Here is a 144179-nt window from a genome sequence, read left to right as displayed (position 1 = left end):
TGAGGGATGGAGTGGTGTATAAGGGGAAGGTTGGGTAGGGGAGGGGAACAAAGGAGGGGGATGGAAGGGGAGGAGAGAAGGATAAGGAGGAGGAGGAAGGAAATGTTGAGAGAGAGAGAGAGAGAGAGAGAGAGAGAGAGAGAGAAGGGGAGCTGATTGCATAAGAGGTTGGGGTGGGAGGGGTAGGAGGGAAGGGGTGAGGAGGGAAGGGGAGGTGGAGGGGAAAGGGTAAGGGTGATAGGAGGGGAGAGGAGGGGGATAAAATGCAAGGAAGGGGGAGGGATGAGGTGGAGGAGAGATGATATGAGGGAAGGATGGAAGGGTATGAAAAGGGATGGAAGGGGGAGGGGAAGAAGAAGGAGTGGAGTGGAGGAAGGAGGGAGAGAATACCGAGGAGGGGAGGGGGGAGGGAAGCGAAGGGGGGGAAGAGGGAAGGGAAGGGAGGCGGGAATGAGGATGTCTGAAAGGGGGGGAACATGAGGGGGGAGGGAGGAGAGGGTTAGAATGCAGAAGGGGAGAGAGGAGGCTAGGGAGGAGAGGGGGGAGGGAATGGGGGTGACAGGAGAGAAGTTGGAAAAGACAATGAAGGAAAGATCTGGCTACTTAAAGGGGGGCAGAGGGAGGGACGGGGAGAGAAAGAGATGGATGAGAAGCAGGATGAGGAAGAGGTGGGGGAGGGGATGAAGACATATAAAGGGAGGGGAAGGGGATGGAAACATACAAAGGGAGGGGAAGGGGTGAAGAGATATAAAGGGAGGGGAAGGGGGATGAAATATAAAGGGAGCGGAAGGGGAGGGGTACGTCAGGGGAATGGTGAGGGGGATAAGAACGTACAAGGGGAGAAGGGGAGGGGGAGGGGAGAGAAGGAAGGACGTAACAACTACGCCCTCACTCCTCCCTTCTCCGCCACCCTGAACGGTTGAAAGAGAGAGAGAGAGAGAGAGAGAGAGAGAGAAAGAGAGGGAGGGAGGGAGGAATAAAAACAATACAGTATAGGAAATTGTAAACTTATATTCTGTAACCAATGCCCTGGAAGTCAAAGATAACAAAGGCCAAAGAGAGAGAGAACAAGAAAAAAAGAAAACTAACATTGTAAAAGTGACACAATTCGTAAAACAAACCCAAAAAATTAAATCTCAACCCGAAAAACTGTTGATCCTGTAAGTAACAATTTTTGATAATAATTGTGGAAAATCTATCACAGTCGAAAGTCTTGGAAAAGTTACGTAAAAAATAAAGAAAGGAAAAATGAAAGAAAAGTAAACAGAGACGAAATTTTCAGACGCCAGCAACGTAACCAAATATAAAAAAAAAAAAAAAAAAATAAGTCTATGGATGTTCATGGTGAAAATCAAGTGTTTAATGAAAAATATGATATAACTGATCAGCAAAAGAACTATAATGGAAGGGGAAAAAAAGTTTATTAGAAGTGTTCAGGTGTCACGGATGAATGAAATGTGGGTGACTGAAAAAAACTAGTGCAGCTGATAACCTAAGAACCGTTTTTGCAAAGATTATATAAAAAGAGGAAAAAATGAAAAAGGGGATTATTATTATATGTGTACGAGTGCCGATGCTGAAGTGTGTGGCTGAGAAGGATAGCACCCACACTCGGAAGGAAGGAGAGGGGCAGGGGAAGAATTAACTGGTGAGGAAGTGAATTTCGGTTGAAGGAACTACCGTAATAAACAACTGAAAAAATACGGTAAGAATGATAACCTAAGCACGATTTTGCGAGGAATGCTTAAAAGATTACAAATAAAACAGAACAAAAAAAGAAAACAAAAAAAAAAAGCTTAGTGTTTTTGCAGATTTATGATGGAAAAAATAACGAAGCTGGCTATGGTGTGAGATACAGGGTGGTCCATAAATAACGCTCCTCTGACACTCCACCTGGGGGCTTCTCGTGCGTTGTCAATGTCCATCATGTTCTATTTTTCCATTTCCTTGCCCCCAGTGCCACACCCACGCCCACACCAGCAGACTGAGCCGTCCCTGCAACACCTGAGATACTGTCAGGTGAGTGGATCTAGAGGAGCGCTATTTACGGACAACCCAACCTCTTCAAAACTGCGACGCATTTTTTTTATTTAATTCTACACTTCATTCATTTTAACTTGGCGGAGATTTTCGTCCTTTTGCTGCCTATTGCCCGCAGCTCAGTGGCCTTACATCCTTTCCATGGCACTTCTTCGTGACTAGTACCACATTCTAGTGTCAATCTCTTGTTACAGTTCATTATTTAAGCTGGAGTTAACAATTTTACGCTTAGCTGAAGCGAACAGAATACAATTTACCTCCTGATGATTATTTTTCGACTGACATTTTTTCTATATATATATTTCAGAGGTTAGATATAGCCTTCATTAATTCCTTCAGTAGGTCTTTCCTAACCAGAAAAAAATCGCATGGAGGTTGCAAGAGAAAAATAAATACGCAGAGATTACTGGGTTAAATTCCTAAGTAAGAGGACCAAATAATGAGATCAGATAGAGGATATAACTTACCCATTCCTTTATTAGTGATGTAGAGGAGGAATGTTTGGTTATCAGTCACTACTAGAGATGATTCTTCCCCAGAGCTGAATTATACTGACTAGAGGCAACAACAGCTATGATGATGATGATGATGATGATGATAATGATAATAAAAATAAAAGTAATGATGATGATGATGATGATGATGATGATGATGATGATAATAATAATAATAATAATAATAATAATAATAATAATAATAATAATAATAATAACAACAAGAATAGCAAAGAAGACATTACCGTATTAAAGGGTTCAGTGTATATACATGATTTGACAGCCGAGAGAGAGAGAGAGAGAGAGAGAGAGAGAGAGAATATAAGAAAATCAAAAAGACGTCACCGATCTGAGCAAGGTTAAAGATACAACTATACTCCTTTTACTCTTACTTGGCTTAAAATTACCATGTCACCAACTTGAATGCTGAGATGTAACAGTAGATTAACCCTAAAATGTGATGAGTGCCAGGAAACGGATGTACAGCTGCGGCATTGTCTTTTTCTGCCACTGAGCTACGTGAAACAAGATACAAAAGAACGAAAATCTGGGCCAAGTTAAGGTGAAAGAACTACTGTAGAGCCGTTTTCAGGTCAGTCTGAGGCTAAGGTCGACCATCACCAGTCGTTTTGTTCCTGCTAATTAAACCACAACTAGCCTAACCTAACCTACCTTAATGTAGCCTAATCTAATATCTAACTGCAGTAAATCTATCCTAACTTACCTACTTTAACTGATGGGTTTTAGGGCCAGATCGACTTGCTACCATACTTCCCGGTACCGTACGTGATTTTACAGCCATCATAAGTTGCCAGCGGTCAGAAATGTGTTGTATGGTGGCCAACTATTTAAAGAAAGGTCCTGACTGGCCTGGTGATGATGTGCTGCCTGTGTATGCTTACTCTGGTGCACATAGTAGTCCAGTCAGTCAAAATAGGAGGGACAAAAAGCTACACACTTCATCATCCTCATCGTTTCCCGCCAATTTTTTCGCGTCGAAACTGCAGCACCTAATATCGCCCAAAACAACCAGAATACTCAACGTTTACTTCGAACCGCCCATGTGGCCTCAGAAATAAAGTATAGTTAATTTCCTCCCACCTGGTCACCAAAACAAACTCAAAACGGCGAAAAATCAAACGCAGAACCGGGACTAGTTTAGCGGTGACGAAAACGAAAAGCTTTTTGACAATTCGGCTTCCACGAGTCCTTCAGTTCATCAGGTGAAGGTATGGAAAAATCGTCCAGTTTGGCCCCTGGAAACGAAAATGTGTACGTTATCCTGGACCGAGCCTTTATCAAACAATCGAATGATTACTTCAAAGACAAGATTGAAAAGATGAAGTGGGTATGTGCGCCCTTGGTTTTTCTTCCTACGTTCCAGCCTCTCCGTTCTCTCATCATTCTTGCCATTTTGTATTGCATATGCACGTAATTTTCCTGTGGACTTCCATTTTTTGTCTCTTTCAGTTTGGTATAAAAAATGTCACTATGTGGAGTTACGTGGAGAGACAGACAGACAAATGAGGAGGTACAGGAGCGACGTGGTATTAATGTGTCTGTAACTGAAAGAGAAATACTTTGAGATGTGTTGGCCATGTGAGGAGGATGGAGAATTAGTGACTGACTAGAAGAATGTATATGAGTGAGATGAAGAAGGAGACCAAAGATGAGATGGAGGGATGGAGTGGATAGATACATGAGGGAGGAGTGTGTGAGAGCAAGGGCAGCCAGATGACAGATGACAGAGTGACGTGGAGGGGACTTGTTTGTGGCCACCTCTTACGGGATTAAGACGTCTGGCAATAGACAGAAAAAATGTATATCAGGCAATAAAATAACTCGAACGCAAAGAACACCACGTAACTTACATCATGTAAATTATTTCTATCACATTTTTTGCCAAATTAAAGTGAAGGGAGTACAGTAGCATTAGGCAAAAATATAACACTACTGTATAACCCCAACACTAACATCATAACCTACCCCATACATCTGTACTCCTCTCATTACTTCCTGGCTCACCTACTGTGCAAAGACAAAAGTTGCATCCTAAATCTGGTGAAAACTTCTGCTGAACGGATTAGAGACTTAAGAAAAGGAACTACAATACCCACAAAAATAAGTCGACTATTTTTTCTTCTTCTCCTCCTTCTCCAACTCCTCCTCCTCTTCCCTTTTTCTTCTTCTTCTTCTTCCCATTCACCTTCATCATCATCATCATCAATCATCCCCCCTGTCCCCACCACACAATGGCCACTGCAAAACCTGGAAGCCTTACACAAACCTCAAACATCCGGCATTTAATTTTCCCGCCATTAGGAGAGACATTGGCGCCTGGGTTCGAATCCTCCTAGGCGGCAAAGACTCCTTAACACCTTCTGCTAATTGATTTATTCCCGCCCGTTATAAGATATAACGCTCATTCTAACTTGGCCTAAAACTGCCATCGCTCCATCGTGATTGCCGAATTGTAACTGTAGATTAGCAGTGGAATATGATGTTAGTCACGATGAAGTGCTATGGAAAGGATGTAGACTCGTAATATTGTCATTTTAACTACAGCTTCAAGAAGACGAAAATCTACGCCAAGTTAGGAAAATAGAACTCCAATGTTCTAGTAGTAGTAGTAGTAGTCGTAGCAGTAGTGGTGGTGGTGGTGTTGGTAGTAGTACTATGACCAGTTGTTGTAGGAGGAACGGCAGCAGCAGCAGCAGTAGTAGTTGTAACGGCAGTAGTAGTAGTAGTAGTAGTAGTAGCAGTTGTTGTTGTTGTTGTAGTCCCAAATTCATCTGAGAAGTGACCCCAGTGGAGTGCATGCTTAAGTTGCCCCTCTCCCGCAGTCCACCAGTCTTCTTTGGGGGCATAGAAAAATAGCTGGGGGATGCTTCTATGGCCAGGCAGTTATGTCGCCCAGTTAGGCTATATCAGTGCCACCACAGAAAGGCGTCCCTCTCCAGCATGTGCTGGTGCTAAAACGATATAAACAGCTTAGTAGATACTACTGAGGTAAAGGTAAAGGTAGGGACAGACGCCACGAGGTGCTTAAGCTCGGTGCTCATCTCCCTAACACAGGCCTTTGAACCTGTGCCAGGTTATTCACCCAATATTCTAGGATAATATCCTAGGATATAAGGCCCCTGCATCATTCAGGTTACCACAGTTACTTCCTCTAGTGTCACGTGAATCGAGTGACGCCAGCTGCCAAAACCAAGATCCCAACCCTGGCGCTAACGGGCCGCCGGCTTCAGTCAGTAACGCTAACCACTCAGCCACCGCAATAATCAAAATAAATCGCCAAGAAACAGCTGCTACGAAACTCTTTTACCTAACAACAGTATTACCCTTAGGTCTGTGTTCTCGAGTCAAGATTGTTACTATAGTCCTTTCACCCTAACTCGGCCCAGATTTTCGTCTTTTTCCAGCTTATTTTCATGTAACTCAGTGGCAGAAAAACAATGCTACAGCACTATATCCTTTCCACAACACTTCTTCGTGACCAGCATCGTATTCTAGTGCTAATCAGTTGTTATAACTCAAAACTCAGCTTTCAAGACGGAGATGTAGCAATTTTAGGCCAAATTGGAGTAAATGGAGTATAGTTATAGTCGACTTTATTCAGCTAAGAAGAATCTTTTCGAAAAGGGGAGTTTACACAAGAGCCTTTCTAAACTCATACAGTAAAAAGCGTCTATTACAAAACTAAACAAAATAGTCAGAAGGCAGCATGAATTCTTCCATACTATATTCACTCTAACTTGTTCCAAAACTGCTATACCTGCATCTTGAAAAATGAATTGAAACAAAGACGATCACTAGAATATGGTGCTAGTCACGAAGAAGTATCATGGAAAAGATGCAGAACCGTAGCATTATCTTTTTCTGCATCTAAACTACGGGAATTGAGATGTAAAAGGACGAAAACCAGGGCAAAGTAAATAATAATACTAATAATAATAATAATAATCTACAACCGAATAAGCTTACCATTTTATTCTGATCACGCGGTTAAATTTGATTCCTGTTAATTTCAGACGATTTTCTTTATCTTCAGCTTCGAGTACTGAAGGGCATGATGAAGGTTCCGTCCAACCCCTCCAGCTTCAGTCTCTCCTGAGCTAAATAAATCGTCCGTAGATAGGAGAGATAATACTACACAACAATGAAGTGCTAGGGCTGAGGGTGATAGGATGAGGTGTTACGAATGAGGGTGTTAGGATGAGGTGCTAGGGCTGTGGGTGCTAGGAACAGATGCTGGGGAGGCTGCTAAGACTACGAGTGTGACACCAGACGGCAACCTCATAAATTTAGGTGTAAACATAATAAAACCTTCTTTCGTTCATAATGTCTGGATGTTGTTTACTCTGTTCACATTTCCCTGGCCTAATACTGCAATCCCTCCATCTTGAACGCTGAGTCACAACAGATGAACGTTAGACCTCGATACTAGTCACGAAGAAGTGGTGCAAAAAGGATGGAAAGTCGATGCGTTGTCTTTTTCTGCTGCTGAGCTAAATTAAACAAGTGACAAAGGATGAATATTTGGGCCAAGTTAATAATATGGCAATTATAAACTAATATTAACAATACTAATCGTGCTGAGAAGGTTAATAACAATGACATACGAACAATTAATACTGAAAATCTAATGACCCTAATAATGAAGGATCACATGGAAAATGAAAAACGAGGAGAGAGAGAGAGAGAGAGAGAGAGAGAGAGAGAGAGAGAGAGGACGAAGGAGGAATGGGGAGAGAGAGGGCGGGAGGATGAGAGAGGGAGGGAGGAAGGAGGAATAGGGAAGGAGGGAGGGAGGGCAGAGGGAGGAATAGGGAAGGGGGGAGGGAGGGCAGAGGGAGGGCAGGAGGAAGGAGGAATAGGGAAGGAGGGTAGAGGGAGGGAGGGAGGGAAGGGAGAAGTTTATAGGTCCCATACATTCCTTCCTCACTCCTCCCTACACTACCATAGAGGGAGGAACATTGTCTCACTCTCTCCCTCTCGTCCATCACTAGTGGAAACAAAATCAGAGAAAAAAAAGACAGAAATAAAACAAACTGAAAATGTGCTGTTTCGAATAAGTAAAACAGGAAAAAGATACGCCTGGTAAATATATAAATGTAAAGTGAAAGTCGATCTAATTTGAAGTTGTTATTATTTTGCAAACATTAAAACTTCTGTCGTCCTTTATTCCAGCACGTTACACACGATTTCATTCATCTTTTTTTTTTTTTTTCTGGATAGTGTTTAGAAATATGAAAAACTATATGAGTTAGTAAAGATGGCGAGTGCTGCAAATAATGAAGAGACTAGCATTATTAATTCATAATAATGACACACTAAAACAAATCTAACAGCATTTCTATCTACGGTTGAGAAGAGATATGAGAAAAAAATATACGGCATATGATCTCTGCACAGTTAGGCTATTTGCGAGTGACGATGCACGTGTGAACTAAGAAACACATAGATAATAACTGAAGGTAATTTTAGTGGGATTATAGTAAGTCTGTGTGAGATATTACCCTTATGTTACAATGAATAAGAGGATAACCCAACACCTGGGCAGATCATAAGTGCCGGTTATTACGCAAAAGTATCCCCTATAAATTACTTGAAAAAAGAAAAAACTATAAATGACTTAAGAAGAACTATAAACTATTTTAGAAAACTCTATAAATGAATTGAAAAAATAACAAATGCCTTAACACAACGGCACCCTGGAGAAGTTATTATGCTAAAATATCCTCTGCAAGTGACAGAACCACAACCTGGAACATTATCTGCTAAGTGATATTGCAAAGTATTCTATACAGTGTCTTCACAGAAACTGCTAAGGGTAATTCTACATAACTATCCTACTTACTACCTGACCACAATAAACTGAAACGTAAACAATCTGATGATGTGACTTTCAGTACCATGTAAAAAGGACATTTACCGATATTTATATATTTACTTATTTTATTTATTTATTTATTGGTACATATAAGCCTTATAAGTGACTTGACAGCCATCATGGGTTGCCAACGATCAGAAATTTGTGCCTTGGCTCGCCGCGCCGTGAAGAGGAAACTGATGACTGGGTTTGCGGTCACTGTCTGTCTCTTGGTCCTCACTCTGGTCCACGGAGGGGTGCTGGAGGTCAACTGGAAGCCTGTAAATGCAAACAGTACATTGGCTGCGGACATTAGACTATACAACCTCTTCCCATCAGCACATACTGACCAAATCAACGCCAACGAACGCAAAGCAAGTCAGAAAACCCAAGAAGTAATCAATATTAACCTAAATTATCTCACTAACGAAAGCAAAGGAAGTCCCGAAGAAAGAGCCAACATTAACGAAAACTATCTCACCTACGAACGCAAAATAAGTCACGACGAAACAGTCGGTGTTAACGAAAACTATCTCACCAACGAAAGCATAATAAATAACGAAGAAACAGCCAATATTAACCGAAACCAATTTGACAACAAACTCAAAGCAAAGCAAGAAAACCCGGATAATGCATCTCAGTCTAGAAACAGTTATGATCAAGTCAGGATACAAAACAACTCAAATCAAAAAGAACTTTTTCCCGCCCAAACGGAGGCAGCAAACGTGGAGATTCCGGTACGAGTCGATTCGAAACACCCCAACGACTACCAGAAAGACGAAATCCAGAGAATTATGTGGGTAAGTTGGCCTTTATGAGTATTTTTCATTATTTTTCGCAGTCAAATATTGGAGTAAAACAAATGGCCAGTGGATATTCCGTAACACCTCTTTCATAACGACTTGGCACACTACACCTCAGAATCCCCTCATACGATTCTGTTGCTGCCCTTCCTCCAACTAACACAACTCTCATTTATTCATCCTCTGTCTCCCCGCTCCTCCTCCAACTCACATACACTCACCATTCACTGCACAAGGCCAAACCATCTCAGGATACTTCCAACACTTTCCAGCATTTTTGCACATCTACATTACTACTCCCTCCAACCTCCTCATTTTGTGAAGGGGAGACAATGTGGGATAAGAAGTGGTAATGACTTATTTTATTTTTATTATTATTATAGTTATCATCATTCCTATTTTTGTTATAAGTACCGGTACTGTAAGGACTGTGATGATGATGATGATAATGATGATGATGATTTATTGATGACTATGATGTTAATGATGATGATGATGATTATTATTATTAGCCTATTATTACTATTATTATTAGTTTTATTATTATAATTATCATCAGCAGCATCATCATCACCATCATCATCACTATGGCACCAGTCTCGGGTCGGCGTACACTGCATTTAAGCGCCACGAGTCGAATCCAGAGGTGATGATGATGATTATGATGATGATGATTTTCCCTCCCCGTGCCTCACCCAGCAACCCGTGTGAAGAGCTGTGCGGTGGAGGAACAGCTGGATGTCTGGCTGCAGAGCGAAGTTAACTCAGAATTAGATCATAAATTACGATTATGCTATTCCAAACTTCACAATCTCCCCCTCCCCCTCCTCTCCCCATCTCCCCAATCCCTTCCTCCTCCCTTCCCCTTCCCCATTCCCCACTTTCCTTCACCCTCCCCTCCCATCCCAAATATAAGCTATGCACCAGCGATGACACGAAAACCATTGAGACATCGTGACAAAACATTAAATCTCTTAGTCCTAGAAGACCAAAATTATGACTGTGCCACAAAGGTCAATGTCACCAATAATTTAGTCTGTATTATCCCTCCCTCACTTAATCTCGAGGTCATGGAAGGGAAATGAGTAAAAGTTGTGATATTAAGAAACAATGTAGAGTTGTCCCGGAAGGAAAGGGTATAGCTCTGGGAAATAATAGACCTGGGGATTCTGAGTAAAAAGTGCTATTTCAGTAAGGGTGAAAATCTTAAACGTTACGGAGCTACACCTACTGATGACCTTGTGGACGAAAATGCTCTGCCTTATAATTCACGCAGATCAATAACTGTAGCTCCATAACGATTGAAAATTGGACCTATGTTGATACAGTATTTATATATATATATATATTTATTTATTTAGAGCTCCCGCGACACTCTGCATATTTGAGAACAATTATGGCCGCCTTTGCTCAAACTCACTGCCACCCCTACTGCAAACAGACCGGGATGCGGGACTCCGAAAAACAAATACACATAAATAACAAAATAAATAAATAAATAAATAAAGTCATGAATGAGTGTGGGGGCCTTCAATCACCTTTCACACCAGCAGTAGTAAGGAGGGCTTCGAGGCTCCCTTCTACGCCTTCTTACTGGTGTTTAAACGACCCCATCTCATACCGTTATCGGAGTTATGGGGTTAAACCTAAACTTCCTTCTTGTGTGGCATTACATAATCGCTGCCGTACACACACACACACACACACACACACACACACACACACACACACACCAGCATAACGAAGAACCGGAGGACTCATTTGCAAAGATCCTAAACCACTTCAATCCAATGACGTATTTTGCACATAATTCCTACTAGTTCCACACACTTGTATTCAGCGTAGGAGAGACTTTTCAAACTGGAACAACAAGTCACTCTCTTAAACTCAATAAATTCGTCTGGAGGCAGCAAGAAAACAGTGCAAAAAAGGTATGTAAGACTTGAGAGCAACACCAAAAAGGTCAACGTTCGTATCAGACAGGTGTAACACAACAAACCACAAACAGTATTTATAAAGGATTCTAACTAATTTATCACGCCTTCGGCCAAGTTGTTGTTGTTGTTGTTGTTGTTATTATTATTATTATTATTATTATTATTATTCATCTTAACACTCTCGTTTGGATGTAAGTAGCTATATATGAGTGAAGACTGGTGCATAAATATAGAAAATCACGTACTGTACACAAATGAATCTCGAGTCCAGTTTGGCTGCAGTGTTTAGCAGCAGCAGGAGTGAGAAGAAAGGCATATATATTCAACACAATCTCATGTTTGGTTTTACTGTTTAGTGTCTGGTAGTTATATGAGTGAAAATAAAGACGTGACATAAAACAATCTTCTACGCAACTGAAGTTCAAGAATATATGTAAATTCGAGTACAATACCTGACGCCTTGCTATTGGCTAGGTTGGCGGACGAGAAAGGCAAACCAGGCTTCCACTGGCTGGGGGGATGGAGTGTGAGCTGCATCCTGATTGGCCTATCCATCATCTCAGCGTGTTCCCAACTTCCCTATTTTCATTTACTGTTCTTTTTTTGCACGGTATTACACATGCCTTACCCCGTCACGTGAGTACACCCAAAACACTGTACCTGGTAACTCATTCATATTAATTTGGCGGTGATTTTCCTCCTTTTTGCAGCCTATATCCCGTAGCCGTTATTACTGTTGTTGTCGTTGTTTTTGTTGTTGCTGAGTAACCCCGGTCTGTCTGACCGATCACACCCATCAACCACAGGAAAGCAACCGCTCCTGCAGGACCGTCCGGTGCAGTGAACCAACGTTCCCTCGCTGTGGTGAGGCGCGGGGAAAAGTGTGGAGGTTTGGTTCCAGGATGGACGTCGCATTTGTCTCTCCACCCGGTTAACGGGAGCACAACTGTAAGCTCCACATCGTTTTGTTATTTGGTTACACGAGTGCCACCCTGCGTTGTAAAAGGTTTCGTGGGTTAAAGGATTGCATTCAGTGCAGAGCCACCAGAAGTGAAAAACAAGGGTAATACAAAGTGACAGGAAGGAAGGGAGAAAGACAGAAAAGGGCGAAGACACATACAAAAAATGATAAAGGTGAGGTAAGAAGTAGGCAGTACTACACCAGTGTCATAGTAACACTGCCTTGCATACATATTCTCGTGCTAACACTGTGCTACAGCTCAGTATTTAACATGCGAGCCAGCAATGCCCTCTCCTGAAGTGAACAGAGTATAGGCTGTGCTAACTTTCTTGTCTAACGTAAACAAAATCATCCGTTGTCAAATGCGGTTGTTTATTCCCCGCCAAAACGCTAGCCACGTCAGCTTGTAACATTGTTGATGCTCTAAATGTGTGTGTGTGTGTGTGTGTGTGTGTGTGTGTGTGTGTGTGTGTGTGTGTGTGTGTGTGTGTGTGTGTGTGTGTGTGTGTGTGTGTGTGTGTGTGTGTGTGTGTGTGTGTGTGTGTGTGTGTGTGTGTGTGTGTGTGTGTACAATTTTGCCACCTATCTTATCCACCCTACTCACAGACGATTTTTTTTTCCTTCGTTTGTGGGTAAGAGTGAAACAGATACCCCAGGCAAACGTTTGTAAATAACTATGTAGACATTAGATCTTACAATGCAGCTGCTATGGGGTCGTCACTGAGTAAGGACAGACGTCAACCCTCACAGGATGCGGCATCAAAAAACATATAACCCCCCCCCACACACACATATAAATAGATATATATAAACATAAATAGTCAGACAGATATAAACACATTTGGACAGAATGACAGATATAAGCAGATATAGATAGACGGATAGACAGATAATATAAGGGCACAGACTGACAGATAGACATATAGACAGGCAGAGAGATAGATAAATATATTAAGTATTGTGTGGGGTGGGGTAGGGTAATTGTTGGGATGCCAGTCTTTTCAAGCATATAGGGCAAATGTTCCTCCAGGCTGTTGTGTCAGTTTTCTCTCTCTCTCTCTCTCTCTCTCTCTCTCTCTCTCTCTCGGCATCCAGTAATTCAAAATAACTCTCCGCTTATTTCACTAGACAAACGATCCACTTAAAACATCCCTCTAAGATACCTATATGGCTGCTGGAGAGGGGCGCCTTCGGGTGGTGGTATTGATATAACCGAGCTCCTGCCCTGCCTGGATATACAAATGTCCCTTAACTACTTTCTTATCCCCCAAATGAGAGGGAAAACTTAAGCCTGCAGTCCACTGGGTTTACGTTTCAGATGGGCTTGGGATTTCGCTGCAACTACTGCTTCTTTAATACCTGTAGAACAAAGGCGTTCCATAGATTGTCAGAGAGAAAGAGAGAGAGAGAGAGAGAGAGAGAGAGAGAGAGGGGGGGGGACGCAACCCTTATTAAGCACTTCATCCATCCAACATAACCTGCTTATATAAAAAAAAAAATACTCGAATCAATCAGAAAAATGCTCTTGTTCGTTGACCTTTACCGGCGGATATTTTTCGTTATCATGCAGCTCACGTCCCGCACCTCAGTGGCAGAAGACAATACTAAGGCTCTTCATTCTTTCCATAGCACTTTTGCGTGACTAGCACCGTAATACAGTATAGTGTTAATCTATTGTCAGGTTGGCATTCAAGATGGAGAGATGGCATTTTTAGGTCAAGTTAAAGTGAAGAGCATATTGTAGCACCGGTGTGTGTGTGTGTGTGTGTGTGTGTGTGTGTGTGTGTGTGTGTGTGTGTGTGTGTGTGTGTGTGTGTGTGTGTGTGCAACCAAGTGTGTTACTGACCATAGTAAGAGTCAATGACCCCTACGGAACCTACCTGCGGTCACAGGTAATAAGAAGGAATGGGGGGAGAAAAGGAGGGAGGGTATGTGAGAGAGAGAGGGAGAAGGGAGGGAGGGAGGGAGAAATGGAAGGTTGGTATGAGGGAGGGAAAGAAGGCAAGAAAGTATGTGCGAGAGGGATAAGAAAGGAAGGTATGTGAGGGAGGGAGGAAGGGAGAGAAGGGAGGAGGGTGTGTGAGGGAGGGTGGGAAGGAGAAATGGGAGGAGGGTATATGAAGGAAGGAGAGAAGGAAGGAGGGTATGTGAGGGAGGGGGGGAAGGAGAAATGGAAAGAGAGTATGTGAAGGAGGGAAGGAAGGAGAGAAGGCAGGAGTTCATGTGAGGAAGATAGTGTGGGATAAAAGGAAAGAGGGTATGTGAGGGAAGGAAGGAGGGTACGTGAGAAAGAGAAGGAGGGAGAAAGGAAGGAGAGTATGTGAAGGAGGGAGGAAGGGAGGGAGGGAGATGGAAGGAGGGTATGTGAGGGAAAAGGGGAGAGAGAAAAGAATGGAATGTATGTAAGGGAAGGAGGGAGGGAGAAAAAAAATAAGGGTACGTGAGGGAGGCAGGGAGGGAAAGAGAGAGAAGAAAGAAGGGTATGCGAAGGAGGGAAGAAGACTATGGAGAGAAGGGAGGGTTTGAAAGGAGGGAGGACAGGAGAGGTGATAGGAGGAAGGAAAAGTTACAGGAAAAGAAAAAGAGTAAAGGAGGATACAACAGTGAGGGAAGGAAAGAGAAGGAAGAGAGGGTATGAAAGAAGGAAAGGGAGGAGGAAGGGAGGAAGAAAATGGAAGGAAAGGAGGGTGTGAAAGAAGGGTGCAAAAGGTGAAGGAGGGACGTAAATTATAGGCGGAGGGAAGAGGAAAAACGGAGGGGGAGAGAGAAAGAGAGAGAGAGGGAATTTGGGAAGTGATTATAGTCGTTCTCACCGTAGTCTCACTCTTTGCTATTATCTTTTTTTTAGCTTTTGTATGTTTGTTTAGGTTCATCACAGTTAGTAAGAATTTAACATAATTATTTTTACTATTCTTTGTTCTAGCTTTTTTTTTGGGGGGGTTATGTTTACTTATCACTGTAGTTATAGTTTAGGTTTATCATTGTGTTTTTCTTTTTTTTCTGTGTTTATAGTTTCATTTATCACTAGTCTGTATTGAGATTATTTTAGTCTGTCTTTTATCTTTCTCTGTTAGTGTTCCAGCATTTTTTTGTAGCTTCCTTCTCATACTCTTTTCACCCTAACTTGGCCCAAATTTTCTTCTTACCGTAACTTATTTCACGCAGCTATCTCAGTGGCAGAAAAGGCAATGCTACGGCTCTACTTACCTTACATGGCACTTCTTCGTGACTAACACCTTTTTCTAGTGCTCATCTCTTGCCACAGCTCAACTTGCTAAGACAGAGATGGCAATTTTACTCCTGGTTAAAGTGGATGGACGATTTCTATGTCATTTTTACCCTTTACCGCTTCTTTATATTTTTATACAACTAAAACAGGATTACTAGGGGGATGAAGTGGAGGGATGTTTACTGGAATGTGAACTGAGATGAAGGACTTAAATAGGTCAGATGGTCAATAAACTATCTATCAATCTATCTGTCTAGCTATGTACTTATATATCTTTATCTATCTATGTACCTCTCTTATCTTTTTAAATCTATGTACTTAGCTATCTATCTATCAGTGTACTTGTCTATCTATCTACTTACTTATCTATGTACTGGTCTGTCTCTATATTTATGTGCCTGTCTATCTATCTGTCTATGTACTTGTCTATCTATCTATCTAAGTACTCTCTCTCTCTCTCTCTATTGCCAGACGCCTTAATCCCTTACGGGGTGGCCACAAACAAATCGCCTCCACGTCGCCCTGTCCCCCGCCATTTCACTGCCCTGCTCCCAACTCACACCCCCCTCTCTCATATACTTCTCTACGCCATCCCAGGGAGGGAATGAAAGCCTATAGTTAGATTACCATATGGACGAGGAGCACATGGTGGAAAGTGGATTAGGGTGGAATGGACTGCGGCTAATTTAGGACAAGGTGGAGCACAGGTATTAGAAGGTGGACTGGGTGGGAAATGTGGATATAAGGAGGAGTATATTGTAGAATGTGGACTGGGTAGGAAGGATGGGTTATAGGTAGATCAGATTAGTGTGGCGGGGGTATATGCTGAATGCTGACTTATAATGATGATGATGATGATGATGATTAAGAAGAAGCAGAAGAAGAAGAAGATGATGATGGTGAAAGTAGAAAGAAGATGAAGAAAGATGACGAAGAAAAAAGAAGACGAAAGAAGAAGAGGAAGATGAAAGAGGCAAGAAGAAAGAAGAAGAATAAAGATGAAGGAGAAATAAAGAAGATGACACCATTAAGTACGTCAGAAGATTGAAGAGGCAACAGAACTGCTACTGATAATACTGCAGATAATAATACTGATAATATTGCCGGTGATGTTAAGAGCAACGACAATACCCTAACAACACACCTCTACCATATCTCTGCGGCGGTCCCGTTACGTAGGTCTGGCTATATAGGTTATGGTCGGTCAGGAAACGGGTTGGACCGGTTTGTAGGGGAGTGTAGGGGTTTCCTATGGGGGTGGGGGTGAAGGCAGGGATAGGGGGAAAGAATGTACAGGTAGGTGGGGGAACGTGAGAGGGGGAAGGGGTGAGAGGCTTGGCGGTGTGTAGGAGAGTTTAGAGGTAGTGAAGCATTATGTAAGGGTGTTGTGGAGGGGAGGTGTAGGGGAGTGTAGGGGCATGCAATAGGGGTGGGCCTGTGGGAGGATTAAAGAGTGTAACGGGAGGGGGATTGGGAGAGGAGGGAGAGAGGGGGTGTATAGCGGTGTAGGGGTGAGGGTAGGAGTTTAGCTTGAGGCAGGGTGACCATACTTCCTGTCCCCCTTCCCCCCCCCCCTCTCTCTCTCTCTCTCTCTCTCTCATACCAACTCCAGATGTCATAATTATATTCCTGTAACTCTTAATCCCACTTTTACCGTATGTGTATATTTAAACATTTTATTTTTCTTCTCTGCCATCTCATATCACACCAAATACGGATTATATATACACCTTCAACCCTTTCAGTGCGATGACATTTTTCCCTTTATCAATCCTGCAATGGAAAGGATGCAGAGGTGCCCGTTCACTTTAACTAGGCGCAAAATTGCCATCTCATCCTGAATACCACCTATAACGAGAGAATGATACTAGAATATGGTGCTAATCACGAAGAATGCAAAGGGAAAAATTTAGAGCCTTTGTAACTCCCCTATAAGCTCACGTGGCGGTATCTTTGTTGCGGGGATGGCTCGGTCTGCTGGTGTGGGTGGGGGTGTGGCAGCGGGACTAAGAAGTGATTAAATGATATGAGGTAAACATTAATAAAAGCTAACTGTGCCGTCCCCGTAACACACGAGAAATCACAGGGCGAAGTGGAAAATCAGCGTTATGTATGGACCACCCTATAAAACTGCAGCAAAAATAAATAAATAAATAAATAAATAAGTCACGTAATATGCTTATAACTTTATTCCTGATCCTGTCAGGTGGCTTTATTTATCGTGGAAAATCTCTACAACAGTGAGGAAGCTCATGAAGGCTGTATCTAACCCCTCCAGTTCAAAAACCTCTCCTTAGATTACAAAAATCATCTGTCGATAGCTATAATAATAATAATAATAATAATACGGTAACAATAATAATGATCATGATAATAATAATAATAATAATATCAGGTAATAATAATAATAATGATGATGATGATGATAATAATAAAAATAATAATAATAATAATAATCTCGAGTGGACGGGGTCAATACAGTGATACATTCCTAAATATTATGTAAGCTAGACAGACAAACAGAAAAACATACAAACAAATACACTGGAATAAAGACATACAAACAGACAAACAAATACATGGAGATGAATACATGACCTCCTTCCACGTCTGAGGCGGAGGTAATAAAGAAGAGGGATGTACTGTACGTGTATCTGATAGACGTGACGTGTGTGTGTGTGTGTGTGTGTGTGTGTGTGTGTGTGTGTGTGTGTGTGTGTGTGTGTGTGTGTGTGTGTGTTTACATATGCCTCTCGTGCCCGCTGACTGACAGACAAGATAATAAAGCCATTACACACACACACACACACACACACACACACACACACACACACACACACACACACACATACTTCCTCAGCTGATCGACAATCCTCAACTAAGATGCAGCGTTACAAATCCATCCTTCACAACAACATCAGCTACAAAACTCCCCAGCAAGACCTAAGCAAATATCTGATCTAACTTCCACACTCTAGATGGGCTTAACTGTTTAAGTAGAGGGAGCGGAAATTTAGGTTACACAGCCAAAATGGAGATATTGGAAAATGTAACTGAAAGAACAGGTTGACTAAGTACATGACGGAGGCAAGTAGACACACAGATAGGTAGATAGATAAACAGACAGGTAGACGGACAGACTGATAGATAGATAGACAGGACAGATAGATAGATGTAAAGATATACAGATACTGTCAGCAGATACACAGACGTAACACAGGTAAATAGACAGATTGGCTGACTAATAGATAATGGTCGACAAACAGACACATTCTGTAATGAGAGAGAGAGAGAGAGAGAGAGAGAGAGAGAGAGAGAGAGAGAGAGAGAGAGAATACACAGACGGTGAAACACTATCTTCCAACATCAAGATCAAAGAAGATACAGAGGAGGGATTGACCTCCTCCTCTTCCCTGATGGTGGTGGAGGAGGAGGAGGAGGAGGAGGTCATAGTACTGCTAAAGAGTTGGCAACGTGCGACAATAAAACGCCAATAAAACAACTGGTATTTGCAAAGTTGTCTGTTGTAGAGTGGGGGTATAAACTGAATGAAGGGGGAGGAGGAGGAGGAAAGCGGGGAAGCAAGAGACAAGTAAGGAGGGAGGGATAGGGGTGGGGGAGATGGAGGAGGAGGAAGAGAAAGTATGGTGGAGTGAGTGGGGAGGTGGAGGATGTGAGAGAAAAGAGACAAGTAAGGTATGAGAGAGAGAGAGAGAGAGAGAGAGAGAGAGAGAGAGAGAGAGAGAGAGAGAGAGAGAGAGAGAGAGAGAGAGAGAGAGAGAGGCATTATTTAGGGTGTAGGGGAAATGGGAGAACTCAACCCAGGTTCAGAGGGAGAGAGGAGAGGAAGGGGTAGGGGGAGGGAGGGAGAGGAAGGGGGGAGAAGGAAGAAGGGGAAAGGGAGAGGGGAGGAGAGGGGTAAGAGTGGATGGCAGTCACTGTTATCTCACTCACCCCTAATGACCACCCGTCCATATCACACAAGCAGGTCAATATATTACTATAACAATGTTGGCCTAAGAACATCCTACACATATGGAAAGGCAGGCACAAGTAGGTGGCAGGAAGTTGTTCATGCCAGAGTGAGGTTAGGATACGACCACCCTTGGCAGCACGGGGCAGCAGTTAATGAACACAGAAGAAGGTGTAAGGTATGTGGTACTGCGGGTGGGCATACACTACATCATTACATTCTAGAGTGTCCGAATCTTGTGAACTTCAGGAACCCCAACCTGAGTACAATTGTGGACCAGGCTACTTATTTTCTGGAGAATGGTATTGTTAAAGAAATACTAAGAAAACATAAAGGTTTCGCCTCCCCAATGTAACTATGTGGAAAGGCTCGTGTACATGCATGAGTATGTGTGTATTTGTACATATATGAGTATGTGTGTGTCTACATGTATGTGTGCATAAGTTTCTACAGATACATGTATGCTTGTGTATGTGTATGTATATGCGTGTGCATGTCCTGGTATATACTATCAGCCTACTATTATTCAGCCAACTGGGTATTACATTTATAATTTGGCTTATTATAAGATTACAGTATTTATGCACTTACTTCATCACCAATAATGTAAGGTACTGAGATAAGTTTGGCAACTGCAATAACCTTAAGTTTCCACACTGTACAATGTGTATCAGCTATGCTAGTATGTATCCCACTACCAGGATCCAATATTATGTATATAACATTATCTTGTAACTTATGTACGTCATGGCAGGTGTGCATCACTAGGTGGTGTTCTCCTTTTGAATAACTGTAGCAATTTATAACGCTGCGTCCCTCACAGGATGAGGGAGGGTGTCCAATAAACTAGCCCGCTTAAAAGAGGGCACAAATCAAATCCATCTATACCTTCTCCTACTAGCCAAACCTCCTCCTCTTCTTACTAGCCCAACCTCCCTCTCAACCTACTAGCCCAATCTCATCCTCTTCTTACTAGCCCAACCTCCACCTCTTCTTACTAGCTCAACCTCCTTCTCAGCCTACTAGCCTAACCCCATCCTCTTCTTACTAGCCCAACCTCCACCTCCTCCTACTAGTCCAACCTCTTCCTCAACCTATCAGCTTAACGACCCTGTTCAACGAAAAGAATACGGCAGGTGGCACGTTATTATTTCTTACCGCAGTATCGTCCGTTCCTTGGATTTTTTTTTTTTACGTTTTACTTTTTTAATGAGTGTGTGTGTGTGTGTGTGTGTGTGTGTGTGTGTGTGTGTGTGTGTGTGTGTGTGTGTGTGTGTGTGTGTGTGTGTGTGTGTGTGTGTGTGTGTGTGTGTGTGTGTGTGTGTGTGTGTGTGTGCCGAGAAACAAAGACACTACATTACACCACATACTAAACACAACTGCAAAAATTACGAATCACACAGACCTTTTGATCATTTCTACGTGGACCGACCAAAAAACTTGCTATCTAAAATTTCCAGAGTTAAAAAATGACTAAAGAGTTACAGAAATTTAGGAACAGGATAGACGGGCATCTGTGTATCGTTCCTCTGTTACTACAAGAAATCTGTCTTTGAAATCAACGCACATACGCACATCCAGTCTTATAAGCGGAAGACAATGTGGTTTAATTCTCTCTCTCTCTCTCTCTCTCTCTCTCTCTCTTGTTACTTCCGAGCGCCCACCACGAGTTTTATTAATATTAATGACAGACCATCCTCACTACCGTAAGAAGAGTGGTCTATCAGTGTTTCTCTCTCTCTCTCTCTCTCTCTCTCTCATTTATTTATATACGTGTATATGCATGAATGTCTGTATGTATGTAAGTCTTGTTTCCTCGTGTTTCCTCGTGTGTGGGTGCAGGTCCAGATAATCGTATTTAGCCTTCTCTCTGGACTTGCAAACTTGGTAGAACATTCCGACTGACCCAGACTAGTTTATCCAGCTCAGCAAAATCCCTTAGGCTGCAAATATCCAACATGACCTTTTTTTAGGGATAACTAGAAACCCTTTTATTGAACTGCATAAAGCACCCCGCGGCCAAAGGGTTAAGGAGTACACCTGACCAGGGACTCCATCCTCTACATGCAAACAAACTCCTTAAATCTACCCACGCCCTCCATACCTCAAGCCTGCTATCTCCAGACGATTATTTTATAGCCCAGGAGATTATTTTATCTTCATTGCCAGGGTTCATTCACAGGCTAAATAAAATCGTCTGGAGTAAAATAATAAATACTTCGTTCTTTCACCTCATGAAGCCGAGGATTTCCTTTATATTTTGTTCTGGATAAAATCAGACGATTTTCTTAAAAAAAAGACCCCCTCCGAGTGAAGGCGTTAATGAAGGCTATATCTAATCTCTTCAGTTCAGGAAGTCTCGCCTAAGCTGAATAAAATCCTTTGGCGGTAGCGAAAAATAAAATACAGAAATATCTATATATTGAAGAGGTAAATGAAGACTATATCCTAAGTCCATATGCGTTAAATTCTGTTCTAAATAGCAGTAGTAACAATAGTAGTAGTAGTGGTAGTAGTAATAGCAGCAGAGGCAGCAGCAGCAGCAGTAGTAGTAGTAACAGTCTTATTAGCTCAAGGTTCATCTGAAACGTAAACCCAGTGGAGAGTAGCTGACGTTGCCCTCCTCCTGCAGTCCATCATCATCCTTTCCAGGGATAGGGAAACTGTGAGGAGTTCGTATAACGGCACTGGAACAGAGTGATTATAGCGATGCCACCACGAGAAGGCGTCTGACGACACAAAGACTATTATCAGTTGCCAGGATGTATGGCTGTGTGCGTCCGTGTGTGCATGTGTGTCAGTCAGGTGGGGTCAGAGCTGGGGAGAGGGAGTGAGACAAAGGGCAGAATTGGGGAAGGACGCCGCGGCAGGGAGGAAGAGGAGAGAGGAGGAGGGAGGAAGGAGACTGAGGGAGAGGGAGGGGGCAAAATAGAGAGGGTCCTTCCTAAACCAGTCTTGACCCCCATCTGTGTGCTTCAGATGGGCACCCTCCCCACACCACTTACCTATCCCCCTCCCCCTTCCATTCCGCTTCACACCTCTCCTCTTCCTCCTCCTCCCATCCCTTCTCCCTCTTTCCATCTCCTCCCCTTTCCTCTCTCTCACTCTCCTGTTCCCCACTTCTCTCCCTCTCTCCTTCTCTACTTCCATCATTCCTCCTCCATTTCTTGTCCTCAACCCCCTCCCTCTCCTTTATCTTCTCTCTTTCTCCTCGTCCCCTCCACTCCCCATCCCTTCTTTCCTCTCCCCCCCCCCCTCTCCCGACTGTCACGTCCACCTCGATACTCATCTCTGGTTGAGAGAGAGAGAGAGAGAGAGAGAGAGAGAGAGAGAGAGGGAGGGAGAGAGACAGAGAGAGACAGACAGAGAGAGAGAGACAGACAGACAGACAGACAGACAGAATGTGCCCAGTCGCAGCGATACTTTAAAGGCCAACAAAATTTCGAAATAGCATGTTGTAAGCCTATGTATTTTAACTGCACTATGGCCTGAGATTTTGTATAGGCCCATTTAGCAGACTTTTAATGTAACAAAGGCCACAGCTGCTGAGTTATGCACAAGCGGGGCAGCCACGGCACCCGGATGTAAAGTACGGTTCATCAGTAAATATTAGGGACCTGGACAGAACAGGGTCTACGCGCTCCTTCATCCGGCCCTGATCACGTCCGTACTCAGTGACATAACCCTGGCTTGTATTCAGTATGGACGGTGGACACTAATGCCTTGTGGGTGACATGGGAAGGTGCGTGGTATGCAGGAGGACTACAGAATCTTAAATGCCCAGAGTCGGGTACAGTATGGAAAAAATGCAACCTTTAGATCACATGTATAAATTCTCTCTCTCTCTCTCTCTCTCTCATCGCCCTGCTCTGGTACAACGTGTGGTGATGGAGGTGGTGCAGCGTAGGTGGGTACTGGGGATTCAACTCACGGGGAGCAAAAGGGGTCTGGACAGGTTTTGAGTGTGAACCCCTTCCCTCCTCTTACGCTTCCCTTCTACCTCTCCCTCCTTTCCTCTCGCTACCACCCAACTCTCACTCTTCTCACCTCTTCACACTCCCCTTCCTTTCATATCTCACTCCCTACCCTCCCCCTCCTCTCCGATCATCTCTCACCCCGTCTCCGGGTCACCGAATGGAATGACAACTTGCTAAACGATAAAAGCAGGGGGGGGGGGAGGCACACTCACTCGCAAAAATTTATGTAGCTTCACTGTGGCAAGGTAGGCTACTGACCGGCATGACCAGTATTTAGAATTAATATCTCTTAACCCCTTCAGTCCGATTGTGTTCTTTGACTTTATTCTTGCTACATACAAAATTAATGATTTTGTTTAGCTTACGAGACTTTTCAAACTGGAGACGGTGGATTTATGCTTAGTTAACCCCTTCACTACTAGATATCCTTATCAGAAGAAAATAGTCTTTTTACAGCTTCACACATTATGACAAATACGTTATTGGACTGAAAGGTTTATCAGTTCAAAGGGCCTTACCAACTATCAACATCATCATTTACACCACCGCCACCATCATCATCATTTCTATCATCATCGTCATTAGCATCACCACCACCACCACCACCATTATTTCCGGTAACACCATTAGACCTGCTAGGACTATGGCTCTGTCCCCCCCCCCCTCCGCCACCACCACGACCAAAATACGACCTGGCTATTATCAACTTCAGGTGTAATAATGTTAATATTTATACTGCAATGCCATTCCTAAGGTTTCTGTTTAGTACATGTACTGTAAGCCTATTCATGCAAAGCTCTGTGTGTGTGTGTGTGTGTGTGTGTGTGTGTGATTCACCGGGTCGGTCAGGATCACTTGATGGTCGTGATCGTCAGCTTTTTACCCTCTCGGAAGGGAACTGAGAGCTCATACAGTCCGATCTAAGGGCAAGGCTGTGACCTTCACACACGCACACACCCGTCCCCTTGCTCAAGGGGGACAGTAACCACCCACTTCGTCAGTGAAACTTTTCGCAACCTGAGCGAGGCGCGAACTCCCGCCTACCAGATGGCAAGCGAGAACGTTACCACTGCACCAGCGAGCGGTGTGTGTGTGTGTGTGTGTGTGTGTGTGTGTGTGTGTGTGTGTGTGTGTGTGTGTGTGTGTGTGTCTAAAACTACAATAATCATCCTACATTAAATTCTGCATATCCTTAAATTACAACACAAAGCCAAATCAAAAGACTAAGTACTTACAGAAAATCAATTCCATCTCATTTACCGCTGATGGGACTATGGATCCTCACCACGTATTTATCCTCCTTGTTACTTCCAGACGATTTTATTCAGCTTAGGAGAAACTTCTCAAACTGGAGGGGTCAAACAGAGACTTCAAAAACCCTCCTTCACTACGAGAGATCCTTCCTAAATAAAAGCGTCTGAATAAAATCGTCTGTCAGCAAGAAAATCAATACGAGGTGAATAAAGAATACCAGCGCCCAGAGGTAAACAAATAAACCTGCAAGGACTCGCTGGCTAGGTTGATAAGTTTTAATGAGCTTCAAGTACAGCCTACGTGGAGAAACGCACGAACATCAAGGCATTCACAATCATATACGCAAGACAGCAGGAAGCACACACACGAGAGAGAGAGAGAGAGAGAGAGAGAGAGAGAGAGAGAGAGAGAGAGAGAGAGAAAGAAAGAAAGAATGCACCTAATCATCATCCACCCACCCCCTCTGAAACTGGAAAACTCAAAGCTGACAACTTGGTGGATTCTGCATTTTTAACGCGCGCGCGTGTGTGTGTGTGTGTGTGTGTGTGTGTGTGTGTGTGTGTAGAGTAAGCTATGCGTGTGCAGGCTGTCGTGTGTATGTGTATATGTACGGATGCGTGTAGGCTGAGTTAGTGAGTGTAGCTTATGTACCGGTAGGTTATATTTACAGGTTAACCTATGTGTGCATGTAGCATAGCCAATTATGTACGAAAGACGGAAGGTAAAACAGGTAGTATGGTAGAAGAAAACAATCATGGCATGTAATCAGCATTGTAACCAGCACAGTTACTTGTCATAGTAGCCATAAGCGCCAATTTGAGGCCATCACAGACACACAATTCATCAGCACCATAACTCATCTCTACTGTCTCTTTTGGTACAATCGCAGTCAGCACTATGGCCGGCTCGCTGATTTCCACCTGTCAACTACGTCAGCACCGTAAGACGATTTTAATTTTTTCCTTCTAAGAGTATCGACTTACATTACCGAACTAGCCCAACCTGACCTAACCAACCCAACCAAATCCAACTAAACCCAGTCCTAACCCACCCCAACATTACTCAGTCCAGTCCCAATCCAAGGTAGCCTAGTCAAATGTATCCTCCATTCTGACTACACCTGCCCACCAACTGTGCTGAAGCGGGTAAGTGAATTCTGTCTGGTAACAAGCCTGCTACAATACCGGTACCACGTACCACAACAACCTTGGCTATATCTTGGGACGTCCTACAGTATGGTGAGGCTCCCTTGGCTCCTCGCCCATACAACACTGGTTTGACTTTATCTTGCCCAGATTTCCGCCCTTTTGTAGCTTATTTTACGTAGCTCAGTGGCGCAAAAATAATACAAATAAAAACCAATTGGTCTCTACATTTTTTTTTAATACTTCTTCATTGCTAGCATCACATTCTAATACGGTATTAGGGTAATTTATTGTTACAACTCATCAATCAAGATGGAAAGATGACCCAAGCTAATATATATATATATATATATATATATATATATATATATATATATATATATATAGCTTATTTCCGCATTAGGCACGTTCATATAGCTTTGTACGTTCCTCATACAATTTAAGTCGATATCTCAAAAAAATTAAATAACATACGAGAGTACTGCAGTGCCAAATGCAAAATAAATCACTCAGGAAAGAGCGGTGTGAGATGAGGGGTAAGCAGCATAGTGACAAGGGACCGGGTGATAAGGAGGCACTTTGACTGTAGCCACCCCTTAAGGGATTAAGGCGTCTAGATTTAGATACGAGATCCTGCCACTCCTACTGCAACCCAGGGCCAGTGAAAAATTTAAGTAAAACGATCGACTGACTGGCCGAAGTCGTCACAAAATCTTTTATTCTTAGGGCTAACCACATGATATTACGCTAAGCAATACCTCATATATTTTGTTACCAGCTATAATATTGTAATCTTAAATATACCGGTATATATATATATATATATATATATATATATATATATATATATATATATATATATATATATATATATATATATATATATATATATGTGTGTGTGTGTGTGTGTGTGTGTGTGTGTGTGTGTGGTATCTATGTTCAATTTATAATTATGCTCGGTGTCACTGACAATAATACCGTTAATACGCCCGCTTATCATTTTTATATAATCAGTATTTTGTTCAGTTTATGATTTGTTCATCTTGTCGTACTGTTTACCGTGTATATATTTTGTTCAGAATTACTAGTTATATTTTTTATTTGATTTGTTCTTCCTTTCTATGTTCATCTTTTGTGAAAAAAAACAAAATACTGAGTTAATCATGGGTGGTTAACATAATTCACTGACTACGATAGTCCCCGCATATAGCCTGCCGCATATAACTTCGTTCTTTTATCATCGATTGTGACATAATACACTTGTTATGACCGCCAAAACAACGAAAACACACATACCGGCACAGGTTCGCATCTGTCTGCGAAACTCCCATCACGGTCGGGCAACAAAAACCCGCAGGAAGCGCACCCGTCACCAGACACATACCCTGCACCGTACCTCGTGACTGGCTCCGGAGCGGAGGTTGTGTCTGTGGAGGCTCTACACCACCGTCATCACTATACTCTTTTCACTTTAACTTGGCCTAAAGTTACTCTCTACCCCACCACTAACATCACTTCTTTTCTCTTAACTTGGCCTATAATTACTCTCCAGCTAAAATGCTGAGTTCTAGCAACAGCCTATATTAACACTAGAATATGATGCTAGTCACGAAGGAGTGCTACAGAAAGTAAGCACAGCCGTGTCATTGGCAGAACTGAGCTACGTGAAATAAGCTTGGCCTATCTAGGCCAAGTTAAAGTGAAATAAATGTAGTGACGATGGCTCCAGGCACTTCACCTATCTCCCTTCTGCTACACGAAAACTTATCTCAAACCTTCCTGACACTAACAGATACGCCTGCTAACCTGCTCGCCTTTGATAGTTTCTTGTAATAAAAGTTGCCTAACGAAAGCATAATCAAGGAGCAAAAATTTATTTAGCTAGTCACAAAATCTGAATTCAATTACCTGTAAATTAGGATCTGGTATAAGAATTCACAGCTGCATGTTCATCCTACTTCGCCGTACATTTCAAGGTTCAGGTTGCCTGTATGAGCTTTATAGCATCCAGTCTACACAAGAGTATACAATTAATCAGTCTGTAATACTGTGCAGCTAATTTTTATAATTTGTATCGCGGGTGTACTGAACATGAACCGGTTGCAGAAAAATACATGATAAAAATGTCACATGAAAAATTGGGACCTGTGCCGGGATATCCCCCTTCTAAACGTGTCTTATTTTTATTTATTTATTTATTTATTTAGATGTAGAAGAATAAGTAGAATCCGGGATGTTCGTCAGCCAATCACGAAGAATTTTCGGAAACAAGGTACTGAACCATAATCGAGCGAAGCCCCATATTAGGCTTCTGATGTTCCTGCACCATGTACAGTACCGGTACACTGCACTTTAAAAAAATAATTAATATACTACACGCATTCTGGTTACAAATGAAACGTGTACTGTAACTACTGTAGGCTTATGCATCACATAACTCATACCGTGATTAATGATGTTTACAAATGAAACAAAAGAGGTACAAGGTAGGGTAGTGGATGTTGGAGTGGCCCTGGTGAGAGAGGATAGTGTTTGGAAACTCCCTGTACTGTTGTTTGCAGATGATACTGTGTTGTTGAGTGAAGAAGAAGGGGAACTGCAAGGCTTGGTGGATGAGTTTGAGAGAGTGTGTAAGAAACGGAATCTAAAGGTGAATGTAGGGAAGAGTAAAGTGATGGTCTTTGAGAGAGGTGAAGTTAGTGAATGTACAGCGAGGTTGGATGGTGAGGAATTGGAAAATGTGAGTACGTTTAAGTACTTGGGTAGTGTGATGAGTAAGGATGGAGGTTTGGAGGGTGAAGTGCTTGAAAGGGTACAGCAGGGAAGAAAAGTTGCTGGTTCTTTGAAGGCAGTGATAAGAAACAGGGAAGTGAGCATGGAAGTGAAAAAGTTACTACATGACAGTATTGTGATACCAACTCTAACGTACGGAAGTGAAGCTTGGACATTGTTGGAAGGACACAAGTCAAGAGTGAGAGCAGTGGAAATGAGTTATTTAAGAGGAGCCTGTGGAGTCACATGGAGAGACAGGCTGACGAATGAGGATATAAAGAAGCGTTGTGGTGTGGATGTGGATGTGATAGGAAGCGTTATGAGGAACACACCTCCCCATTCCGAACCTGTCAGGGTGACCCGATGGCACTTTGACAGGGCAGACTGGGATGGATTTAGAAATTATCTTGCTGATGTTCCATGGCAGTCTTTCTTCTCTAGTGATCCCAATTCTACCCAGTCCCACATTTGTGACTTAATACTAGCTGGTATGGATTTATTCATACCAAGTCAACAATTCACTAAAAGATCAAACTCTCCAAAATGGTTTGATGGCAATTGTGCCAGAGCAACAGCCCAAAAGTCATTAGCATATAACTCTTACTTAAAATCAAAAACACCTGAATCACTCTCCCAATTTAAAATTGCTAGAAATCATGCAAAAGCTGTATTAAATCTATCTAAATCAAACTTTCTTCAAAAGCAAGCATCAAAACTACTTAACAACCCTAATGACAATAGAATATTCTGGTCAACTCTTAATTCTTTCAATAATAACTTTAACAAGTCATCTTCCATTCCCCCACTAAAATCTTCAGATGGCAATATTACAAATGACCCACGTGGGAAAGCAGATATCTTTGCTAGTACCTTTGCAAGAAACTCTACCATAGATGATACCAGCCAGAATGTCTCAGTACTGGAACTTGATTCTCCCGAAATTGCCCCACTTAAAATACAGACAAGATTTGTAAAATCCATCCTAGACAATTTACCTACCAACAAAGCTCCAGGTCCAGATGGAATTCCGCCAATTGTTTTGAAAAAGTGTTCCCCTGAACTTGCCTCTGTCCTAGCTAAATTATTCAGACTATGCATACGTACTTCTTTATTCCCAAATTCATGGAAAGAAGCCAATATCCACCCAGTTCCGAAGAAAGGAAGTTCGTCTGACCCCTCCAATTACAGACCAATAGCTATCACATCTTCTCTTGGTAAGGTATTTGAAACTTTAATTAATAAGCATATTGTTAAACATCTTGAATCCAACAACTTAATTAATGATAGACAATACGGTTTTCGCCACGAAAGATCCACCATTGACATACTCAATCTCTTAACTCATACCATCCATCAATCAATAGATCTTTTGGAGAAACTCATGCAGTAGCTCTTGATATCTCTAAAGCTTTCGACAGAGTATGGCACCGTTCCCTGCTGTCCAAACTCCCTTGCTATGGACTAACGTCTTTTGTTCCTTTGATTTCTTCTTATCTTAGTGACAGGAAAATAAGAGTAAAAGTAGATGATGTATATTCAATTTCCACTCAATTAACGCCGGCGTGCCGCAGGATCAGTTCTGGCGCCAACCCTATTTCTGGTTCATATTAATGATCTCTTATCTGTCACTCACAATCCCATTCACTCATATGCAGATGACTCAACACTACATAGTTCATTCACACTCAGACATCCATTTACAAAGTCTAATATCTCTACCTCTCAACTCAATACAGCCATCTCCATAAATGAAGATCTATCTACAATCAGTGAATGGGGACAAAACAACCTTGTCTCTTTTAATGCTAGTAAAACTAAATATATACAGTTTACCAATAGACAGATATTGCCAGACTCGTACATTACCTTCAGTGCTACTAATATTCCCATCTCCAAAAGTATTGAAATTCTTGGTGTCTCACTTAACAGTGCCCTCAGCTGGACCTCTCATGTCAGATCACTTGCTAAAACCGCCTCAAAGAAACTTGGATTATTGTACAGAGTCCGTAACTTCTTCGCCGATGAGCAGTTAGCTATAATTTATAAGAGTCATGTGCGCTCTCAGCTTGAATATTGCTCACCCTTGTGGAATGGTTGTGGAGAGGTTGCATTAAGGCAACTAGACAAAATTCAGAATAAAGCTGTTAGAATCATTAACAACCCTGCCATTACATATATACTACCTCCCCTGCAAGTAAGAAGGAATGTTGCCTCCCTTGCATTATTTTACAGATATTTTTTTGGCAAATGCTCAGACGAAGTTACGTCCATGGTGCCACCTCTCCATGCCTTCCCTCGTGCTACACGGGCATCTGGTAGCGCTCATGACTGGAATGTCACTCAACCATATTGCAGAACTTCTGCCTATCAGAATTCTTTCATTCCCCGAACTGCATCTCTCTGGAACTCGCTTCCCCAGAGTTGTTTTCCTCCAAATTTCAACCTACAACTCTTCAAGTCTAACTGTTACAGATATTTTATGAACAGAGGACACCAGTAATCTGGTGTATGGATTATTTTTTTTCTCCATTTGTTTTTCCTTCCTCCGTTCTGTTATTAAAAAAAAAAAAAAAAAAAAAAAAAAAGGTGGTTTGGCCATGTGGAGAGGATGGAGGGTGAAAGACTGACGAAGAGAGTGTATGTGAGTGAGGTGGAGGGGGGAAGAGGGAGGGGGAGACCAAGGATGAGATGGAGGGATGGGGTGGAGAGGTATATGAGAGAGGGGGGTGTGAGTTGGGAGCAGGGCAGTGAAATGGCGGGGGACAGGGCGACTTGGAGGCGATTTGTTTGTGGCCACCCCAAACGGGATTGAGGCGTCTGGCAATAGATAGATAGATAGACAAATGAAACGTGTACCACGAAACTTGGGTACACGGCATATATCTCTAACTCCCTTTGCTCATCTAATGGCTAAACCAGTGATACAATAGGCTATCTATAGTTACTGGTATATACAAATACGGTCAGAATGATGAATAAATATCACGTCAGACTAGAACTGTATAATGTATATCACTGTATTTAACAAAAACAATGTTGGTATATCACGCAATAATACAACAATCTGTACAATCTGAACATTCAATATCATAAAAATTATAACTTCATGCATAGCTACGAAAAGGAAAGAAAAGCACAAAACAGTATGGAACTACCTTTCCACGGTGCTGACGACAATCTATATAAGCTGAACTATCATTACCGCTGAATGCAAACTCAAGTATATCTACAGATGGAAACTATACGCGCAGCCGCTGGCCATAATAAACATGCGAGTACACCTAAATGGGGGCTTCGTCCCCCTCACACCACCCCACACACATATAATTCATTTTACATTGTGCACACTCGGTCATGGCTTCAGAAAATTTGGGTTAAAATTCAAACAGCTTCTAGGCCAAGCTTTCGGCCAATGCGCATTTTGGAGATATGGCGGCCCCGGCTTTGAGCTTTTCTACCAAGGCTACGAGTAGGAGACAACACAAAATTTAACAAGGAACAATACTCACCATGGTGCTGAAGACGGACACCTTCCAGCCTCATCACAGTTGCATTTCAAATCTTCCTAACATTACTTCCACTTCACGACTGAATTGCCACTGCACTTTCTCATGGTATTTACTTATTTACTTAGGCCTATTCATTTATTGGTCTGGCACTGTTTCGCGTCCAACGTGTTGTTCATTGAAACATCATGACCGTCTTTGTAATTAATCAGTTCAGTTCGACCTACTTTTCAATTTACCCTTTTCCTTAGGACTATTTTATCCATCGTGTGGGACTTTTCGAACTGGAAGAGTCAAACAAACAGCATTATCCCGTTCATTACGAGAAAATTTTCGTTCTCGGTAAGCTGAATAAAACCATATAAAAATAAATAAACTAAAAAGTCGTCATCGTATAGACGGGGTTAAACACATTAAATCGAACCTAAATTCACCTACAGGACAGTTAGATAAGTTAATTTAAACGAAATTTGAGCGATCAGCCTAACTTCTCCCCCTTGGAAAAAAAATCAGTGGTTGTTATTTAACACGTTGAAAAATAAGCTATCACAAAATTCAAAATATATGAGAACTCCCACTGACAAATGTTGAAAAGTTTATCACGAGGGTAAGGTTCCATGTGGTATAATGATTGTTTTTAACATCCAGACACTGGGAAAATAATTCACAGTAACAGCAACGTTATGGCAGACAAATGTTTTCACGGTCTGGTTAGGTTGTCCCATTAAATTGATTGTACAACTGATGGAATTCTGTAGCTAGTTGAAAGTAGGCATTTCCGCAATTTTTTTTAACCAACTGTTTTGATAATCGAGTTATATTCTACAAGCGAATAATTACAATATTATGTTAAAGGGAGCTCTCCTAGAGTTTCAAACGTCCCAACTGTTTATTCTCAAATTTTTTTATTTTTTTTTTCTTGTATGGTAAATGGGAGATTTACTGCTTTACCAATGGCAGTTTTATATTCCCAAATTATATTCGAGATTTGTCCTCAGTATGACGCCGCTTTCTGGCGTCCCTTATGCCTCAAATACGACGTAAATGCACGATATACAACACGAACTTCATCACACACTGCAAATTTCACTAAACAGTCCTGCACTAAGGAGACTTCAGCCACTAATAACCACAAACTACACAAATTCCTCTTATCAGTACCATTGCCACTCGCCAATGTTTACCCGCTGCCCAATCATGTGGGTACGAGCTTAATTCGTTTTCTGTAAATGTTTTAGAGCATCTCTCTCTCTCTCTCTCTCTCTCTCTCTCTCTCCTTTAATAAATTCAGAGTTTTATGCATTTCCCAACTCGGCCATGCTAAAGTTAATGCAGATTCATCTATTTAATATGCAAGTAAGTGTAGAGTTAAGTGACCCGTAGACGAGGATATATATATATATATATATATATATATATATATATATATATATATATATATATATATATATATATATATATATATCTGCTTCAGGCCAAAACAATGCAAAAAATATCTGTTAAATGCAAGCTCTGTGGCAGATATAACTCCAACCATTAGCTAGTGATTTAGATCATTTTTAAATAACAATAATTAGTAGTAGAAGAGAATTCTCCTCGTTTCACTTCCACGCAGGGATCTTTGAGATTCCGTAGCCTATTCTTGGTGACAGGAAACTTCGTAGCTCCTCTTCAGTAGCGGTTTCTTTTGCATACTGCACCTCAGCATCCCCCTTTACGTTATTTACATCGTTTTAATATCGACTTTTGCATCAATAAAAAATTCAAGAAGGTACCAGTACTGAGGTGTGTGCAGAATAAATTGCCAAGGATGATGTATTACGAAATCTCCGAAACGACTTAGAATACCGGCTTGATGTCCATCACCTGAACGAGGGTCACAGTGACAAACACTATATTTTTTGTTAAGTTCCAGTCTTCCCCAAGAACACAAACCGCAATTAATCGGTTTACATCCAGATCCACATTTGTACTACTGAGTGAACAGGGTTAAGGCAAAAACAAAGTGAATCCACCAGGCTCACCGACAAATGAGTTAACCATTTTTACCTGTATATTTCCAGACAAAGGAGGAGGAGGCAGCAGTGCGTAAGAACATAGAAGCCCGAGTGTCGCTGATGCAGGAGGGATGTCGCAGTGAACACGTCAGCAAGGCACCAAGAGCAAAGGCAGCCATTGTAAATAAAAACCTTCTCTACGTGAAAGATTACGACCTACTCTGGTGCCCCATCTATAAGGTAACTGTCAAGCACATTTTATCCGTTTCGAGGCGTAGGGACCCGAGGCTAGGCTACCGTAGTCCAGTACATTTAAAAGATGAACACCCTTCCTACATGGCATTACGTGATCGAAAAACCTACAGTCACATCTTTGGAAACTTCGTAACACCACTTCCTCGGCGATCTGCACATTGCACCTCAGTAGTCTTTGTTGCCTGACTTTTCCATGTTCTCTCTCTCTCTCTCTCTCTCTCTCTCTCTCTCTCTCTCTCTCTCTCATTATTTTGTTGTTTTTGTTGTTGTTGGTACTACTACTACTACTACTACTACTACTACTACTACTTGTTAGCAATATTACACAAAAACTTAAAGAAAGATTTGGACCAGACTTTGTGGATAGATAGTCCATGACCCAGAGAACAATTAATCGACTAACTTTTGGGACCGATCTGGACTGTATTACAGATTCTGAATTCGGAAACACTTTGTGCGAAACCCTAATCATTGATGAGAAAATCTAACCCATCATGAAGAGTGGCCGAGTCGGAGAGATGCGCTCCGCTGAGTGCCCCTCTAGTTGTTGTTGTTGTTTTGGTTATTTTGTGTAATTTTTTTTGCTTTCCCCAGTCTGCCTCAACTACGTGGGTAAAAAATTTGCTGCTACTGGCTGGTGAGACTAAAGTAGACACGGGACTACATCGCCGCGCCAGAGCCCTGTACCCACTGCCCAAGGACTTCCATAGGCTATTCTACACCAATACTACAAGGCTACTCATCGTTAGGCATCCGCTAGACAGGATACTCTCAGCCTACAGGTATCTCTGTCCGTCCGTCTGTCTGTCTGTCTCTCTGTCTCTGTCTCTGTCTCTGTCTCTGTCTCTCTCTCTGTCTCTCTCTCTCTCTCTCTCTCTCTCTCTCTCTCTTTCACCCCTGCAATCTGATGATATCCTATAGACGATTTAATTAATTATAGATGAGGCTTTTCGAGCAAGAGGGTTTAGATATAGCCTTCATTAACCCCTTTACTACAAGAGGGAGTATAAAGTTGTATATAATCTGTCTTGACGTTAGCTAGGAAAACTGAAAAAGACGCCATCGAACTGAAGAGGTTAACTCCTTCAGTACGAGAGGTCATTCTGAAGTTGAATGAAATAATCCGGAAGCAACAAGAAAACCTGAAATAATCTGCAAGTAGTACTGTAGTGTGCTTGGGTTCTGTCCACACGCCTATTTGTTATGCCGATCACATTACCCGCTTTCATGAACTTTCTCAAGCATAAGCTGTGGTTTATTTATTCATCAGTCTTGACTCGGTTACCACGAAACTCACAACTAAGCCGAAATGAACAACTGTGTGAAAAAGAAGTAGCTATAAGCTTTTTGAATGATATGCTGTTGTGTAGACTTGCTTTTCGTGAGCTTTAAATCTCCTCTTGGAATACGACTCCATATACATTACAACCTTCCCTTACAGACTGTTTTGTCCTCGATTTTTTCACTTTAACGTTCGCTCATACTGGACTGCAAAATGCTCGGTAGCTGCATGTATTGGTGATGGAAAAAATCATATGCACAATATACACTTAGCAGATTTTTTAAATATTATACCAGATGAAGATCCTCCCCACCTTCTTCCTCTTAGTACAGTAACGGGAGACCAACGATGCTATCATTCTGCGACCCCTTCCTGGATGCGGATGTTGCTTGTCACCAGAAGATACACCTCACCGACCTCGACCTTTCATGACTTCCAACCCTCCTCTAAAAATGAATTGTCCGCCTTAATAACTTCCGCAGTTGACAGACATAAATACTGATGAATACTAGTTATCCTTTAAAAACCGTGTGCGGTTGATACGCATAAATCCAAGTCTTCCCCTCTGTGTTTACTTCCCTTAAAACAAGTTCCTTAAGTACTCATATAAGGAAGGCCCGGGCCACCGATTGCTATCACCAGACCCGGGGCAAGATTATCGACAACGGGTACCCCTTCCCTCTGAGAACACTGCTAAATATTTTATACTCAAAGTCTAGCTCACGGCTAGACTGCTCCCCAACCAGTGTGTCACGACACATCGATGAACTGCCAGGAGAATCCTGGTGCGCCATAGCACCTGTCCCTCCCTCTCTATAAAACAGCGATAATAACTACAAGGAAAAAGGAATTTAGAGTATGTTGTGTAAAGAAAAATGAGAACTAGTATTTAGTAATTGAAGGAAATACCTGTAAATGAATACACTAAAGTTTACTGTCATTTGTCATGCATTCATGCAGTACTTTAGACATGCAATTGCACTCACGTCATTTCACACATGATACTTGTTATATATTTTCCACCCTCTTAACACTATCTTGGAGGGCGCGGGCTCCTCCTTGGGCCCGGGCCCTAGTAACTGTCCTCAGTTGCCCTCCCCTCCCTTCCACTGCACTGAGGAAGACAGTGAGACTACTTCAGTTATTACCGTACGCATAAATCCAAGCCTTCCTCTTCTAAAACTTGATCCTCTTCCTTGATAACCCTTGTGCAGTCAGCAGGCATAAATCCAAGTCTTCTAAAACTGATTATCTGCCTTAATGCCCCTCGTGCAGTTGACAGGCATAAATCACATCCTTCTTCAGGGACAAGATGCTGAGGTACAGACGAGACAACGACCCCTTCGTGAGCTTGCAGAAGAAGATAGTACTCAAGTACAAGGACGCTAACCCCAACCCTCCTCCACTGCCCCCGTCTTCCACTCTGCCCCCTTCCGGTACCACTAGCAGGGGCAAGGGCAGGAGAAGGGATTCACCTGTGCCCACCTTCACACAGTTCCTCATGAAGGTTAAGGATGATCTGGATAACTTGTGGTGAGCTTACTTGTCAGATTGTATAATTTAACAAATAATAATGATGATAATGATGATGATGATAATCATCATCATCATCATCATCATCGTCATCATCATCATCATCATTTATTCATTCATCATCCAATCCTGTGTTGCCCCATGAGGAGCGTAGGAACTCGGGGCTAGGCAAGTTGGTCCTGACATTTAAGATGAGAGTGACCAGCCTCACTCATCCCTGAGTGGCATTAGGTGAGCAATGAACCCCAACCACCCCCTGGATATAAACCTACACAGGCTCAATCCGATTGGAGTGCCTTAGTTACCCACTAAACCACCAGGCGCTATAATTTGGTTATATGGTTACCACCCAGCATAGTAAATAGTTTCCTGGTGTACAGGAAATCATTTGGCTTGTCACAGTGTAGTCACCCGTAGACGGAAGGATGAAAGAATAAAGGAAAGAAAGACAGAAGACGAAGAAAGGAAAGAAGGAAGGAAGAGAGGAAAGGGCAGGCCCCCGAGAGCAGCACTACATCGAGTGAGTGGATGGTGAGCGCCCACATCTACCATTAAGACAATAATAATGATAATTATAATCATCATCATCATCATCATCATTATCCGGATCTCCTTTCTCACCCCAGGGCAGGGTGAGGAGTAGCAATGTCCAGACAGCCCAAATTTGCCCAATCAATGGGCCACGCTTTCGTTCACTCATCATTCAAGCCCCCGGAATCCTGGCTCTATCGGATACGCCAAAAACATTCACCACGTTATATAGCTTCACATAAACGTATCCGGTCGAGTCAATCCGGACGCTGCCACGTTAAAAGGGGGTGCAAAATCCCTGATCATCCACTTCTCCTCACAACATTCATCCAGCCAGCTCGATCTCTTGTCAGTTTCCTAGTCTCACCGACTTCCAAACCTCTCTTCCTCACATACCCATCCACCATATCTCTCCACCTTCTCCTTGGCCTACCTCGCCTCCTCCTTCCTTCAAATTCGCTCAGATATACCTTTTTCACCACTCTATTGTTATCCATTCTCTCCACATGACCACACCATCTCAGTACACTCTCTTCGATTCTGGCGTCCACCGACTTCCTCACTCCACATCTTTCACGAATCACATTATTTCGTATCCTATCTACCCTACCCTCTGTGCTCCACATACATTCCTCAGCAGTCCCATCTCCACTGCTCTTACTCCTGACTTTTCATTTTCATGCCACACCATAGTCTTACATCCATATGTTAAAGTTGGCACTAACACTCCCTCATGTAAGCCTCGTGCAGCTGCAACACTCAAGCCTCTGTTTCTTATCAAGGTCTCCATTGCACCAGCTATCTTTCTTCCTTGTGTCACTCTACTTTCAACTTCCTCTCTTTTCTATCACTGTACCCAGGTATTTGAATTCTCTCACCAATCCAGTCTCTCTCCATTCACTGTAACATCGCACTGGGAGTCGCCTCCTCTCAATAACCATCACTTTACTCTTTTCTACATTTACTCTCAAGGCACGACGCTCACAGACATCAGCAAAACTCTGCATTAGCCTACCAAGTTCTTGTCCGGTCTTTGCAAGCAGTACTGCATCATCGGCATACATCAAATTTGAGATATTCCCATCACCATTCATTACCAACGCGATCCCCATCTCCATTACTATAGTGTTTTTACTTCTCTCATCACCTCATATATATATCGAACAGCCATGGGGACATCACACAACCCTGTCGCACGCCCACACCGATCTTGAACCATTCACTTAGAGGCCCATTAACACTTACACATGCTTCACTACCATCATAAATACTCTTGACTGCACCTAGCGGCTTACCATCTACGCCGTACATGAGCAAAACTTTTCACAGTCCTAATGCTCATGGTAATTAGGGATGCCCACCATGCACTCACACAATTAATTAACACTTAAAGGTGACTACACAAATTCATATCCAAATGGTTTCCTGTCTGTTAGGAAACATAGTATCATGACTGGGTGGTTAACTCAACTATGAATCCCTGTGGTAACAGAAAAAGAATATATTGCTGCCACGTTCCCTCCATGCTGAATTGGCGAAGAGTGAGGGTGGTGGGAGTTTAAGATCCTCACGCACTATATCTTTCCCCCACAACAGTCCAGAAATCACTGAATTTGAATCCTGAACCTGTCCATGGCCAAGGAAAACCAGGCAGGGGCTCATAAAGATGTGTGAAATGATTCAAGATGCAAATGAAGAATGTGAGTGGTAGTTGCGAATGTGATGCTGTTGGCAGTTCTCCCTCTTTTCTACTTTCTCTGCACTAAGCATCCATGTTACGGGTGGCCCTCATTTTGATAGGAATGTGTTCCAGTATACCTCAGCATTTTCACACATGAGGTGCTGTAAATAGGGGGAACTTGGAAATCAGGATCACAGGTAACAGTGAAGCTTCTATTGATAACACTTTTGCAATTTACTGAGAAATTGGGACTCAAGAAGGACTGTAAAGAAGAAGAAGAAAAAAAAAAGGCAACGTAGAAGGACATACTGTATTCTCCTTGAACAGAGTTCTGCAGATAGTCATAGGTTGACATGTGCCCCATGTACCCAACCCATCAACCTAGTGGTGCAGGTCAGAAAACTATGCCAGTTTATAAGTACAGCATCTGTTATTCTGCTCTTCAACAGGTCCCGCAGATCAAATGCAATCAACATGCACTGGCGGCCATATTGGCTGACGTGTGCCCCATGTGCCCTGCCCTACAACCTGGTGGCACAGGTAGAGACTCTCACTTGGGACCAAGAGTATATCATCCGTCTCCTGGGGCTGCGTGGGACTTTCTTTAACATGCACACCCATTCATCAAAGTATGCCACAGTAATATAAGGCCCTATGCTTAACCCTTTCCCATGCACACTCATGCATCAAGATGCATCACAATATGGCCCTACTGTATAATATACAGTTGTATGTGAAATTCACATACACACCCAAGCATCAAAGCACAAAATGGCACTGTAATAAAAGACCCTATTTCTAACCCTTTCACATTCAATTCTACCATTTTATTGTTACTGTGGTGCTGGGGAGGGGCACCTTCATGTGATGGCACTAACAGAGCTGGGCAGCTCTGCTGTCTGGTTATGTAAACATCCATCAGCTTCCTCCCTATCCCTGAAAAGAGGATGGTGGACTGCAGGAGGGGGGCAACTTCAGCCTGCAGTCTACTGGATTCACATTCAGATGAACTTGGAGTTACAGCTGCTACTACTACTGCTACTGTTACTGTACCATTGTATCATCATTATTTTCAATGTTGTTTTCGGTGTCTACTATTATTGTTATTATTATTATTATTATTATTATTACCCGCTTAAAGGCTGCTTTTGGCGGCCTTTCCGTTCAATGTCAAAAGGCTAGAAATGAGTCGTAACTCGGGAACCGGTGGCCCGAGTGGACTGTAAATTGTTTTTATTCTTCAATTTTGAGCATTTTCACAGTACCTTCCTGTTACAAAAATTGCATTACGTTCTGTACTTTTGGCTGTGTTGTGGTAACTTCAGTGGCCACAAAGAAAGTGATCCTCCTAAAGGCCGGCTAGTAAAAGGCCAGAAATGAGTCATAACTAGGGAACCGATGGCCCGATTGGACTGGAAATTGTTTTATTCAAGTTAGAACATTTTAGTGGTACTTTGCTCTAATAAATATTGCATTACAATGCACCATTTTTGCTGTGTTACGATCACAAACAGACAAACTGACAAACAGAAATCAGATAATTGTAATAGACTATTATTTCCCCCCCCCCCCAGCTTTGACTCCTATCATGGAACCAGTGAGGCTACGAAACACTACTACAGCCAAGTCCCCAAGAAATTGCTCAAAGACATTATCAAGCTATACCAGCCGGACTTCACGCTATTTGGTTATTCCCCGCAACCCTATCTGGATATTGTCAACAACAGAAGTGATACAAAAAGCGAACATATAAATTGGAGTGCTAAAGAAAAAAAGTCAGATACCTTTACACTCTATGAGCCAAACTTCAAAAACTAAATCAACAGAGGCAGCAAACACAGATAAACTGGAGAGTGGTAGGGAAAAAAAGAAAGAAATCATGGAACTCTATCACGCTCACAAACAAAAGTGACAGAGGCAACAGTCATAAAATTTGGTGTTTGGTAATGATAGAGAAAATAATTGGTATAGATGTTGCAATGAAATACGCCTATCAGGAAGTGATAGCAATATAGAACTACAGTAAAAAGTTATGTGCATACAGTATAGCTGCCAGTAATGATGAATGATTGGTTAACAGACTGTGGTTTTAGATACTATTCTGGTTGGACTGGTGATAGGTGGGGAAGCCCATTGCCCACTCACTCAGTGAAGTGCTACCTACTTCTTCCTTCTCCTTTATCATTCCTTTTCTGTCTGCCCTCCTGTCTTCCTGCTTTCTCCTATCCTTCCTGACACTTTTCTTACTCTTCTTTCCACCTCAGGAAGTATGGAAAACCATTGACAACACTAAGTGGTAACCATATACCCAAATAATGGAATGATGTTAAGTCTACTGTGTTTCCCCTGTTAACTGGGTGGACACAAAAGCAACATCAATCCAGAAACCAAACCTCCATACTCTTCCCCAGGCCTCACTGTGCCATGGCACTGACTGCCACAAGGGAATATTGGTTCACAGCACAGGGGAGCCCTGCAGGGGCAACTGCTTACCCACAGTTGATGTGTCTGCTTGGCCAGAGAGACCAGGGTCAATTTAACAACAGACTGCAACTTTAGACCCATTCCTAGAGTATTTGGTTGACAGAAAATGGTTAGGATTAATCAACTTCCTTAGGTGAGAGCTGTGATATGTATGAAAGGTACCTAAGCATATCCTACGACAGCAAATTATTTCACAAATATTATTAGGTGCCACTACTGATGAGATTTTTTAGGTAGAAGGATATTCTCATGTATATTTTTTCACTTAGTACTCTTGAGTAATTTATTATAATTGTGCTATACTTGTGACTAACAGGCACACCATCATATTGTTCATGCAGCACCTACTGTAGAGCATAGTGGTGGATTTCAATCAATTGGAGTGCTAAAATTAATACAGTATCATACCATAAGATTACTTTGCTTGTTAATATGTATATAACATGTGCTGTATTACAGTACTGCCATTATATAACATGTACCGTATATTACAGTACTGTCATAATCCTTCCATGTCTTCGTCCATAAACAGTATGTATGGTGGAAAATTTGATTGGTACTGTATATAACAAGCAGGTTCAGGCTGACTGTACACTCAGTGGCACTGAGGTAGTACAGTATTATGCATAAGCAGCAGTGTAATTATGGATCTTTTATTGTCATAATATAGTACTATGTACATTGCAGTATTTGGAGTACCATATCTGATGATACTTCCCCTGTCTCAGTTTTATTTATTTTTATTTACTCATTAACTTGTTTATTTACTTATCTATATAAGTACAGTACCTGATTCTAGGCAAGGACTAGACACTTAATTCCACTCAGAGCCAGCAGTACCTCTATGTAAAACAAGTTCATGTCACCATTTGAACAGTGGTACCAAATGGTACAAGCTATACTTAAATATAGTCAGTCTTAATGCATCTCATTAAAGACATTTGTTACAGTACTATAACAGCAAAGGGGCTTGCTGTTATAATATGGTGGGTCTACTATATCATTTATGACAGTTTCATCAAAATTCAAATCCTCCAGCTGTTCCTTGTGTCAAGCCTAGGATTGATATCAGAACCTTTCAAACAGCAGCTCATCCCTTGACCATCACCTTTACCATGTAGGTCTTTGATACAAAAGCTCATATTATCTTCATGGCCTGGTATATACTATAAGCTGATAGTTAACCAATATGAAGATGCAGAAAAATACAAGTATTTAGCAGACTACTGTATAAATAAAAAATACAATGCACAGCCAATGATTGCTGATTGTTTGTAGACCTGTGAAGCTGCAATTATTCCGTAACCCTCAGTCCTCACTTGGTGTCCACTTCCTACCATGAAGTTTTACAGTTTAAGTAGTTTTTTCACAAGCAACAAATGAGCTTCATTTTATATGTATATGACTTAACATTTGCAAACGTGATATTTTTCATAACATACAAAATTATACTACTGTAGTGTTTTTCTTTTAGTAATGGTGATGGGGTGGGGAATCAGACTTTGCAAATAAGTACGGCACTCTGCCTGGCACCACTTCATATTTCATTCTGGCTAAGATCAAAAGACTACTCAGCTTTGTGGAGACTGTTTGAAATGTCAGGGTTGAGGTACTGTATTGCATACCACATCAGGATAGTCAACAGGCTCTTAATACTTGGTTACATATATTTTTGTCAACATGTCTCAATAACAAAACACTTACTGGTGATTCAAGGACAAAAAATGTACAGCAGCACCATGTTGACTTTCACATCTTTCATATTATCATCCTCTCCATGCAGAAGCTTGGGTGGAGTTTCCCAGTATTAGAATTCAGACACATCTGGTCAGAAACATAAACTCAGCACTGGAAATTGTTACACTTACTATACAGAAATATCAGCTAACAAGAAAAAGCAAATTTTACAGACACAGAAATCTACTGTATTACAAGTCATCCTAGAATACTCTCTGTAGCCCTTCATACTGATACAAGCTGACTAGAATGCACATACACTAAATCAACTGGAAATTTATATGGGTAGTGGACAGGACAAAGAGAAATACAGTGAGATGGTCTGTCCATATGCTTAAAATGCACGAAGTTACACTACCAAGGAGTGTCTGAAATGAGCTAACTGGTAATAGTATAATGAAAAAACTCAAATCATTTGGGAGAAGAAAGTTGAATGGTTTCATAATGGAAGATGTAATAAAGTAAGGGAAATAATGTACAGACAGAGAAAGCTGGGGACACAAAAGTCATGGTCATCCCCCATAATCAGCTCATGAGTTACCAAGAAATCAGCAAGGTTTGGAAATAGTTGATGCATTCTACTATACCTGACATGCAAATTATCCAGGAAAACACAAATATTCTTTAAATGTTTTACTAAATTCACTGAACATATCCTGTACTATTCTGCATGGCTCAAGTCCAGCTAAAGTATGTATCTATGGCAGCACATGACTGAAAACAACATAACCGCTGACAGCCTGTATTTTCACCTATCTCATTATGAAAGGCTTGATATTAACCTGAGTCAACACGATGCCACTGTTTGTGTTAGACTTGGAAGCTAAAACATCAGCTTAAGATAAGTCTCAAACATACACAAAACTGCATAACCTTCTGCTCACGAACCAGTGATGCAGTATAATTTTTTTTTTTTTTTTGGGGGGGAGGGCTGGATCTAATACAGCAGATTTTCAATTATTCATGAACAATGCCCAACAACAAAACCACACACCAGATAGGCACAGTTTGATACATATTTGCACAGTTTGCTACAAAGGAAAATAGTTTTGCAACCTACAACTCCTACTATCCATTCATCCATCATCCAATCCTACATTACCTCATGAGGAGCACAGGAGCCCGGGGCTAGGCAGTTGGTCCCGACATTTAAGATGAGAGTGAATTTTAGATGACAGTGAATTTAAGATACTACCTCAAAATAATTCAGATCAATGTACTGTATGGCTTGAGAAAGTTTTACAAATATAATATATATAAAACTAGCATTTTAAAATGTCCTCTAAAGTACTAATACACAGAAATAATGTTAGTTTATTATACTGAAAAGTAACCCAAAAAAACTTTGATATTGCTGTATATGGATAAAGAAAATCCTCATGTATGTTAATGTATTTTTCAATCTACTGTATTTCCAATATGTAACCAACAGCACAAGGGGAATGTGTGGTACACTGAAAGGTTTGTTAGTTTTTGTTACCATGTTCTTTCACTATGAAGTTAATAAATGAAGAGCTCCTTTGTGCTTTATATTTCATCAGTTCTCCTGTCTATGTACAAATGATGTTGATATCTGCATAAGTGATGTGTACGGTAAAGATTATGGGCATTAAAATGAGTGTTATTAAAAGCATCTCAACTACACAATAACCCTAACATTATTAAAAAATTAACCACATCAATTTAAGCTCCACTGTTGTGCATCATGAAATTTCACAGGCTCACTACTTGACAACCACAGTAATTACTCTGAAAAGTCAGTCAGCATATAAGGAGTCCATTAACTAATACAATATACTGTATTGCGCTACCAGACACCGAGGTCCCACAGTCTCATCAGTCTGAGGCTTTCTAGCACCTTTACCTGTCCTTTATTCATTATCTTATTCTTATCAACACACACTGCAAAATTCATCCATCCATCATCTAATCCTATGTTGCCCCATGAGAAGCACAGAAGCCCGGGGCTAGGCAAGTTCGTCCTGACATTTAAGATGAGAGTGACCGGCCTCACTCATCCCTAGGTAGCATTACATGAGCAATAAACCCCAACCACCCCTTAGATATGAAACTGCACAGGCTCAATCCGACTGGAATGCATTAATTACCCACAAAACCACCAGGTGCCATAATTTGGTTATATGGTTACCACCCAGTGTAATAAATGGTTTCCTGGTGTACAGGAAACCATTCAACTTGTCACTCAGTGTAGAGTCACCCACAAGCAGAAGGAAGAAGAAAGAATGAAGGAAAGACAGACAGAAGAGGGAGTGTAAAATCACCAGTAGGCAGAGGGAGGAGGAAAGAGTGAAGGAAATAAAACCAGATAAAACCAGAAGAGGAAGGAAGGAAGGAAGAGAGGAAAAAGCAGACACCCGAGAGTGGCACTACATCGAGTGAGTGGATGATGGGTGCCCCAAAATACAAGTTAATATTTATGTACCAGGTACAAATTTGCTAAGAGAGAGGTGCTAGGGAACTTCCTGTGCTGGTAATACAGTCCCAAGTTCCAGAGTTTAACCAAAGTGACTAACAAAAATACAGGATTTCACCTCAGATGATTTTTGATTAAGAATACGGTACTAGATAATGTTTTCAAAAAAAAAAAAATAAATAAATAAACTTGAAGCTGCAATAAGCTTAAGGGATGCTAATCACATTCCTTCAGCAAAAACACAGTATAATACAGTACGTCACCTCAGATGAATTCTGATTAAGAGTCTGGTAGTACATAAATTTAGTCCTAAAAATTTTACTCTCAAGGAAACACATAAACTTGAAATTGCAATAAAATTTAGAGATGTTCATCACATTTCACTTTGCCAAAGAAGAGAGTCACATACTACTGGGTAAGAAGTGGTTATCTTATTCTGAAACAGAGTATACTGAAAGTACAGTACTAACATTATTTTTAGGAAGGAGTTTTGTGGTGTAAGGGTTACAGTGAAACTGTGCTAATACAGAGTTTGCAGTAATGCCTATACCATGCATGAGCTAAGGCACACATACACACACAGCCATGCACAAACAAACACACAGACAAGTATAATCACCTGAAAACCAAGATGCACATAACATCTTGGCACTGTAAAAGTTTCAGTGAGTGAAGAAATGAGCACTGGAATAAGGAATACCACTCTCAGAAGTAGCCTAAGAACTTTCAACATAAAACAGTGTAGCATATTTCCTATTAAATTTTCATACCTCAAATTCCCTAAGCATGAAAATCTAGCCCACTGAACAAGACAAAACAGGAGATGTACAGTAGATGTTTCAGCTAATACAGTATTCTCCATGTAACACGAACACAAAAAAGTTGTCCCCATGTGGTTTCACTTCCTGTACTCTCATTTCGTTTGGAAATTCTCTAGCATCTTTTACTTACAAGGTTATTTCTGTGTATGGCTATAATAAGGACAAGTGTTCATGGGCCCTTCGGGCCCCTCGCACTTGCTCCTGCAGAGGGCTCTCGCATTTATGAGCTGTTCTAGTATAACATCGTCACTTGGATTTTTTGCAGCTAACCAACTGTTTGTGTTATTTGCAACTTCAGGAATGGAACCCAAGTTGTCCGAATGCAAGCCTGAAGTACACACACAGACACACGGCTACTGCTACAGTTTATTTTAGTTCTACCTCTGGCCAAAAAATTCTATGAAGATCCTATGCCAGGCTCCGGGAGCAGCGTTTTTTGGTCAAAATGTGATCGCTCATTAAATACAGTAAAAGTTTTTCAATTGTGATGGGACCAAGATTTTTTACATCAGTGATTTTTTTGCGATCTTTGTGCCAACTTTGGTGCGATTTGAATGCGCAGTTTCAGCTGCCCAAAATACACACACACACACGGCTACTGCTATAGTATATTAGAAGAGCATAATTTCTACAAACTACTGTATATTCATATAAAAACAAAATATTAGATAATGTTAGCTTTTACGCACTCTATATCAATATAAAAACAGAGAATTAGCACACGACAAACTGAAATACAACATACAAAATATACCACACCTTCCCAAGCCCAAAGGAATATTAAATAATCCTTAGACACAAACAGCACACAGTACAACTTAAGTGTCCCTTCCATTAGCAAACAAATACAATTGAAAAGCAGTAGTAACCGCAAGTTCAGGCTCATCTGGATGTCAGCCCAGTGGACTGCACTTCAACTGGGAAATCCTACAGATCTGTTGCTGAGGTTGTTAAAAGACTGTCTGTGTTGTGATCGTGAAAGTGCATGAACTCACAAACAATAAACTGCATGTCACTTATCCACAACTTAACTGATGGTATACTAAAGTTCAAACTGCATTTTACATACTATTAACCTTAACTCTATACAGTACTTCCTTCACATACCTTTACCCTGTGTTTACTACAATGTAATTTTATTGCAAGATATATATTAAACCCACTCTTATTATTAACTTCAACTGTATATCATTACCTTCTTTGCTGCCTTAACCTCTTAACTCCTTGAATATGATGGCATAATTTCATTATTCGCTCCTGCTACCTCCAGATAACTGTGTTGACTTTGGAGAAACCATAGCTACTGATGGAGTTAGAAACAGTCTCCATTAACCCCTTCATGACCTGGTTTCTCTCCTAACCGAACTCAGACGGTAGCAAAAATAAAATCTAAAATACACCATCGAATTGAAGGAGTTAAATCATAAAGCATTACCTTCTTTGCTGCTTAACACAAAATTATACAATAAAGTACATAGACTCACGAATATCATATACAGTTAATGTGTCTCTAACATATTAACTGCCTTCATAATCCATGGGAGCAACAAAATAAGTAACAATTTGCTGTATAAATCCACATCAACACAACAATCTTTTGAGAAAATTATACTCACATACAGAAATGCTTTTTGTCAGAAAGATACAGTATTTCCACACACTGGTGCTATACTTTCATCTGAACACTTCATGGTACTGTGATACAAAGGCACACCACAGTACTTTCCAATACTGCCAATGCCACTAACACCGAAGCATACATTAATTCCTCTTCCTTCTCCTCCTCCAAAGATATCAGCTGCATTGTAACTTTCTGAATTACAGACTACAGCAATTTCTCAATTTAATATCATAATTTATGCATAAAGGTAGGGTAACATCTGGAAACCAAATTTGTGAGATTCTTGAAAGAATATGGCACTGCCACTCACTTAACTCTTTCAATACCATGATATCTTACCCTATTTTATTCCCGCGATCTCCAAAGAATTTTGTGCAATTTTGGGAAGACTACTCATCCATCCAGTTTGAAATGCCTCCCAAAAGTAGAATAAAGTTGTCTGATGGCAACAGTGATGTAAAAGTAAACATCATCATCCTGAAGGAGTCAAGGCTCACACACACAGCTACACAGCTTCAGAGTAAGACATTCTGTTGACCTCTTCGTTCTGATGTATTTTTTCTAATTTGTTCTTGCAACTCCAATTAATTTCTTAAATTTGCTGTGACATGGTCAGAAAAAGACTTCACTAACAACTTCACATCCTGATATATCATCCTAAGCTGAATATAAGTGTCTGAAGATAGACAGCGAAAAAAACAAGATATTTTATCATACTGAGAGAGCTGACCCCTTCAATATGATGATGTCATTTTATCTTTCTGGTTACCTCTGGACAATTATTACTAAGCTTACAAAAGACCTCTCATACTGAATGGGTTACTGAAGGCTGTATCTAACCCTTCAGTTGGAAAAATCTCTTCTAAGCTGAATAAAAAAGCCTTAGCAAAAATAAAACATGTCTAGGGGTGATTATGATCTCTCAATAAGGCACCATGTATGTACTTCATATGGTACAACTACAGTATCCAAACCACAGACTGAAGTTTGATATCGCTCAGTATCTGCAAGCAAACACTTTCAAATAATGACTGTACAGAATTAAAAATGTACTCTCTGCAACAACCAAACCCATATTACCTTCTGCAAGGTGTAGGAGGCTTAATGATTATAGTTCATAACGCAGTATATTTAACGGTAGATGACCAACATACTCCCTTTAGTGCTATTACAGGATCAAAAAATCTCAACAGTTACCTCTTGGGGATTATTTATTACTTAAAAACACTTTTAAATGATGGCTGTACAGAATAAGAAAATTAATGAATTCTCAAACCATGAAGAAAAAACAGGATATCATATCATAGTGTTATACCTGTTGTGAATCTCTGTCTAGCTTTCAATACACAGATTAGGTACAGTACACAGTTTGTAATCAGCTACCTCCTTTACCTTCTTATAGTCACATCTTCTCTTGTATTCAGTTTCAGAAAATTCCAAATATTATTCAAGTGGGTCACACAAGACTGAGAGTGTTACTACTGATACCATTAACTTTCTCATCATTGGGACAACCTTTGTATAGTATTCTATTCCAGCTGATCCCAGACATGATTTAGGCAAGACTAAGTAAAAGAGTCTGGGAGAGTTAATACATTAAGATATACACTGTATATGCAATTTTATCCTAGTTGGTGTGAGGTACGTAAAATGCTAAGTATACAATTATCTTCTGTATAACATTTTCAAAGCTGCCAACCTTATTAACTTCAAATGCCCAATGAAGGAATCAAAGTCATGGAGAAGACAGCAACCTTCAATCTGACAACATCTTGAGGCATTTCATTTTTGCTACTTACAGATAGTTTTACTCAGTTCGAGAGAACTATTTCAAACTGGAGAGATTAACCACAGCCTTGATTAATTCCCCTGGTGCAAGAGGTTTTTCTCAACTTTAATAACATCATCTGGAGGCAGCAACAAGAAAAAAACAAAGATGTCATCAGACTGTGGGAATTAGTAAGCTATCAAGCAAAAGCAGATGTCTTTGGGAATACAAACACCTCTAATTCTGTACTAAACATGTGCACATACTGCAAGCTGTACTGTATAAAATACAGTTATACGGTGTATCACAGTGTGGACAGTCATAAAAATCTACGTAGAGGTATACGCAGTAGCCTACGTATTCACCACAATATTCTTCCCTGTCTCTCTCTCACCCTTACTCTACATTGCACTTTTTACTTGTAAGGCACTATACTTGTGCTGTAACCTTCCCAAAATTCTACAAGGCAGATTTCATACACCAAAAACTTTAATGCTCTAAGAACTTAAACAGACCAGTGAACATATATATACATGAAAGGATTTTTTGTGAACATATATATACATGAACAGATGTCACTGGTCTTACTATGCAGTTACTTTTAACCTATTCAGTCTGATCATGTATTTTCAATTTTACTCATCCTATTTTCAAACAATTTCATGCAAGTCTGAAGACTCTTTGGACTGAAGGTTAGATTAGCATTCACTTATCTTTTCACCACAAGAGGTCTTCTGTAAGTGTAATAGGGTTGTTTGGATATAGCAAGAATAACTCAATCTAACATGTAACAGGACTGAAGGGGCTAAGAATTGCAATATCTGGCTTGATGTGATGAAAGTATTCTAGGCACAATTTTTTTTTTTTTTTTTTCAGCAGGTAATATATAAATAATCTTTTAATACACAGATGGTTTGCCTTTATATACAAATCTAATACATATACAAAAGGAAAAGAGAGATCTCTGGATACCCAGACACTGGGTATTATGTTTTATGTTTAATTAAGGAAACTTTGTTCACATCATAATTTTTCATCATTTTGTTTTACATCTGTTTTCCAGGTAACAAGGGTCAGACAGGTTCATCTAATAGATTTCTCGAGCTTGCTCTACTTCGTTCCAGCTTTCTATTATTACCTCCAGATATACGGTCAGCAGACAGCACTTCATCCCATGATTTCCTCAGCCTACTTTTCCATCATTGGTCTGGCACCACAGAGCTTCCACACATTCTCAGGCAACTCATTCGGTCCATCCTCTCAGCATGTCCAAACTATCTGTCTTCGTATTTCAATTCCTTGCTAATGCCATCCACACCCAGCTGCCTTCAGTCTTCACATTTCTACTTCCTTCCTAATGCTACCCACACCCACCTATCTTCAGTCTTCTTGTTTCTACTTCCTTCCTAATGCTACTCACACCCAGCTATCTTTGGTATCCTCACTTCTACATCCTTCCTAATGCTACCACACCCAACTGCCTTCTCAGCTCTTCAAGGATGTCCCATCATACAGCTTCAGTCTACATATCCATCAGATCAATCTCATACTGTGTCTATATCCACTGGACCATTCTCAAGAAGCTTTGTTCCAATCTCGCATTATACCACCCTCTTTTACAACCTACATTTCTTAACTGCCACTTATATTTCATGCCTGTCTTGAGAAATGCTTTGGGCACTGTAAGCGATGTCATACTGTGATACTCACTGAAAACATTGTGCACTCGTGGTTTTTAGGAACCCTGTCTGCAACGATCTCTTAATGCACCAGTATATCCTTGATTTTCAATCAATATATGCAAATTGGGAAAACTGCACCATTATTCTAAATTAACCTTTTAACATTTTAGACACTAACACTTAACATTCCTTGGGGAGGGGGAGAGAGAGAGAGAGAGAGAGAGAGAAAGAGAGAGAGAGAGAGAGAGAGAGAAACTACTGTGTGTGTGTGACACCTGAAAGTTTTGCCTAACCTAACACTTTTCATCCATACATCATCCCATCCTTTACTGCCCCATAAGGAGCACAGAGGCCTGGGGTTAGGATACTCAGTTCAGCAAGGGCACTGGAAGTGACATGGGGGGAGGGGGTAGAGGAGGGTTGTTGCCCTTTTTGAATTTCTGGTGAGGGAACAAATGGGGGCTTTTGCCCCGCCATTATCTCATCATGAACTCGTTACAAATATGGTATGCAGCACCAACAACAATTAATAAATATGAATACATATGCTACAGTATGTTATTCTTAACAAAAGTAGTTTTCCTACAATACTCAATCAAGTACCTGGTTACATCTAAAAATCAAATAATTTCATATATATATATACATACATATATATATATATATATATATATATATATATATATATATATATATATATATATATATTTTTGGTAGGTGGGGGCGTTCACCATTCACTCACTCGATGTAGTGCTGCTCTCGGGTGTCTGCCCTTTCCTCTCTTTCATCCTTCTTTCCTTCCGTCCTCTTCTGTCCTTCATTCTTTCCTTGTCCTTCTGCCTACGGGTGACTTTCCACTCCCTCTTCGGTCTTTCTTTCCTTCATTCTTTCCTTTTCCTTCTGGCTGTGGGTGACTCAACACTGAGTGACAAGCCAAATGGTTTCCTGTACACCAAGAAACCATTTACTATGCTGAGTGGTAACCATATAACCAAATTTTGGCACCTGGTGGTTTAGTGGGTACTCATTGCCCTCCAGTCGGATTGAGCCGGTGAAAGTTTATATTCAAGGGGTGGTTGGGGTTGATTGCTCATGTAATGCCACTCAGGGATGAGTGAGGCTGGTCACTCTCATCTTAAATGTCGAGACCAACTGCCTAGCCCCGGGCTCCTACGCTCCTCGTGGGGCAATGTAGGATTGGATGATGGATGGATGGATGGAATATATATATATATATATATATATATATATATATTTATTTATTTATTTCTAACAGTCATATCTAAAAAAAAAAAAAATAAATAAATTTCTATCAGCTATATCTTAAAAAAAAAGGTAAATACCCTTGATAATAATATTACCCGACCTGACAGCCACAGCTGCCAAGCTGGATATATAATGCTGATGTCAAAACTGATACCATAGCTCTGCACCTTGGTGCAAAACCCACACTGTAATTATGTTGTTCAACACCAATTTGTCTGGCCAAGCAAACCCATCGGCCACAGCCAAACAAGTGCCCCTGCAGGGCTGTTCTGTGCAGTGAACTAATAATACCTTGTTGTTGATTGCACCTTGCAAAATCAAAGTATGGGGAATGGCGTGGAAGTTTGGTTCCTAGACGGATGCCCTATTTGAGTCTCTCCATCCACTTAACAGGGGCACCATCGCAGGCTCCACTTCACCCCATGATCAGGTTATATGGTTGCCACCCAACACTGTAAATGATTTCCTGGGTTACAGGAAACCAATAGCCTTGTCTCTCTGTGTAGAGCAACCTGAAGAGGAAACAAGGGTAATCAAAAGCAACAGGAAGGAAAGGGAGAAGTTAGAAAAAAAAAAAGGAGGGCAGACACAGAAGTTAAACTAGAGGGGCACTCAGTGGAGCACGTCTCTCTGACAAGGGCAACGTAATTTCCAAACCACTCTTCATAATGGGTAAGGTTTTCTCATCACTGAACAGGGTTTTTCAGAAAGTGTTTTCTGGATCCAGAACCTGCAATACGATCTGGATCGGTCCCATAATTTTACTGATTGTTCCCTGGGACATGGGCTATCGACCCACCAAATTTGGTCCAAATCTCTCTTTTGGTTTTTGGTAATACTACAAACAAATAAACAAACAACAGGGATGAAAACATACTCTCCCTGTCAGAGAGAATAATAAACGTGAAGGAAGAAACAGGCAGCACTATATCAGGTGGATGATGGTCATCACCACCTATTAATACTGGCTGTACTTTGCCTCCCCCCCTCCCCCATGTTGGAATGCTTCTGGAGCTACTGCAATTCAAACACTTGAGACAAGAGTGACCAATAGCATGGCTCAGCAATAAACTCCAACCACTTATCAGATGTAAATCCATTTTGCATGTGCCTGGTTGGACTACCAAAACCCTGACACCACTAGGTGTCCACATGTTGGTTATCCTATTTGCTGATATATAGTACAAACATCCAGCAGAGAAACTAAACCATATACTGTACAGTCACCCCTTAACATCTGCAGTTTTAACATACTGTACAGTACACAGTTTTCAATATCTGTGGATGGCTACAGAAAAAAATATATATATCTCTCGTTGAACTCTACTGACGTTGTAACATTATCCCAGGCACAGTTCGAGGCTGTTTTAGCACAGTAATGGCATTATCCAGTGAATGAAATGTACTGTAACACTCTTCCTTTTGGAGGGAGCAGGGATGAGCACAGTAGTCAGGAGTACACTATTCATTATTTTTAACTTTTAGTGTTCTTGTATTAAATAAAACAGTTGTTTAGTGTTCTTGTATTAAATAAAGTGGTTGTAAACATGCACAATGGGTTTTTCTTTAGTTATATAAGGAAATGGGAGTCCAAAGGTGTTTTTAAGGGGGGCCGCAGATATCCGCGGATTTTTAATATTCGCGGGTGTGTCTGTTACCTAACCCCTGTCGATGTCAAGCGATGACTGTACACACATACTGTATACCTCAATTCACCATAATAAATATACAGTGCTCATCAAAATGGCATTACCTTGAATTCCAGGACACAGACCTAAAAATTATAAAGTCATATGCTTAATGACACCATCATTAGCCATATACTTAATGACACTATCATTATAGTAGATTAACTCACTGAACCTACATGACAACCTTAATGGTTTACTTTTGCTGCTGCCAGACAAATTTTTTTCAACTTAGCAAAGACCTCACACTGAAAGGGTTTAAGAAGGCAGTACCTAAACCCTTGTATTTCACAAAGCCTATCCTAAGGCTGAACAAAACTGTCTGGGGGATAATTAGAATAAAATTAAAGATATCACCAGGCTGAATGAGCGAACAGCCATCACGTGCATGGGAAGATATACAGTAATCACTCCAATATCCGGATCAATAGAGCCATCGGTAGGTTCGGATATTGGTTTTGTCCGGATATTGGGCCCCAGCTTATGGACTTGTACTTACGGACCCTAACACAGAGAAACACCTATACAACTCCCTCCGGACATGCATAGCACCTATTTAACACCCAAATCACACCAATAAGGCACATAAATGACTGAAATAAATGCAATAGACACATAAAATGTGGGTTTAGAAGTATGTTCATACATTAATAAACATTCTGGTACTTATGGACTCTAACCGAACCTAACCTAACCGAACCTAACCGAACTCTGAAAAACCCATTCCTACTGCACATGCATGAGGTAAGTTTAGTATGGAAAGAAGTACAGTATGACACTTTCTGGTAAGTATAGTATGGGAAAAAATACAATATGAAACATTCTGGTAAATATAGTATGGAAAATAGTACAACATGAAACATTTTGGCTACTTACAGCAAGTCCCTGGCCACCTCGATGAATAACCGCCTCCTCTCGGACTCTGACAGTAAGAACGATTTCCTGAAGCACTTGCACTACACTCTTCCTGAAGTCTTGCACTGAACTTAGTCACTAACACACAGAAGTCCGTTCTTTTCACAGTGTTCACTTTAGTCCAAATAATGTTCCATTAAATTTAAGTGTTGCACATTAACTTTTCCCAAGTTTTTTAAGTTTCCAAAGCCAAAACAAAGAAGGTTAGTTACGTTAAATTTCTTTTCTACTTAGTCTTTTCTCCCAACTTGAAAACCTTAACACAACACACCGTTTTTTTCACTGCACAACACTCAAAATTCCCGTGTGGTCTAGTGGAGAAGTTCTTGCTGTTTATTCACTGTCAGAGCCCGAGAGTATCACTGGCAGGCGTCCAAGGGGTGCATCGGTGGGTAGTGGTGATGGCGTACCGACTACAGAAGACTCTGAAGACAGCCGCAAACTCACGTCGAGCGGTGACTCCACTGTAGCTGATGTGCTGGGCTGTGGCTCGGAGCATGAGGGCCTGTCTTGGGGAGGCAACGGAGTGGAACCAGGGCTTGGCACAGCGGGGGTCACGGGCCTGAAAAAACTGTCAATCGTTGACTGACGCAAGGACCGACGATTCTGGCGATTGATGATGCGCTGCCGGAAAGCACGCACTTCCTCCACGAGTCCCAAGGGCCCCATCTCCCTGTCGCAGTCCGGGTGTTCCAGGTAGTCTAGGACGAACTCTAGATGTTCCCGGAGTGCGCTCAGCTTGGGGATGGCTGGAGTAGTGTCCTGCTGGGCGGAGTCTGCATCATCATCGCCTTCGTCGTCGGAATCTTCAAGTTCGGGACTGACACCAGCAACCGAAGACGCGATCTCGATATCAGACAACGTCTGATACCCAGGATCGCCCTCGTCGTCGTCCAACCACTCACGAACATCGTCCACATCAACATCGTCGCCGTGCGTACGTAGCCGTGCATGGAAGTCATCCACGTCAAACCCTAGGAAATCGTACTCCACATCTGTTCCGAGAAGCAGACGAGACCAACCATTTTCAAGAGTTTTCACAGGGACTTCCTTCCATGCACTAGCCCAGTTGTACAGCGCAGACTTGATGTTGTAGCGGCGAAGGTTTTCCAAAGTCCGCTTGCCTCGAGTGTCACGTCCTTCCCTGCGCTCGTCCTCGTCCTCGAGAACCACCATCACCTCGTCCAGGAACTTCCGACGGTACAGGCGCTTTGTTGCCACGATCACTCCTTGGTCCATTGGTTGAATGAGAGCAGTCGTATTAGGTGGCAGAAACATGCACCTAATACGGCCATTCTCAGCAACCAAGTCCTTGTCGCACGGGTGGGCAGGTGCATTGTCGAGGAGAAGGAGAGCCTTTACCTGGTCGCGAGGAATTCCCAGTGTCTTCGTCTGGTAATGTATGACCTCCTTGACGAAGTGATGGTGAAACCAGTCTTTGAAAATCACAGCTGTGAACCATGCTTTCAAAGAATGGTACCATACGACAGGAAGGACATCCATCACCCCACGAAGGCACCGAGGCTGCTTTGCACGGCCAACAATAACGGGCTTAAGCCGGTGCATGCCGTTAGCATTGGCACAACACAAAGCAGATATCCGTTCCTTAGAAAGCTTGCGGCCAGGTACACGCTTCTCCGTCTCATCGGCGAGAGTGTTCGTTGGCACCGAGCGATAGAATAGGCCAGTTTCGTCAGCGTTATAGACTTGACCGAGAGTGAGGCCCTCCCTGTCGATCAAGCCTTTCACCTTGTGCCGAAACTCGTCCACTCCATCCTCGTTAGCGTCCAATGCTTCGCCATGTGCTTTACGGTTAGTAAGGCCATGTCGCAACTTGAACGCGAAGAGCCAACCCTCGGATGCCTTGAAGTCTAGGGCGTCGTGAAGCCTTGCAAACTTCTCAGCAGCAGCCTTCAGCTCCGTTCCACGTACCATCACACCAGCTGCACGTTGCTGTCGATACCAAATCAACGTGGAGCGGTCGATCTCTGCATACTTGGGAGTAAACATAACCTTCCTCTCCACGTTGCGTTTGCTTCTCGACGAGAAGTCAGCCGTGTACTGCATGAGCTTGTCTCGGGAACGCTTGATATCAAACAAAGTCCACCGGGCCAGGTTGAACTCGCGGAGAATGCGAGAGGAAGACCAACCCGCATCAACCTTCTCCAATATCTCCCGTTTCTTCTCCAGAGTCAACACCACTCTCTTCCTTTTCTCAGGAGGCGGGGCCATCATCACACACACTAAGAGTAGGGCAGAGAGCAGCAGGAGGCCTTGCAGCAAGTACGGCACCACCACAAAAGCGAGCACGTGGGCAGCCATGACGAAGAGCGCAGGTCCAGTCGCGGTGAGAGACAGGCGGGAAGTGGGGAGGATGCAGCGGCGCTCTATCGGACGTCGGAGGAATGACGAACCAAAACAATGCTCTCACGCGGCGCGCGCGGCAAGTTCAAATTACGGACGGCAAAAAATCGGTTTTTTTTCCAATTTTTTTGGATTTTCGGACCATTTTGGGAATGTTTGATCCCAGGACGATAAGGTTCGGTTAGTGGGGATGTTCGGTTATTGGGCGTCCGGATATTAGAGTGATTACTGTACGCTACTATACAAGGGGACACCTTATTACTTATCAAATATTCTCTTTAATCTCACAAATGGTCGTACTTTATCTACTTAACCCTCTGACTGCTAGGATTTCGCTCGGCTGAACAAAACTGCATAGAAGTGAGTGTGGCGGGGGGGGGTAAAAAATTGCACCAAAAAACAGCAAAAGGAATACTTGAGATAGTTTTGAAGGAAATCGTCCACTGTTAATCTGGATAAAAACAGCCAAGTGCATCACCAGCAGCAAAAGGATTAGCCACACCTCACCTACTTTACACTTTCCCAGTTACTGATGTACTTGGATACTGTATTCAAGCTAACAACAGATGATTCTGATCAGCTTATGGAATTATTAGCATTGTAATTAAAGAGTCCAAAACTACAGTACCTCCAACAACTCTTTTAACTGCTGAACTCTCCCTTAACTAAACAAAATCATCATGTTTGGGCCTGAGTAAAATATCCAAGAGCATCCACAAGAGTGAGAGGATTAAGGAAAATGTATGGCAGATGGGTTGAGCCATGTGGATAATTCTACAAGGTACAGTGATTGGTAAGTGAACGTTTTGTTGCAATTATGGGACAAGACTGATCCAAAATTTTTAATATTTAGACTATAACACATTCATGTTTAAATTACAACTTTTGAAGGCATTAAAGACTGATAAATCAATTGTCAAAAGCAACCTGTACACAGAATACAATACAAACTTCAGCACCAAACATTAACCCTGAAGCCCAATGATATGTTCTTCATTTAAATCAAGCTACCACAAAATGATTTTGCTCAAATATGGGAGGATCACTGACTGTAAAGGGGTTAATGGAAGCCATCTCTAAGCTTGTAATCCTCCAGTTGGGAAGTCTCCCAGAAGGTGAATAAAAGACAAAGTACCAAGAATAAAATAAGAACTACACTACATGACCGGAGTGTATATATATATATATATATATACTGTATATAATACCCCATCTTACCACCAAAGACACACACAAACTGCTCTCAGTTTCCAATAAAAACAAAATACAGTGAGCCCTTATGTTTCGTATGATTTGGGTTTCGCGATATGCCTTTCACAGAAAAGCCCAAAATTTCTAAGAACTTTTTCACAATCAAAAATTCATCTTTCGAGTCAATAAACAGGGCGCCAGTGGGCAAGGTGATCGTCAGTAGTTGTCCACCATGTTGTTTGCACAGTTCCCGTCAGCAGTCAGACAGTGTGTGCGGTGCTCTGGTAGTGATTGAAGCCGCAGTTACTTTTTTTTGCCTTCCCCTTTGCTCAGATTTTGTTCTCGTGTGGTCTACCTGTACTGCATTATGGCTTCCTCTTCATTCATTAGAGGACCAGGAAATAGTAGTGACACTGAAATACCGAGAAGTTCAAAGGATGGAGGCAACAAGAGAAAAAAATGTCGTATCAAGTATTTTCCAGGTTGGTGATACATTTATTTAATGTTTCTTAACATTTTTATCATATTCATACGGTTGTCAGTTACTCTGGTATCCTGTGTTATTAGAATTATATCTCAAAAGTGAGAAAGAGAGTGACTTTGGAAGGGGCTCCAGAACCAATTAGATTTTTTACCACTGAACTAATACTTTTCGGTTCTCAAAATTCAGGCGTCACGCCAACCTCATGGTACCAATTGGAAACAAAACTTATGGGCTCACTGTAGTCATCATCAATATAGCATAAAAATTACAACTATGGATAATACCAGACTACTGAGAATACTCTATACCACAACTGTAATAATCTTCAATCCATCTACTGTTTGATGTTGCATCCTGAGAGGGATAATCTCAAAAAAGTTTAACACCATTTCATGACAAAAGTGACATTTCTAACACTGTTCCACATCTCCATATCCTACACAACACTATGCTCCTTCACTCCATCTCTTCACTTAGTTGTCTCCCTCTTCTTCCCATTCTGTGCCCCTCATTATCTCACATCTCATCATTCATCCTATTTCTCCGATCAATAAAAAAGATATTCACACATCAGAATAACTCTATGCTTAAATATTAACTACATGCAGAGTTAAATCAGTGGTGGTTAAAAAAAAAAAAAAAAAAAAAAAAAAAAAAAAAGCACCATCATTTTAACTTATTTTGAACCTCATTCAGTGATATATTAGAAGAGAAACTCCAATGGACATAATCTTACAACTGCTATAAGGATGGACAAGCCCAACTTCTAGTTTCTTGTGATTTGTGAAGCTCATGATTTGAGTAAAGTGTCTTACCTCTATATCTCTCTGTTGAAGATCTTGTGTGTATCATAAAATGCACGCTAACCACATGTCATGTCTATAATGTTATCTTCATCACCAGCTTATCAGTTCATTGTAAGCTAAAGACATCTCTCTACTTTCCCCATGTCAGCTTACTCGTCGTCAGCCTATGCAATCCCTGCTCCACAAATTCAAGCCTTATTATTCCATTTGGTTCTCTGTCTACCTATTCCTCTCACTATTTGTCCATTTTTTATCTACTCTATAAAAGGTATAGCTTACTATCTTCATTTCTGCTTTTCAGAAGCATCAATTACATCTTCTACTTTTATCTGTCCAATTACAAACAGGTGTTCCTAAATGACTTAAGAACTGAAGGCTTGTCTTTCAACCTTCACATTCTCGCCTTCAAAGATTAAAACCATTCGCTTTCTGTAACAACTGTTCCTTCCTTCTTCTGTCCTCCTTTTCTTCAATCTCTCCTCATCCTTGTTTTTGGTTGGCTCTACACTGAGTAACAAGTCAAATGGTTTCCTGTACACCAGGCAACCATTTACTAAAAGGTAACTATATAACCAAATCATGGCGCCTGGTGGTTTAGTAGGTAATTAAGGTGCTCCAATAGGACTGAGCCAGTGCAGGTTTATATCCAAGGGGTCAGTGGGATTTATTGCTCATGTAATGCCACTTAGGGATGAGTGAGGCTGGTTACACTCATCTTAAATGTCAGGACCAACTTGCCTAGCCCCAGGCTCCTATGCTCATAGGGCAACAAAGGATTGTATGGTGGATGAATGAACCAACTGCTTCAAGACACTAGAATTTCACCATGAAGCACTTAAAGGGAATGGAAGTCAATCACAACTAGGCTACCATTCAGTGTGACAGAAGCACAAACACAAACATCTTCACGATTTGATGGTGATTTAACTCACGGATAAAGGGAACTGCAGCAAACTAATACTAATTACGTGTGAAGCAGTGAAATGTTTCACTGACCCTGAGCCTCTAAAAAATATCAATCCCTCCAGTCAAATAATTTTTCTTTTTAATCCTGTTTTTGTTATCACTAAAAAAATTTATTTCAATCACAACAGACCTCTAGTAGGGAAGGAGTTGATGATGGGTATGGCTAACCTGTTTTGGAAAGTCTCCCTAAAGCTAAACAAAACTGTCGATGTAGCCAGAATGAAATGGAAAAGCATGCCATTGGACTGAAAAGGTTTAAACACAAAACTCCAAGCAATGATACTGCTGCAATGAGCTAAATCATAACATCTTGCTATATCATTATCCAACCCAATCTTCTTTTAATAATTATTGTTGAAGAGGAAATACAGTAAGTAATAATGTAGGAGGTTAAACATGAACAACAGAACTAAGCATAATTTTCCTGTTATATGCAGGGTCATATATACAGTAACAGAACAGCACAGCATATGGTGTAAAATACAAGATAAACATGAAAACAAGTTACCTAATGATCACTAGTAACCTAAAAATAGAAGTAACTAGCTGCTTACACACCATACACCATGTTCTATATACGATAATGTGATTATAGGTGATGGAACAACTGTGTACAATGAAGCAATATTTGGACAGGTCAGTACATTAACAGCACTTGTGTCGCAGGAACCATGTTAGCTTAAGGCACTTCACTGGACGTATATGGGTGTACAGGACTGTAGCATTAGTGAACACTCCACTTTAAAAACAATGAAGCATGTGGTGAATGAAGACACTGATGCAAGTATGAGAAAAAATTATACTCCTAGAGCAATACAATATGTATAAACCTGTACAGGCACACACTTAAAACATACACACATGTACATGCAAACATACACACACACACACACACACACACACACACACACACACACACACACACACACACACACAGTTCCATATACATATAATGTGTGAGTGTGGTTACTGAATGTTACCAGTGGGTACTTTTAGTACAAGATAAACATGTGAATAAAGGAAACACTCAAGAAAAAACACAAAGCATCTCTAGGATGCTATTCTCTGTTGAATGGTTAACATTCATTAAGAAATATCACAAGTGGTATATTCACCATCTCATTTAATTATACAGAAAAGATAAAGTTTGACAAACTTATGCATTACATATATAGGGAATCCTGCATCATACCATAAGACTATGGATTGAACACACAATGTTTTTCAACATTACCACAATACAGAAGAATAACAATAAAGCTAATAAGGATGTCATCATACAACTAGTCTTCTGAACTTGTCAGAATGCTCTGAATGACTAAAGACTGTTTAGTACACCATTAAAGGCAAGATCACTCTTACATAAACAATCACATCTTGAGATTCTGTTTTTAACATACTGCTTAAGCATAGTAAATTCTGCATTAAGTAATTTTAAGTATGAACTGCAATGTATTTCAACATGGTAAAACAGATATTTTACTTTATGCATGTAATGTGCACAGTTTCATGGGTATATTTAATTACCGATTCTAAACGCTTGTTCTCATTATATGACAATGATAAATATACAGTCAAGGAGGTATCCAATCCAGTACCTCTATTCATAATTATGAAAAGTATTCATGCCTAATATTACCTATTTATTCAAAGAGCTCTGATGATCTACATTTGTATTTAATTCTATCTTAACAGAAAATAAGGCCTCTAACTTCCCTGGTTAATATGATGCATAAGCTGTGATTCATTACCTAGAAATTTCCTGACAAAAGGCCCTGGATACAATGGTGCTGAGCTACAACAATTACACATCTTCAACCACAAATTAAGGCCACTGAATTGCTGTACTGTAGGTGATTCTCACAATATTATAAAGGGAGTTTTGATTGATGCAACTATGCTAAACCCCTTGCTGATGACACATTTCTTAATTTTTATTACTGTTCCTTCCAGACTATTTTATTAAACTGATGAAGAGACACCATATTTAGCATCATCAGGTGGGAGCAAACGCCAAGGGATGCATGGGCTCACTCACACATCGATTCCACCCTCAAGGGTCTCTTTAAACAACCCTCTAGGCAGCAAAGCTTTCCCCTCCAAGTATTTCTCAACATGAACAATCGACCTGCTCCAGCCACAAGTTTCATGGCTTTCCCCTTGGTCTCCTCCACCTCAGGTTAGCTCTCAGAGATTCCCATGAGCATGATCAACCTCCGGAAAATGGGCCAAGTGCCCGTATAACTGGAGTTGGTGCTGATGTATTATGAGGGAAATAGGCTTCAATTCAGTTTCACAGAGTAGTTGCTTGCTTGGCACCTGGTTGTACCAGCAAATATTCCATGATGCTGCAAAGGCACTTAGCACCAAAAGAGTTAATTCACCACTTCAAGTCACTGTTTCGTGTCCATGTCTCGCAGACACAGAGTATGACAGAGCACCACTGCTTTGAAGATGCAGATTTTTTTTGTCTTTCTGCAGAAAGAAAAATGACAACAGTAAATATCAGAGTTGAATAAATTCATAACCCCGTTAGCCAGACTGATGTGACAAGAAATCTCATCATCTGACCTACTGTTATTATGGACCTCACTACCAAGATATGTGAACCTTTCCAAGACTTCCACATTCTCACAGCATGCTTGGACAGCCTGAAATGCTTCATCCAACAAGCTACCAAATGCCTGGACCTTGGTCTTGGCCCAAGAGACATTTACTGTAATCCCAATGGCTTCGCATTCTTGTGAAATTCCTCAAGGGCTGTCAGTATCTCCAATGACTCCACTAAGATAACTGCATCAACAGCAAAGTCAGGGTCAGTATCCCTAAAATAGCCAATTGTTATTCCACTGTGATTCTGACTCACAGCCCAGCCAAGTACCTAATCCATGCATATGTTGAAATGAATGGAAACAAAGGCGTATACCCAACTTACATCAGTATATGCCAGCAATCAGTCGGATTATCTCTGTGGGGATCCCATGGAGTTGAAGGAGTTCCCATAGTACCTCCTGATATACTGTATCAAATGCCTTCTTGAGGCCTGCAGCAAGCAGACCTTCCTGATACTGAAGGCAGCATTCCTTGAGAACTCGAAGTGCTAGAATAAAGACAACCATACATTTCTTGCGTGTGAATTCTGCTTGCTCAGGCCTCTGATACTTCAGCCAATGGTTCCAGGTAATCATCAGGAGAATGAGGACAAGAACCTGCCTGGTATACTGAGCACCATAATACCATGGTGGTTACTAGTCACGCTGGTCTCCTTTCCCTTTCTAGATAGGACTAACCAAACACCCTGCCCAGTCAGGAGGCATGATACGAGTCTGCCTGACTGCTTCTATGACTGCACGTAATGTCCTGACCATGGCTTCACCCAAAGCTTTGATTGGTTCCTCTGGGATGCCACAAACACCAGCTGCTCCACCACTTTTCAACCTATCCACTGTATTCTTGAATTCCTCTGCACAGGGCAAGGTATCATCAACTGGTAGGAAAGCAGTCAATGGTTGTACACCAGCCGATGGAAGCTCTCCAGTGAGTTCGGCCATATAGAGAAGCTGAAAGTACTCAACCCAAAGAGCCCTTTATTCATTCATCCCTGACACATGCTGTCCATCTGTTGTCCAAACAGCTAACCTGAGAGGTGGGTCAAAAGTGGAGCTTCATCTGGGCTTGGTAAGCAGGTTGAAGGTCATTTGCATGAAGGTGGCCCTCCAACTCCTCGGCAATTTCCCTGACATACCTGTCTTTGTCCCTTCTCATATTGAAAGGGTTAATGAATGCTACATCTAACCCCTCCTGTCCAGAAAGTCTCTCCTAAGCTGAAAAAAATAATCTGAAGCTAGCAAATTAAAATTAAATTTAAAATGTCATCAGATTCAAGGGGTTAAAACCCTCTACTGTGATTCTTTCTCATTTATGTGAGAAGCTCATCATTACCAAAGATACCCGATGAAATTACCTTACCCAATCTCTTTTCCTAATTACCTGTAACATGTTATAGGTTTCACTGCACCATTAAACAGAAAACCAATAAGGATGATGGAATGAAATGATTAAATGTATGTGAAGATTCCGAGATCCTGGGCGTGGATGCAAAGGGTGCTTAGGTGAGTTAGGATGATAGGGTTTCCTACACACAAAAGCTCATGCTCTTTCTAATCTACTGTGAAACATGGACTGCATGAGCTAAGTCAGAATGTGGCTGTGTGGGTGCTTATCCAAAGAAGATTTCAAAGAATGTGAACTATCCAGACCTCTTTGGGAAAATCTGTGGATGTCCAGCTAGAACATGCCATGACCATATGGATTACTACAGTCTGTCCCCCCTTAACCTGGCACAGATTTTCAACCTTTTGCAGTTTGTTTTCCATTGTTCAATGGCAGAATAAATGTTACAGCCTTCAATCCTTTCCATACCACTTTTTCATGACTAGCACCATATTCTAGTGTTAAATCTCTTGTCACTGATCAGCATTCAAGATGGAAATGTGACAATTTTATGTGAAGTTAAAGTGGACAGAGTATAAAGGTCATGTGGATGAATCTATAGCCTCACATATGAATGACAGGATGTAGAACATTTTGTGATAGTTGATGTGGATAGTGCAGTAGCCAGGATACCTATGGATGCCCAAGTCCATCACATGTGGATGCTGTGAATGGCTGCAGCAGTGTAGCGGGCTTCCCCTCTCTTCCACGACCAGGTGCTTGGACGATACTGCACAAAACAAGAAACAATATAAATCATCATTATAACAATCATTCCCCCTTTTTCCCACCTAACGACTGGGTGAGGCAAAATACAGAAAGCAAAGAATGACAAAAAATGGAAACACTGCTAAAGAGTAAACCAATACCAATAAATCCTACATTATCCACTTCCAGGTGTATAAACTAGCCACAGGGAGAGACACCTCTGAACTCTAGTGCCAAGGAATGTTCAAAGGATCTATTGTGCTGGTTTCCCACTACTTCCTGGTGTTTCTATTCAATTTAGTAAAGGTCTCCGGTTCTACTGACATCAATGAAGTCTAACTCCTCCAGTATGAAGTTTCTTCAAAGGTGAATAAAATCTGGAGATGGCAAGATTAAGCAAAAAAGACATCATAATACTGAAATAGTTTGGTGATTACCAATCTGACCTATGTAAACAATAAATCTCAACCATCCCTTGGATTTAAATTAATGTGGGTCGCATCTATATGGTGTGCCATAACCCACTAGACCACTAGACATTCATTTACACCCACCTTAATAAGCATCTGTCCGGATGGTGAATGAGGGAAGAAATAAGCATACGCAACCCAACCTCCGATGCCCAGTATAAGTGCTACCAGGAATACCACACCCACCACCCCACCAACACTGCTTCCACCCTCCTCTTTATATGTAGAGGCATCTGCTGCAGGAAGAAAATAAATAAATAAAACAATAAATCATCATCGTTTTTATCATAATCAGACCCTTTTCTCAACAAAGGATGGGGTGAGGTAGGAAACAAAATAAATCATCATCTTAACCCTTTTCCCACCTAACAATGGGCTGAAACAGGATCCATAACGAATGGAAAAACTAAGTCCATGAGTTGGAGAACTATAACAGAACTATAATTACAGGTTTTGGAGAAAAAAAAAAAAAAAAGTCACAGTTGTGATGGCAGATGTGCAGATGGAAAAGAATATACCAAAGGAAGGGTTTTGGTCTGATGGAAGTACAGCAATCCCTCTATTATCTGGACAGCCATTACCTGGACCCTATGATCTGGCTGTTCAAAACCATTATTCATACATTTTTCCACATTATCTGGACAAAATGCTTGCATCCAGGGGGAAATTATGGTTACGCGAACATTTCCGCCTGGCCTGGCAGGAATGGCCCAGAGGCGCCGTCCTGTCTGGCTGGGTAGTTTACCCAGTAAAAATTGCTTGTCTATGGTTGTTGGGTCTCCTTAACCATGGTAATTGCTTGGCTGTGGCTTATAGGTCTGCTTGACTAGACAGAGTAGTGTTAAACAACAGGAACAAGTATTGTATGATGTGCTGTAGTGGCCTTTTACATTGGCTTTCAAAGTTAGGTTATGTAAGAAGGGGGGCCAGGGGAGAATTCCATTATCTGGACAAAGCCATTACCCAGACATGCCTTTGGCTCTATCATATTGGATAGTCAAGGGATTACTGTACTGAGTTTTTAACTGAGGATTGCACTGAGCTGTGTTGTGCATCCAGGCTGAGCTCTGTTGTGTATGAAAGAATGATTAATACTTATCTGCTACAGATGCACTCTGATATTTTTATTCGTGCTAAATCCAGACTGTCTGTATTTTATTCTGGTAAGGGAAAATTCAAGTACTGGTGGTGGTGTTCCCGTGGCTCCAAGCTCATCTGGATATGAACCTGGTGGATGGTACACTGGTTAATTTTCCCCTACAGTCCACCATCAGCTTTTTGGGAGAGAAAGGAAGTTGACTGCTGATTGCATAACTGGTCAGCAGAGGTTATAAGCTGCCAAGCTGGATCAGTGAGGTTGCATGATATCCATCTCCAGCACCAGCAAGGGTTAATTAAGAGTTTCTGACCTCCAGCATTTCCTTCAGCTAAGCAAAATCATCCTGTCATACCTTGCCAGATGTCTTAATCCCATAAGTGGTGGCCTCAAACAAATCGCCTCCATGTCGCCCTGTCCCCCACCATTTCACTGCTCTGCTCCCAGCTCACACCCCCATCTCTCATGTACCTCTCCACCCCATCCCTCCATCTCATCTTTGGCCTCCCCCTCCCCCCTCCACCTCACTCACATACACTCTCCTCGTCAATCTCTTGCTTTCCATCCTCTCCACATGGCCGAACCACCTCAATGTGTTTCTCCTAAAGCTTCCTATCACATCCACCAAACATATCACAATGCTCCTTCACGTCCTCATTTGCCAGTCTGTTTCTCCATGTGACTCCACATCCTCCTCTCAAATAACTTATCTCCACTGCCCTCACTCTTGATTTGTGTCCTTCCAAGGTCCAAGCTTCACTTCCATAGGTTAAAGTTGGTATCACAATAGAGTCATGCAATAACTTTCTCACTTCCATGCTCACTTCCCTGTTTCTTATCAATGCTTTCAAAGAACCTGCAACCTTTCTTCTTTGCTGTACCCTTTCAAGCACTTCACCCTCTAAACTTCCATCCTTACTCACCACACTACCCATGTACTTAAACACACTCACATTTTCCCTTTCCTCCTCATCCAACCTCACTGTACATTCAGTGATTTCATTTCTCTTAAGGACACTGCATCTTGGATAATACACCTCAGTATTTTCTTACCATATCTTTAAATTACTGATATGGACTGATTTAAAAAAAAAAAAAAAAAAAAAAAAAAAAAAAATCACATATGCAAGGATAAAAAAAAAAAATTGTAAGGATGATGTACTATCAGAAGAGGGACACCATATGTGGTGTAGAAGAAACTTCATGGCTGACAATACAGACTTATTAGTGATGAACTAAAGGTGGTGTCAGAAAAGTGAAAATTCAGTATATGTGACGTGGAAGAAATTGCTATACTGCCGGGGGAGGGGGAAAGGAGAATATGTAGTATCATCAAAGTGATCTGCAGAAGTTTAAGTGACACCGACTCCTTCCATCCCCTACCAAAAAACCCTCATGATGAAGTGATCATAGGAAAGATGATCCAGTGATAATGATGGTGATAGAATGAGCTGATGCTGGACAGCTTGGATAAAAACAACCTCACAGTATCGGTAATATGCTATCATCTCACATGTAAATCAAAGTGATGATGATAACAATGGTAATGCTGATAATGGTGATGGTGACAATGATGCAGACAGGCAGAATAACCCAATGATGGAAAAACTGAGGGCTAGAATAATTACACCTGACTGTGCTATTAACATGATCTAATGTGTTTAACGATTCTGTTTTGAAACTAAAGTACACATCAGTTATTAATATACAAATATTTACAAACGAACACAGCAAAAACATACAACAGTTAGTGCACATTAGTGATCACTATATTTGTTCAATGTTCAGTTCTGTTATCTTTAAGTCTTTGGTGCATCTAAGATTCTAAGATTCCTAATTACGGGAAAAGTCGGGTAATGAAAATAGTTTGCTTTAATGACACTCTTAATTACCAACACTGAAAAGAACAACCATGAAGAATGCTATTAAAAATAATAATAAGTAAATAACAATAAAATGAAATAAATAACATCCTAAGATCATGCATTCTAGCAAAGGGAACTCAATATATCTCTTAAAGTGCATATACCGATCTCATTTGATTGACAAAAAAATTTCAAATATTGTACAATAATAATTCAGTTAAGTTCAAAATGGGGAAAGCCCCAGGAATTGATGGAGTGTGTGGCAAAATGCTAAAGCATGGGGGAGAGACAGTAACAGAATGGATAAGGTAGATGTGCAGACTGGTCTGGGAGGAAGATAGAGTCCCGAAGGATTGGAAGTCAGGTATAGTTATTCCCCTGTACAAAGGGAAAGGGGAAAAAGAAGTATGTGGTAATCATAGGCGCATTTTTCTTCTTAGCATAATACAAAATGTATATGGTCGGATACTTACTGACAGAATTAGGGAAAGAACAAAGCAATTAGCTGGAGAAGAACAGGGAGGTTTTAGGAAGGGATGAGGCTGTGAGAATCAGATATTCAATCTTAGGTCTTTAGTGCAAAAGTTTCTAGAGGAGGAAAAGAAGTTGTATACGGCCTACATGGATTTGGAGAAAGAATATGACAGGGTGGATAGACAAGGAATGTGGAAAATATTAATAATATATGGAGTAAATGGGAAGTTGTTGAATGTCGTGAAGAGTATGTATGGGAAGGCTAGGGCTGCAATGACTGTGGATAGTGAATTGAGCTAATTTTTCTATCTGAAAGTTGGATTGAAATAGGGATGTGTCATGTCACCATGGCTATTCAATCTGTGTATGGATGGGGTTATAAAAAGGATACATGGTAGGGCAGTGGATGTTGGAGCAGCTTTAATAAGAGGGGGCAATGTTTGGAAACTCCCTGTACTGTTGTTTGCAGATGATACTGTATTAAGCGATGACAAAGAGGAACTGCAAGGCTTGGTGAATGAGTTTGGAAGTGTGTGTAAGAAACAGAATCTAAAGGTGAATGTAGGGAAGAGTAAAGTTATAGTCTTCGAGACAAATGAAGTCACTGGATGTACCGTGAGGTTGGATGATACGGAACTGAAAAATGTGAGTGCATTTAAGTACTTGGGTAGTGTGATAAGTAAGGATGGAAGTTTGGAGGGCAAAGTGCTTGAAAGGGTACGAAGAAAGGTTGCTGGTTCTCTGAAACCTGTGATATGAAACAGGGAAGTGAGCATGGAAGTAAAAAAGTCGCTGCATGACTGTACTGATACCAACTCTTTCGTATGGAAGTGAAGCTTGGACCTTGTTGGAAGGACACGAGTCAAGAGTGAGAGCAGTGGAAATGAGTTATTTGACATGAACATGTGAAGTTATATGGAAAGACAGACTGACAAATGAGGAAGTGAAGGAGCATTGCAGTGTGGATGTGGATGTAATACACTGAGGTGGTTTGTCCATGTGGAGAGGATGGAGAGTGAAAGATTAACGAATGAGGAGAGTGTATGTAAGTGAGGTGGAGGGGGGGGAGAAAGGGGGAGGCCAAGGATGAGATGGAGGGATGGAGTGGAGAGGTATATGAGAGAAGGAGATGTGAGCTGGGAGCAGAGCAGTGAAATGGCAGGGGGACCAGGTGACATGGAGGTGATTTGTTTGTGGCCACTGCTTACGAGATAGAGGCATCTGGCAATATATATATGTATATGTATATACAGTAGACCCTTTTATCCACGGAATTTGCATCCGCGGATTTAAGTTTCCGTGGATCAAACTTGTTTTAATACTGTACACTACATGGTAACTTAATTTGAAATTGGCACACAACACACAGTTCCTTTGTTGCTACAGTTAGCAGACCCACACCAGCCCGCACCCACAGTCATTTCTACCACTCTGCCAGTCTATTGTAAACACCAATCAGTTCGTTACTTATGTCGTCGTCGCCCTTCTCGTGTTTACAACTCTACTGTACTTCATTGTGTTAGTGAAAAATGGCTCCCAAGAAACAATCTCTATCTATCTATCTATAGCCCGACGCCCTAATCCCGCAAAGGGTGGCCGCAGACAAAACGCCTCCAAGTCGCTCTGTCACCCACCATTTGACTACCCTCCCCCCAACTCACCCCCCCCCTCCCTCATATACCTTTCAACTCCATCCCTCCACCTCATCCTCGGTCTACCCCTCCCTCCACCTCACCTACATACACCCTCTTAGTCAGTCTTTCATTCTCCATTCTCTCCACATGTCTAAACCACCTCAGTGTATCTCTCCCAATCTTCTCAACCACATCCACATCCACCCCACAACGTTCCTTCACTTCTTCATTCGTCAACCTGTCCCTCCATGTCACTCCACACGCTCCTCTCAAGTAACTCATTTCCAATGCTCTCACTCTTGACTTGTTCCCCTCTTGCAAGGTCCACACCTCGCTTCCATACATCAGGGTAGGGATCACAATACTATCATGCAGTGACTTCTTAACTTCCAAGTAAAGGATAAAAGCATTCTTCTAAGCCAAAATGAGAGCATAAGGTGTTATCTGGAGTCCTGTCAGAAGAGTCAGACTAGACTCTCAGATAACCTACAGTGCCGCCACACATCTCGTCGCCTCACCATATAGGCACTGAAGGAACTGCACTACAATCATCGTCGTCATCATACAGCAATCATCGTCATCATCAAACAGCAATCATCATCATCTATACAGCAATCATCATCGTCATACAGCAATCGTCATATTGTTTGAAGGTTATGAAGAGAACAAACAGTCTTTTGGTGAGTGTTAATATGTATTTGTAATATTTAAAAGTATGTTTTTATTTTTTTCAGGGATGTGCTTAGCTTAAGTGGAAATAATATGCCATTTTGTGATGATGAATTAAGTCTCCGCGAAATCTGCCTCCCACGGGGGTCTCTGGAACCTAACCCCTGCAGATAACTAGGGTCTACTGTATATATATATACTGTATAAATACATATATTTACACACACACACCTAACCTCCACTGTTCGACAGGGATGTATTCCATAAAAAGTGCTGAATAAGGAATTGGTTGAATAATGAACTGATTTTTACCATAAGATTGTTAAGAAATAGGGGGGTTAGGTACCTGACCACCTTCGTCATTCAAAAAGTGTTCAATAAAGATAAAAAAAATACCAGTAAATATGAACGAAAGTGATATATATATATATATATATATTGGCCATGTGGAGAGGATGGAGGGTGAAAGACTGACGAAGAGAGTGTATGTGAGTGAGGTGGAGGGTGGAAGAGGGAGGGGGAGACCGAGGATGAGATGGAGGGATGGGGTGGAGAGGTATATGAGAGAGGGGGGTGTGAGTTGGGAGCAGGGTAGTGAAATGGCGGGGGACAGGGCGACTTGGAGGCGATTTGTTTGTGGCCACCCCAAACGGGATTGAGGCGTCTGGCAATAGATAGATAGATAGATAGATAGATATATATATATATACTGTATATATGTATATACACACTCAACCCTCGGCTATCACGGGTTCCACTATAGTGTATTTCGCTATCACGCCTATATAAAAAACTACCGAAATACCTTTATCATGCACTAAATGCCTGCTATCGCGCACCGCAAATGTTCGAAAATTTTAAAAAGGCCAGGCTCCAGTGCTCAGCCCAGCCAACAAAAGCTTCACTCCGTGATTGGTCGTGTGACGTCACCACCAGCCGAGCGCTGATTGGCAGCCCGACTGAGTTTCCTGCCCGCCAAACCATTCAAGTGCACGCCCTCAGACCGTGAACAGTGATAGCGAGAACAATAATCTTTTTTATGATATGACCATGGCCAATGTACCCCCTCCCCGTCCCCCTACCATCACCCAACATAATGCTACGGCACCTGGCAGGGAAATATAGAAGAGGAAGAACCTAAGTTATGCTGATAAACTGGAAATGTGAAACTTATAGAGAATAGTGAGACCAAGCAAAGTGTGGGGAAGAAACATAACATCAGTGAATCAACTGTGAGGGGTATTTATAAGAATCGTGATCACATCATAAAACATGCTCATATTTAGACTACTATATATTAATATGTGGAACAAAAAAGGTATCTTAGGGGTAAATATTGAGGTCATGGCACCAATTAGAATTATTACCATAAGTTCTTCAATTCGGCTATCACGGTTTCGGCTATAGCGCAGCCATAGCGGGACCAACTGGGAGTGATAGCTGAGGGTTGAGTGTGTGTATATATATATATATATATATATATATATATATATATATATATATATAATGCCCATTATGAATGTAAAGCAATGCGCAGAACACTGGAATCAGACAGATCCCTGTATCTCACAAGTAGATTTCGTAAAGAGTTGACTGTGATTTCAGTCTCTCATAGTCTATCTATCTATCTATTGCCAGACACCATAATCCCGTAAGGGGTGGCCATTTGACTTTGAGTTATTTGTTTTACGGGGAGGGGCACTAACCCTCCACCAACCCACTTGCTGACACATGGGGAGCATGTATGGTTTGGTTATATGGTTATCACCCAGCCTTTTATATGGTTTCTTAGCTTACAGGAAACCATTTGGCTTGTCATTCAATGTAATGCCACCCGTAAAGGAAAGATATACAGTAATCCCTGTACTTTCCGGATGCCCACTTTCCGGACATTGTGGGCCTGGACCATCGGAACCGAAAAATGGCCAAAAAAGAAAAAAATCCCCCCAAAATCCAAATTTTTCCCCACCCGTAATTTGAAATTGCCGCGCGGCGCCAAACAGCTGCTTACACCATGGCCCCTTCACCCCTTCCTTCCTCCCCCCTCCTCCCTTCCCTGTCAGGGTTGCCATTTGTTATTTTTCATTACCAAATGTGGGCCAATTTGGTAATGAAAAATTCGTTTGGTAATGAATCAGAATACTGTAATGCATCACCAAACGGATTTTTCACATGTATGAGGATACACAGGATGGAGATGGTGGATTGTTTGTTCTCTCTGATTAATCTGCTACCCTACATAGCATGAAAATAATCAACATGCTGTTAATTATAAGGAGAGTGATTACATGTATTTCCACTTGTATATATAATTAGTGAAGAATAAATAATAGCTTTACGAATTTGGTAATGAAAGTTGAGGAGATTGGTAATGTGGCCGTTGCGATCTGGCAACTCTGTTTCTCCGACATCAACAGTTACTCCCTAACTTCGATTGTGAATAGATGCTTATCACACTGGAAGCCACACGTGCTCGTTTTTTGTGAATAAACAGTGAATATACTGCAATACCTCGCCTCCAGACCACATGGGAATTTACAGTGTTGTGCAGTGTTAAGAAATTTGAACTTAGAGTGCAAAGGATCAACTGTGGAGTGCAAATTGGCAGTTTAAACTGGCAGTTAGAACTGCAGTGGTGCAATTAAGAACAATGTGCAGTGTTAAACAATTATAACTCAGTGCAAAGAATTAAGTGCAGCACAACACTGGATTACTGTACGTGTTTCCTGAGCATTTTCACCACTGCCAAAACCTTAGAAAGGCAGCCACAAACGTGATGTAAGTACCGTGCCTGAGGTACAGTCACTTCTAATTTCTCATTCTTTGGTTCCTTTTCATTTATTTCATGCTTTATGTCCATTATTGGTGTGAATAGGATCTTAAATAGGTTTAAATAGGTGCTATGCATGTCCGGTAGGGAGTTATTTAGGTGGCTTTTAAAGTTAGGCTGGTTAGGGTCCATAAGTACCAGTCCAGGAGGCTGGTGCCCACTATCCGGACAAGACCACTTTCCGGACATGCCTTTGCTCTATTACGTCAGATAGTGGAGGGATTACTGTATTACTATGAGAGACTGAAATCACAATCAACTCTCTACGAAACCTATTCGTGTGTTACAGGGATCTGTCTAATTCTAATGTTTTGTGCATTGCTTTACATTCATAATGAACATTTTTTATTCACTAGTTCACAACAAAACAGCATTTATGTTTACTTCATTCTTTTAAATCATGTAATGGTAGAGCAAGGATGGTCAAGTGCTTAAAAATGATGTGTATCTACATGTTGATACTTGTCATTTCCAGTTTTTTATGCCGTCTCATTTTTTTTTTTCCCACTCATCCCTTTGAATGTTTGGATATGGGTTAGGACAATGATTTACTCTTGGGAACTAAAATTCACGTAATATATCATATTCTGATTCTCACTTTCATATATATGGTGGCTAACATTCCAAAGCTGGGAGAGGCTTGGTATGTCTTTATACCTAAAGATTGTTCTCCTTCATATGATACACTGGGAAGCGCATAACATGCCCCAAGTATGAAGCAGATAGTAGAACAATAGGCAAAGTCTCTCTATTCATTGGTATCATAGTGTATAGATTAAGGTGGTCAAATTACAGTGCCCTCACTAGTTTCACACCTAATTGGTACCGCAATTGTGTAGCGAAACTCAAACTCGCGAAACTTGTGAGTATTGTATACTTTACAAGTAATATGTGGTAATTGGTTCCGGCATTAGCCACCTCATTCCCCCTTAGCTACCCAGTAATGACACAATACCCCTACTATAAATTACATACAGTTAATCAGACATATAACATGTTACTGAACAAAGAATTTACTAACACTGACACTTAGGCTGAACCGCTTGATGGAGCTTGAAGATGAGTTTCAAGGCTGGGAGCAGTGATTAGTTACCACCTGCTCCCTCACTGCTCCCCACCACTACTGTTGAGTCCCCCACACCACCACTTCCCGATGCTTCAACATCAATGCCCTCAAAATCCAATGTCATCAATGTCCTTGTCCACAGCACTGTCATCCTCCTCAAGCTGTATGTTCTCCAAAGCCTGGGCTTGTTGAATATGAGAGGACAGGAATGATGTTATCAGAATCTGATGACGTCCATGAACTCTGGCGTTGAAAAGGTCCTTGTAATTAGCCAGAAGTCTGTCCACCACTGGGAGGAAGGCGTCCCTGATCTCTGGCCTCCCATCACATTCCTCAATTTGTTCTTTCAAACGAGCAGTGTTTGCCAGCAAGTCTGTGATTTGGCGAGATGTTGGCTCACTCATTATGTAATCGTGAAACATGTTACACAACACGTGAACTAGAGACTCAAGAGAGATTGTCTTGTGAGTGTGAGATCACAACAACACAAAGTGCTGCGGGATATGATGTCACAAACATGGCGGCGGTGGCTCAAAACAAGTGACTGCTGAGATGCGGGGGCTTGCGATTATCGTAGAAAAATCGTGAGGCTTCTAGAAAAAAACATTCCCTTGCCATCGCAAAACGAAATTTTGCAAGAGTATACATCACGAAACTAGTGATGGTACTGTAATGTCTTTCTTTATATCATCCTTTAGTGTTTCTGCTTTGTATGGATTGAATTTAATGCTGTATAGTTATGATCAACAATGCTGCTGTGAAATTGCAAGGAAGAAAGTACTTGGAGTGTGCCTGCAGTGCTGTTGGTATTCTTAGAGATGCATGCTTACTTTTTTTTTTTTTTTTTTTTTTTTTTACATACCTAATAGTACACCAACCCTCATAACAGGGACCATAATATTTACAGTTATTTCCTGCTAATTCTCTCTCTCTCTCTCTCTCAAACACACACACACACACACACACACACACACACACACACACCATTGCAAAGCTAAATTTCATTTGTATTAAATGGAGCAGGGAAATGTGATAATGTTGGGAATGGAAGTGGAAGAATGTTAAAATTGGATGAGAAATAAGATGAAAAACTACGGTACTGGAGAGTGAAAATCAATTAATAAGACTGCAAGAGGACCGGAGTGGCAAACATGACTAGGCATGGTGGTGCATTAAAAAAAGGTGTGGTGTCTAAGAACTGGACACTGGAAGAAGTGATGTATGCTGTGAAGATGATGACAAATGGTAAGGCAGCAGGTAGTGATGACACATGCAGAGATGGTAAAATGTAGCAGGAGTGTGTGGAATGAAATAATTGTGAGAGCTGCCACAAAACATGGAGTTGTACCAATGGAATGAGAGGTGGCTGTGACTGTACCTTTGTACAAAAGTAAAGGTGGCTAAGAATGAGTATTGTACAAAACTCATTATGGAATGATACTGCTAAGTGTTGTTGGAAAACTATATGGAAGAATTACAACTGAGAAGGTGCAAAATTAACAAAGTTATCTGATACGTGAACTGGTTGGCTTTTAAAGTGTCAGAGTTGTATGGATCATATGCATGCAGTAGATCCATAGTGTGGTCATGTACGAAATGTTAGATATTTACAAGTGCTCGTGGGCCCTTCAGGCCCCTCGCACTTGCTCTTGCGCAGGGCTCTCACGTTACTGTAGTTTATTTTAGTTATACCAATGGGCAAAAACTTCTACGGGGATCCTATGCCGGGTGCCTAGAGCGGCATTTTTTGGTCAGAATGTGATCGCTCATTAAATATAGTAAAACTTTTTCAATCGTGATGGGACGAAGTGTTTTCACATCAGCGAATTTTTTGCGATTTTTGTGCCAATTTTGGTGTGATTTGAATGTGTAGTTTCGGCTGCCCAAAATACACACACAGACACACAGCTAGTGCTATAGTGTATTAGATGAAGTTTATTAATCATGAAAAACATATGATAAAGTGAGATGGATTATGAAAGGTGCTACATGCATACTGTATATATGGTACAAATGGAAAACTGGTCCATATCTTACAGGCAAGAGGCATATACTATGTGGATCTGAAGGCTTGTTAGGTGGAGCTATGAATTCTGAAGGACTGAATAATGAGTTAATGAAAGTATGGCACATTTCACAGGGCACTCTAAATAGTTCTACTTTTATTCTTTACTGTTCTTGCTTCTGGATCCCTACCACATCATAATACAGCAGTAAGAAAGAGAAACATGATGATGATGACGATGATGATGATGATGATAAATTTAATTACTGTGTAGTATTCAGGGTTCAGAGATGATTGCCTGGTAAAACTCTGAAATAAGATATTAATGTGTGCAGCAGGAATGCCATCTGATTTAATTGGAAATAAACACCCAATTTTTGTATGATATTTGGTGAGGAAAGGGTAATTTGGGGAGAATAACTGAAAGTGCTGGAACTAGATAAGTACACTGCTAACCATGAAAAGGCACTTTACATTAACACATCCTGGGTACATTCAAATAAAGGTTATTTTCTTAGGCAAAAATAAAATGATCTGACACTGACAGCCTGTACATTTTATCCTTTGAGGCTCACATCATCCTTCACAAAGAAAGGTATGAACAGAAAGCCAAATGATGATGGTAACATGTGTTGCATTGTTAAGACAATAGTTAACACATCTGCATAAACATAACAGTAATGTTATGCAATGCATATCTTGCTAATTTTCACATACTGTACACCTTAAGTCATGCAGAACCACAGGAGCAAACAAGCCTCCTAAAAACTACGAAACAAATAAATGCAGTACAGTAAATGCATCCGCCACATTCACTGCCCATAGCACAGCTACACATGTAGTTTATTAAAACCCTAGGCAGAACAAAGTCACACAGCCATAAGGGAAAAACACAAACAGTGACAGGAAACTGGCAACAGTAATACAATCCAAAATGACAAAACAAATCAAATATCCAGTCAACACCTACAGTCACATTCCAAGACACCCACATACAGATTACCAGACTGCTATGATAAACACACAAGTCACACAAAAACTATAAATAACCACACACACAGGCAGTCACAATCAGTCAGATAACCACATAATAACAAAGTCACATTTTCTACAATTAGCATCACCAAGACAGGCATTCACATATCAGCCAACTACCATTAACCACACCGAAAAAGCCTGACACAAAGACAAGAGACAACTATACATCAGTCAAAACCATGGACAGGTGCACAGAGAAGTCAGACAGGAAGAAAGACAGAACACAACCTCACATACGACAGGCAATACATTACCAGCCAAGCCATGACAAAGATGAATGACAACGACACTTCATTCAGCCATAAACTGCCATACTGACAATGACAGTCACTCAGTCAGACACAAAAAGTTAAAAATACAAAGCTAAATCCATCAATCTGAGGACATATTTCCACTTTTATCCTACTTTCTCCTGACAATTCTGTTCAGCTTGGAAGAGCACCCTGAGAGTAAGGGGGTTAATGAAGACTGTATCCAATACCTCCAGTTTGGAAAGCTGCCCCAAAGCTGAATATATCATGTGGAGATCACACAAAAAAAAATAATAATAATAATAACTGATCTGAAGGAGGTTATCCCTTGGATCTATGATGTATTTGATCAGATCAGCCTTGCCACCATCAGACAATTTTCATAACTTTGGAGAAAGCCCATGTGATGATGGGGTTAGATATGGCCTCTATTAACCCACTCACAACCTGATTCCTCTCCCTGAACTGCATACAATCCTCTTGGAGAAGAAAAAAAAGGTGAGGGGGGGAGAGCATCAGTCTGAAGGGATTAAGGACAATGGACAACCACACACCAGCCATGGACAGCTGCGTGCACTGTAGCAGCATGCATCCAAGACTCTACCTCTCCTAGTAGTCCACTTCTGAAACCCGGGCTGCCCAGCTGACACTACTGAAGGACTGGAGGAGGAAGAGGTGGAGAAAGAAAGTGAGGACAAAGTTAATGGAGGGTGGGAGGTGTTAATAAAGGTTGAAGCTTCGGGAGAGGATGGGACATTGGGGCTTGAAGTTACAGACATGAAGGATGCCTGTGTGGAGGCAGGGAAAATCTGAGGTGGGGAAGAACTGGGTTGTGGCAGAAGGGTTGTAGGGGGTGCAGAGGAGGGCTTGACTGTGCTGCTGATAGTGGTGTTAGTGGCAGGGGGAGGAGGAGACCCTGTGAGGAAACAAAACGAAAAATTGCCTCCTTGCACCTGATGTCCCTACCCTAACCCTCTAGCCTAAGACTTTGTAGCACCTCTCCTTTCTGCTCGTCAATTTCCTCAACCCATTCAGTACTGTACAATGGGGTATTTTATATTTCATTGTCGCTACCACTGTATGACATTATCCAAGCTAGATGAGATCTCAGGTAGTGATGGGATTAGAAGCAAGCACCATTAATCCTTTCCTACAAGTCTTCCATAAACTGAATAAAATAATTTGGTTAAAGAACAAATAAAACAAAAAATAAATCACTGAGATGAAAGGGTTAACAATGAGTAATAACAACTGGGCCACTCTTATTTGAAAAAATCAATTAATAAATAAAGCTATCACTATGGAGTAACTGATTTTTTGGGGTATTATATTACCCTGAAAAAGAATATGAATGAATTCTGATAATGTACAACTGAGGACATGATTATTAACACACTTCCTAATAATATATATTGCGCTAGTATGCAAAGACTTACGAAACACAGTGGTGTGCTCTTTGGAATCCAATGACTTAACAGATTTTTTTGTAAAAAGGTTCCATAACTGTCTGATGCAACTGTATGCACACATGATGGACAAAAGTATTAAGTACTTTTTCATATTAGGTGTTATTATAAAGAATACTGTGCAAAGTAAGAAAAGAAAAATCATCTATGTTAAATATCATATGATCTGCTTAATGTATTCAATGACACACAGTGGCAGTATGATTCAGCATCTGTGAATGATCTCTTAATGACATAACACCAAATCGTCTGTCATGTAGCATCAACAGCTGGTCAAAGGGTTAAGCCCAGAGATCTTACATGCTAACTTTCTTATCACCTAAGTATCTAAATGCTAATTCACCTTTCAGTATATTCTCTTCAAACTTTTTTCCACAAAACAGGTCACTAAATTTCCAAGTACAGTACAGTTATGTTTTCCTAATTCCATTTTCTGTTCATGTACTAAAAAAAATAAATAAAAAGGTCCTACTTAACCCCAGAACAGTATACCTATTTGTGCCTATACACCATTAGTACACCTGGGTCACACAGACCCACACACACACACACGAAAATATTTTGTTTTATTTATCGGATGAGACGGGATGCACTCAACGTGGTATGGCCTTGAATCCTTGACCATTCTTCAACCTCTTTGGTTCAGTTTACTGTGCAATATTGAATATAAAATTAAAACTAAGTTATTTTATGTATTTTAGGGAAAAAAAAAAAAAAAAAAATACAGAAATGTACAGTTTCTGTTTACATGGACCCCATAAGGAAAAAAATGACACAATGATGCTCACACTGCTGTCAAAGCTAGTGGTATGAAGGGTCTTCATGGCGTGGAGAGGGCAATGCAAATGGTACAGAAATATTCATCACACAATAGTAAATTACAGCCCCCTGAATCCAGTATACCTAGGTCTCACAAACCCGACCGCAACTTTAGTGTGTTATACACCAAAACAGAGGGAGACCTGGAAAACCACAGACCCACCCTTAGTATCGGCACCCAAACCTAGGAAGCTATTGAGAAGGACAGGGGTCCCTGGCATCTACAAGTTGCTAAACCAAAACGTGGCAAAAAGTGGCCGGGTCTCTCAGACCTGGGAGTACTGTTCTAAGGTTAATTGACCTCAAGTTACAACGACTATACACAGCTTATTTAAACACACTATGCATTCACAATTTCTGTGCCACAAAACAAGTCACTAAATTTCTAGAGCCATTTTTCTACCTAAGTCTGTTTTCTGTCTGTGAAACTGCCAGGCATCTGTCTTGCTTCACTGATTTCAAGTTATTATGATAATGCATGATTTGTACATAATCTCTACCATTTACGTATAGATACAGTAAAAGTCCAATTATTCACTATCTACAGGATCGGGCCAATGCCAAGTAATCAGATTTGCCGAATAATCGAAAAACCTACCCATTCAGTACCTTATCTGTATTGGTGAATGCTGTCATCACTACTTATATTATTACATATGTGTTTGGAAAGGGTACTGTATACTGTATGATACTGTACAATACCGTAATCAATACAGTACTAAACCTGAATCTGAAAAATATAGAAATTAGTGAGCATATACAAGTGTAATGACACAGTAGGCCTACAAGTCAGAGACAACACCTCCTGGACTGCCGAGATGATTCAGACCATTACCTACCTACTCAGTACCTTAATGTATTAGTGAACACTGTCGTCTATACTTATTACAAAAGCGTTTGGAGAAAATACTGTATACAGTAGAACCCCATAATAGCTGAATTCATAAGTAATGACTTCACTAATTAGCGATTTCTTCCTAAAAAAAAATAGTCGGAAGAATAAAGAAAATAAATTGGAAGAATATGAAATGAATTGGTAAGGTCTTTCTGCTGGAATTTAAATGTACATCTAGCACTCATTCTTTTTTTCATTTTTGTGTTTATATGTGAAAGAGCGTATTAATGCAAACAGTAATGTATTCCATTAACCCTTTAATAATCTCTGGCACTGAACAACCCGTTACAGTACAGGCATATCCCGGTTTATCAACGTAATTGGTTACGCAAAAACCTATGCTAGGCGGGGTATCATATCTCAGGGTAGATTTAACACGTAAAGTATAGGGATGCGTTTTTGAGCCTTGGGTTCCCCGTCCCCCAACCAAGTCCTAAACCCACTCCAAAAAAAAAAAAAAAAAAAAAAAAAAAAAAAAAAAAGTTTAAAGCCATTCTAAATGGCCTAACAGCTGTAAAAGAAGCTAACTTAAGCCTAAAACCAGTGCCCATCTTGCTTGTACCCATTCAAGATCACTGGAGAATGCAATCTCTTACTCATAATCAAACTCAGTACAGTAATCCCGCATATTTCGCGGTAGTTACGTTCTTGTAACCCCCGCGAAAAGTCAATTCCGCGAATACTCTATTAACAATTGAATCTTACACTTGTGTCCACCTTGCTGCCCATCACACAGTCCATGTCCATACTGATTGCGAGACAATTCGCCGTCAGACGATTCCCCTTCAGAACAATTCGCACCCTGGACGATTCCCCGCCATTCTATAAATATACTAATCAATACTTTTATCAATATACTTATTAATTAATCAATAGTTTAATAACTATATTTCAAGGGGATCCAGCAAAGTTTATGTTCAGTAGCGTAGGTTCTGGATATTATTTATTAGTTGCTCCTTTAGTCAATAATTAACTTGTTTCTTCCTTGCTGTAGTTGCCTTTGAATTATATTCTAGCATCACCCATAGCTATCTTCATTAATGAAGGCGAATTGTTTTGTGTTTGTTGTGACTGCGAATTGTCCCGAAACCTCCATACTCATCCCGAAATACCTTCTTACAAGATTGAAAGCACATACTCCATTATGAAGGAAAAACGTAAACACCGTACTGTAATACACAGTTATCTACACATTTATTCACAAAACAGTACAAAATAAAAAGATGCATCAACTGGTGATAGCACACACTCGCACGGTCGTTTCTTAGCTTGTCCAATAACACAATTTTCTCTGCTAAGGTCATAACTTTTCTTGATCGTTTTGTCACTTTAGAGTTCTTTCTAATTGTATTATTAGCCTTTGGTGAGGCTGGCTTACGTCCTGGGGCCATGTGGAAAGCAAGTGGGAGGCAAGAGGCTCATATCATACTGCGGTTACAAGAACAACATACACGTGAGGCAGTCAGGCGTGGACTGAGGATTATGCGGGGCAGAGAGCAGTGTTGCCATACCCAAACAACGAAATTATGCTAGGGCAATGAAAAAATTATGCTAGATTGAGCAAATTTGTTCCAAGTATAAAATGAATTATGCTAACTTGAAGCTAAATGATAAAATTCTGTACATATTCGTGCTACATATTAATTATGTATTGTTTACTATGAAAATATTAAAATGAACCTACATACAGTAAGAGGATAAATATCGGTTTTCTGCCCATACTGCTTTTTCCCACGAAACTTACGTTTTTCTGATGGATTTTGATGTGATTCATTCGATTTTGAGCATCATTTCCGTCGGAAATAACCAGATTTTGAGATTGACCCCCCCCATCCCCCTGCAATAATGGGGGAGTTTTGGGGAATCGGCGGTTATAGAGAGGGGGGGAAACAGAAAATGGTCATTTCCGACTGAAATGAAGCTGAAACTCGAATGAATCATACCAAAATCCATCGGAAAAACCTAGGTTTCATGGGTAAAATACAAAGCTCAAACTTATCCTAACCTAACCTAACCGAACCAAACCGAACCTAACCTAACCTAAAACCTAACCAAACCGAACCTAACCTAAAACCTAACCTAACCTAACCTAATCCAACCTAACCTAACCTAACCTAATCCAACCCAACCAAGCCCAAACTGAAAGTAACCAACTATTCAAACATCATCTTACCTTATCTCTCTCTCTCTCTCTCCCTCTCTCATTTGTAGCTTTTATAAAATTATTCCAAAAATATTCCATTCCATTCTAAATTATGCTAGAATGATGCTAAAACTTCTAATATGCTAAAAAATATCCCAGACTCGAAAATTTGATCAAAATTATGCTAAAAGAATAAAATTATGCTACATATGGTAACACTGGCAGAGGGGCCGTGGGAAAGGGACAGAGGGTGGCGTGAGTTTACCGCGCTACAATTGGAAGCTGCGGGAATTTCAAATTTTTTGTTTTCTCTATATTCAAGGATATATTAGTTGAACTTATTAATGCTAAGAAAATCCGCGAGAGGGCAAAACCGTAGACAAAAAATCCGCAAAAAATGCGGGATTACTGTATAGAAGAAGCAGCAGCATAGTATACAATCTCACTAGCAGATGGTCCCGGGACAATTAAACATCTGTTATGCATAACAATAATGTATGAACAACGCAAAATCATCCCGAACTGTTGTGATGGAGATTCGTTGATGTTTTGACGGGGAATTCTCTGGATGGGGAATGCGACTGATGATGCGATCGGGATAGCCTTTTCAATGCCCCCTCTTTATGTCGTTTTTGTTACTGTTCTTCTCTCTTATTTTCCAACATTAATTTAGAAATTCCTTGGTATTTTCAAAGCATTTTCCCTTGAACAACCCAAACGTAAACACGTGATTTATTGATCAATGATAATATAAGGAAAACCATTTCAATGGACCCTCTTTATGTGGTTTTAGCTACTGTTCTGGTTGCTTTGCACTTTTATTTTCCTCTCTCTTATTTTCTAAAATTCATTAAGAAATTCCAATGTATTTTCTAAGTGTTTTTCCTTGAATAGCCCAAATGTAAACACATGATTTACTGATATCAGTTTTCATCAATGCATGAAATATTTACTCACTAAGGTTTTCATAATTATTAATATTTACTTAAAATTTTTATTATGTATTCCATGATAGGTTAGATGACAGTTCAATCGTCAAACACGAAATATCAATATTTACTTAAAATTATTATTATGTATTCCATGACAGGTCAGATGACAGTTCAATGGTCAAAAACGAAATATTTTTGTTGAGTCACCTAGTTGTCCACACTGTTTTGTACCTTGTTTGATGGGCGAGAATCCGTACCCCAAATGACAGTGTTCACTCCACCTATGACTAAAACATATTAATCCAAGTCTAAAAGCAGTTTATTAATCAACCTAGACACAAAATTTAAGTCTAAAATATCATCAAAAAAGGTTTAAAAAAAAAATCAAAACCCTACGCAAAACCAGGGATTGGCCTATGATAGGCACAGTAAGGTGGTATTTTTACCCTCATCACTATTTCGGGGTATCGCATCTAGGGGTATCGTAAATCGAGGTTTGCCTGTACTGGTGTCAGTGATGTCAATTTAGCGTGAGCTATAATTAATGTGAACAATTGTGGGAAGGGAATGAAAGTCAATGGTATGTTTACACGACTCGATGCTACCATCACAAGCAGTCAGGTAATTTCTTAATCTCAGATGTTTTCGCCCATATGGCACATGCACCGTAATTTTATCAATTCTTCTGTGAATCACAGCAATTCATAGGATAGGTTCAGAAAGGTAAAAAACACTGCTAGGTGCACCAGACGATTCTCTTCACATCTTTAAGAAAAATACGTTGATTTTAGAGCTCTTAAAAGTATTTTCTGGAGCCAGCCAGGGGTGCACACAAATTTCTGAACCCATGGACATTGAGGGTTTAAGCCGTTAAGCCATACCTACGAGTGTTTCCCATGCAATGGAAGAAACTTACTCTACGTACTCAAAGATGGATTTCATTTCCCACTTTCCCAACGGTTGGCTAAGTTAGGTTTGCATTATTAGGCAGAGTTAAACTACATTACGTTAGGTTTAGTTAAACACTTAGGACAGTCCCTTCTGCCACTATGCTGATGAATCAAACCAGAATTGTCACAGCCGAACAGCTGAAAACAACAGGGTAACACACTTAACAAGAAACATTCATTTATGGGTAATGCATTACAGTAGCTGTGGTTCATAGGCTACACAATTACTGGTAAATGTCATTTTCACGAAGGCATCAGGAATTAGCAAAATTCAAGAATTAGCATGGGGGTCTGGAACGTAACCCTCGCTAACTGGAGGGGGGAGGGAGTTACTGTGCATTTAGATACTGTACAATACTGTAATCAATACAGTGGCCTAATGTACCTGAATCTGAAAAATATTGAGATTGGTGAACATATACAAGTGCAATGACACAGTAGGCCTACAAGTCACAGATAACACTTCACGGACTTCCGAGATGATTCGGAATATCTGCAGAACAATCAAAGGCTTTCGGTAATGGGACTATTTCTCAAAACTTCTGAAATATCGGATCTTCCAAATAATCACCTGCCGAATAATTGGACTTTTACTGTACTGTACATCTACTTAAAAGTAAAGGATGTATTCCAAATCAATACAACTTTCTCCACACAACTGATACTGTAATTTGGGAAAAACTGGCGATTCAGCTCCATTCAATGCAACACAACTTTGATATCCACACCTTCCCTGATTTATTGTGGAATTTAAAACTGTAAAAATGTCAACTTATACCAAGGCTTTACTGTATTCACCATACCTGTGGAACTGCATTAGAACATATGCTGAGTGTCACTACCAGCTATACAGTGAGTCATCATTACCCGTCACCTTTGGTGACATACTATTTTGATGGTATCCATAGACAGTTGCCTATTATAGCTCCACTGTGGTCCTTAAATTGACTGGCAAGTTTCCCCAATTTGCAGTATGAGCTGTGTGAAAAAGGTGAAATATTTAGGAAAATATAAAAGTAGCTGACTAATGATGACTGCCTGTTCTGGTAACATTCCTATTATTCTCTTCACATAAAACCTCAAATAAAAAACAAGGTTTCTGAAACTGACTGCTGTACCCCTATCAACCTCAAATTTCAAACATTAAATTTTTGGTAACTATCAGTGGCGTGTTATCATACCAAAAACTCACTCCACCTGCGCTAAGACATCATTTCCATTTCATTCTTACTATTCCCTGATGATTTTATTTAGCTTAAGCCTGACTTTTGAAACCAAAGTAGCCCTCCAGTTCAGAATATCTATCCTAAGCTACGGTACAGCAAACTGTTTAGAGATGGCAAAAATAAAGTAATAAAACATCACTGAACAGAAAGAACAACAAAATAAAACATTATGAGTGTGACAACTCATATTATACCAAAAAATCCCTATAATAAATACAGCAAACCCTTGCTATAACAAACCCCAATATAGTGGATATCGGATTTAATGGATGCCATGAAGCCTATCAAATTTTCATGAGCTACAACGTCCATTAAATGGGTCACAGAACACGTGTAACCCACCCCTTCTGCTCCAAACTGGCCTGAAACTGCCCTCTCCCTATCGTGACTGCTGAGTTGTACTAACAGACTGATGTAATACTGTACTGTACTAGTCACGGAAAAATGAGTGTCACAAAAAGAATGTGCAATAAGCTGGAAAAGGACAAAATTATGGGCTAAGTTAGTGCAATATGGGTATAGTTTATACTTTTAGTCCTAAAATATGCAATTGTGATCATCAATTTTCAAATATGTGCTTGAAACCCCACCCCAGGGGGAACCCTCAGATACAGTGGACTATTGGCTTTAAGGGATCTGGCTTTCCCCAAATTAGTCTGTTACAGTAAGGGTCTACTGTATTCCATGAACTAATGCCACATTACTTACACCATCCACTCACAGTCTCACTTTAATATACTGAACATGCCACACAAGCAGTCAAGAAGCCATTCACTGTTCAAACCCACTTCAACACCATGACACAAAGAGGATTACAGCTAAAGGGCAGAAATGATGCATGTCACCACAAACCTTCAAACACATGCTCTCAACATTTCATCAAGTAAAGCATCAATGAGCTTTCCGACAAATTTAAAAAATTATTGCTAAAAGTATACATAGCAAATAATCTGATAAATTCCTATCTATTATGTCTTTGATATGAATCAAAGCTTGTTCTCAAAGTTCAGTACTGTACTATAATTCATCTACCGTACATAAAAACCAATAATTCACCTCATATGCCCTTCTGTACTTATTAACTAGGGATAAAACAACTTCAAAGTAACATAATGCCTACCTCTGACCTCTCCAAAATGACAAACTGCAAAGAAAAATTAACAAAATTTAAGAGGGTTTAAGTTCCAAATGCATGGCAGACTAGCCTGCTTACCAAGCTTGAAGGAATATCTGCACAGGTAAACTACCTATCGAGGTACAGAGGGTCATGCATACCGTTCATCCTTGGAGGTGGAGTCAGATGCAATGGTTCTTTCCCTCCATCATTATTGCATAACTTGGAACAGTACGAATTGCTGTCATAATAATATCCACTTTCTAACTGACATACTGCACAGTACTTGTATGTTGTGTACAAGATGGTATAGCATGATTTCAAACTGTTCCAGACCAACAGTGGTGCTGCAATTGCTTCATCATTTGGAACAATAATAATGGATGCCAAAATAAAATCCAGTGCCCAAATATGCCTAAATATCCATACATACTACACTGAATTTTTTTATGCCCTGTACATCATGATCTGAAGCTGTTTTACAGCCATTTCCTTGTTTTGGGTGGGGGTGTGTGGGGAGGATTTACTTACAGTCAGTGCAGAAACCAGTAAATGCAGCAGTCTCTACAACACAACTTGTATGTTATCTGATGAGGACTGGTATTATAAAATGAAAATTATATAACATTCCAAACTGTTATAATGGTATCCGCAAGGTTATTTTTACATCACGTGCCAGTGGTACCTAATGCATGAATAATGAAAATTGCTACAATAAAAACTAGAAAGCATCTGAGAGCGCACACCTCTGCCAATGCCATAACAGGATATGAATCTGGATCCAGATCTGCTCCCTAATTTTAATCAACTCTTTCTTGGCCCATGGCCCACCCTTCCACAAATTTTCACAGAAATTCAGAGAATTTATGAGATATCATGTGGACAAACAAACAAAGGAACTCCTGGATGCAGATGATGATTCAGATCATCACCAAAATCTAATGGACTGTTTCTTGGGTCACACCTTACTCCTCTAAAAAATTTCAGCAAAATCCATTCATAACTTTCTGAGTAATCCTGCTAACAGACAAATGGACAAGCAGACAAACAAACCTACGCCGGCAAAAACATAATTTCCTTGGAGTATGTAATGAAATCTTCAAACTATCTACAACATTTTCATCCAATCCATGTCTTTATCCACTTACCCACCACCTCCCCAAAAACTATGCAGTAACTCACAATGATATTCATGGCAACAGGAAAAATTAATAACTACAGAATTCCAACAGTCAAGTTCCACATCAATCTATTAATTAAATGATGTCATCCTACCTCTTCAAGGAAACCTCATGCTGAGGTTGGCAATGGCATAGCTAATGTTTTCTATGAACTGGACTGTAAACCAAGTGCCAAAACCACCTAATTACTTCCCATCAGTTGCTTGCAACTGCTGCGAAAGAAGAAATCTGAGATGTGTAATAAGATATACAATACAGTCTCAGCATGGACTTTGACTCAAAAATATTTGTGGCTGAATGCTTCCTGCCTGAGTGATGACTGTGTGGTTGTTACTAAGCTAGTAGCCACATTTCACTCTCATGCCAGTACCTCCCAGGGTCATCATCATCATCATCATCTGGACCTCCTTTCCCACCCCAGGGCTGGGTGAGGAGTAGCAATGTCCAGACAGCCCAAGTTTGCCCTATCCAATGAACCATGCTTCCATTCACTCATCATTCAAGCTCCCAGAATCCTGGCACTATCTGATACGCCAAAAAACTTTCACCACATTCTGTAGCTTCACATAAACATATCCGGTAGAGTCAATCCAAGTGCTGTCATATCAAAAAAGGGTGCCAAATCCCTGATCATGCACTTGTTGTCAAAACATTCATCCAGCCAGCTCAATCTCTTGTAAGTCTCCTAGCCTCACTGACCTCCACACCTCTCTTCCTCACACACTCATCCACCACATCCTTCCACCTTCTCCTTGGCCTACCTAACCTCCTCCCTCCTTCAAGTTCAGTCAGATATACCTTTTTCACCACTGTCTTGATATCCATTCTCTCCACATGACCATACCATCTCAGTACACTCTCTTCGATTCTGGTGTCCACAGACTTCCTCACTCCGCATCTTTCACAAATCACATTATTTCATATCCTATCCACTCTCTGTACTCCTTTGCAGTCCCATCCCCACTGTTCTCACTCATGACTTTTCATTTCCATGCCACACCACAGTCTCACACCAATATGTTAAAGCTGGCACAAACACTCCTTCATGTAAGCCTTGCACAGCTGTGACACTCAAGCCTCTAAATAATAATGAAAAATTTTAGGTTGATGTATAATTTTCAATACTGTATATTAAACTAGCTGTCTGGTTACACACAATACTGGACATACGCCATTTGACTACTAAAGGTCTTCCTCATTAAGTGCTGATCAGAGTAAAATACTGATAACTAAATGAGCAGTGGCACAATGTAATGAAGTGCTAATGAACAACACAAAGTATCATAAAATGAACAAGAAATATATGGCATATTACACAAATCAACCAATGATATACTACAGTATACTACACCTGCATCCTGCTAACAATATTCATCACAACAAAATTATGAAAATTTTTAATTCATCTAAATTAAATTACCAAAGAAAATATGGTACTAGTACAAACTTATTTTTCATGTAGGTGAAAAAGAAGATTGTTTCCAGGCATCACACAAAGTAGGTAAAAACTCAGTAGTGTAACAGTGCATTTCAAACACCAGGAAAGAAATAAAATAATATTAAAATACTGGAAGGACAGGACAAATGGCTATTACAGATCAAACTTAAAGCCACTCAACCACAAATAAATAAAACTTTCCTAAAATTTCAAATACCATACCTTCCCCATACGGCTGGACACTGGCGACACGCCCAAAGGTATCAATATCCTGGGGCTGAGAGGAAGGCTGTGAGAAGCTTGGGGGAATTTGTGAGCACTCGGTTGGCGACTGGTAATGCAAGGTCTCACATCCATTCTGCAGCCACTGCTGACGATGCCTGTCTAATCCATTACTACATCGGCTGATTCTTGGACACCATTGACACTGAGGATCAAAGAATGTGGCTTACTGCTAGGTTACATGTTCAAGCCCTTATAGATAACTTTAATGATGGGTTACTGCTTCAGCCCCATCTATCTATCTATCTATTGCCAGCTGCTTTAATCATGTAAGGGATGGCCACAAACAAATTGCCTTCAGCCCCATACAGATACCTTATATGAAAACACTGCCCTGCCATTCATAAGCATTTACTATAAAACTCAGTCCAATCATCCATTACTAATCTCACTCCAACACCCTTATGCACTTTCACCATTTCTGTAAACACACCAACAGAAACTTACCAGTTTCCCTCCCACCAACTGCCTTTGCTGCTGTCCTAAGGTCAACCATTAGCCAGAGACCAAGAAATAGCTCCACTCACAATGTAGAGACTCAAACAGTGTGCTCATCTCTAGACTAAATTAAGGTAGCTTTTGCGTAGCTCATCTATGATTGGGCACCTTGACCCGTGACATCACATGGGCACCACCCGCCAGGACAACAGTGTGTTTTGAGCAGCCAGTGTGACATATAGCCTGCTATTTTTTTTTTTACATTTTATGAGGTTATAGTACTTTTCACTATGTGTGGTGTGTATAAGTGTTTTGCGAAGACATCCCACAGTCATTATCTGAGATGGTTTCACATGCAAAATGATAAAAATAACCATACTAAAGTGGATACATGGGTGTGGACTGAGGGACAAAGATGCTTCCCACAGCCATGTCTATGAAAGGTTTTTCAGTTCAGAACAATTTGCAAGAGATCAGGAAAGCTACCTGCTAAGGACACTGCCACCAATTAAAAAAAGTTGCTAAAGCTTGGAGCAGTCCAGGATCAAAATCTGCAAGCAAAGCAACAAGGGAAAATGTAGTAAGTGAATAGTTTTACAACAAAATGTAATCTACTAATAAGATAAATTATTAGAAAATTTACCTTCAGTTGTGAACATCAAATAGTCACGTACCATATCAACAAGACTGCCTTGTCTCTACACAAAGTATTATCACCAAGATACTACAGGGTGTTTGTGATAGGCTAAATGAATGTCTGTGAACCCAGTCATTTGAAATGTAATTCTAAAGCATTATCCTTGCATCATGACAATATTTTCATTTAGCATAACATGTATTATATAAATTCATGGTGATACGGTGACAAATTCACTGCAATTTGCATGAAGCGGTCAGATATTACACAAAAAAAAATTGGTCAGTGGAACAAAATATTGCTACTGACCTACTTGTATGAAAGTAATTCTTTTAATCACTTTAAATTGTTTGTGGCCACCCCAAACGGGATTGAGGCGTCTGGCAATAGATAGAAATTAATACACACCCTTGAAATTCTGATAGGGGAAAAACGATATGTTGATACCAGTAAGTTAGAGAGAGAGAGAGAGAGAGAGAGAGAGAGAGAGGAGTATTTCCCTAGGGCTTCTGCATGGTGAAACAGGTGCAGTCACTTCTCTCTCTCTCTTTCTCTCAGGTAATATTAAATTGATATTAGGTGGTATAGGTGATGACAGTGGTGTTGGTGGTGACTGAGAGAATCACCTGATCCCAGGTGACACAGGCAGAATGGAATGTAGGAGTCATATTCTGGGGGAGGAGTAAGCTAAGCATTAGCACACTGTCTGAGTCTCTACACTGTGGTTCTACTGTTCCCAAACTATTCTATTACAGTACAACTCTACATCCAGCAGATGGCTATAATTCCCTCCATGGATCTCTGATATCCACACTACTGGCCACCAACTACAGTCATCATTCTTAACACAGTTTCCAACAGCAATATCCCTATTTCTTTCAATTTTTTTGGCACCTGGTGGTTTAGTGGGTAATTATGGTGCTCCAACTGAACTGAGCCTGTTCAGGTTTGTATCCGAGGGATGGTTGGGGTTTGTTGCTCGCCTAATGCCACTTAGTGATGAGTGGGGCCAGTCACTCTCATCCTAAATGTCAGGACCAGTTTGCCTAACCCCGGGCTCCTGCACTCCTCATGGGGCAACACAGGATTAGATGATGATGATGACGACAGTGATGATAATGATGATGATGATGACTAGCCTGTCTACTCTAAATAATTTTAATCTTACCATTATCATCCAAATCTCCTTCCCATCCAAGGTGGAGTGAGGTAGGATCCAGAGACCCACAAACAACCTGATAGAATGAGACACTAACCAAAGTTTGCCCAAATGAATGAACCACACTCCAATTCACTCATCATTCAAGCCCCTGGAATCCTGGCTCCACCTGATATGTCAACTAGGAAAGGCTTATTTGTGACAGTAACACTCTAGCCCCTATGGCTCAGATGAATAAAATTACCTGGCATCAGACGGAACAGAATACTAGTGTTGTCATGCTATGAGACGGTTAATGTCACCTCTTGATACTGCACCCAGTGCAACTGTGACAAGAAGACCCCCACTCAACACTACCAGTATTCTGACAACTCCTAGCATTCAATTTACACAGCTCCTCACCTAAACTATTTCACATTTATCCTGAAATTTACCTGGAAACTGATCTTATGAGAAAGACAGTCTTGGCACGAGTCGAGGGACACACATGTGGGTAGGGCCTTAAAGAATATGGCTGTCCAGTTACCAATGGTGGCACTCTTCTTCATGTCAATCTTGTGGTACTCATATATCGTCTTCCGCCGCACAACTGTAGACAGACACTAAGTAAAAATCTTCATTTCCTGTATATTAAACAATCAGAATATTATGATGTGCTTGGCTATCTTCTTCCTAAAACCAGTCTACTTTCCACTTCTTTTCATCAATTGCTCTTTCATATTACTGCATCTAAATACTTAAACTCTTCTACTGATTCAGCTCTCTCAATTCGCCAGCATTATCACAGTGCATTATTTTCTCTCTCAGCAATAATCAACTAAACTGATTCTAAATTTATTTTAAAACCATGCCACTCAGAAATTTACAAACACTTTGTATTGATGACCTAAAGGACTCCATCCCCCATCACCAATAACCAGTCCCTTTCCCCTGCCCACAACCCTCAGCTCTGATTTTCTAAACCTTAAATCATGTTCTATAATTTAACACTCCACTACTTTCTTCTAACATTCCCCTACTTCCCCTCCCCTCCCCACAAAGGATAAAACTTAACTCACAGAAGATAGTGCGATCAACGATGTAAGCATCAGACAGCCCAACTTTGACTGGGTGTTGATCATCGCCAATGGAGGTCACAATGACAGGGACGTGCTTGTATGTAAACACAATGTCTCCGTTCTTATGTAGGGTCACCTGAGAAAAAGGTAAACAAAAAACTCACCCTCTGCTCAATAAAATAATTTTGTATTCACTGGCATAGAATATACTCAGCCAGCCAGAAAGAGACTGATCAACAACAACTAAAGTTGTCCTTATCTGAAAGGGTTAATGGTGGGGACACTTAACTCTCTTAGGCTCCTATGACTGACTTTAAGATGAATAATCTATCTACCTACTGTACTATCTACCACCAGATGCCCCAATCCTATGGCTACAAACAAATCGCCTCCATGTCACCCTGTCCCCCACCATTTCACTACTCTCTCCCTAGCTCACACCCCCTCTCTCTTATACCTTTCCACTCCATTCCTCCATCCCATCGTCTGGCTCCCCCTCCTGCCCTCCAACCCTCCACCTCACTCACATACTCTCCTTGTTAGTCTCTCATTCTCCATCCTCTCCACATGGCCAAACCATCTCAGTGTATTTCTCCTAACGTTTTCTATCACATCCACATCACAACATTCCTGCACTTCCTCATTTGTCAGTCTCTATCCATGTAACTCCACATGCTCTTCTCAAATAGCTTATTTCCAAAAATCTCAGAATGATGGAGTTGTCCTGATCTTTACAGGGTAATATTTTTATGCACAAAGACAAGCAAAACAAGCTGTACACTAGTCCACAATGATAGCTAACTCTTTCAGAAAAAGGCACTGTCAATTACTTTTGTATGTTTTGAAGACAACCTACTCTCAGGGATGATCACAAACATCTCTCACAACTGCTGTGAATATGATCCTTGGTGTTACTCCAAGCTAAGAGTAATTATAATGAGTTGGAAGAGGTTCTTGGGAGTTTTCCATGGAAATTTCTATAATTCTGATCCTGATGTGTAAATAATTCATAAATACTCTGCACTTTTTGGCTCACTGGACCCTACCTCAACCCACCCTAGGGTGGGAAAGGTCTGCATGACAATGATGATGATGTGTTTACTACCAAATAACTGGCTAAAACTCAAAGGGTGATACCAAAACTGTCAAAATCAACAGTGGACAATAATTAAAATGTATGATAGCAAAACAGTGGATAAAACCTCAATCAGAGGGCAAGGATATACCTGGAATGTAAAGGTGCCAGCATCAGCATGGTCCTTCAGCAAGACATTGTTCCACTGCACAGTGAATGAAGTACCTGCACAAAGACAACACATGAGAGGGGAACTTTCTATAGAGCTATTTATTATTTAAAAAAACAAACAAAAAAACTGTCTACTGAAGAGATGGTTGGCTACCATCAGCTCTGGATGTGAAGTTTGACAACAAATTTGATAACGAGCCATACAGTCATTGCTCTTTTGCAGGAAATGCAGCCATAAGTAAATGGTGTTAATATGGGTACTCCTTCCAAGAAGTGGATATCATTTGATCTGATCTGAAAAAGATGAGACATTATCTATCCACCTATCAATCATCTGACTCAAAAATCCCTCTACCAAGGTGGATAATCTCTATCAACTGCCAGATGCCTTAATCTTGTAAGGGGTGGATACAAACAAATAGTTTTCCTGTCGCCCTGTCCCTTGCCATTTCACTGCTCTGCTCCCAGCTCACACCCCCCTCTCTCATATACCTCTACACTCCATCCCTTCATCTTATCCTTGGCCTCCCCCCCTCCCTCCCACACACTCTCCTCATCAGTCTCTCTCTCTCCATCCTCTCCACATGTCCAAACCACTCAACCTGTTTCTTGTAACGCCTCCTATCAAATCCACATCACAACGCTCCTTCACTTCCTAATTTGTCAGTTTGTCTCTCCATATGACTCCCCATGTTCTTCTCAAATAACTCATTTCCACTCCTCTCACCCCTGACTTGTGTCCCTCCAACAAGGTCCAAACTTCACTGCCGTACATTAGAATTGGTATCACAATACTGTCATGTAGTCACTTTTTCACTTCCATGCTCACTTCTCAGTTTCTTATCAATGCTTTCAAAGAACCAGCAACCTTTCTTCGTTGTACCCATTCAGGCACTTCATCCTCTAAACTTCCATCCTTAATCACACTACCCAAGTACTTTAATGCATCCACATTTTCCATTTCCTTCTCATCCAACCTCGCTGTACATTCGGTGACTTCATTTCTCTCGAAGACCTTAACTTTAATATTCCCTACATTCGCCTTTAAATTCCGTTTCTTACACAATCTCCCAAACTCATTCACCAAGCCTTGCAGCTCCTCTTCATTTTCACTTAACAACACAGTATCATCTGCAAACAACAAATACAAAGGTACTAACTGTTTACTTGAGAAGTATTTACTTACACACAGGCACAGTAATTCCCATTTATCAATCATAATTCAGCCAAGGTCCTGTCAGTTAATGTCTTTTTTATCTGCTAATGATAATACAGTACTGTACCTCCTCCCTACCACTCTACAGGGGTATAACCCCTATAAAACCCTACACAGGTCTCCTTGTCAATACACAAAACCTGTCTCAATATCAATTTTCCAATGGCCACCTTTATATAGTCATTATATAATTCTTTCACAACCACTCATATGTTATGTTACAGTGATTTTAATGATTAAAAATGAGTTTCCATTATACATATTCCACCACAGGCCTGTTTCATCTGCAATGATGGCTTTTTCAGTTATGGGCACTAAGAATAGTGTTACTTTAATGAAAGAAGTTGTGGTAGGTGGAGGTGCTCACCATCCACTCATTCAATGTAGTGCTGCTTTCAGTGTCTGCCCTTTCCTTTCTTCCATCTTTCCTCTTTTGTCTTACTTTCTTTCATTCTTTCCTCTTCCTTCAGCCTACAGGTGACTTTACACTCCCTCTCCTGTCTTTCCTTCCTTCACTCTTTCCTCTTCCATGTGCCTATGGGTGACTCCACACTAAGTGACAAGCCAAATGGTTTCCTGTACACCAGGAAACCATTTACTATGCTGGGTGGTAACCATATAACCAAATTATGATGCCTGGTGGTTTAGTGGGTAATTAAGGCACTCCAATTGGACTGAGTCTGTGTAGGTTTATATCCAAGGGGTAGTTGAGGTTTACTGCTCATGTAATGCCACTCAGGGATGAGTGAGGCTGGTCACTCTCATCTTAAATGTCAGGACCAACTTGCTTAGCTCCTGGCTCCTACGCTACAGAGAGCAATGTTGGTAGCACGGTGGTATTGCAGGTAATAGTGGGCAGTTTGAAAAATATGGTTTCCATGTGCACTGCAATAAAAAATTTATACTGCTTTAATTCAGCCAGATTTTTTTACTTTGATACTCACTCTCATCTTAAATGCCAGGACCAACTTGCCTAGCCCCGGGCTTCTACGCTCCTCATGGGGCAACGTAGGATTAGATGATGGATGGATGGATGGATACTGATATGACTCGTAATGCAGAGCCGGATACACGGGGATTAATTAATGCATTTATCAACTGTCTAATTACACATCCTGGTATTTCAGATACTACACACCTGTAACAACTCTCCTTATAAGAACTTATTCCAATTCACCCAAAATCTTTTATTTCATCTCACTCTGCCTTCTCAGATACTCCCCCTAATTCTATTTTTCTATAATTAAACATGCCCATTTACTGTATTCACCTGTCAGTCAGCTTTCAACCTCACAGCTGTTACTTTTGTTACCCGAGGCTTGTGTTACAAGAGTAAAGTGAATGAGCTAAGAAAAGGCATTATGGTTTGAAGGGTGGCCTTAGCATGGGCAGACAAGATTGTCTATGAGTAGCCAAAGTGGTCTTGTGGCTTTATGTACATGATACCAATCAAAAGACTGTGTGCTTGATCCAACCTAAAGGCCACTGGCCGATATCAAGAAGGACATCAAGTCACAAAGTGCTACATGCTATAACAAAAAGTCCTCTACATTGGGGTAATGCCTTATCCCCTCTCCAAGAGGGGAGTGCATGGCATAAAAACTGCATCACTAGACTCCTCTGAGCGCAGCATTTTGTGCCAGTGCAAAAATACAGCATTGAAACAAAATCCCTCACCACTGATGTAGTGGTAAACATACTCCTGTCTCAACTCACCATTATCAGCATATCTCACTGATGCATCCTCAGACATAGATGTATCAAAGTTTGCCATAAGGGGTGCAATGTACTGTGTTGCCGCCAGCCATGTGTGCACAAAATTGCCAGTAAAGAGGAAGCCACCTGTTGCTATGGTAATGTTCCGAAGCCGGTGGCCGTAGAAAGGGAACTCGAACGTTAATGTCACTGTCTGGGGGTCAGAGACACTGAAATATTAATGTGGTACTGGCAGTCCCTATTATAATGAGATATTTGTTCTAAAATATTATAACCATTCACATACAACTGCAACTGTAAACTGGGAAAAACTGGCATATCAGCTCCACTGGTAGCAATGAAACTTTACCATGCAAATTTTGCTTAATTTACCCAGGACATACCAGTAAAAAATGATGCCAAATACTGATAAAGAGAACTCACATGATAACAAATACAGGAAGCACTTAATTACTTAACATTCACAACATAACATGGTCCTATACTGATTCTGCTTACCCAAACTGTGGCAAGTTCACATTTGCTGGAAACTTTCTCATTCAGCATTTTATAGTCAAAGGACTTCATCAAGTAGGTCATCAGTATGCCAAACATTACATTATCACCTAGCAACAATTTCACGAACAAATCAACTTACTATTATTTTGTTCAGGGAGTTAAGGAACCCTAGCACTGGAATCAGTTAAGTATCAGCAAAAAAGCTGAAATCGGTGATATGCTGGATCAGCAAATCTGTTTAGCTACAACACTAGCAGGATAAGAATGCCTTTACATAACGAAATAGATATAACAGTGGTAGAGCTACTCATCTATGCAAATGGTCCTCTACTCCTTCCCTGTCCCCTGAAAGGAGGATAGTGGCTGCAGAAGGGCTACTTCACCCTGCAGTTCAACAGATTTACATCCATATAAGTCTGAGGCCACAACAGGAACAAAAGCATATAATTATCTTTCAATAAAACAGAGGGAATACTATAACTCACAGCTGCACGGCGATGAGAGGCAGACAGCATGGCATTGTGGACATACTTTTCCTCCCCAATGGTGTCAAAGTCAACCCAGTATTGCTGAACCTCCTCTGCCCCTGTGATGGTGTGTGAACGGTAGTACCTGAGGGAGACATGGTTGTTAAGAGATGTAAGTGTGAGCAACAACTATTATGTGTGTGTGCATTTGCCTCCCCCCATCTCATGAAAATCCCTAACGACTCTCAGTTCTGTTGATGGCCAAGTGTACTCAGACTGGAAGGAGGCTTGCCTCTGCCTCATGACTAAGGCTCACAAAATTTCATACAACTGCAACTTTATATTCATATTGTGGGAGTGGTCCAGTTCTGTCAGGTAAAAACAAACTAACTTCAATGAACTAGGGGAAAGTACTGATGCACCCATTAATCAGTAGATAATCAGCAACTTCCCTTTTTGTCCAAAATGCTGGTTAGCTACCTAGTTATCAGCATTTTGACTGATTAAATGAGGCTGCTTATGAGTGTGCACAGAAACCCAACATCATCACTTAACACTGCACTGATGTCTTTAAAAACTACAATGTTAAGAATTCCAGCCTTTTAAAGATAATGCAGGGTATGTCTAAGCACCTCACAATGAACTAACTTGATTTTTTTTATATTCAACTTTCTTTGAAGGGGCAAGTTCTACAGGTCCAACCTCTGGTTTTCTTTCTTTCTTTCTTTTTTTTTTTTTTACAAAAGAAATGAAATCAGTTTAAAGATATTTTTTTAAAGAAAACATGAAAGAAGAATAAATTATCATTAATAAAAACAGTGAAACAGGCAATACAATAATTCACACACCATTCAAGCCTTAAATACTTGATTCCCATCATCCTAAGGTCCTTCATTAACCTCTGCACTACTAGAGATTTACCCTAAGTTGATTACACTTGCCTGGTAGGAGGAAGAATAGGATTTAAAAAAAAAAATCACTGGACTGAATGGGTTAATTTCCAACTGTTTAACCCCTTCAATCTGGTGATATACTTTTTGCTTTAGGCTTGCAATCTCCAGATGAATATTTCAGTTACTCTATCAGATACGATTATGTGAAGCTACAGCATGCGGTGAATGTTTTTGGCATATCCAATAAAGCCAGGATTCCGGGGGCTTGAATGATGAGTGAATGGAAGCATGGCCCATTGGACTGGGTAAATTTGGGCTGTCTGGACATTGCTACTCCTCACCCTGCCCTAGGGTGGGAAAGGAGGTCTGGATGATGATGATGATGATGATGATGATGATGATGATGATGATGATGATGATGATGATGATGATGATGATGACTTTTTGAACCTGAGTGATTTGATATAGCCTCCATTAAACCCTTTACTACGAGGCATCTTCCCTGACCCAAATAAAATAATCTGGATATAGCATCAGTAAAGTGACTGAAGGAGCTAAACTGACTTGCCTGTGATGGTCAACGGTAGTATTGTTCGTGATGAAGCCACTGATGGGGGAAACAACATCATCCCCAGAGTCAGGGTCATTTCCATCCTCAGACTGATCATTAGGGTCATCTGGGGAGGCAGGACTGGTGTCTTCACTCTCTGTTGTATTCTGTGGGTAAGAATAAGTAGAAAAACACATCCCTCATTATTCACAGATTCACAATTGCTGGTTTTGGTTATTCGAGAGTTAGTAAACCGTCTCACAATACACTAGTTTAACTCATTTAAAGTGTTTTGTACGTCTATAAAAGAAATCTGTTTAAAAACATGAAACTTAGTTTTCATCCAATTTTAACCAAACCTGGTGCAATGGCTGAGGGTCTGCCAAGGAGTAAACCTCTGGTTTTAATCAAACTTGGTGGAATAGCTGAGGGGTCAGCCTAAGAGTAAACTTACTGTCTTTCAGAATAACAGGTCAAAGATCAAGGTCACTGAGGAAGATCAACTTGAAACAATTTTTTATGTGATTTAGGCCAAACTTCATAGAACGGCTGAAAGTATGACAAGAATGATATCTAGTTTTGAGAACAATCAGTAAAAGGCCAATGTCACAGGGCAACATCAAAGTCAGACCTACAGTATGTACAGTATGTGCCTATTAACAAAATAACTTTCAAATCCAATTTAACCAAACCTGGGGCCATGTTGGTACCAATGAGAATTTTTTTTTTTTTTTTTTTTTTTTTTTTTTTTTTAAAGGCTGTGTGTATTATCACCGTACAGTGATATTAATGATCCCATTATAGTCACCGCACAGTGAAAAGAACAATGGCTTTATTATCACCGGTCGGTGATCATATGTTTTTCGGTATTTTAACCGAGAATCTGAAATAATTTATGGTTACTTATCAATTGCCATCATAGGATGTTAAAAGGTATTTAATAAAAATACAGTTATTCCATATTAAAATCAAAAGGTATTTAATAAAAATACATTTATTACATATTAAAATCAAAAAGTATTTTATGAAAATACATTTATTCCATATTCCATACTGAATATTAGGCCACAGTAAGATTTAAACAGTACTAGTTTTAAACAGTCTTAGTGGCAGTGGTATACAGAACATTACGCATCATTTGAATCACTACTAATTATCGCTTTCTTGCTTCCTTTTGTGGACTGCTTACTTGTTTTCCGTTTGACTCCAGCTTTAGCAACTTTAGAATGATTAAATCGTCCTAATACCTTTGACTCTTTAGGACGACCCCTCATTTTTACCGTAGGAAGATGAGCATTCATTAACTGTAGTCGTTGTGAATCTGCTGTTGTGATTGGTGAAGCTGGTGTGTGTGACGTCGATGAAGCTGGTGTGTGTGACGTCGATGAAGCTGGTGTGTGTGACGTCGGTGAAGCTGGTGTGTGTGACGTCGGTGAAGCTGGCGTGTGTGACAACGATGAAGCTGGTGTGTGTGACGTCGATGAAGCTGGTGTGTGTGACGTCGGTGAAGCTGGTGTGTGTGACAACGATGAAGCTGGTGTGTGTGACGTCGGTGAAGCTGATGTGTGTAACGTCGGTGAAGCTGATGTGCTTGACATCTGTGGACTAGCAGCATACTGGTAATCATTACCCTGTTCCCAGCAAGTAAGAATACGTTTCAGCATATCAAGTCGTGCTTTGTACACTTCAGTTCCACTGTTAGTTAGCACTGCTGTGAGGCGCGGCATTGTCTCTTGACTCTCTCGGAATTTTTGGGCAGGGGTAATTGGACACTGGGGTCGTGTAATGTGCATGATGGAGGTCTTGGGTTCTAAAGCCACTGCAGGAATCAGTATATTCCCCTTCCGCCATCGGGACTCCATGCTAATAGTTGAAACATCAATATTCTCTTGTCTTACAACGGCAATAATGTGATTACATGGCAAGAAATGTTGACTATAAAAAGTGCATGAGCAGCTGAGTTCAGCACCAGATTCACCCTTTCTCATTACTTTTTGGTCAGTAGACCCTATTTTCACAACAAAGAGGCCAGGCGAATCTAATGTGATCGATAAAGAATCTGAGGGCTTGGATAACTTATGGTGTTTCATCATGAGTTTAACTGCATGTTCCGTGAACTGACTGTATAATTTGTTCAATAGAACATCATGAACTCCATATTCAACGGATGTACATGTCTGCAAAAACTGCTTGTAGGCTCGCTCATCATTTAAGATGGAATTATGAAGCATAATTTTACGTATGCACTCAGACATCGATGTAGTTGATGTTAGGAAGTGCTTTAGTTTACCGTTTTCTGCTTCAATGTGGTTGTTAGTGTCATTTCCAAATGTTAACTTAGCAGACCGTAGGTATGTGGCCCACATATCTTTACAGTTTATCCAGTTTGTACATATATATTGAAACATACTGGAATCTTGCTGTTGTAACACAGACAAGGTAGACCGAAAGGAATTTTCATTATGGGCATAGACAAGATGTTTCAGAGTACCAAAAATTTCGTTCTTTTTAGTGACAGGAAGCACAAGTTCAGACACCTTTTTCTTGAAATATTTCAGGACATGAAATTTGCAAAGTAACAAGTCTGCTTTCGGAAGTAAGGCACGGACTGCTTGAATTTCATTCTGGTCCTTGTCAGTCATAACTGTCTTGGTCTGGTTTACATTCTCCATCATCCTACAAAATGATGACATTACCTCCCGCATTATGTCTGCTGTTTCACTACTTACAAATGCGTAAAAGACAGCCCTGCCACGACCTAGGTTGTCTTGGACAAGAATCATGTAGAGCGGATAATTATATCTGTTAATTTTGTAAGTTCCATCCATGAAAATTATTTCTGGATATTTACAGTACATGCTTATCATCTCATTAGTAGCAAATGCAATCATTTGGATGGCCCTACTTTCATCCAATGATATATCTACCTTTCCTTTTCCTGCATCCACAATTTCATCCACTATTTCTGTCAACTTACCGATGTCTGACATTCCATCCTCACTTTGCACTTTCCGCTTCAAATTTCGTACATCTTGCATGGTTAATGCTTTATGGTATTTACCCTGGAGGAAGGATTTTAATTGCTTGTTGTCTGGGTTAAGTTTCACTACATCCTCTGCGTCTCCCATCTCCGAACTTGTCAGTCTGCGTTTCTGGCTATACTTCGTAGAAGGGCTGTAAAGCTACACTGACCTCATGATTATGCTGCAGATACGTCTTTGTGATAACTGGCTTGTTTTTTCTTGCTGTTAGTGCCACCAACACATTACAGCCACATGGAAGATATCGCTGTTTTTGTCTTATACCCAGTCCTTTCTGTTTCGGACTGCCGTAGTGTACACACACGAATGAAACAGAGCCGTACTTCAGTTCGACAGGGATTTGCTGCTGACGACGCTTATTTTCACTGATAACGGAGCTAGAAGACTTCACTCGAAACACGGACCCTGTGTGATTCTGATATTTCTTGAAAAAGTAGTCAAATTCTACAGAAGAGTTAAACGTGTCAGTGGAGAAAATATCCCTGAAGACAGATGTTGTGTCTGTACCGGTACATGTGTCTGCCTGTATGTCGTCTTGCCCGTAGTCAGCAGATGAACTAGCTGGATATTCCTGTGGTTCTGCTGACGTGTGTAACTCCATGTCGTTTGGCTCATGGTTGGTAGGAGAAGGATAATCTGGAACTTCTGCGTAAGTGTCTTCCTCCATGTTGTCTTGCCTGGTAGGAGAAGGATAATCTGGATCTTCTGCGTAATTGTCTTCCTCCATGTTGCCTTGGCTGAGGTTAGCAGGTCACTGATACCATCGAGTCGAACGCCAGACTATACTGCGGTGGCGGGAGTGGAGGCGACTGTTTACAAAACACGTACCCGCACCTCCCTTCCTAATCCCCCTTCACTACCCTAATGTTGTAACTACTTGTCTGAGTGATAAACAAAGCTCCTGAAATCCCTCCCTCAATACTTCCCCTCCTTACCCTCTCACCACCTCCCTCCCTACTCCCCCTTCACTGGCCTCTAACTACTACCAGTGATAAACAAAGCTCCTGATATCCCTCCCTCCCAATCCCCCTTCACTACCCTCAGAACACTTAGCCAATGTCCGTACACCGTGATAATAACGTTACCAGCAATATCACCTCGCTGTGATAATAACGTCACCTGTAATATCACCGCGCTGTGATAATAACGTCACCTTTAATATCACTGTGCGGTGATAATAGTCACTCCCTTTTTTTTAATAATAATATGTACCAACCTAACCCGACTTTTTTTTATATAGGGTATTCAACAATTAACAGATTTAAGTGTCTTTTGGAATCCATTAAAAATCTGTGCTATTAACAATATGAAAATACACTTTAAACAAATGCCGGTGGATTCAAAAGTCTGGTGACACATGGGGGCACTACAAAGGGTTTTTAGGCAATCAAATACTTGAATAATAACTGTAAGAACCCTTTTACATGGGTTTTCATTATTCATGGAATTTTGCTATCTGTGTTGAGAGGTATATGAGGGAGGGGGGAGTGAGTTGGGGGGAGGGTAGTCAAATGGTGGGTGACAGAGCGACTTGGAGGCGTTTTGTCTGCGGCCACCCTTTGCGTGATTAGGGTGTCGGGCTATAGATAGATAGATAGATATTGTTACCTATTGCCTGCAAACAGAAAGGGATGACCATATAGGCTAAGAATAAGTATCAATAAAGGCAAAATAACAATTAATAATGGCTGGAAAAGAGTAAACAGGGAGACTAGTACTATACAAAGTCTAGATACTGTAAGTAGGAAAAAAGACTTGACAGGAATAAATATGAATAAAAGCCAGATAAAGATAAGCATGAAGAAAGGCTGGAAAAGGATAATCAGGAATAAAGGCTGGATAAAAATAAATATGAATAAGAAAAACATTCTTTTAATACAGTAATTCCTTAACACCGTAGGAGCGTTCCTAAAATTTACTGTGCTACATGAAAATCATGTTAAGTGAGGACCGTGCTCCAGAATGAATTATATTATCATACAGCTAACAAATTCAGATTCAAGGCTGCAAATAATTATGAATTTCATGTTGTGACTGGATAAATCGCATGTATTAAATGCGTAAGTCAAAAAGCAACTTACAAGAAATAATGATTTATTTAAATCTGTGCTAGTGTAAATTGTATCAACCCTGACCATTCTCCGCACATCCTGACCACTAAATGGGTAAATAATAGTGTGTTAAGTGAAAAGTGTTCCTATACTGATTATCAGCTTTATAGTGAAAAATGTGTTAAGTGAAAGCACGTTAAATGAGGAATTACTGTGCATCCCTCACTGGACTGGGTGGCCTTTAATAGAATTATATAGACATCAGATTACTAGCACCCAATATATAAGTAAACACATTGCTAATAACTGACTGCTAGTGATTACTTAACAATTTATCCTCCTCTGGTACTGAACAGATGTAACCATTCATTATGCGTAAGCCTATGTACATTACAGAGTACTGTATTTACAAGCAAAATACACCAAAATTTTCATATAGAGTAATCCCTGCACTATCCGATGTAATAGAGCCAGAGGCATGTCCGGAAAGTGGTCCCGTCCGGAAAGTAGGCACCTGCCAGCTGGATTGGTACTTAAGGACCCTAACCCAGCCTAACTTTAAAAGCCAACTAAATAACTCCCTACCAGACATGCATACCACCTATTTAAACCTATTTAAGACCCTATTCACACCAATAATGGACATAATGCATGAAACAAAAGGAACCAAAGAATGAGGAATTAGAAGTCATTGTACCTCAGCCAGGGTACTTACAGCACGTCTGTGGCCGCCTTCTTAAGGCTTTGGCAGTGGTAAAAATGCTCTTGAAGCAAGTACAGTAATCCAGTGTTGTGCTGCACTTACAGTAATTCTTTGCACTGTGAGTCATAATTGTTTAACACTGCACATTGTTAATTGCACCACGCCAGTTTCAACCGCCAGTTTGCACTCCACAGTTAATCTTTTGCACGCTAAATTCTAATTTCTTAACACTGCAAATTCCCGTGTGGCCTAGTGGCGAGGTATTGCAGTTTATTCACAAAAAATGAACAAGTGTGGCTTCCACTGCAATAAGAATCTACTCGCGATCGAAGTTAGGCAGTAACTGTTGGAGACAAGTGTTGGTGATGGGGAAATAGAGTTGCCAGATCGCAACGGCCACATTACCAAATTCCTCAATTTTCATTACCATGTTTAACTTTTCATTACCAAATTTGTAAAGCCGCATTTATTCTTCACTAATTATAAATACAAGTAGAAATACATGTAATCACTCTTCCTATAATTAACAGCATGTTGATTAATTTCATGCTCTGTTGGCTAGCAGATTAATCAGAGAGAGCAGACAATCCACCATCTCCATCCTGAGTATCCTCATACATGTGAAAAATCCATTTGGTAATGCATTATTCTGATTCATTACCAAACTGGCCCACATTTGGTAATGAAAAATACCAAATGGCAACCCTGACAGGGGAGGGGGGGAGGGGGGAGGAAGGAAGGGGTGAAATGTCCATGGTGTAACAGTTGTTTGGTGCCGCGCGGCAATTTCAAATTACGGGTGGGAAAAAATTCGGATTTTGGGAGGGAATTTTTCTTTTTTTGGCCATTTTTGGGTTCCGAAGGTCCAGGCCCACAATGTCCGATAAGTGGGATGTCCGGAAAGCGGGCATCTGGAAAGTACGGGGATTACTGTACTGATTTGGTAAGAGCCGATGGAAGAATAATGGATCACCAACATCCTAGAAGATTGGATGATTGCAATAATACAGTATTAACAATCAGTGACACTTCAAGTCATGTTTAGATTACTGTACTTTACTCTGCATGTTACGGCTTAATTTACTTTCCAATTTATTCTGCATATTTTACCATAATTTCTCTTCTCTTACTGATGCAAACTATGTCAATATTAAAATGAGGCAAGTAGCATACAAGGGAATGTTAGACATATCATGTAACAAAATGGATGATGGAGAGGTGTTTTAAAAGCCTCCTATGACACCTAAAATACGGGCCTGAGCCATTACATCATCAAAATTGTAAACTAGATTAATGCACTACGTAAGATTAAGAACTTGCTCTCCAAGGGAGGAAAAAAAAAAAAAAAAAAAAAAAATGATATTCTACATCAATTTTTCTCTGGCTTGGCCCAGTTTTTTTCCCTTTTGCAGCTTACTGCATGTAGCTCAATGGCAGAAAAAGACAATGATATAGCTCTACATCCTTGCCACAGCACTTCTTCACAACTAGCGCTGTATTTGGGTGTTAATTTATTGTTACAAATCAGAATTCAGGGAAAAAGTGCATTTTTAGACCAAGTTAGAGAAAATAGGGTATACCTGAGGAAGGAAATCTGGTAACAAAATGAAGACAGATCCTACTTTGGGTCTTGCTACTTTACTCCCAAAACCTCATGCCAAAAACCATCATCTGAGTCCATTCAATAACCTGCCAACAGTCAAACAATAATCACCTCAGCCATATCAGCTAACACAATCACAACTGCCATTCCTCTCAATCTACACATTAGCAACCTCAATCTACCTACAACCTTGCTCAACAACTTCATAACAATCAATTAATCCCCAATTTACACAATATCAACTAACAAACGACCAACATTCCTCCAAACCTACTCAGTAACAAAACCAACGTAATACCCAACTACTATTCCACCCATTCTAAACCACTGCAAATAACACAATCCCGAACACAACACCTAACACTATCAACCACTATTCCTCCTATCTCAGACCTTCCAATTAACATAATCACCCACCGACATTCCTCCTGTCCTATTTTCCTCTGCGCTATCCTCACTATCTGGCACGATGGTAGGAATTGTAGTGGTGGTGGTATTGGTATCTGTGATATTGGTGGCAGGCACGAGGGAAGAGGAAGCAGAAGGAGATACATTTTCTGCTGCAATGGTTGTTGTTGTGGTGGAGATAGTGGTGGTGGTAGTGGGAGCTGAAGTTGTGGTCTTTCCTAAACCATCCTTCTGCAATAATGGGACTTTCTTCTTGCCAGTCGTGTCATCTGTGGCCTTTTTCATAGGTTTGCCAGGCTGGAATTTTTCATAAATCAATTAACAAGTTGTTGTTGGTGGTGTTATTGCTGCACCAGGCTCCTCTGGATGTGAACCTAGCAGACTACAAAAAGAAGTTGCCCTTCTGCTGGCCACCATCCTTATTTCAATGAAGGGTGAATTGCAACAACAACACTGAAAAAACTATAACAAAAACACCCATAAACCAGCGACACTGCATAAAACTATATGAACTTTGATTGAACCAAATTTTGCTACACACTGAATTTCAAATGTGACTCACAATAGCATATTCACAAAAACTTTTTAAAAAAGTGCACATGAATAGTACCTGTCCAGTTTCTAAGCAACTTATGACTGTGCTATATCAAGACTACTGTATTGTGAATATATAGTTCATGTGCAAATGATAATATATATAGGTACAAAAAGTACTGAGGTGAATAGAAATTATTCTAAAATTAAATTTATATATCTACTTTACATGCAGTGAGATCATCTAAGCTGAACATAACCAGTACAGCACTATTTAGAAATAGAGATTGGCTGTTTGAGGTACCTTGTACAGTCAGTCCCTAATACTATCACTGCAACTGTGTATTCAGTGCAGGCAGTCCTCATTACAAATCAAGGATGAGTTCCTACAAATTACACCTTTCTCCACAGCTGAAACTGGTACTGTACCTTGAGGGTATGGGCACATCAACTTTATGGATAAGTGTAACCATAATATGCATTCTTTCCATAACTTACTGTGGACTTCACAGGATATATATTATATATTTTCTATCTATCTATCTATCTATCTATATATATATGAAAGACTTATTGTACTATCATAATTAGATGCATCAGATGATGATAAAATGCCTGACAATTGAATTTCAAACCAAATTAATGCTGCATATTTGTTAAGCTATTGTAATCACAAGCTTTAAAGAACACTTGACCATTGCATTTTAAAAGAATGGTGTGTGATGCTAAATACAAATCAATCACCCATAACATACGAGTAAAATACTATCCTATGTATCATCTCATATATAAAATGAACAAATCCTCTTTGGTTAATATTATAATAATATCTTTTAGTTAACACTTAGTTACTGGAAACACTTTTGACAGTTTATATGGTAATGTAATATGGCTAGCAATTACATGCTTACTGCTCTAGGTTTCAGCCCTGGCTAGCAATTGCCTTCTTACTGTTTCAGCCCAACAATGCAATTTATATTGTTATTCTAGCTGCCACCGGATAACTTTATCCAGGTAAGAACACCCTGGTCCTGAAGATATTAACACAATTTATATCTGAGCCTTGCAGTTCAAAAAGTATCTGCAAAGCTAAATTAAATCATCCAGAAGTACCAGTAGCAAAAATAACACAAACTATGTCATCAGACTGCAAGGGTTAAATTAAACACCTGCAAAATATACATGCTGACAATCATCTGCTCCTACTAAAGAACCAACTTAAACTATACATATTACTGATATCAAATAAACAAATACATTCCAGTTCAGTTCCATCAAATTATTGGGGTTGATCAAACAGCAACAGTGTATTTCACACTCAAGCAAAGTTTCAATAAAATTTTTATCATGAACTACTGGTAACTAAACACATCTTACATTCCAGACTTTTCATTATGTATCACATCAAATTCTCATTCATCAATTATCATGGTAAATTACATCATGTACCACAGCATTTTTTTATGGTACATGATGTGCATATGTGACGAATTTATAATACTGTAATAATAATTATGCATTATGATATTAAAGCACAAAATACACTAACAAAACGAAATGCACAATAATGTTATGAAATAATTTTAGTAAAAACTAATATTGGTGCTCAAGATGCATGTAACAATGCGGTGGCACCAATATAACTGGGTAGCAGAGCAGCCATTTACATATAAGTCCTTCAACTCCCTATCCCCCAAAGTAGGATGGCTCGCTACAGGAGAAGGGCAATTTCAGCATGCAATCCACCAAGGTCATATCCAATTGAACATTATAACAACACAAATTGACATTAATATCAATATTTTTCAAGTCCCAATCATGGTTGCCAAGAATTTTTACTGTACAATACTGTACTGGGTAATAATACTGCAAAACGTGCAATACCTTACCAATACTAAAAAAATTGCAAATACATATGCTTAAGAAAATTGGTGCATACATTAACCCTTTCATTGCTATGGGTTCACATCAGCATTTTAATCAGCTGAGGGACAGTCAAGGGGTTATAGAAAATCATGAACAAACATAAACAAACAAAACTCTTAAAGAAACCATCACCCACTGTGCGGCATGCATTGCCTACAGATATCACCATCACACTAAGGGTACAGAGTGCAAATACCTTCACCCATTGCATGCACGGTGCTTTAACCCTTTCACTTATGGAAGGAAGTACTTCGGTATTCATTCAGGCTAAAACCAGGTGATTCTGTTGAGCTAATGAGGAGTTAAGCACTCAAAATGGACAGAGCAAGATAATTTTGAACTCTGACAATCTGGCCAAAAGTATTTGGTGTTAGCATGAATATAATACATAAATCCATCCACATACACAAAAGGGTTAGCCTCCTATCTGTACTTTATACTTCCTAGTCTCAACTGTTGGTGTTATGAACCTATTTCTTTCACATTTTTCTTATTCTATATTGACAGTCTGACATCAAAAACTAAATCTGAGCTTCTTAAAACAATAAAACAAAATACAATGTCATACTTTATTATGTTAAAACCTCAGTATAACAACTTTTCCTTTTATCAGACACCTTAAATCTACAGCACTGTCTACTCTCACACCAAACTCACACTAAGTGAAATAGGCCTAGAATAACCAGTGTTTAATTACTGCATATTTTATGTTATATGGGGAAATGGAGAAAGTGAGTGCCTTCAAATATTCAGATAATGTGATAAGTACATGTGCAGCTACAGAACGTGGTGAAATTTTTCTGGCCTATCTAATGAAGCCAGGATTTCGAGGGCTTGAATGATGAGTGAATGGGAGTGTGGCCCACTGAGTTGGGCAAACTCTGGCTGTCTAGACATTGCTGCTACTCATCCTGCCCTGGGTGGGAATGGAGGTCCAGATGATGATGATGATGATAAGTAACAATGGAAGCTTAGAGGTTAAAGTGTATGAAAGAGTACAACAGACAAAAAAGGTAACTGGTTCACTAAGAGCTGTGATCAGGAACAGGGAAGTGCGCGTGAAAGTAAAAAAGTTGCCACATAACAGTATAATGATCCCCATATATGGAAGTGAAACTTGGACCTTGCTGGAAGGATACAAGCTGTAGCAGAGTGGCCATATGGGTAATACCTGGCACGCCAGTGCTCCAGGGGGCCTGTATCTGGTGATGTGTACTTGCAGCATTTTTCCATTTCCTACAGCACAACTTGGTGTGACTCACTGAATGTCCTGAGGCAATTTTCTGTCATTCAAGAGGATTTTTTTTTTTTTTTTGTCATTCAAGAGGATCTTTTTTCTTTTTCTTTTTTTTTTACGACCGCTGAAATTAAAAATTTCACCTTTTACTGCAGCCCATACCATAAGAAGGGATAAGTGAGCATGGGTACAATGAGTACAAACAGTGAAAGTAGGTGTACTTTTTTTTTTTCCTTAATGTGAGGAAGAAGGAACCAAAGGCCACGAGCCCGCAATATTGTTCCTTCCAAGAGAAAAACAAAATACAAGAGAGAGCCAAATTCAAGATCCGTGAAGACACCAAAAAGGATTAATGAGATAATAACTGCTGAGAGATAATGCTGTTTTAAATGGAGAGGGAAGGGCAGTGATTAGATGGAGGGGTGAAAGATATGAGTGAGGGGGATGTGAGCTGGAGGGAAGACATCCAAATAGCAGAGGACTGGGTGATATGGAGGTGATTTGTTTGTGACAGCCCTTATGGGATTAAGGTGTCTGGTTAAATACAGAGAGAGAAATTCAGGACGCAGATTTCAGCAAAGATACGATGCTTGATAATTTATAACTGACCACAGTTAATGGTGTGTTGGAAAAAAGACATTTTTCAGGATTCAGAATCAGGAATTACAAAAGATCAAATGTTCAGTGAGCTATGTTGAGACAACACAGAGCAACAAGAAACCAAATGAAAAAATTAAATTGATTCCAATGACACAGAACAGTAAGATAAGTGAGTACTGTATTCCTCTAGAACTCCACACCTCCTTCCTTAAATTCTTTCTTCTTGTCCTCTCCCCCTTCTCCCTTCCCTTACATCTGCCTCATCTCTGTCTCCTCCATTCCCAACATAATTTTCCTTTACTATTCCCCCTCCTTCCTCTCTCTCCTACTCCTTCCCTCACCTCACTGCTACCCTCCTCCACACCTTCCTTCCAATCATGTATCCTCCCTGCCACTTCCCCCACTACTACTTCAACTTTCACCTCACCTCATATAATTATTACTCACATTTTACACCTGTCTCAATCCTTTCTGTCACTTTTGCTTCTCTCTCATTTTGCACATCATCCCCTACTCTTCCTCACTAATTTACTCTCTCATGCCTTGCCCCTCCCCTCACTGTCCTTTCCTCCTATCACCAGATCCCTCCTCTCATTCCATCATCCCTTTCCTCACCTCCACCTTTATTCTCCTCGCCTTATCCTTGCACCCTATTAATCTTTTCACATCTTCCTTCCCCTAGTACACCCCTCATCCCTTCCCTATTTACTCTCATACTCCCCCTCCATTTCTTCCACACCACCATCTTCCCTCCCCTCCAAAAGCCATCTCACTGCCTCTTCTTCCCTCAGTTTTTCCCCTTCTTCCCAGTTCATAGCTCACAATGACAACATCCTTCCCACCCATCCTCCCTTTTCCTATTTTTTCCCTAAATTTTCCTTAACTCCTTTTATGAAAGCCAAGCCTCACTTTACATTCCCCTTGTTCTTTACCCACTCACTTTTTTCTCTTCTCTCAATCTCTCACCAGATTCTTTCCCTACCTCCCCAATAAAATTCAATATAACTTTACGTACCACTCCACCCTCACTCCTCCCATCCCCTCTCACTTTCATCACTTCCTCCATCATTACACACTTTATCCTCTTAAGCTCTCCACATCACTCCACCTCAACTTACTCCCTCCCCTGCCACTCTGTATATCCACTTCCTTTTTGATCATTCCCACTTACTCCATCTTCACTCATGTTACCCTGACTTTTCCCTCCCTCCCTCTTATTTCACTTAATCATGAACTCAGCCACTCACTCACCCAGTTAGCCTATTCATGCAGTCACTTACTCACCCAGTCACCCGCTCATTCGGTCACTCACCCCCCACTCACTTATTTATTCACTCCCCACTCAGCTGTTTATCTTCTCACTCACTCATTCATTCTTTCCCCACACACTCATTTACTCACTCATTCAGTCTTGCACTGCTTAAAAATATGAGACAACCTGACAGAAAATGCCCCAGCTAGTTTGATGACCCATCCACTACTGGACATATCGTACCATACTGTTTATAAAGGCTCTAACATGCTTACACGCATTGACCTTGGTGACCTAATGGCGACTCTCCATGCTGCTCGATCGCTGGCAGCCTCCCTATTCAGTCAAGTGAGAATTACGTGGAGAGACAGGCAGACTAATAAGGAAGTGAAGGAGTGCTGTGGTGTTGATATGCATGTAGTAGAAAACATCTCAGAAATACTCTCAGATCGTTTGGCCGTGTGGAGAGGATGGTGAGTGAGGCTGACTAGGAAAGTGTTATTTGAGGTGGAGGGGGGGGGAGGGGAAGACTGAGAATGTGATGGAGGGACTGAGTGGGGAGTTATGTAATAGGTGTGTTAAAGTTGGAGAAAGGGTACCCAGATGGCAGGAGACAGGGTGACATGGAGTTGATTCAATTGTGGTTATATAAGATTATGGCATATGGCAATAGGTGGATAGATAGATGAACAGATAGACAGAAAAGAAGACAGATAGCCAGACAAGTTTACTGAGCATCCCAGACAAGCACACACATTACTTCCTGCACCAGGTACTGTGTTAATGAGTCCAGCATCAAAGCAGCATGCATAATTATTTTTTTACTACCTCAGACTCATTATCCTAGATATCGTATATTAAACTGCAGTCCATTGGAAGCTAGTTAAATGGCTTACTTTAATCGTGATGGGTCCTTCCTTAATTAGTGAGGCCTTACTGTATTACAGTACAAAATGCTTACAGGTGTAAGACCTGTTCCTGTATTTACAACACCCTGGCGAGGGATGATGACAAGTGTAAAGGTACATGGTGGTTAACTGAGGAATTATCACAAGTCTTGTAAAAAATAGAAGCTACCAATGAAACAATAACCAGTGTCATCCTAAATCAAAAGACTGTTACCTTTAAAATATACCCAACTAGCATAGACTGACATTACACTACATTAATCTGCACACAACAATTTAAAAAAAATTCACATTATAAAATCACAACTTTAAAGTGATCACCAACAACTTAAGTTAGTTCAACAGATATAAATGAACCAGTAGTGGTACCAATTTCCCTAGCAACTATGAAACTCCAATATCCATCATGTGTTACTACCTGTACCTATGTAAATTTAATTCATATTACAGTACGTAAATACTGATACAGTACGTGTTCCCTAACTGCACTCAAATAAGCATCACTGCCACCACCACAACCAGTTATAATCACAAAAACTCCATGATCATTACAACAATTATATAAAAAAAAATATTACTACCGGAGTACCACCACCATCAATATAAATTACAAATAAATACATACTGTACTCTCATTACCAAAACTGTACTGTGCTAGGTTGCTTGTGCAGTGAGGAACAAAAGTTTGCTTAATATTTCACCTCTTCTTTGTCTTAATTTCCTCAGCTGCCTAATATTCCTCAGCGGAATGAAATTTGGTGTGTTTCTCTGCACACAGATGATGGTCATTGACATGCATTACGGAGGAATACGACAGTCACGCTATAAATGTGAGGCAGACACACTGGCATTAGAGGCAAATTTTTGTCCCAGACTGTACCACCACAATCATTCCTTTTCACCAACACAAAAATCAAACAAAGCTATTGGTCTAATAAAGCCACAAAACATAGCCACTAAAAACAAAAATTCATGTGCTGCATGCAAACAAGAGGTGCAAAAAGCAAACTGGAACAGCCCACTATGACAAAGAACTCTCACCTACAAGGATTTCAATTATCATACAGTACATAAATAACGAGGTTTGACCAGTGGGATATGTCTGGTTATAATGGGGATTATCATCAACGTCTCAGTGTTCTATATCCTGTATCAGCTATGAACATTTCTTTGTCTCTTGTTTATTGGTATATCATCATCATCATTCTGACCTATTTTTTCCCACCAAAGGATGGGGTGAGATAATGTTCAGAAAACAAGAAAATGCACATTAGAGAGAGAACTATCAATAGCATAACCAGTGAAATGGGCCAGATATTCATTCACTCATATTCAAAAACGTAGAATCCTTGCTCTACCTCACAGGCCTAACCATTAGTACTGTACATTGTTTTTTTTTTCTTCACTGATGAGTTTCACAATAAAAGACACATTATACACTAATATTTTTAAGTACAGTAAATAGCATCCTACCAGGTAATCCATTTTTCACAATTAGCTATATTTTAAAGTGATGAATGAAATCCCAGGGAAAAAAATGATGCAGGTTTTCTGATTAGTAAAATGGGTAACACAGCCAATGACGTATCAAACCTTTAAAATCTATTGTTTTCTACCACCTGTAAAACAAAAATAACACTCAAGGTTTATAGTTACATACTTACCTCTTTCAAAAATTTATACCGGTACTATACCTAAACACTGTATGTTACAAATTTCTGCAGTGCTCCCTGAAGCAATAAGTTTAAGTACTGCAATACTTTCTACCATTGCCAGTATGCTTCTCTATTCCTTCTTTTAACAAGACACTTTCCGTATAAGTTATAAAAGCAGTCCCACTTAATCCCACCCAATCTCCTCATATACCACTAACTGTAGCCTAATCTATAGTACACTAACATACACTCCAGCCTATCATACATGATCTCCAAAATAACTTTTCATACAACACACACAATCTTCACAGCCATCTGCTTTCCATGGTTGAATAAAAAAAACACTGCTTGGTGTACAGTCATGCATTACTGCCCAATAATGTAAAACAACTGCACCATGAACCTATGACTCAGGAAAGCACCACAACAAACAAGTAACTCTCCTTAACTCCTTCAATGTGATTACATATTTTATGTTTTATTCTTGCTCTAGATCTTTTACATTAAACTGGTCCAGATTCTTTCCTTTTATAGTGTATTTCAAATACCCCAGTAGTGGAAAAAGACAATACTACAGATCTATATTCTTTCCACACCATCTTTTCGTGATGAATCATATCGTTCATCTCATGTTACAGCCAAGCATTCAGGATGACAATTTTAGGCCAAGTTAGAACAGGAAGGCTTCAGGAAGGGAAGAGGTTGTGTAGATCAGATATTCATTCTTAGATCTTTAGAGGAAAAGTTTCTAGAGAAGGGAAAGAAGTTGTATGTGGCTTTCATGGATTTGGAGAAAGCATATGATAGGGTGGATAGACAAGGATTGTGGAAAGTATTAAGAATATATGGAGTAGATGGGAAGTTGTTGAATGCTGTGAAGAGTATGTACCATGGTGCGAAGGCTGCAGTGCGTGTGGATGGTGAACTAAGTGAATTTTTCTCTTTGAAAGTTGGGTTGAAACAGGGATGTGTCATGTCTCCATGGTTGTTCAATCTGTACATGGATGGGGTAATAAAAGAGGCACAAGGTAGGGTAGTGGATGTTGGAGTGGCCCTGGTGAGAGAGGATAGTGTTTGGAAACTCCCTGTACTGCTGTTTGCAGATGATACTGTGTTGTTGAGTGAAGACGAAGGGGGAGCTGCAAAAAGTTACTACATGACAGTATTGTGATACCAACTCTAACGTATCTAAGTGAAGCTTGGACATTGTTGGAAGGACACAAGTCAAGAGTGAGAGCAGTGGAAATGAGTTATTTAAGAGGAGCCTGTGGAGTCACATGGAGAGACAGGCTGACGAATGAGGATAAAAGAAGCGTTGTGGTGTGGATGTGGATGTGATAGGAAGCGTTATGAGGAACACACAGAGGTGGTTTGGCCATGTGGAGAGGATGGAGGGTGAAAGACTGACGAAGAGAGTGTATGTGAGTGAAGTGGAGGGGGGAAGAGGGAGGGGGAGGCCGAGGATGAGATGGAGGGATGGGGTGGAGAGGTATATGAGAGAGGGGGGTGTAAGTTGGGAGCAGGGCAGTGAAATGGCGGGGGACAGGGCAACTTGGAGGCAATTTGTTTGTGGCCACCCCAAACGGGATTGAGGTGTCTGGCAATAGATAGATAGATAGAAAGAGCTGCTGTTTCTGAACAACCCCAGAGTGTCTGGTAGAGCAGATCCATCATCCACATGCAAGCAACCGCCCTTTCAGGGCCATCCCGTGCACTGAATCAATGATCCCTTGCAGATGACAGTGCCTTAAGGTGCTGAGAAAAGTGTGGAGATTTGGTTCCTGGATGGACACCTCATTTCCATCTATCCATCCAGTTAACAGGAGCACCATACTAGACTACACTTCACCCCATGATCTGCTTATTTGGTTACCATTCAGCACTGTAAATGGTTTCCTGGATTAAAGGAAACCATTTGACTTGTAACTCAGTGTAGAGCCACTTGAAGTGGGAGGGGGGGGGGGGAAAGGGCAATAAAAAGTGACAAAATGGAGAGTGAAGTAAGAAGAGAGGAGAGCAGACACAGAAGGAGAATGATAAAGGCGAAGAAAAAAGTAGACAGCACTATATCAAGTGAGTGGATGATCGTCACCAACTACCACTTTGTTAGAGTGAAAAGGGTATACCGTATATCTAGACGTTTTTATTTAGTTCTGGAACAATCTCATATTGAAATGGTTAATAAAGATTATTGGTAACCCATCCAGTATGAAAGTCCAACATAAGCAAAGCAAAACTGGTCTAGTGGAGGCATGAATGGAATATACATCATCAGATTCAAGGGTACAATCAAGTAACAACTGAAGTAACATAACCTCTTAACTTTCAGATACCTATACACCTTAAGCAGCAGACTGATACATTCATTTTAAACATATGAGCCGCACTTTTTTTTTTTTGTCCGACTCTGGGCATAGGTTTCACAGCCTGCTTTCAAGGCCCAGTAGCCCTCCTACGTACCACACACCTCAACATGTCACCACTTCGGCACTAACAACCACCGTCCATACTGAATACATGCTAGGGCTGTCTCATACAGGACTGGTGTATTGGTATTAACGGGGGTATGTTTACGACATGTCGGCGAGTCTTCTGGTAGATCAGTAAAGTCTGATTTTTACGAAATTCAAATCCTTAAACTGTTCCCTGCCCCAGTGGGATTTGAACCCGGGTCCATTAGGACTACAAGCCACTTCTCTACTGATTGAGCCACCGCCTCCTTCTGAACCATTTCACATATAATCTGAGCTTCAGAACAATCACATGCAGTCAAGAAACATAATATCGTACAGTACTGTATTTAAGCAATGCTGCCCTAATTTTGTTACAGACCAGCATTCAAGATGGGAGAAATGTTTACATATTTTATCTGTGACTGGCTAAAAGCTGAAGAATTTTCAAGGAAAAGATAATTTCATTTCTAAATTATTCCTTAACCGCCTTAAACAGTAAATACAACTGGATAACCAGCAGTGAACATATACTCTTTGACATGAGTATCCACCACCTGAGTTAGCATTTCAATGAATGAGTAGAGGAGGCAAGTGGAAATCAACTGATGTAATCATGGCTAAAAGATGTCTTGTGTAAGGATTTCTGCCACACTTTACTTCATAATTAACCTAGGAGTTTCACACAAATGCCTACTAACACATAAAGAGATGGGAAATAAGGGACTAGTAGATGTATGGAGTCAGCTCAAAGGAACAAATGTTAACAACGATTTTGAAGAAGGGGATACTTGATGAAACCTGTAGGGTATTTTCAAGTAATACAAGTAGGCTTGGGCAATGTGTCAATTATTTCGGTATGTGGCCCATTTCACTGGGTATGTTGCCGACAGCTCTCCATCTATCACGTTTTCTCTTTTTGTTTTCTGAATCCTGTCTCATGCTATCCTAAGGTGAAAAAAAAAAAAAAAAAAAAAAAAAAGCTATGATGATGATGATTATGAGTAGGCTAGCATTTTAGATTTTACATACGGTACCGGTAGCATTTTAGTTAAGTGTGGAAAGGAGCTAAGTCAGATACTGGGGGTAAAATGGTAGCTTTGAACAGGAGGCTGGAGGCAAAGCTGTAGCTAATTTCTAAATACTGTATTAATTGGCAAACTGTTAATGCATAATAACAAGTTTAGGCAAAACACTCCCAATGAAAGTGGGATGTGCCAATACCAGCATTTAATATATCAACCAATCCTACCTTCACTTTGAGGTCAGGAAGATCTGCATTCTGGGCAGAATCATCCCGTCTGGTACGAAGCAGCGGCCGAAAGTCCAAGTCTTCACCATCATACTGGTCATGCGATGACGTATACCGATACAGGTCTGCATCTGCAATTACAACCAATGCTACATTAAATAATTTCTCAGGAACTTCTCGATTACTTTACTCCTTATAGCAGCCAAATAAAGGATGCATTAGTAAACACTGGAGCTTTTCATAGTAAAAAATGTTACGAGATCAACTGAGTGACAAGTACACAGAACAGTGCAACACTGAAGGCAGCATTTCAGTACTTAGTTTTAGGTTGGGCAATGGTACATCTGTGTATTTCTTAATCTTTGGTGCAACTGGTTTGACTGTCACACAGATAACATGGCAAGCTTATCTTCACGTATGTAAATGACAGCCAGAAACAAATGGCTAAACAACTTAAGTGTTATAAATACAATACAGTGCTTTGTTCATAGTGACTAAAATTTTTAAGCAATTTTTGAGCTGGGAGCAAAGCATTACTGGGACAATACAGCATACTGAACACACTTTGCAAACCTACACAAACTGATACGAATTATGAGGACATACTGAAATACAGTCTCTTGGAATACATAAATACAGTTGAGCCCCAAGTTTAGTGAAATCATCGTTCACGGTTTCATGGTTAGTGGTGGCCTGTAAATATTCCCAAACACCAGGTTTCATACAAAAAAAAACCTCCGTTAGCAACCAGAAAAATGTAAAACCTGCTCAAGGATGAGGAGCTCTGTGGGTTTGTGAAGGAGCAGCACGTCAGAAGAGATGCAGCACAGAATGGATGTGTTGCATGGAAAAGCAGAGGAGGCTGGAGGTGGCAAGTGCATTAGCCTCACCACCTGCCTTGGAAATTACAACCTCATTCCTTTCACTATGCACCTCACTCCAGCCTTCCAAGTGAGTTTCCTTGCCTATTATATATTGTCTATCTATCTATCTATCTATAGCCCGACGCCCTAATCCCGCAAAGGGTGGCTGCAGACAAAACGCCTCCAAGTCGTTCTGTCACCCACCATTTGACTACCCTCCCCCCAACTCACCCCCCCTCCCACTTCTCTTCAGGTGTAATCAGTAAATTTTAAATTGCATAAATGGGTTTCAGGGAGAGTTGGCATAGGACCCAGAACTGATTAGCTTATTTTCCATAGGATCAATGCCTCAACTTCAGTGGTTTCATGGTTCGCAGTACTTTCATGGAACCAATTACTGCAAATATGAAACATGGGGCTCCACTGTATATTAGAAAAATAAATAAATAAATGACAAATGCGGGTGGTGGTGGTGGTGGTGGTAGTAGTAGTAGTAGTACCGTAGTACCGTAGTAGTAGTAGTAGGGATGGTGTGGTGAGGGTTGCAACTCCTGGCTCATTTGGATGTGAACCCAATGGAGTGCAGGCTGAAGTTACCCTTTTGCTGTAGTCCCACCATCCTCCTCTCGGCAGACAGGGAGGGAACTGAGGGATGCTTTTGAACCTAGCAACTCCACCACCTGATTTATCAGTGCTACCTCATGAAGACATCCTACTCCAGCACTACAGGTTACAGTAAGACAGGGAAGTAAACAATATATATATACAATTATATTGTGTGTGTGTGTGTGTGTGTGTGTGTGTGTGTGTGTGTGTGTCTGTGTGTGTGTCTGTGTGTGTGTGTGTTTACCTAGTTGTGATATACAGGAAATGAGTAACACTCGTGGGGTCCCATCTCTTTCTCAATAAGTCATATTTTGCTTTGAACTCATTCAAGTTTTTAGATTGGAAGATCTCTTTGTCCAGGCTATTCCACAGGTCTGTGCATCTATATGGAAAACTATATTTCTTCATATTTTTCAAGCAACTTGGCTTTTTTAGTTTCATTCCGTGTCCTCTTGTTACGCTCCCATCCCGTTCAAACATCTTTTCTGTCAATTTTATCTACTCTCATCATGACCCTGGACACTGCAATCATGTCACCCCTCACCCTCCTTTCTTCTAAGGAAGGCAGATCCAGCTTTTCCAGCCTTTCTCTGTACAACAGATCTGCCAGGCTAGGGACCATCTTGGTTGTTGTTCTTTGTATTCTCTCGATCTTGCTTATATCTTGCTTTTTGTGTGGGGACCACACTACTGCCACATACAGTATTCCAAAACTGGGCGGATCATGACCACTATCAATTTTTTCATCATCTCATCCATGTAATGAAATGCTACTCTTATGTTAGTCAAGAGATTATAAGTCTCTCTAACTGTCTTGTTAATGTGTTTTTCAGGTGACAAACTATCCTGTACCAGCACTCCCAAATCTATCTCTTCTCTTCTTACTTTTGTGATTAGTTCATTACCCATCAAATAATTCAGTGATGGCCTCTTGGTACTTTTACCCATTTCCAATATTTTACATTTTTTTGCACTGAATTTCATTTCCCACATCCGGCTCCAATTATGAATCCTATCCAGGTCCTCCTGCAGCATTTTACAGTCTTCCTGAACTTTTACTCTCGTCAAGATCTTTGCATCATCAGCAAACAGACTTGCATAACTATTCATTCCAACTACAGTACCATATCGTTTACATAAATTATGAACATTACTGGCGCTAACACTGAGCCCTGTAGGACTCCACTTGTTACTTCCCTCCATCCAGACATCCTGTCCTTTATTACTGTCTGCATTTGTCTGTCTCTCAAAAAGTCTCTCATCCACTCCATGAGGTTTCCCTTCAGTCCTCCTATGTGCTCCAATTTCCATATTAGTCGCTTGTGGGGTACCTTGTTAGAGGCTTTCTCCATATCTAAATACACACAATCCACCCAACTGTGTCCCTCTTGTAGCATGTGCGTGTGTATGCACATGTGCATGTTCTTACCTAATTGTATCTTTACAGGAATGAGTAAGCTCGTACTGTCCCATGTATTAAACCATTTTTATCATACATATCCATAAATTTATGAATAGTATTGGTACACACAATTTCATTCAGCAGTGCATTCCACTGATCAATTGCCCTATTTGGGAAAATGAATTTCCTTACGTCCTTATCGCCTCTTTTTATGTAGTTTTTTGCAGTGTCCTCTTGCTGATGCATCCCCATAGGTTACATATTCATTTATGTCTATTTTCTCTTTCCATGAGATGCATTTATATAGCATAATCATGTCTCCTCTTTTCCTTCTCTCCTGTAGTGTTGGTAAATTCAATTTTTCTAGTCTCTCTTTGTAGCTTAGATCCCATTTTGTAGCTGACCTTTGTACTTTTTTCAATCTTATCTGTGTGTGTATGTGTGTGTAGGATATATATATATAGATAGATAGATAGATATATATATATATATATATATATATATATATATTATAATATGGATGTATGTAACATCCCCTTGGTTTTATAATATTGTGCACAGATGGTATTACTGATGTATTAAAGGTATTAGTACATCATTTATAAAGGGTTAAATTAGAAAAAGGAATTTAAATATCCATGACTTTGAAATACTGATGTTCCAGCTCCCAGTGCTGATGGCAAATGCAGAGGAAAATACACAGTCTCTGGAAAATCTAGAGAAATCAGATGAATAAAATATAAAGTACAGTACTGGGCTGGAAAGAAAACAAAAATACCCCATACCAGCAATCACTGCAACATTAAAAAAGAAATACACACTATTAGAGGCACTGAAGGTGTATAGTTTGTTTTCTATGGTTCCAGGCTCATCTGAATACAAATCAGATGGGCAGCAGACTGAAGTTCTTCTTTTCCTGCAATCCATCATCCTCCATTCAGAGGACAGGAAGGAAGCTGAAGGATGCTTGTTATATCAGTGCCACAACCTGAAGGTGTCGCACACGAGCACCACCATCTAAGTAGTGACTGATGGTATGCGAATACATTTTAACTAATTAATCCCAAATTCACATGTTCATAATGGAGTGGGAAGATTCAGAAATAAGCTCACATGTAAAGGAATCCCAAGTTACTGGAATACTCTTCGACTATCCACTGGTGGATATACAGTACAAGACTGCTAAAAGCAAGTGATGTCCAGTGGGATTACCACATCCCTTGACCAACAAAAGGAGGGAGTTCTCACCACCTTTCATCATATTCTCACCAGCTCTTGCTTAGCTACCTCCCTAGCACTTCTTCCTTACCAACTTAAATCTGCACACAGCACATTAAAATTTACTTGTATACTGTATATTTATGTCACATATGTTGGTTAAAATGATATAATCCAAACAAGAGTACTGAGATAAAATAAATAAGATAACGTGCTACAAAAAACAGCTGTTCCTTAGCCAAAGACGATACTACCCCTGCCCCTGTCTGTTTCATAATGATGCTGAAAATAATCATACTGGGTATGTGGATAGTATTCTTCCTATTTTACCAACATGGAAGAGACACTGGTAGCATAGGACTGAGAATAATCTCAGCATACATGTACTCATACTGAACAAGTCATTGCATGACTTTTCAGTCAGCATCAATGATATCAAGTACTGGTGCTCTATATAATAGGATCAGCACTAGAACATACTGTATACACAGTACTAGTTCTGGAACAATAACAGTGATGACAACAGATATAATGTAATACCATCAGAAATGTACAGGATAACCACAGGAATTTACTTGACTGGATGTGGAAAAAATAACGTGTGTAACAGTGCTGTGTTTAGATGCCTATGCAGTGAAAAGCAAGTCTATATGCATTCAAACCTTCAAACTCCTGGTTCCACCTCAAACTCATCTGCATATTTTTGTACTTCCACTTTACACAAGCGAGGAACATATACCAGCTGGACATTCTGCTAACTTATAAAACACACACACACAGACAAACACAAACACACTGTAAAGAAAGAGGATATTCACAAGCTCAAACATTCAGAAATAACAATGATTTGGTGGATGCACAGTGTGTCCTTGAATGCAAAGCCTGAGGGAGCTGGGTTTACAATGGATGAGTTAAGAGGAAGGATGACACTGGAGTATATTGGTGTTGTGAAAGGAGAAGCAAATTCAGAAGGTTTGGGCATGTGGAGTGGATGGGGTATGACAAATGGGCGCAGAAAGTATGAAGTGTTAATACTGGGGGTAAGGATGGGACGAGTTCATGGAGTGAGACCTTAGGGAGAAGGGACTGAATAGGGAGGCTGCCAAAGATTGAACAGCATGGAGAGCCACCATTAGGTGACCATGGCTGGTGCATGCAAGGATGTTGGAGCCTTTATAAACAAAACAAACAAACAATGCCATGTACATCTCCACACATTTCATCCCTCTATTCTGATCCTTTGTATAGTCTTTAACATTCCAAACTTCCATACCTCACTTTCCTGCAAACCTGATATCGTTCCATCACCTCGGACCTCACTTTCCTACAAAATTAATATCATACCATCATCTTCAACCTCATTTTCCCACAAACATGATATCATACCATCATCTTGTCCTAACAAGCCTCCTCCCACATTTGAACTCATTCACTTATACGTTTTTCACCACCATATCTACATCTAATCTCTTTCTGACCGTATCACTCAAGCACACTCTCTTCTACCTAATTTAATGACTGGGAGGCCAGCAAAAGGCTCTTTCAAAGAACAGTTACCATTTTTGTTCAATTTGTTATCTACAAATCTATCTATAGCCAGATGCCATAATCCAGTAAGAGGTGGCTGCCTGTCACTGAGTTAGTTGTTTTATGAGGAGGGGCACTAGCCCTCCGCCAATCCACTTGCTGACACGTAGGGAACATGCATTGGTTGGTTATATAATTACCACACAGCAATGTAAATTATTTCCTGGCTTACAGGAAACCATTAGGCTTGTCACTCAATGTAAAGCCCTGAAAAGGAAAGTGGAGTAATAAAAAGTGACAGAAAAGATGGGAGAAATAGAAAAAGAGAGGGCAGACACAGAAAACACATGATAAAGGTGAAGGAAGATGTAGGCAGCACTGTAGCAAGTGAGTGGATGATGGTAGCCACCACCTGCAACAAATACCCTATTTGATATTTTCAATATTCCTTGTGACCACTACTGCATATTGTTAATTTAGTCCACTTAAGTGACAACTTAGTTTTAGCAATTCAAAGACACCCGAGTACCCACTAAACCACCAGGTGCCACAATCTGGTTACATGGTTACCACCCAGCATAGTAATGGTTTCCTGGTGTGCAGGAAACCATTTGGCTCTTACTCGGTGTAGAGTCACCCACAGACCGAATGAAGAGGAAAGAATGAAGGAAAGAAAGACAGAAGAGGAAGGAAGAATAGACAAAAGGAAGAGACGAATGGGCAATCACCCGAGAACAGCACTGCACTGAGTGAGTAGATGGTGAGCACCCAATCTTTAAAAGTACACTATACAGTATAATCAAATTTTTGCTTATAAAGTTTGATCATTACAATACCACATGAAGCCTTGTATGTTCGTTGAAAAATCACTGTTTTTGCTAAAATGATTGCCAACATGCAAACTTTTTTTTTTTTTTTTTTATACAAGGAAGAACGATCCACTGGCCAGCAGCCCACAAGTCTGATCCCTCCATGAAAAAATTAAAACAAAATACTGTAACACAGAGACAAATTCAAGATCCATTCATATCAAGACACCTGGACACACTGTTTAAAAGACTGGAGGCAGTAGGAAATACAAAAGAAGTCAGTTCTAGAGCTGACCTGTTGCATACATGAAGGACTGGGAATAATGGTTAACTCTTGCATTAGAGAGCTGGACAGAAAAGGAATGAGTGATTGCTGCTACATGGGTACTATGTGCCCACCACAGTGGTGGAGCAGACAGTTCAGAGAAGCAGCAATCACTGAAGCCATGACAGAAAAGAGATAATAATGCAACAGTGAGGCGAAGTGAAGGGAGCCAGCAAGAGGAGAGTTAATGAGATGAAAAACCTTACTCCACCTCATTGAGAACAGCTGTATGTGGGTAGCCTCCCCACATATGCGAGTTGTACTCTAAACAGGGGCAAATAAAGCCCCTGTATAAAGACAACAACTGTGCAGGAGTGAAGATGGCACAGCGTCTGCTTAGCACACAGCTACGCTCTTGGAAGTACAGTATATTTTTCATGAGGTAATGTGATCTTTCCACGATAAATCTGAGAGAACAGAACCCAAGTATGTTCAATGATGATGCAGCATTATGCAGCATAATATTAAAAATTTGAGGATACTCCTGTGGAAGATTCTGATGGATCAAAAGATGTAAGAAGTAAGTTTTTGATGCATTAAAAACATGATTTCTTTTACCCCAATCAGAGATATAAGCCAAGTCTGACATTAAGTGTGCCATAGCCTCATCCCTTGCTTGTTGAAGTAACTCATGAGATGGATGCTGCAAGAAGCGAATGATGGTGAACGTTAGAGTCATCAGCATATGAATGAGTAGAGTTGGATGTACAGCTTCGAAGGTCATTGATAAATAGAAGGAAGAGAGTTGATGATATGCTAGAGCCCTGAGGAACACCACAACATAGCTCTAGGAGAACGGTGGCCATTTGCAACGGCAGCTACTGAATGACCAAAAAGGAAGCAAGAGAAGAATGCATAGACAGATAGACCGAAACTGTAAGAAAGTGGTTTGGAATTCAAGATATAAGCCAAACCTGATCGAAAGCCTTTGAGATGTCAAGTGCAATGTGTCTGAAAGGAAGGTGAGATGATCGCCAGTGGGGTGTCCCCACTGGAACCCATACCGGCAATCGGAAAGAAGGTTCTGATAGAAATGAAGCTTTAACATTTTTAAGAATAGATTCAAAACTTTAGAAATACAAGAAGTTAATGCAGGTGGGTGAGTTTGAGGACTGGGAATGCTCACACTTCTTCGACACAGGCTGAATGAGAACAACTTCCAGCAAGAAGGAAAGATACAGGTTGACAATGGCGAAAGAGTTTACCTAGGCAGGGTGTAAGTCCAGAAGCACAATTCTTGAGGACAACAGGCAGGATCCCATCAGGTCCACATGCCTTATTAGTATTGAGGACAGTGAGGACAAAAAGTACATAAATTGAAAAAATTTTGATGTCAGTCATGAGGATGTCAGAGGAGAAGCAGAGGAGGAAAAGCAACAGAATCATTTAAGGTGGATTTGTAGGAGAAAGGCCGGGCAAAGAGTTCTGTCTTTTTCAGTGGAAGACATAGCTACAAAGCCATCAGTCCAGAAAAGAGGAGAGAAGGATGATGGTGTAGAGTTGTTTGCAAGGTTTTTGACAAGGTGCCAGAAGATGAATGAAGAATTTGAGTTAGAGAGTTCACAGCAATAGAATGAAATTATTCTTTGCTGACCAAAGAACAGACTTAGCACAGTTCCAGGCAGAGACATGAAAGTGATGAGATTAAGGGGTGGGTTGGTTCTGGTACCTTTTGTAGGCTTTCTTCTTGTGGACGACATTAAAACAAGCATGATTCAGCCAAGTTTTTTGCATCAGTCAATGGATAAGAGAACGGAATGTACACTGCCATACCCAAGAGATTAACCTCCGTAACGAGCGAGACATGCTCAGTTGGCTTAGGCCATGAAAGTAATAATCATTCCGGGAAAAATCAGATGTACTTCCTAGGGGCCTCCCAATCATAAACTCCAAATTGCGTACTAATCATTTGCAACTGGCATAATCCATATACTTCAAATCCTTCCATTCTAGTTAAAACTGTCTTAGTACTATTTAACAAGACTGTTAATATTCCTCATTAAATTGTATACTCTGAAGTAATGATAACATTTCTTGAGTTCTGTCAACTTCATGCTCAAGGTACCGATAAAAAATCTTTGTTCGCCGAGACGAAATCGAAAGCATTTTTTTTTTTTTTTTTAAGGAAGTTACGTTGGAATCAGTCGGAATTTCCTGTAGTTCGTCAGCCGCGTTCGTGCCTGTAGCCGTGCCTGGGGTGGTGGCAGGTGCGAGGTGTGAAGGGGAGATACATCCACTTGTTGCCAGTGCTTAGGTGTGGTCATCTTAACCCTTCACCAACGCCAATCATCTTGCCATTACTCCACTTTACCCTCACTTTTCACCTACTTACTAACCACACACTGATAATACACACCTTTATGCACTGTTCTACCCACCTGTGAGCCGTGTTTGAGACGCGGATAATACGTAATTAAGGAAAAATGAGAGGATGATCGCGACACTCTTCCACCACAACGCCATGTTTAGCTCTGACGTCACACCTTGTCCGGGTTCCTTGCCAGTCTCTGACCTTGGCTTCCGTGTTGGCCCAAAAAGTCAATATGTGCACCAAATGTATGTTTACTGCACTTAATTCTTACGTATAACGGTTGTTTTACTTTATATAGGTTCACAGTACACCATCAGGCACACAAAGGCAAACATGATATTTTCGAATTATTACAAAATCATCCTCAAAGGTAATTATCACCATGATCTGCCAATGGCGTCTGCGGTCATGAGTCGGTTTTAATCAGTCTGGGCATTACTCATCCTCACACCCTCGCTATCCCTACAGAACTAAGGAGAGAGGGAGGGGTTAGGGCACAGGAAGAGATCAGTTGAGTGGAGTACAGTACAAAGGAAATGAGTAATTGTGAAAATTTTTGAACTTACGAATAACATTCTTTTTACACATACTGCAGGCTACTTCGTCACCCTTTCTTTGTCTCACGACCTTTTGTAGTTCGACTTAGGCAGATAAATTTGGGTTATTGATACGGCCGGAATTTTAACAAGAGTGGAGAAATAGTAGAGGCCATCTGTGTTTAAAGGTCACCACTATTTAACGAGAATTAGGGGTGGGGGTGAAGAAAGAAAAAATAAAGCGAGGACAAAGGACAAAGTAAGGGGTGGGGGGGGGATGATCAACCGAGAGGGGAGGTAAAAGAGGAATGAAAAGAACAAGAAAGGAGGAGAGGCTGTGAACGAAAAGGAAAAGTGAGAGTAAAGGTGGAGTAGAATGAAAAAAAGATAGATCTCTTAAGAGTAATAGGCGAATCAGAACAGCCAGCAGAAGAAGAGCGAAATCGAGACGAATATTTAACCGGGAATCGTTGCCTCTCGATCATACCCGCTTATATCCACTACTCATATCGACAGAATAAAAACGTAGTTATCAAGAATTATTATTTTGATGCCATAAATAGGTGTTGGTAGGTGGGGACGGTCACCATCCACACACTCGATGTAGTACTGCTCTCAGGTGACCGCTAAGACCGCCCGTTCCTCTCTTCCTTCCGTCTTTCCTCACCTCCTCTTCTGTCTTTCCTTCATTCTTTCCTATTCCTTCTGTTTACGGGTGACTCTACACTGAGTGACAAGCCAAATGGTTTCCTGTGCACCAGGAGACCATTAATTATTATGCTGGGTAATAACCATATAACCAGATTATGGCGCCTGGTGGTTTAGTGGGTAATTAAGGCGATCCAGCCGGACTGAGTCAGTGCAGTTTTTATATCTGAAGGGTGGTTGGGGTTTATATCTCACGTAATGCCACTCATGGATGAGTGAGACTGGTCTCTCTCATTTTAAATGTCAGGACCAACTTGCCTAGTCTCGGGCTCCTACGCTCCTCATGGGGCAACACTGGGTTAGATGATGATGATGATAAGAGAAACATACAAGATAAATTGCATGTAGGTGAAGAAGACGTTTTATTGATATGGTCGTCGTCAACGTTATTATTAATATTGTTGTTGTTGTTGTTGTTGTTATTATTATTATTATTATCATTATTATTATTATTATTGGTGGGGGCCCTCACCATCCACTCAATGTAGCTGCTCTCGGGTATCTGCCCTTTCCTCTCCTCCATCCTTCTTTCCTTCCATCAACTTCTGTCTTTCTTTCCTTCATTCTTTCCTTATCCCTCTGTCTACGGGTGACGTTACGTTCCCTTTTCTGTCTTTCTTTCCTTCATTCTTTCTTCTTCCTTCTGCCTGTGAGTGACTCTACACTGAGTGGCAAGCCAAATGGTTTCCTGTACACCAGGAAACTATATACTACGCTGGGTGGTAACCATAAAACCAAATTTTGGCGCCTGGTAGTTTAGTGGGTAATTACGGCGCTCCAATCGGATTCACCCGGTGACGGTTTAAATCCAAAGGGTGGTTAGGGTTGATTGCTCTCGTAATGCCACTCAGGGATGAGTGAGGCAGGTCACTCTCATCTTAAATGTCAGGACCAACTTGCCTAGCCCCGGGCTCCTACGCTTCTCATGGGGCAATGTAGGATTGGATGATGAATGATGAATGAATGAATGATTATCAGTCACACTACGTAGAAAAAAAAAGGCCTACATATATACAAGAGGGGAGATACTAAGAAAGAAGGAATAAAAGTTCGTCAAGTTAAGTAAGAGTAAGAGCGAGGGAAGTGGAGGAGAGACGGGGGGAGGGAGAAAAGTGTTAGGTTGCATAAGCTTGGAGGTATTGTGTAGAGGGGGGAGAAGGAGGAGACGGGAAGTGGAGGAGAATAGGAGGAAGCAGGGAAGGGAAAGAGAGGAAAGAGGGTGAGCAGAAAGCTAGGGAGAGGAAAAGGAGAGGGAGGAAAGAAGAAACAGAGAGGGGAGGGGAAGGCAAAGAATGTAAGAAGAGAAAGGGTGGGGGGTAGAGGCTCGTGACAAGAAATGTAAACAAAGAAAAAATAAATGATCAGTATTAACAAAAGCATGATTTCAAATTTAAATGCGTTTGATATGCATGTAATAAAAAAATATATATTCCTCTTGTAATGGCCGCTTATGATAAAGAAAATAACAGCTGCCTGACTAGATGATTAATAAAAGTAAAGATAGAGAATAGAGATATGATATACGTAAATCTCTCTCTCTCTCTCTCCTTTGATAATAGCGTCGTTAACATCTTCAGCTCGAGTGCGTGATTCGTGATTCATATTCTATTCTTACTATATCCAGAAAGTTGTATTCAGCCTAGAGGACATCTCTCTGTACTGAAGGGGTTAATGAAGGCTGTACCTAAACCTTCTTCTCCTAAGATGAATAGGCCTATTATGGTCTGGAGATAGCAAGAGTAGTAGCAGTAGTAGAAACAATGGAGGAGGAGGAGGAGGAGGAGGAGGTGCAACACGAGGCTCATCTGAACGTGAACCCCTTGGACTGCAGGCTTAAATTCCCTTTCCCTGCAGTCCACCACGTCCTCCTTTCGGTGGATAAAGTAATTGAGGATTGTAGAAGCAGACAGTTGTGCCTCCCGCTTATATTAGTGCCACATCAAAAATGAAATATGATAAATACGTGACCAGACTCCAAGAGGTTGCCCTAAAAAAAAGTAAGAAAGAAGCAAAGAAAGAAAGAAAAACGAAAACAATGAGTGGATGTAGCAAGATTAAATAATACAAAAAGACCTTTGAAGGAGTAAAGGCTGTAAACAACATTCTCTCTCTCTCTCTCTCTCTCTCTCTCTCACACACACACACACACACACACACACACACACACACACACACACACACACACACACACATTCTCTCGTACACATTCCACCGTCTCGTAGACACACTTACACGCAAACACACACATTTCTCTCTCTCTCTCTCTCTCTCTCTCTCTCTCTCTCTCTCTCTCTTGTTCAAAACTGCTCTACTGTGATCACACACACACACACACACACACACACACACACACACACACACACACACACACACACGAAGAAACAGAAATAAGGATAAGGAAGTGGTTTAACACAGAACGTAAAAATATCAAAAGAAACTTGCTGTGGAATAGATACAGAAGACACAATAATGAGAGGACATATTAAACAGGCAAGAAATGATCATACAAGGATAAGGAGAGAAGCTCAAAGACAGTTTGAGGAAGACATTATAAATAAAAGTAGTGATCAACCGAAGCTTTTTTAGGGTTACATCCGATGCAGAACCAAAATTAAAGATAAAATACAGTCCATTATGGATGAGGGGAAAACCTATATCCAAGAAAAAGATATTTGCGAAGTTCTTAACAAAGATTTCCAATCAGTTTTAACAGAAGAAAGCAATTTTGAGAGATGATAAGGGCCATGCATGCTCACACGTATTATACGAATATCGGGACAAGAGGTACAGGAAGAGTTGAGTAAATTAGACAAAGGAAAAGCAAATGGTCCTGACGAAATTTCAGGTTCGGTGCTACATGAATCTGCAGAAGACTTAAGCAGACCAATTTATTTAATACTGAAGGAATCCTTAAGTCACGGTAAACTACCTGATATTTGGAAGAAAGCAAATATTGTTCCCCTATTCAAGAAAGGAAATAGACAAAATCCACTTACCTACCGACCAGTATCCCTAACCAGTGTTGTAAGCGAGGTACTAAAAAAGCTAATACGAAAAATCTGGGTAAATCATCTGCAAAAATACAATATGTAAACGGAAAGACAGTTCGGTTTTTGAAAAGGAAAATCATGTGTTACAAATCTATCAAGCTACTATGACAGAGTTCCAGAAACTCTACAGAAAAGAGAGGGATGAGTGGACAGGATCTATTTAGATTTTAAGAAAGCATTTGACAGTACCGCACCAAAGACTTTTATGGAAACTGTACCATCAAGGAGGAATCCAAGGTAATCTGTACTGTTGGATGCAGGATTTTCTTAGAAAAAGCGAAATGAGATCAGTACGAAGGGGTAATTACTCATCATGGAGGGAAGTGACTAGCGGCGTTCCACAGGGTTCAGTGCTGGCATCAATTATGTTTTTAATATATATAAATGATATAGACAGCAACACTGAAAATGGAAGCTATCTAAATATGTATGCTGATGAAGCAAAAATACAATGGAGAATTACAAACAGATTCTTCCAGAGAGCTACAAGAAGAACCAAATAAGCTTCATGAGTAGAGCAATAGAAGGTCAGTGGAATTCATTGTTGACAAATGCCATGTAATTACGTTTGGTAAAGGTGGAAAAAGACCAGACTAGGATTATTAGTTAGGAAGTTCAACCCTACACATATCAGAAAAGGAGGACATAGGAGTGATTAGCGATAACAGACTATCTCCGGCTGACCACTTAAATGAGAAAGTATGGAACATGCATACACTCCTTGCTAATATGAGAATAGCATTCACATTTATAAATGAAGACATGCTGAGAATGATAATAACATTCATCAAACCAATTCTGGCATATGCATCTGTAGTGTGGAGTCCTCATCTCAAAAAACACATAGATAAGATTGAAAAAGTACAAAAGGGCCGCTACAAGATGGGTACCAAGCTTAAAGGATCTAAGTTATGAAGAAAGACTAGAAAAACAGAACCAACTAACATTACAAGAGAGAAGGAAAAGAGGAGACGTGATTATGCTTTATAAATGCATCTCAGGGAAAGAGAAGATAGACATAAATGAATATATACCCTATGGGGAAGCATCAGCATAAGGACGCTAAAAAAAAAAAAAAAAAAAAAAGGATAAAAGAGAGGTGACAAAAACACAAAGAAATTCAGTTTACCAAATAGGGCAACTGATCAGTGGATTGCACTACCAAATGAAATAGTGAGTGCCAAAACTATTCATAAATTTACGGATATGTATGATAAAAATGGTTTCATACACGGGACAGTACGAGCTACATTCATTCCTGTAAAGATACAACTAGGTAAGAACAATTAGGTAAGAACACACACACACACACACACACACACACAAACAAACAAACAACACACACACACCACACACACACACACACACACACACACACACACACACACACACACACACACACAAACAAACAAACAACACACACACACACACACACACACACACACACACACACACACACACACACACGTAAAACAGACTGAGTAAAAATAGATATTGAGAGGACAACACAGAGTACAATTTGGTAAATACATTCTCTCTCTCTCTCTCTCTCTCTCTCTCTCTCTCTCACACACACACACACACACACACACACACACACACACACAGAAAGGGGTGAATACTCTTTCAGTATCTGGATTCCCAACTTTTACATGTGATTTACACCGTTTCTCTACTTTGCGTCTTGCGAAGGGGAGAGAGAGAGAGAGAGAGAGAGAGAGAGAGCACTAGAACAATGGACTGTATTTCTGCTTGGCGTCGGATATTTCGTAACATCTCCTCCTCATCGAGTTATTTTATGCCTTACGTCTTAATAATACTCTTATAGGTCGAATGCAAGCTGTATTGAAATTAACCGGTATTCAACATAACAGACAGGCGTAAGATGATATATATACCGGTGTGTATATAGAGAGATAGATAAAGATTGAGATAGACAGATAGAAGACAAACTATAAACTCTCCTTCATCAACAAACAATGCATATCTACGTAAACAAACAAGAGTCAAAACGAATACCAACGAGGGCTCTCTGGCGGCGTCTGGCCAGGAAAATCCCATGACTGTTATTGAGGTGGAGTCCTATTTACTGTATATGAGTATCCCACCAGTTCGGCATGATCTAGTTTTGATATAGTCGCTTTGTGTTCACCTGACAAAGACCCCTGACCCATTTCAGCCCAGATAATGGCCAGGTGTAGTCAGACTGGAAGATAATTTTGATTAGCAACCAAGGAGACTCATCTCTACCACACAAATAAGGCTCTCTGAATACCATGCAACCACGACTTAGTACAAGTTATGAGTGTCCCAGTTCCTTCAGATGAGGAAAATCGCTATAGGTATTAGGTGTAGGTAAACTTTCTTACACTGAATGACCTACCATGTAACAAGCTAGATCTTCCCCTTGTTAGTGAATATTCCCCCCCCCCCATACTGAAGATTTCCCCTCCAAAGAGAAGATTTCCTCTCAGCAAGCATCATCCCCTACGTGGTGCTGTCATGGTAAAATTATTCTCGGCCATACTCAGTATGCCAACATACTCTCCTCCCTTAATCACTAAATGAAAGGGGACCGAACTAACTAGGATTATCTATTTTGTATAGTTCAGTTCATAGCGGGCACTGTATGTAGTCACACTTAATCTAGAGTTAGAATTATTTTGCACAGTTCAGTTCATAGTGGGTATTGTATGTAGCCATGTCTAATCTAGAGTTAGACTGGGTGTGTGGAGCGAGAAACACCGGGCTTATGTCCTTGGTCATGGTCCGTACACAAGTTTTGTGGTGTACGGTCGTGTGACACTGCTGAATGACTTCATGCGAGAGCTCACACAGCATACAAGAACACGCCTAGAACCCGTCTAGAAGTTTATGTCACATAACACTGCACTCTGGAGAGGAGAAATTCTATTTGGTGCTGCCAGACGGACTGCAGCTCAGAATGTTTGAAAACATGCTTCCCCCCCCCCCTTTTTACAGTGAATGCACAGCCTACTTCCTTACAGATTGTACAGATGCGTATACCTTTATTTTATTTCTTGGTCATATAGATTGCCTGAAAAAGAAAAGTGAGCATTCGCCGTATTATCGCCTATACCCCCCGTTACAGCTGTGGAGAGATTTGGGGGGGGGGGAATCCTCACTAGAGAGAGAGAGAGAGAGAGAGAGAGAGAGAGATGAAGACAAAGAACCAGTGAAAAGAAAAAAAAAAACATTTTTACTACCAGAATTCTGGCTGAGGACTTCAACGCTGCGCCAGCTGCACTGAGATAGAGAGAGGGGGGGGAGGGAGGGATGGAGGGAGGGAGAGAGAGAGAGGTTTCTGGTGGAATGGGCAGGTGTGACTTAAGAGTGACATTAACAAAGCCTCTTGGAAGCTGACGTTAGGCCCCATTGGAGGTTTCGTATCACCTTTTCCTAAGCGGTTTATTTTGTATATTACATCTTGATATTTTGTTGCAAGGTGCTTATACCGTTTTAATATCAACATAGTTTGTATCAATAAAATTCAATACTAAAGCGTAATGGACAGAATATTTCGGTAAGGAGGATGTGTTAGGAGTTTGCAGAGCCACTAAGATTATGAGTTAGTACCGCAGGCTTCTGAACAAAATGCTGAGGTGCAAGGAGCAGAATAAGTAGCTAAGGAGGATGCGCAAAAAAACCTTCAAAGGGCGGTACTCTTGTGTAGTCAGGAAGCTTAGACACCTTTTCTTAAGCGATTTATTTGGTTACTACACATTACTGTTCTATTCTGTGTTATATAAATCATTCAAACGTTGATCTACTTCGCATAAATGACGTACAAAAGGATGTTAACCAGCCATACCCAAAAGTAAATCTCTAAGGAGTCACTAACTAAGAACTCAGTAACGCGGGCTTTTCCTAGTGCCCGGGAAAAACCATCACCCTCCCATGTATTTTTTTTTTTTTTTAACTATCCAGATTATTTTATTCATCTTCGGAGAGACTTTTGGGCACTAAAAATGTTAGATACAGCCTTCCTTTACTCTTTCACCGCCAGAAGAAAAAATAAAATAAGTATTGTATCGATAGCAAGAATAAATTAAGAAATAGACGCCAACGAATTATAGGAATTAACTTAGCCACGAGGCGGACACTATTTTGGTTATTCTTGCCACTAACAGACAATTTTATTCAGCCCAGGAAGAATATGTAGCACAAATCGCTGGGGAAGAGATGATACGAACCTCCTATACCACTTGGAACATCGTCCTATATCCTGACTTTTTTGTCTCAAATTTATTCTTGAGTCAATGAAATCGCCTGGAGATAGAAGAAGTAAATCAGAAAGCACTCAGAGAGCGCATACCTCCCCCAATGCCATTGTCATTAAAAAGGATCCGGATCCGGATCCGTGGAGATACATAGCATCCGGATCGGCCCCCAAATTTAATCAATTGTTCCTTGATCCATGGCCCACTCTTCCACAAAATTTTATTGAAATTCATTGAGAACTTTTGGAGATACTGTGCGATGTACATGGGATCCTAATCCGGATCCGTCCCAACATTTAATCAATTCTTACTTGGCCCATGACCCATCCTTTCATAAAATTTCATTGAATTTCATTGAGAACACTCGAAGATATCGTGTGGACAATCACATAAGCACAGGTGATTACATAACCTCCTCTAACTTCGTTGGCGGAGGTAACTAGGAAATTACGTCTTCCTGTTGATAAAGTGAAACGGTAGATTCGTGAGAAAGACAGCGCGAGCAGATAGATGGATCGATAGGACTGATTAGTAGATAAACGGAGGTAGGCAGGTAGGCAGGCTTATAGACAGACCTAGCTACCTTGCTAGATAGACAGATAGAGAGGTAGACATATATAGACAGACAGAGAGGTAGACATAGACAGATAGAGAGGTGAACATAGATATTAGACAGACAGACAGGTAGACAGGACAGACATATAAGATAGATATATGATAGATAGATAGATACTTATTGATAAATAGGTATGTAGGTATGTAGGTACTGTAAATAAATAAATAGATAAATAAATACAAGAGAGAGAGAGAGAGAGAGAGAGAGAGAGAGAGAGAGTCGCCTAATACAAGCATTCGTTCTCACAAGTAAATGCATTGTCATGAACAAATGCGCACATGTATTTAGACACAGCTAGGTAGATGGATAGACAGATGAATTAATGAATGGACAGGCAGACAGGCTGACATTCAGACATAAATAGATAAACAGACAGATATTTACACATAACACGCCACTCATTTTCACATATCATTCATTCATTCATCATTAATCATCCAATCCTACATTGCCTCATGAGAAATGTAGGAGCCCTAAGCTAGGCAAGTTGGTCCTGATATTTAAGATGAGAATGATCAGTCTCACTCATACCTGAGTAGCATTACGTGAGCAATAAACCCCAACCATCCCTTGGATATAAACCTTCACCGGCTCAATCCGATTAGAGGGCCGTAATTACCCAATAAACCACCAGGCGCCAAAATTTGGTTATATGGTTACCACCCAGCGTAGTAAATGGTTCCCTGGTGTACAGGAAACCATTTGGCTTGTCACTCAGTATAGAGTCACCCATAGGCAGAAGGAAGAGGAAAGAATGAAGGAAAGACAGAAGAGGGAGTGTAATGTCACCTATAGGCAGGACGAGGAAAGAATGAAGGAAAGAAAGACTGAAGAGGATGGAAGGAAAGAAGGATGGAGGAGAGGAAAGGGCAGACATCCGAGAGCAGCACTACATCGAGTGAGTGGATAGTGAGCGCCCCCACCTACCACACCACTCACATGTAAATATAATCTTTCTCATAAACCAACCCACGTATGTCACTGAGAGATTTCGCAACTCCTCTCTCATTGCGACTTATTCTCCACATTGCACAAAACATATCCTCTTGTATGTCACTGAGGTAAAGTAAATTTTTAACTATATAAATAACTTGCAAGAGACTGTTAAGGTGTAATATGCAAAATGAATAGCTACGAGACATATGTTACGAAGCCTCCCATGCCGCCTACATTCATTCACTCGCAAATAGAATCCCTCGCATAAACAAACAAACATACACACACACACACACACACACACACACAGGCACGTGCACGCAGTTGACTATTCCACGCACATGCATACCTCGTAGTGTCGTAAACTTGTATGTTCAAATTTACATGCATCTATCTTCACACACACACACACACACACACACACACACACACACATATACACACACACACACATTGATATCTGCACAGTTTTACAAAGAAAAAAGAAAAACAAAAACAAATAAGTAAATACTGTAAATAAATGAATATAGTTGGACAGAAAATAAATAGATACATATAAACAATTGACAGATGTGTAAATGCATTAACTGACAAGACCATGGGAACAAGAGCAACTTGCACTCTTTCTGAATTGTTATGAGAGAGAGAGAGAGAGAGAGAGAGAATTGTTTCGTATATTCTCGCTTTACCTATAAACAAACTGCATCCTCTTCACTCTCTCTCTCTCTCTCTCTCTCTCTCAGAATGGTGACTCACCTCTCCGCGGGGCTAGAATGTTTACACTTTTCGGATGAGCAAAAAAATCCCATACTATATATTTTTTCTAGGGTGGTTTATATATAGCGCTCCTCTTCCCCTCCGTCGGATGCTTTGTCGTGTGTTGGGGAACGTTTCAGTCAGTCTTAATGCCTATCCTTCATCATTTTCTCATTCCCTACTCTCAGTGCCACGCCCACGCCAGCGGACTGAGCCGTCTTTGCAGCATAAAAAGTACCGACCTGTTAGTTTCTGGTGCAGCGATATTTACGGATTACCCTGTATTATTATTCCTGCTGCTACCAGATATTTTACTTAGCTTGGGAGATTGGCACGGTATAAGACAGATAAATGAAGGTTGTTTGTAACCTCCTCCGCTCATTTCATTAACATATCATGCTAAATAAATTCCTTCACCACGGATAGCCTCCCCTTACTAAAATATTCTGGTGATAACAGTGCTATAAATAGACCGAGGCGTCATCGCTCTGAATATAGGCTACGAGTATTAAGAGGTTTTATGGAGACAAACTAAGAAACAAAAGAGTGTTGTGTTGATGTGGATATAACTGAAAGGGCTGGAAAATACTTTGAGATGAGTTGGCCATGTGGAAAGAATGGAGAATGACAGACTGACTAGAATAATGTATATGAGTGAGGTGGAGAGGGATAGGAGGAGTCCAGCGATGAGATGGAGAGATGGAATGGAGAGATATATGAGAGAAGTGTGAGCTGAAGGGAGGGCAGTCAAATGGCAGGGAACAGGGCGATGTGGAGGCGATTTATTTCTGGCCAGCCCTTACGGATAAAGTAGTCTGGCAATAGATAGATAGACATATAGATAGATAGATAGACAGACAGATGGAGAGCGTGTCGTTGCTGATCACCGGCTACGTTGTGCTAGGTGGAGGCGACTACAATCCACTCGTTTGATGTAACTCTGCCTACAGGTGACTCTAAACTGAATGACAAGCCAAATGGTCTGTTGTAGCCTAGGATACTTTTGTGGTAACTATCAAGCCAAGTAGACTCCTGGTGGTCTAGTGGGTTAGGGAGCTTCAAAGGTCTATGGTTCATAATGGTTTACATTCGAGGAATGGTTGGATTTTATTGCCCACAACGTCACTCAGGGAAGAACAACTGGGTACCGTGCTCTAAACGCCAAGATTAAACAGCCTAGCCCAGTCTACTACGCTCTTCATGGGTCAACAAAGGCTTGGATGACAGACGGAGGAGAAACGGCATCTAAGACAGCGAAAATAATGACCAATGAGGTACACGTAACATAATGATAACAATAACGATTATGAAAGGAAAGCATTCGGGAGCCGAATGTTAGTCGCTCGCCGGAATATGCTGCAGGCGAAGTCCAAGATTTTGGTCATAACTTGATACACTGAAGGTTTCATGTTGATAGCTCAAGCCATTTATGAAAAATAATGGTGCTAAAGGCGGGCAATAAAAACTAGTTGACCTTTGGCAGCCATTTTAGTGACCTTGACCTTGACCCCGACTGCCCATTTGGAACTCTTCCAAGATATTGGCCATATCTTGATCCTCTGAAGGTTTCATGCTGATAGCTCAAGCCGTTCATGAGATAAAATGGGAACACACACACACACACACAAAGAGGCAGGCAAAAACATTATCGTTCCGCCTTCTAAAGGTGGGCGATAATGATATGTCAACGAATAAAATAAGTCGCTAAGGAACAGGTGCCAGCAGCCTCCTTAGCCAGTGATTTCCGGTTTACTCCAATGACCTTTTTTTTTCTCTCTCTCTCTTTATTCTTGCTACTTCCAAGCGACTTTGTTAACCAGAGATACCATCTGTAGGAACCTGGTCGGAAAGTCTCCATCAACCCTTTTAACAGCCTCTACTCTATCGCTAATCTGAGTGGAAATCGCGTGAAAGTAGAAAGACTATTAATACTGGAAAGAAAGGGATTAAGAGACAATATAAATCGCTAAAGAGCATAAGTTACGAAGTCTGTTCCGACGAGAATAACGCGGACATTTGAAAGTGAGAGTCGCATGAAGTAGCATACCAAGGTCTGTGCAGTGAAAAAAAAGACAGCAGACTGGTTCGTTCCGGTTTACCGTTCTCTCTCTCTCTCTCTCTCTCTCTCTCATTTTCTGGTTGTCCGTCTGTCGTTTTGTCTGATTCTCTCTCTCTCTCTCTCTCTCTCTCTCTCTCTCTCTCTCTCTCTCTCATTTTCTGGGTGTCAGTCTGTCATTTTGTCTGATTCTCTCTCTCTCTCTCTCTCTCTCTCTCTCTCTCTCTCTCTCTCTCTCTCTCTCTCTCTCTCTCTCTCTCCGTCGAACAATACTCACCATAACAATAGCCCCACAATCACAACAACAGCAACAACAGCCACACCCACCACAATTACCACCACAATGAAAACAAGCAAACAATACACCTACTACTCACCTCTGCAACATCAACAACTACAACCATCGTCAACCAACATTATAACCACAACTACAACCATAGCCCAAATCTGTTTATCTATCTGTTTGTATATTTATCAGTTTATATGTGTCTATCTATAGCCAGACATTAATTCTGTAAGGAGTGGTCACAAACAAAATCTCCATGTCTCACTGTACCTTGCAATTTGACTGCCCTTTCTTCAACTCACACCCTCTCTCTCATATTTTCTCTCTACTCCATCCCTCTAGCCAGTGGAGTACCTGAGGGGGGGCGGGGGGGGGGCTGTTTGAAACTGCCCCCCGGGCCCCAAATTGAGGGGGGGGC

At 40.6% G+C, this 144179-nt stretch overlaps 2 protein-coding genes across 2 annotated transcripts; both read right to left on the bottom strand.

Annotated features, from left to right (window-relative positions):
- Positions 1-64408: 64408 nt before the first annotated feature.
- On the bottom strand, positions 64409-65023 carry LOC145410408 (uncharacterized). The gene is made up of 2 exons (XM_080280561.1): positions 64763-65023; positions 64409-64681 (listed from the first exon to the last, which is right to left on the bottom strand). Exons 1-2 carry the CDS (start codon positions 65021-65023, stop codon positions 64409-64411), a joined length of 534 nt encoding a protein of 177 aa, XP_080136687.1.
- An 849-nt stretch (positions 65024-65872) lies between these two features.
- LOC145410474 (plexin domain-containing protein 1-like) lies at positions 65873-130951 on the bottom strand. The gene is made up of 12 exons (XM_080280633.1): positions 130644-130951; positions 121516-121646; positions 109711-109998; positions 101914-102062; positions 100471-100597; positions 99488-99680; positions 96536-96609; positions 95310-95445; positions 94686-94840; positions 91958-92162; positions 66728-66879; positions 65873-66195 (listed from the first exon to the last, which is right to left on the bottom strand). The coding sequence occupies exons 1-12, from the start codon at positions 130726-130728 to the stop codon at positions 66118-66120; spliced, it is 1773 nt and encodes a 590-aa protein (XP_080136759.1). The 5' UTR covers positions 130729-130951; the 3' UTR covers positions 65873-66117.
- Between the last annotated feature and the right edge of the window lie 13228 nt (positions 130952-144179).

Source organism: Coenobita brevimanus, chromosome 85, assembly GCF_032717465.1.
Source record: "Coenobita brevimanus isolate Jiangsu-jjx chromosome 85, ASM3271746v2, whole genome shotgun sequence".
Classification (NCBI taxonomy): Eukaryota; Metazoa; Arthropoda; class Malacostraca; order Decapoda; family Coenobitidae; genus Coenobita; species Coenobita brevimanus.
The sequence above is the reverse complement of the archived record's forward strand: the minus strand, read 5'-3'. Positions and strand labels throughout refer to the sequence as shown.

Bases quoted from the DNA above. Each gene is read 5' to 3' on its own strand.
- LOC145410408 (XM_080280561.1), bottom strand. From the start codon at position 65,023: ATGGCCGAACTCACTGGAGAGCTTCCATCGGCTGGTGTACAACCATTG. The intron at 64,682-64,762 runs GTTAGTCCTATC...TATACCAGGCAG, and splicing joins CTGACTGGGCAGGGTGTTTG to GTTCTTGTCCTCATTCTCCT.
- LOC145410474 (XM_080280633.1), bottom strand. From the start codon at position 130,728: ATGGCGTTGTGGTGGAAGAGTGTCGCGATCATCCTCTCATTTTTCCTT. The intron at 96,610-99,487 runs GTGAGTTGAGAC...GTCTTTGTGCAG, and splicing joins AGTGAGATATGCTGATAATG to GTACTTCATTCACTGTGCAG. The intron at 94,841-95,309 runs GTGAGTTAAGTT...GTCTGTCTACAG, and splicing joins CGTTGATCGCACTATCTTCT to TTGTGCGGCGGAAGACGATA.